Source organism: Lithobates pipiens, unplaced genomic scaffold (assembly GCF_037356315.1).
Source record: "Lithobates pipiens isolate NorthernLeopardFrog02 unplaced genomic scaffold, aLitPip1_a1.2 Scaffold_27, whole genome shotgun sequence".
NCBI lineage: Eukaryota > Metazoa > Chordata > Amphibia > Anura > Ranidae > Lithobates > Lithobates pipiens.
In genome coordinates this window covers 21,293,524-21,437,702 of record NW_027507788.1, presented here as the reverse complement: position 1 = coordinate 21,437,702, position 144,179 = coordinate 21,293,524, and the positions used below count along the sequence as shown (strand labels likewise).

The 144,179-nt window shown below is 43.4% G+C and overlaps 2 protein-coding genes across 2 annotated transcripts in view; one reads left to right on the top strand and one right to left on the bottom strand.

Annotated features, from left to right (window-relative positions):
• LOC143933383 (sialic acid-binding Ig-like lectin 14) overlaps positions 1 to 40,437 on the bottom strand; it is a 41,390-nt gene extending 953 nt beyond the window's left edge. Inside the window, exons 1-5 of the mRNA XM_077456250.1 lie at positions 40,262 to 40,437; positions 31,841 to 31,890; positions 31,327 to 31,426; positions 24,727 to 25,083; positions 10,036 to 10,335 (exon numbers count right to left, since the gene is read on the bottom strand). Coding sequence (XP_077312376.1) covers positions 10,036 to 10,335; positions 24,727 to 25,083; positions 31,327 to 31,399 — 730 coding nt within the window. The 5' untranslated portion in view covers positions 31,400 to 31,426; positions 31,841 to 31,890; positions 40,262 to 40,437. The remainder of the gene's footprint in view (positions 1 to 10,035; positions 10,336 to 24,726; positions 25,084 to 31,326; positions 31,427 to 31,840; positions 31,891 to 40,261) is intronic.
• Positions 40,438 to 67,181: 26,744 nt separating this feature from the next.
• LOC143933640 (sialic acid-binding Ig-like lectin 16) lies at positions 67,182 to 132,491 on the top strand. Its single transcript, XM_077456591.1, has 11 exons — positions 67,182 to 67,310; positions 84,674 to 84,778; positions 87,492 to 87,839; positions 91,473 to 91,775; positions 93,267 to 93,296; positions 99,018 to 99,260; positions 104,799 to 105,104; positions 117,309 to 117,608; positions 121,454 to 121,556; positions 124,811 to 124,901; positions 129,008 to 132,491. Exons 2-11 carry the CDS (start codon positions 84,703 to 84,705, stop codon positions 129,185 to 129,187), a joined length of 1,980 nt encoding a protein of 659 aa, XP_077312717.1. The 5' UTR covers positions 67,182 to 67,310; positions 84,674 to 84,702; the 3' UTR covers positions 129,188 to 132,491.
• Positions 132,492 to 144,179: the final 11,688 nt, after the last annotated feature.

The window sequence follows — 144,179 nt, the reverse complement described above, 5'->3', positions numbered from 1 at the left end:
ATATGCGGCTCCCAGGACACCTAATCACTCTCTATCATTGCCTGGAGCAGGCAGATAAGCTCCCTTCCTGGCCAGCGGTGGGTACAAGACTTCATTCCCATTCATTCAGTGCGGCTCACACACATATCCTTAATTTGCAGTGAATATATTAATTGAAAACACTATTTATGTATATTCTTTAATTAATTACTTTATGTTTAATTGGGTTTAGCACTATTTACTTATCACAGATTTGTACATAATTTGTACAGAATAACTTTATGATAGCTCACAATTATTGGTGGATCTAGCACCACACTTTATATTAGTTATTAATTCATTGATTTATATGTGGGGACACATCTAGTGTTGGCAGCTTTATCTTTAATTATCAGTTAGCATCGGGTAGCACATAAGTGGCTCCTATCTTTTTTCAGGCATTTTAGTGTGTTTTTATGAGCAGTGTGGAGGGTCAGAAAAACATGGCTCAGTCACACATCTCCAGAGAAGCATTTTTGTGGTTTTTATGCTCAAAAATGCACATATGCATGCAGGTAATTTACTCTAATGGCTAGAATACATGAATATTCTAGTAAATAGAATGAGGTTTTGCTCAAACGCTTCTACATGCCAACATGCATAAACATGCCTAAAGGAAAGTAACCCCCCCAGAATTAGAGGCATTTAAAGGTATTTTTCCTGCCAACTTCTGGAAGCAACTCCGCCTCTAAACTTTATACACCTGTGTGCATCTTAGGTCTTAGTGGTCTAGTGATTTAGAAAATAATTGTAGGCTTTTATTTTAGTATAACACTAAATACAGTAAGATAGAAAACCTTTGGGATGAATTAGAGCAAAGACTTTAAGCCAGACCTTCTCATCCACATCAGTGCCTGACCTCACAAATGCGCTTCTGGAAGATTGATCAAACATACCTATAGACATACTCCTAAACCTTGTGGACGGCCTTCCCAGAAGAGTTAAAGCTGTTATAGCTGCAAAGGTTGGGCCAACTCAATATTGAACCCTACGGACTAAGACTGGGATGCCTTTAATGTTCATGTCTCTGTAAAGGTAGGCGACAGTGATGTGACTGGTTGTTAAGGACACAGTGGTGCCTGCCCCTGACAGCATTCTTAGCAACTAGGGATGAGTTTGGTGCTCGAGTCGAACGCATGTTCGCCCCTCCGGCGAAGCTAGAAATCTGTGGGCCGTCCGCGCCAAATTTGTGTGCCGCTCACGGCCCACAATGCACTGCGCCATTACAGTGCATTGCTGGCTCATGATTGGCCAAGCATGCACCGTGGATCCGCATGCTTGGCCAATCACAGCGCCGACATCGATGAGAGTCATAATTGGCCACAGGCAGCCTGCCTGTGGGCAATTATAGCTCAGGGGGTTTAGTACACGCCCCACACTATATAAGCCTTGAGTAGTGTTCCGGCGTCTGCAGGAGTTAGTGGGTGTTGTGTGCCTCCAGCGCAGTATACACCTGTATCTACCCTTTATTGCTGTTCTCTAATAGAGCCATGTGCAGGAGTTAGTGGGTGTTGTGTGCCTCCAGCGCAGTATACACCTGTATCTACCCTTTATTGCTGTTCTCTGATAGAGCCATCTGCAGGAGTTAGTAGGTGTTGTGTGCCTCCAGTGCAGTATACACCTGTATCTACCCTTTATTGCTGGTGTTCTCTAATACAGCCATCTGCAGGAGTTAGTGGGTGTTGTGTGCCTCCAGCACAACACACTATACACCCGTATCTACCCTTTATTGCTGGAGTTCTCTAATAAAGCCATCTGCAGGAGTTAGTGGGTGTTGTGTGCCTCCAGCACAGCACAATATACACCTGTATCTACCCTTTATTGCTGTTCTCTAATAGAGCCATCTGCAGGAGTTAGTGGGTGTTCTGTGCCTCCAGCACAGCACAATATACACCTGTAGCTACCCTTTATTGCTGGAGTTCTCTAATACAGCCATCTGCAGGAGTTAGTGTGTGTTGTGTGCCTCCAGCGCAGTATACACCTGTATCTACCCTTTATTGCTGTTGTTCTCTAATACAGCTATCTGCAGGAGTTAGTGGGTGTTGTGTGCCTCCAGCACAGCACAATATACACCTGTATCTACCCTTTATTGCTGGTGTTCTATAATAAAGACATCTGCAGGAGTTAGTGGGTGTTGTGTGCCTCCAGCACAGCACAGTATACACCTGTATCTACCCTTTATTGCAGGTGTTCTCTAATACAGCCACCTGCAGGAGTTAGTGGGTGTTGTGTGCCTCCAGCACAATATACACTACCCAACTGCTAGTTTTCTCATCTCCCTGCAGGCCATTACTATGTCTGGAAGGCCAACAAGGAGAGGCACACAGTCACGAGCCAATAAAAAAGGGCAAAGCAGGCTCTGTGTCTAGAGACAACAGTGTGTGGTCATGGACGCTGTGCATCATCATCAGCACGTGGCCATGGGACATGCTTGTCCTTATTTTCGACAGCTGGACGTGTTGAGCCGCATCATGCCGAAGACTTGGTAGAGTGGATGACCAAGCCCTCTTCATCCTCCTCATCCTCTCTCATGCAGGCTCAGGGTACTAGCAAAGCAGCTGCCAAGCATCCTCTTCCCTCGTCTCAATGTCATCATCAGTCACTCCTTCCCTAGACCCACCATGTCCTCCTGAGGAGTCCCCCAAACTGTTTGAGCACAGTGTTGGGTACATGCTCCAGGAGGATGCCCAGCGTTTTGAAGGATCTAATGATGATACCCAGCTAGAGGAAGGCAGTAATATGAGCCCAGAGAGAGGGAATGCCCAAGAAGGACAGCAATCTGGCAGTCATGTTCCCCCAGCTGCAGCATACTGCTAGGTTTGCTCCAGTGATGAGGAGGGAGGGGATGACAAGGTCACTGACTCCACTTGGGTGCCTGATAGGAGAGAGGAGGAGGAAAAGGAGGCACATCTCCAATGTGGCAGGATGCCCTCCAGGGACTAACTTAAGGGCAGCACACTGACTGCATCACACCGCAGAGCTCCACCTGTGCAGGGTGCTGCCTCTGCTCGTTAGTCCAAAAGTTCTTTGGTGTGGGCCTTTTTTGAGATAAGTTCATCAGATCGCACCGCTGCTATTTGCAACATATGTCTCAAGCGTATCTCGCGTGGCCAAAACATCAGCTGCTTGGGCACCATATGCTTGACCAGGCATATGTCGACTTGCCATGCAGTTCGTTGGCAAGCGTGCCTAAAAGACCCACACCAAAGAACAAAGCAGACCTCTCCTTGCTCCTCATCAGCTGGGATCTCCAACCCCACTATACCTTCAGTCCTCTCTGAAACCTGCACTGAGAGCAATGAAGTTGTAGAATTAGGTGTGTCACAGCCAAGTACTTGCTGGCAATCTGCTATTGGTACACGATGTACGATTCTAAAATTAGCACTTTTGATTTTGAACATTTGAGTCCCATAGACTTTAAAGGGGTTCTAAAGTTTGCGCAAATTTTCGCAGGTTCTGGTGCGAACCAAACCGGGGGGTATTCAGCTCATTTCTAGCCAGTACCAATCATGTGGTTGACCCGGAGAATGATCAGAATGTGCCAAAACACTTTTCTATGTCTCATCTCCTAAGAATATATATATTTTTTCAATAAAATCCGTACTAAAAGCATAACAATGCGTAGCAACTAATGAGAACATAATTGAATCAGGTTTCTGAACTTAGATAAAACAGCAATTTTTTTTATTTATAGCAGCATTCATTTTTTTATAATGTATAATATATAATAATGTATAATTACCATATTTATCGGTGTATAACACGCACCTTTCTCCCCTGAAAATAGAGGGCAAACAGTGCATGCCCTGATGTTTTATTTACCAACGGGGGGGCGATGTGGAATTGGATGTAAAAGTGGAGTAAACCTGATTAATGAAATTTGGCACTTTTATCTACAATGTTTTCTTATCTCTCTTCAAAGCACTAAGTCACATAGCTGTCTCCTGCTCTGTTCTGTTATCAGCCTGATAACTTCTGACAAGTTTTACTTCAACTGAGATAAAAGCAGCCGGGGTTTTGTGTTGGGGAGGATGCTATAAATAGATTAGCAGAGTGCTGAACTATTCAACAAACAGTTCTGAGAGTCTTTACCTATGAGGAGAAGGGGTGTGTGCCTTTTTCTCCAATCAGCTGTCTTGGCTGTATGCCCAGGCTTCAATGCAGTGCTGACCAGGAAGAGAAAATCTCCTAACACTATCTGAACATTCTAAAGAATATATAAATATGAAGACAGCAGATATACAAGTAAAACTTATGTAGGGAGATTTGTTTCATTCATGTGTATCATCTGAGGCTGTTTATTTCACTGGGTGTATGTGAGGGTTTACATCCACTTTAAGAAAAAAATCACTGCCAGCCCCTTCTCCTACACTGCCAGCCCCTTCTCCTACACTTCAATTTACAATGAGAGTGATACAGGAGGAGCAGTGTATGAGAAGTGGTTGGCAGTGATTTTTTCTAAACTTTAGAGTATGCTGGCAGTGTTGTTCCAGAAGACTGGGAGTCTCCTGGGAATGCCGGGGGGCTGTACAATGTGCAGGGGGAGGGGGCTGCGTAATTTGAAGGGGCTGTGTACTGTGCAGGGGGGGGGGGGGCTGTGTAATGTGAAGGGGGCTGTGTAGTGTGCAGGGAGCTGTGTAAGGTGCAGGGGGTCCATGTAATGTGCAGGAGTCTGTGTAATGTGCAGGGGGATGTGTAATGTGCAAGGGGTCCGTGGTCCGTGTAATGTGCAGGAGTCTGTGTAATGTGCAGGGGGATGTGTAATGTTCAAGGGGGGGGGGGGCTGTGTAATGTGAAGGGGCTGTGAACTGTGCAGGGGGAGGGGCTGTGTAATGTGCAGGGGCTATGTAATGTGCAGGGTAGGGATGAGCCGAACCCCCCCCCCCCCCGGTTCGAGACACATCAGAACTTTCGAACGGACCGAAAATTTGTGAAAACTTTAGAACCCCATTGAAGTCTATGGGGGGTGGAACGTTCGCAATAAAAAGTGCTAATTTTAATGGCTAATATGCAAAATATTGTCCTAAAAAGGGTTTGGGGACCCAGCTCCTGCCCCAGGGGACATGGGTTAATGCCAAAAAATGTTTTAAAAATTTCTGTTTTTTCGGGAGCACTGATTTTAATGACGATTAAAGTGAAAAAAAAAAAAGTGAAATATTCCTTTAAATATCATGCCTGGGGGGTGTCTATAGTGTGCCTGTGAAGTGGCACGTGTTTCCCGTGTTTAGAACAGTCCCTGCACAAAATGACATTTAACGGAAAAAAAGTCATTCAAAACTGCTTGCGGTTTTAATGTAATATCGGGTTCCAACAATACGGATGAAAATCATTGAGAAAAATTGCATGGGTAGCCCTCCTTATCCATTACCAGCCCCTTTGGGTCTTGTACGCATTTATTAAGGGGAACCCCATACCCATATTAAAAAAGGAAATGCGTGTGGCCCCCAGGCCCTATATACTCAGAACAGCAGTATACAGGCGGTGAAGACAGGGACTGTGTAGGTTTGTTGTGTTAAGTTGAATCTGTTTGTAATTTTGAACTGGTACATTTCTAAAGTGTAGCTCCAGTCCAAAAATCTATTTTTAAGCTTTTTGGAAAACATAGGGAAGGGTTATCACCCTGTATAATTTTTTTCATCTCACTTCCTGTTGTCTCCTTCTGTTTCCAAGTAGGAGACGTTTGTAAGTTGGATGTTTGAAAGTAGGGGCCTGCCCTATATGCTCTGCAGAAATGGGGGCCTAAGGTGTTGCCACAACACTGTAAGCCCTCAAAGTGACTCTTGGTGGGCGCTGGAGCACCATGCTGTGAACTATTATATCAAGAATTGTATTTACATGCCATTGTTGAACAGTGGTAGAAAAATTGGGCCTTTGGTGGTTGTGGTGCAGTTGTCATAGCACTGTAAGTCCTCACAGTTACTCTCGGTGGGCGCAGGAACAGGCCCAGCTGTGAAATATTATATCAATAATTGTAATTACTTGCCCCTGTTAAACAGAGGCTGAAAAATTGGGCCTTAGGCACTGCTTGCTGGTGCCACGACACTGCAACCTCTCCCAGATACTCTAGTTGGAGTGCAGGAATGAGCCCTGCTGCAAAGCATTGTATCCAAAATTGTAATTACACAACCCTCTTAAACAGGGGCTGAAAAATTTGGCTGGTGGCGTCACCCAGAACCAAAAATGTTCTTCCAAGCTATCAGCAGGATCATTGAGGAGGAAGAGAATAGTCAGTCAGCATAACAGGACAGTCACTCAGCATCAGCATAGGCAGTCTTGAAGGGATGTGACATTTCAAAAAAAATTATTTGGTTACATCAGCTTTAGGTGCTTGGTAGCTGGTGGTGATCCAAGACTGATTCATCTTTATGAAGGTCAGTCGATCAAGAGAGTCGGTGGACAGGCATACCCTGTGATCGGTTACAAAGCCTCCAGCAGCACTGAAGGTGCGCTCCGAAAGAACGCTGGATGCAGGACAGGCCAGTAGCTCAATTGCATACTGTGCAAGCTCTGGCCAGTGATCCATCCTCAAGTAAGCCAGAGAATTTTCGGTGGGAAAGGTGTCCAAGTCTGACCTTGCCCCTAGGTATTACTGCACCATGTAAATCAGACACTGGTGATGGTTGCTGGAACCGATCATACCTTGGGGCTGCCAGCCAGTAATGGTCCCTCTCCTTGATCCAAAGAATACAAGGATCCTTCCGCAGGCTTTGCAGGATCAGAGAGGCCATGCAGCATAGGTTAGCTGAGGCATTCGGTCCAGAGTCCTCTGGGTCACTAAGGACAACATGATCCACAGCCACCTTCTCCCAGCCATGTACATGTCCATGTGTTTCTTGGGACTGTAAATCAGCACTAAAAGACTGCTGCTGCTGATGCTGAGTGCCAGGCTCCACCTCCATGCTGACACAAGCCTCCTCCTCCTCGTCCTCTTCCTGTGTGATGGGTGGGACAACAGGAACACTGTCTGCATAAAGGTGGCCTTGAGAGACAAGGAAGTTCTCCTCTTCCTGCCTCTGTTCTGCCTCAGGTGCCCTGTCCATTATTCCATGCAGCATATGCTCCAACAGGTGGACAAGAGGTACAGTGTCACTGATGCATGCACTGTCACTGCTCACCATTGTCGTGGCCTCCTCAAATGGTGACAGGACAGTGCATGAATCCCTGATCATGGTGTGGTGAAAAAAACCGAGCTCCCCTGACCCTTTCCTCGTGCCGTAGTCACACATATAAAGCGGTTCTTGGGCAGGTTCAACTCCTTTTGGAGCTCAGCCAGCCGAGCACTGGCATTAAATGATCAGCGGAAATGCACACAGACTTTCTTGGCCTGCCTCAGGACATCCTGTAAGCCTGGGTACCTGCCCAAGAACCGCTGCACCACCAGGTTGAGGACGTGAGCCACACGGGGCACATGGGTCAGTTGTCCCTGTCGGAGGGCGGAGAGGAGGTTGGTGCCATTGTCGCAAACCACCATTCCTGGCTTAAGCTGGCATGGCATCAACCACCTCTCGGCCTGCCCCTGCAGAGCTGACAAAATATCTGCCCCAGCGTGGCTCTTGTCCCCCAAACAAACTAGCGCAAGCATGGCATGGCATATTTTTGCCTGCATACTTGCGTAGCCCATTGAATGCCTATGGAGCACCGCTGGTTCCCGAGGACAGAACACTGGAAGAGGCCATGGAGGAAGAAGAAGAGGGGGGAGAGAGAGGTGTGTCACAACCAGTAGTAGCATTTTTGAGGCGTGGTGGCAGAACAACCTCCAACACTACTGCACCTTGTCCTGCATCCTTCCCAGCTGGCAGAAGAGTGACCCAATGGGCCTTGAAAGATAGGTAACGTCCCTGTCCATGCCTGTGGACCATGAGTCAGCGGTAATATGCACCTTACTGCTGACCTACCCTGTCCAGTAAGGCATGGACATTGCCTTCCACATGCCGGTAGAGATCCGTAATCGCTTTCCGTGAAAAGTGGCATTTGGGGACCTGCCACTGAGGAACTGCACATTGCACAAACTCACGGAAGGGGGCTGAGTCTACCAACTGAAAAGGCAGCAGCTGGAATGCTAGCAATTTAACCAAGCTAGCATTCAACCGCTGGGCATGTGGGTGCTTGGGAATGAACTTCTTTAGAAGTTTGCCTGCTACAATCGGACGTGGGTGTACTGCTAGAAGAGTGCCCGCAAGTACTTGGCTGTGACACACCTAATTCTGCACCTTCATTCCTCTCAGTGCAGGTTTCAGAGAGGACTGAAGGTCTAGTGGGGTTGGAGATCCCAGCTGATGAGCATCCACTCTACCAAGTCTTCGGCATGATGCGGCTCAACACGTCCAGCTGCCCGAAAATAAGGACAAGCATGTCCCATGGCCACGTGCTGATGACGATGCACCAAGTCCACGACCAGCACTGTTGCCTCTAGACACAGAGCCTGCTTGCCCTCTTTTATTGGCTCATAACTGTCTGCCTCTCCTATTTGGCCTTCCAGACATAGTAATGGCCTGCAGGGAGATGGGAAAATTAGATAACACCAGCAATAAAGGGTAGATACGGGTGTATACTGTGCTGGAGGCACGCAACACCCACTTTAACTCCTGCAGATGCCTGTATTAGAGTACACCATAAAAAGGGTAGATACAGGTGTATACTGTGCTGGAGGCACACAGCACCCACTAACTCCTGCAGATGCCTGTATTAGAGAACACCAGCAATAAAGGGTAGATACAGGTGTATACTGTGCTGGAGCCACACAACACACACTATCTCCTGCAGATGTCTGTATTAGAGAACACCAGCAATAAAGGGTAGATACAGGTGTATACTGTGCTGGAGGCACACAACACCCACTTTAACTCCATTCAGATGCCTGAGAAAAGAACACACTGTCCCTGCCTATCTAGCTCTTTCCCTTCATGCCAGAACACACTACACAAGGCCACTGCGCTGGCGGCCTTATGTAGTGTGGGGCTTGTACTAAACCCCTTGAGCTATAATTGGCCACAGGCATCCTGCCTGTCGCCAATTATGGCTCTCCTCGCTGCCGGCGCTGTGAGTAGCCAAGCATGCGGGGTCACAATGCATGCTTGGCCAATCATGAGCCAGCAATGCACTACGATGGCGCAGTGCATAGTGGGTCGTGAGCACCACATGAATTTGGCGCGAACGGCCCATAACATTCGGGAAATCGCTGAACGCGCGAACACCTGGTGTTCGAGCCGAACGCACCAAGCTCATCCCTAGTGCAGAGGTATGTGTACTGTGCAGGGGCTGTGTAATGTGCAGGGGTCTGTGTAATGGTCAGGGGGGCTGTGTAATGTGAAGGGGGCTGTGTAGTGTGAAGGGGGCTGTGTAATGTGCAGGGGGATGTGTAATGTGCAAGGGAATGTGTAATGTGAAGGGGTGGGGCTGGGTAATAAGAAGGGGCAGTGTTCTGTGCAGGGGGAGGGGGCTGTGTAATGTGCAGGGGGATGTGTAATGTGCAGGGGGATGTGTACTATGCAGGGGCTGTGTACTGTGCAGGAGTATGTGTACTGTGCAGGGGTATGTGTACTGTGCAGGGGCTGTGTAAGGTGCAGGGAGTCTGTCTAATGTGCAGGGGGCTGTGTAATGTGCAGGAGTCTGTGTAATGTGCAGGGGGGGGGGCTGTGTGATGTGCAGGGGGGGCTGTGTAATGTGCAGGGGCTGTGCAAAGTTATTTTCCTGAAACTACCCTGTTAAAATCAGGTTGCGTGTTATTTGCCGATAAATATGGTATTAAAAGAACTATTTTTTGCAAGACAATATCATGAAAAAGGCTTTGTTATCCTACTGTAGGTATTTTCAAAGTTATTGCCAAATAAACCTATAGTAGAAATGTAAAAAAAAGGTGACTCCTTCTGCTGCAGCAAATACGATACTCCATGGATTTGATGGAGGAAATTGGTGAAGATTTTAAATAGAGAGGTCTCACTACTAGAGAGTCCTAAAGACTAATACCTTTCTATAACGAAAACTTTCAGGTAGTTTCAGGATGAGAAGAAGACTTACATTCAACTTTCATAGTAATTTGTTGTGCAGTGGTCAATCTCCCTTTCAGCTGTACTATGCATGACAATGGAGAATTGTTCTGTTCCTTCCTCGCGGTGAAGGTGATGGTAGAGAAGTGGGTCTTTGTACCATTTTCATGATTTATAATCCTATTTTCCACTTTTGCGTTCTTGATATTTCCTCCCCAAGTGATTTGGGGGTTAATCTGCACACATGTTCCTGGAGATGTGCAGCTCAGTGTTACCTCCTCTCCATCAATCCAGCTCTTTATGGGTGAGATCTCAGGTTTAGAGTTTAGTTCTGTAATAATAACACACAGAAAACTCCTTGTATGCTAAAAATTATAAACCTTTAATACAGAATGTAATAAAAGACAAAATAAGCCGTAAATATAGTAATACATATCCTGCTCTTTTATGTTTTTTTTTAGATGTTTGGTGCTGCAGCAAAGCTTAAAATGCACCACGGTCCGCTCCAAAAAATGTTCTGGAGCTTTTTTGGGGAGTTTGTAACGCCTAGGGCAGCCCATTCAAGTGACAAGCAAAAATGCTCCAAAACACCCCCCCCCCCCACACACACACACACAAAAATGCATTTTCCGCCCTACTTCCGTTGAATGCCTTCGGGAGGAAGAGGAGGAGAAGCGAGCATTCGGGGGCTGCATGGAGGAAAATGCAGAGCATCGGTTGTTCTATATGGCGCCCCGCTGCCCCTCTCATCCAGCCTGGTGCTCTGTTTCCATCAGCTACTGTACTAGAACTGCTGGCTCCACCTTCCAGCTCCCCCTGACTCCTTAGTGCTAAGTAATTGCTGCAGGACCACCCACCCAGCTACTCCGCGGCTCCACCCATTGAATTTACAGCAGCAGGGCAGATGGGGGCATGGCGCCCGGGAGACTGCAATAGCCAGCTGATCCAGTAGGAAGAGCGGAGGAGGTCTTCACTGTGTTAGGAGACACGTGAAGCCTGGAATGAGCCAGAGGCACAGCAAGCATGGAGTCCACACTGAGAGCAAATGAGTGCCACGATCCCATCCATCCCCCCCATCCGGCACTGCCACGATCCCATCCATCCCCCCACCCAGCACTGCCACTGATCCCATCCATCCCCCCACTCAGCACTGCCACCAATCCCATCCACCCCCCACCCAGCACTGCCACCGATCCAATCCCCCCACCACACTGCTGCCATGCCCCCCATCACTGCCACTCACCCTATCTCCAACACTCAGCACTGCCACTAATCCCATCCCCCACCACTGCTTCCACTGATTCCATGCCCCACAGCACTGCCACTCCTCCTATCTCCCCCACCAAGCATTGTCACTGATCCCACCCCTCCACCACTGCTGCCACTGATCTCATATCCCTCAACACTGCAATAGAGCTCAACAATTTGTGGATCCTTGGGTGTAAGCCACTTGATCCAGATGCTTTATTCACCTTTATTTTATTTTTCTGGATTTTATCAATTTTGAGCCTTTGTGGGTCATTTGGGGATAAGCTAATACTATTCCCACTGTGGACATGAGCTTCCCCATTTTTCTTTGTATACACAGAACTGAAGAAGATCTATAATACTGTATATTTGCCTTCTCTTTATCCCCAGGCACGCACTCTAGATTATTTTGTAAAGGGCCTACATGCTCAGACCTGACCTTTTTACTGTTAATATATTTGAAGAATGTTTTTCTTGATCATACATCACGGGACACAGAGCCTTCATTACATAGTGGGTTAGATAGGTACCTTCGGTGATTGGACACTGGCTAATCCCAATTTAAGGAGAATTCCTCCCCTATATAACCCCTCCCATATGGGAGGTACCTCCGATTTTTCGCCAGTGTCTAAGGAGGCTGGTCACGTAAAACATGTGGTATGAAGAAAGCTCTATGCAGGTCCCTGCATGGGGGTCTAAGGGCTATACTAACCGGATCCATATCTCGGGCCAATATTTTGACTCCCTAGATGATATGGTACCCAAGCCTCATCATGCGAAGGAACAAGGTTTTGCCTGTAAGTCCTCTCCTTTGGAAGACTGGACTTCCTGTCCAGGCCAATTTTCAGCTTTCAGCACTGTCACACTTTGAATGGCAATTGCGCAGTCATGCAACACTGTACCCATATGACATTTTTAGAATTTGCTTGGGAAAGTTCAGCTTCTGGGAAGTCTGTCCAGGGTCCCAGGCACCTTCATTCCGGGACAACAGTGTCCTGGAATTGCCCCCTGGGCCGATCTGATGCCCCCTAAAAATTCTGCTGCATCACCACTGTCACTCACTGCCCTGTACTCATGGCCAAGACCTGCTGCCTGGCTCCCTGCCTAAACTGGATGCTAGCCACAGCCCACCTGGCATCTAGCAGGCAGTGACATCATGATGAGGAGGAGAGTGAGGCCCCAGCATTCAGAGCGGCACCAGAGGAGGATTTAACTTCCTCCTCCTTGCGTCTAGTAGTTAGCTCCACCCATCTCCTCCATGTATGTTCTCCAGCAGCATGGATGCAGATCATGAAAAATCCTGACTGCTGAGAGATCAGTCAGGAATCTGCAAATATGCTGGCAGAAGAGAGGACACTGACAGAGGACATGACATGACATCCTTGGAGGGTTGGGAGGAGGACACATCCTTGGATATCAGGGCAGGGTTCATGCTGGATGTGACCCCCAAAAATGAAGGACTACAGGTCCCAGAATGAACCCCTGATATCTGTAGCACTTACCCCAGAAGGAGCATCTGAATTTTTCTGAGCTTACCAATTGCCTCCACCAGCTTGTAACTCGTTGTCCTTGTCTAGGGGTTCCCAGGGTTGATGACCCACTAACTGTAGAGACCGACACTTGGATTCCTTTTTAGATTTTTTATTTTGCATAAAACAGTTGAACAAACTCAGTCTTTAATTTGGGAATAGAGGGTATCAGGATAAAGTTTAGCTCAGGTGCTTGGAACTGCTGACTTCAATAAAAGTCTCTCTCTGTACATAATCCAGGGAATAGCCATTCGCAACTGGATTCTTTAAATGTTGGATAAATCCTTGACCTTGGATCTAGCAGCAACAAATAATTCTAGCCTTGCAAAGTCTCTCAAACAGACTTGGTTGAAAACTTAGTTGTCACCGGAAGGATAGAGGTAGGAAATTTTCTTACTGTACCAGAATCTTGCAGCCAGTCCGGCGATACCGTAAGAAATGTGGATTCAAGCAATGTCCATGGCAGCTCAGCTTCCAGGCTCTTACCGAGCAGCCAGCTTCGTGCGTGGTCCTCTTACTGAAGAGTCCTCCCCTGGTTGCATGTAGAGTCGCTGGGCCTCTCCAAACCCGAGAACACCTTAGAATCCTCCTTCCGGTTACTGCGCCTCGAACTAGCCAGTTCCGAGGCTCGGAAACGGATGGATCCGCACCCCTGGCCATGAGGGCCTCTAGGGGCTGGTCAGGACGACCAGAACCACGGAGTTAGCAACAACTTCTAGACCGGAACCCAGAACCACGTGACTTCAGAACCTTAAGTACCCTCTGCCGGAATACACAGCGGAACAAACGCACCCACTGATTGGCTCAGAGAAAGAGATTGGTACCCAATGCGTCCAACCAGACTGTGTTCTAATGCCTCTCACAGGTGCAAACCGCACCTATGACCAGACAGAAACTTAATACAGCCCAGCCAAACTGATGCCAACGCATAATTTAGAACAATTAACCCCAAAACTCAACTACAGTTTAGGGAAAAACTAAATTTACAGACATAGCGCCTACTCATCAGGAGTACCGGTGCTACATATCTAAGCATGTGACACCCCCAATTAGTGAAGAACTACAGGGGTAACTAAAATCTATGGGGTCACACCCTTAATTCTCAGGGATTAATGCTGGAACTTGTAGTCCTTACAGTTTTTGGGGGGTCACATCCTTAGATATCAGAAGTTCAATCTGGGGCTTGTAGTTCTTCTCTTTTGGGGGATGTAATCTCCCCAAAAATGTGGGAGGGGCGTTCACTTTCCGGTGGTGGCCAGCTACGGATATTAAGTGGCACTCTGCATCTGGTGGCAGGTGATGGTGGCAAGTGGCAGGCTGCATCTGGCGGCAGGCAACGGTGGCATGTGACACACTTCATCTGGCGGCAGGTAACGGTGGCATGTGACACACTGCATCTGGTGGCAGGTGGTGGTGGCAAGTGACATGCTGCATCTGGCGGTAGGCAATGGTGGCAAGTGACACTCTGCATCTGGCAGCAGGCAATGGTGGCAAGTGACACGCTGCATCTGGTGACAGGCAATGGTGGAAAGTGACATGCTGCATCTGGCGGCAGGCAATGGTGGCAAGTGACACACTGCATCTGGCGGCAGGCAACTGTGGCAAGTAACAATCTCAGGGTTCCCACTGATTCTGCATTATGTTGTGTTGAACTATTTCATTATATATTATAATGTAGTACAACAACAGACATTTGCCTGACAAATCACCCCCCCCCCCCGTCACCAAATTCCCCATCAACCCATAGACTACATTCCTCCAAACCCCCCCTTGTTTTGGGAAGGGGGGTGTCCCTGAATGGCAGTTTAGAAATGTGGTTACCCTATGCGGGACATTTTCACGTTTGCTGTACATGGCTCATCCCAGAACCCTGCACCATGTACATAGCTCATCCCAGAACCCTGCACTCTGTACGCAACTCATCCCAGAACCCTGCACTCTGTACGCAGCTCATCCCAGAACCCTGCACTCTGTACGCAGCTCATCCCAGAACCCTGCACCCTGTATATAGCTCATCCCAGAATCCTGCACCCTGTATTTAGCTCATCCCAGAACCCTGCACCCTGTATATAGCTTATCCGAGAACCCTGCAGTCTGTATTCAGCTTATCCCAGAACCCTGCACTCTGTACACATAGCTCCCAACTGTCCCTGATTTCGAGAGACTGTCCCTGATTTGGAGCAATGTCCCTCTGTCCCTCTTTCCTCCTCATATGTCCCTCCCTTTGATCTGATCTATATAGATGTATATAAAATAGGGTGACCAGACATCCCCATTTTCCGGGGACAGTCCCCGGATTCAGGACACGGTTCCATGAGCATGTCTGGCCCGGACTCTGTTCCCGGATTGGAGGGGGTGTGCGCCCGTGGGCCGCGGGATCTCACTGGGGCTAGCCCCTAGTAGTTCTCTTTCCGAATGTATACAGAGGAGAGGGGAGGAGCCTCTGACCCGGGCAGCTATTGGCAACAGTGTACAAGCAGAGCGACTCACTTGTATACTGAAGAGTGATGCCGTTAAATGCCTGGGTCAGAGACCCCTCCCCTCTCTCTGGGAAGAGAATATACCATTTCTGGATCCATGTAGCAGAGCAGTGTCAGTCAGGAGTCAGCAGGGAGGAGGAGGAGGAGGGGTAAGCTGGGCAACCGAGGTAAACAGACTGGGCACAGGGCATATTCTTTAAGCACTTAAGCCCTGGACCAATTTGCAGCCAAAGGACCAAGCCCCTTTTTGCGATTCGGCACTTCATCGCTTTAACTGACAATTGCACGGTCCTGTGACGTGGCTCCCAAACAAAATTGGCGTTTTTTTACCCCACAAATAGAGCTTTCTTTTGGTGGTATTTCATCACCTCTGTGGTTTTTATTTTTTGCACTATAAACAAAAATAGAGCGACAATTTTTAAAAAAATGCAATATTTTTTACTTTTTGCTATAATAAATATCCCCCAAAAAATATATAAAAAAAAATTTTTTTTTCCCTCAGTTTAGGCCGATACGTATTCTTCTACATATTTTTGGTAAATTAAAAATCGCAATTAGCGACTATTGATTGGTTTGCGCAAAAGTTATAGCGTTTACAAAATAGGGGATAGTTTTATAGAATTTTTATTATTATTATTTTTTACTAGTAATGGCGGCGATCAGCGATTTTTATTGTGACTGCGACATTATGGCGGACACATCGGTCATTTTTTACACATTTTTGGGACCATTGTCATTTATACAGCAATCAGTGCTATTTAAAGAGGAAGTAAACCCCACCAAAAAAATGCTATTTTTAAAATATTTCTATGTTTATTAACATATCCAAGCAAAAGATATATTAATAACTCCAAAACGAGCGCTGGAAGTACCTTTTTTTGTAGTTTTATTTTTTGTATCTTCCGGGTATCGTCTGCGCCATTCTTTGTGCTGTTTTCAGAAGCCGATACGGACGTAATTTCCGCCCTTAGTTCGTATCCCTGCCGAAATCTCGCGCATGCGCTGTAGCATCGTAACCAAGCCTCGTTCTCAATTGCCGTTACTACAGCAACAGAGCATTGTTCAGTCACAAGGGGGAATATCAGAAAGACCAGAATAATTACTGCATCGCGAGACTTCTCCTCTGTGCCATTCAGAGGAGAATCTCACGCACAGTAAATTCAAGGCAAGCAGGAAAGAAACAAATGGCATTATATACATGCCGCCTTTGAAAGTGCATACTGCGCAATCGCGCATGACGTCACGAACATTAAAAAGACGATTTATATCATAATTACACAAGTATGTGCACTTTCACAGGCAGCGATCAGCTGCCTGTGTTATGTAGTATCTGATAAGCTTAACTTGTATCTGAGGGTTTACAAACACTTTAAATGCCTGTGTAAATGACACTGGCAGTGAAGGAGTTAACCACTAGGGGACAGTGTAGGTGTTATGTATGACGTTATGTGTTTATTTTTATTGTAGGGGGCGTGGCCTGACATGTGACGTCACTGATTGTCCTTTTCTGACGTCACTGATTGTCCTTATTGTTTATTTACATAGACCTCTCCTCGTTCTTCAGCTCTGTGACCCGATCGCGGCACACCATTGGCGGTCGGGTCCGCTGGTCCCGTGGCCACGGTCACAGAGCTCAGGACTGGGTCGGGAGTGCGCCCAACCGTGCCATTCTGCCGACATATATGTGCAGGAGGTGGTCCTTAGGTGGTTAAAGTGTCCAGGGCATGGCATGGGCAGAAGGGAGTGGGCTTAATCTTTATTGAGAAGGGCGCACTGAGAATTTCAACATTATCCTCCTCACTGAACGGGCAGACTGTCATCCTTCCTCGGTCTCAAGGCACAATATATTCCCCAACTCCTCTGTTCCAGCAGCCCAATCTCTTCCTTATCTCTCCTACTTCTTGCAACTATTAATCACTCCCCTCCTCACTAAGCTCTACTCTGTTGTCAGCTTGCTCTCCTCCCTGTGAGTCACTCTTACTTTGTCCGGTTCATTTCACCTCCACCCTCCCTGTATGTACTCCTCTCTCTGTCTTCCCTGCAAAACCCTAACCATGTAGTTAGCACCAATCCTCCTGTTTTATCTCTTTATTTTCTGTCTTCTCCATAAATCTGCAGTACACACATTCTGCAGCCTCCTGTCTCAGCTCTGGGCATTCCACAACCCATCTGTATGATACCCTTTCCATCCCAGTTTACTTCTATCTCTACTAACTGTCCTGTCACCATCATCTAGCACATTCTCTCTCACATTCTGTCCGTTGCCCCCCTCTTGTAAAACTGCTCCCCTCCTGTCTTGCTGCTCCCCTCCTGTCTCGCTGCCCCCTTCTGTCTTGTTGCCTCCCTCCTGTCTCTCTGCTCCCCATCTGTCCCGCTGCTCCCCTCCTGTCCCGCTGCAACCCTCCCGTCTCGTTGCAACCCTCCCGTCTCACTGCAACCCTCCCGTCTCGCTGCAACCCTCCCGTCCCGCTTCAACCCTCTTGTCCCGCTGCCCCCCTCCTGTCTCGCTGCCCCCCTCCTGTCCCGCTGAAACCCTCCTGTCCAGCTACCCCCCTCCTGTGACACTGCTCCACTTTTGTAATGCTGACAACCTCCAGTTTTACTGCCCCCCTCTTGTAACACTGTCCCCCTTCCTGTCGCTCTTCCCACCACCTGTGATGCACTGTCATCCTGCCCCCCCCCCCAGTTGGTCCAGAGACCAATGAGCCGCAGTTGACTGGCAGGGCAGCCCCACCCCACATTTGTCTTGTGTTTTCACCCTAGCAGTGGATAGTCTGCTCAGGGTGTCAGTGGTGAAGCCTGTATGAGAAGTCCAGAAATGGGGGAGGATCCACCTGCATGAGGAATCCAGGGATCCGGTGAGTCCAATGATGTAGAGGATCTGTCTGTCTGCACACATTACAATCTGCATAGGGTCACATGACTATCACTCGCACTGTGAGGCCGCGTACACACGCGCGGACTGTTCGCCCAACTTTGTCCGTCCAACAGTTTCGGCAAACAGTCCGCTCAAACTTAGCATGGACGGACATGGCCACACACGACGGACGAACAGTTTGCTGAAACCGTGCGCGATGACGTGAACGGCACGTACGACGGGACGAAAAATACGACGTCCTATACACTGCATTATAGCTTTCGGCGTGGAAATCCTTTCTGAGCATGCGCGAGACTTAGTTGGCCGAACAAGCCTACACACGAGCGAACAGTCCGCTGAAACCTTGTTTCAGCGGACAGTTTTTCGGAATTTCCGTAAGACCTTGTTCGTCCAACTGTCCGCTGAAACTGTCCGCTGAAGCCCCACACACGAGCGGACTGTCCGCCCAAACACTGTTCAGCGGACAAGGTTGGGCGAACAGTCCGCCCGTGTGTACGCGGCCTTACACTCACATATACATTCACTCATACACATGCACACATATTCTCACAAACGCGTACACATGCATAAACACACATGCCCATACATGCCCATACATACATACATAGGATGTCCCAATCATGCCTTAGAGCGCCAGGATTGGGACACTCCTCTCCTGCACATACTACCCACTGCCATACATGGCACACTCCTCTCCTGCACATACTACCCAACTCTATGCACTCCTCTCCTGCATATACTACCCACTGTCATACACTCCACACCCCTCTCCTGTACATACTACCCACTGCCATATACTCTACACCCCTCTCCTGTACATACTACTCACTGCCGTACACTCCGCTCTATACAGTCACAATTTAACATTACCAAATTCTGCATTGTTGGGTACAGGTGAGTTTGCATTGCTGGGCACAGATGAGGCTGCATAGATTGGCACTTGCAAGGTTGCATAGATTGGCACAGCTGAGCCCTGCATTCTATTCTCCTGTATATACTACCCACCACCGTACACTCCGCTCTATACAGTCACAATTTAACATTACCAAATTCTGCATTGTTGGGTACAGGTGAGTCTGCATTGCTGGGCACAGATGAGGCTGCATAGATTGGCACTTGCAAGGTTGCATAGATGGGCACAGCTGAGCCCTGCATTCTATTCTCCTGTATATACTACCCACCACCGTACACTCTGCTCTATACAGTCACAATTTAACATTACCACATTCTGCATTGCTGGGCACTGGTGAGGCTGCATTGCTGGGCACTGGCGAGGCTTGCTATGCTATGCACTGGCGAGGCTTTCTATGCTGGGCACTGGTGAGGCTGCATTGCTGGGCACTGGGGAGGCTGCTTTGCTGGGCACTGGCCAGGCTGCATTGCTGGACACTGGTGAGGCTTACTATGCTGCGCACTGGTGAGACTGCATGGCTAAGCACTGGTGAGGCTGCATTGCTGGGCACTGGTGAGGCTGCATTGATTGGCACTGGTGAGGCCGCAGAGATTGGCACTGGTGAGGCTGCATAGATGGGCACAGCTGAGCCCCACATTCTTTATGTAGTGCACTCCTGAACTCTGCACTCTGTTTTTTTCTCTGTCTTATGACTTCCAAATTTTATGAAGATATCTCAAAAAATTCTAAGCAGTATCTTTTTTTAAATCTTTTTTTATGGATGAAATGTGGAAAATAACGTTCATGTCATTTTAGTGGCACTGATGGGCACTGATAGGCAGTACTGATAAGCAGCACTGATGGGCAATAATAGGTGGTATTGATGGGCACTGCTAGGCAGCACTAATGGACACTGATGGGCACTGATAGGCAGCACTGATGTGCACTGATAGGTGGCACTAAGGAGGAGGCACTGATTGGCAGCATTGATGGGCATTGATGGGCAACACTGATGGACACTGATAGGCACTGTTGGGGCTGCACTGATCATCAGGACACTTATGATCAGTGCCCTGATTAGCAGTGTAGATGTCCTTTCACACTATCTGGTTACCAGTGTTCTATCGAATAGTGCGATCCATTGAAAAGTTATAATATATTTATGGCAAGCTTGCAAAACATATTTGGTTTTATGATTAATCATAGTAAATAGTATGTGTGAATGACCTTGATCAAGTGTTCAGTGAAACATATTCTCATCTGAAGCTGAGTTAGTAATACGTTTCTGATGTAACCAGTTTGAGTATGACATATATGGTATCTTGGTACAGAATGTCATGAGAAGACAAAAATAGACATGTGTCTACGTAGCCATAGAAATGATACATTGTGGATTATATCTTGTAAAAATAAGTTTAGAGTAGTCTCAGTCATGTTAATACATATTAGTATATAGTTACTTAATGTAAAGTTGTTAACATGTGTTCATATTATGTAAATGTATGGTTATGACATTATATGAACAGCACATTATGTCACGTATAGAGTGTTACATGTGAGCTTGTCAATCAAGCTCCATATGACTCTCTGAGTATCTACTTACATTGCAGAAGTTAGCAAATATGAATGTGTGCCATACAAGGTACTAAATTTGTGAGGTTATGACGTTCACATGTAGCATAAAAGCTGAGATGTTTCGAGATTGAAGGAGGGCACTCATTGACAGACATTCACACGGGCACTCACACTCAGACACCCACACATGATACTGACATATTCACACAGAGACTGATGACTTGGGACAGCTGAATTCTGCCAGAAGTCTAAGAACGTCATTTCCTGCTTCTTCTTGGAGGACACACACGAGGTCAATATGGACAGAAGGCAGCACCATTGAAACACATGTTTTCATAAGCTTATTTTTCATATATTTTTACCTACACTGAACTGAACTATTATACTTTTTACATTGTATTTATGATGCCAACTGTGTGACAAATAAACGCACACTTTCTTTAAGTCAGTTTGACTATCAATGCTATTGATTTGGAAACGCCTCTGAGATACAGAATATTAGACAATATTATTATTCTTCACATGCCCAGAATGGAAGGGCACTCCAGCTGATTTCCCGATCAGCTGGCATGCCGTCACCATAGCGCATGCACACAGCATAGGAGGGATTTTTTGATGGGAGATAGCATTTGACGGGCACAATTGAAAGCTATGCAAACAGCAGAGGGACACTGTAGTTGTCAGATTGTGCCTCGCCTTGTGCCTGTGTTGCAGGGCGGGTTTGGTGTGTTGAACAGCAGGTTTTGTCTGTGTTTAAGGGTGGGTTGCAACCCAGACAAAACCCACCCTGCAACAGCAAGGCTCGATCTGACAACTACGGTGACCCACTGCTTTTTGCATAGCTTTCAATGGTGGCCATCAAATGGAAGCAAAAATGCCTCCTAAAAATGGAATACGCCATGGTGATGTCACGCCATCTGATCGGGAAATCAGCTGGAGTGCCCTTCCATATTGCGCATGCGTGGGCACTTTTTGACGTAGGGCGTTATTCAATAGAATACCAGTTCTCCTCTCCACACGCTGTGACAGTGTGTGAGGAAAGGACTGCGATTGAACACAGCTAATCACATGGTAAAGGGCCGCTGTAATTGGCCCTTTACTCCAATCTGTGTTCAGCTGTATCCAAAGTAATAATCCATATTCCCATCACCCACATTCCTGGGCAAAGCTTTAGGATACTTGGTCCTGTAGCAACCACCAGCCCGAGACTAGATGAAAGCCACAACAAATATATCTCTATATTTTTAATCAAGTAATTTTTTATTTATTTTTATTTTATTTATGTAGCACTGACCCCCGAAGGAGCTGCTGGTTTTATTGGGCTTACCATTACCTTCTTGACCTCTTCTTCGTCTAGTGGTTCCCGTGGTAGATGTAAAAGTAATTAGTTAAGTTACAAATTACTTCTCCCAAAAGTAATTGTGTTAGTAACTCAGTTACTACATTGGAAATGTAATTAGTTACTCAGCAAAGTAACTGACTTTTTTTATATTCTATAGACGGGAATAGCGAGGGAAGTGAATGTCGCCGCCTCCATCGGCGAGATTGACACCTCGCTAGCCCCGTCAACTGGTATGGATTTAAAGGGGAACCCCTACGCTGAAAAAACAGCATGGGGGTCCCCCCAAAGTCCATACCAAACCCTTATCCAAGCACGCAGCCTGGCCGGTCAGGAAAGGGGGTGGGGACGAGCGAGCACCCCCCCTTATGACATCAGGTCCCGAGGCATGCTGGGACTGTGATGTCACAAGGAGCGGGCCACTGTGTGACATCACCCGGTGACCACGCCCCATTCATATATAAGTGGTCGCGCAGCCCTCTGATGGCATTACAGTGGGAGAGAGGATCGAGTCAACATTGGAAGAACAAAGAAGAGAGAAGAGGGAAGAAGGAAAAAGGACGGAAGAGAGCTCCTCTGCTAGTAAAAGAGCTACAAGAAGATAGCGGAGGAGCCCAGAAGAAGAACCAGAGAGAGTGGGAGAAGATGCTGGAGAGTGGAAGAAGAGGCCGAACAGATAAGCTCATCTCCCTGTTACTCTGATTTCTCCTTCTTTCAGCATTCTCTTTGCACTGCAGCACAAATGATTGGCCCCCTGTGCTGCTTCTTTCTCTTGGATTTCAACTCTGCTGTACAGGGACTGCAAAAGGCTGATAAATCAACTCCAGGTACTTACAGTGGTGTGAAAAAGTGTTTGCCCCCTTCCTCATTTCCTGTTCCTTTGCATGTTTGTCACACTTAAGTGTTTCGGAACATCAAACCAATTTAAACAATAGTCAAGGACAACACAAGTAAACACAAAATGCAATTTGTAAATGAAGGTGTTTATTATTAAAGGTGAAAAAAAATCCAAACCATCATGGCCCTGTGTGAAAAAGTGATTGCCCCCTAAACCTAATAACTGGTTGGGCCACCCTTAGCAGCAACAACTGCAACCAAGCGTTTGCGATAACGTGCAATGAGGCTTTTACAGTGTCCTGGAGGAATTTCGGCCCACTCATCTTTGCAGAATTGTCCTAATTCAGTTACATTAGAGGGTTTTCGAGCATTAACGGCCTTTTTAAGGTCATACCACAACATCTCAATAGGATTCAGGTCAGGACTTTGGCTAGGCCATTCCAAAGTCTTCATTTTGTTTTTCTTCAGCCATTCGGTGGTGGACTTGCTGGTGTGTTTAGGATCATTGTCCTGCTGCAGAACCCAAGTTCGTTTCAGCTTGAGTACACGAACAGATGGTCGGACATTCTCCTTCAGGATCTCTTGGTAGACAGCAGAATTCATAGTTCCTTTTATCACGGCAAGTCTTCCAGGTCCGGAAGCAGCAAAACAGCCCCAGACCATCACACTACCACCACCATATTTTACTGTTGGTATAATGTTCTTTTTATGAAATGCAGTGTTCCTTCTACGCCAGATATACTTGGACACACACCTTCCAATCAGTTCCACTTTTGTCTCATCAGTCCACAGAATGTTGTCCCAAAAGTCTTGGGGATCATCAAGATGTGTTGTGGAGAAATTGAGACGAGCTTTGATGTTCTTTTTGCTCAGCAGTGGTTTTCTCCTTGGAACTCTGCCATGCAGGCCATTTTTGCCCAGTCTTTTCCTGATGGTGGAGGCATGAACGCTGACCTTAACTGAGGCAAGTGAGGCCTGCAGTTCCTTGGACGTTGTTGTGGGGTCTTTTGTGACCTCTTGGATGAGTCGTCGCTGCGCTCTTGGGGTAATTTTGGGCGGCCGGCCACTCCTGGGAAGGTTCATCACTGTTCCATGTTTTCGCCATTTGTGGATAATGGCTCTCACTGTGGTTTGCTGGATTCCCAAAGCTTTGGAAATGGCTTTATAACCCTTTCCAGACTGATAGATCTCAATTACTTTCTTTCTCAATTGTTTCTGAATTTCTTTGGGTCTCGACATGATGTGTAGCTTTTAAGGATCTTCTGGTGGACCTTACTGTGTCAAGCAGCTCCTATTTAAGTGATGCCTTGATTGTGAACAGGTGTGGCAATAATCAGGCCTGGGTGTGGCTAGAGAAATTGAACTCAGGTGTGGACAACCACAGTTATAGTATGTTTTAACAAGGGGGGCAATCACTTTTTCACACATGGCCATGGTGGTTTGGATTTTTTTTCACCTTTAATAATAAACACCTTCATTTACAAATTGCATTTTGTGTTTACTTGTGTTGTCCTTGACTATTGTTTAAATTGGTTTGATGTTCCGAAACACTTAAGTGTGACAAACATGCAAAGGAACAGGAAATGAGGAAGGGGGCAAACACTTTTTCACACCACTGTATACCGCTTGCTTGTATTTAAAAAAATACATTTAATGATACAGAGCTGCATTAATTTATATCCTTTTTTTTTTATCTGCCAAGAGTTCCTGTATTAATTGTTAATGGTGTTTGAATAACTGAACACCCAACGATTTATATGGTAACTCCTCCCATTTACATGATTTAATGTAATTAAACTAAAAGGGAAGGCTTTGCTCCAGGGCTGTGTATATAATATAATATTCCCATGGATATTATTAGAGATCAAGGACTGTTTTTTTTTTTTTTTTGTGTTTGATGGTTGTAGATTGTAAGCTCCTGGGATACATTGTTATTTTCCTTACCTGTTACTTCTACATAAGGCTGCATATCTCGGTAGCCGAATTTTACGTCATCGTCTTCAACTCTGAAACGATAACGACCTTCATCTTCATATAACGGATCTTCTATGAATAGAGAGCAGTCCCCTCTCCATACATCTCCAGCCAGAAAGAATGGCTTATTAGGAGAATGCAAGTCATTCCATTTCGAAGCCACAATTTGGTCATTCGCATTGTACCAAATCCCCTTAGCATTTCTAGTTAATGTTTCTGTCTCAGGCACAGTAAAGCTGCATGGAATGTACACACACAGTCCTCTCTGGACCGTTACACGACGAGGAACATTTACACGATATCCTTGTAACAATTCACTGTCAATACCTGCAGATAAAAAAAAAGTGTAAGTTTTTTCCCCTAGAGAGTTTTCAGGATTTCTTGACATGATAATTTTGCTGCATTTTTCAATTTCCAGCAAGGCCTGTTCCCACCAATACACCGTCAGGAAAAAATTTCAACATTTTATTGATATTTTTTTTCCTTTTGAAAATTGTTCTACATTGGATTTCTATTGCTTGATAGTATGCTGAAATCTAGTAGCAATTTAGAGCCACTATAACCGGGGTGCCCAACCAGTGGCCCACGGAGCCCTCTGATGTGGCCCGCGACCTCCTTCTGTGGGATGGCAGATTGGAAAGCCCAGATCATGGGTTGCAGACCCACCGTCACAGAGCATTTGTGTTGTTAATGAAGCCGGCAAAGCAAGTGGCTGTGGAGCAGAGCTGTATAAGCTGACGCTTCCTGTATAGCGCCATCTCCTGCCACAGGCGGGGTGATACCAAATGCACTCTGCCGGGGACAGCAACAGCAGGCAATACCTGAATGGAAGACTGTTATAATGGTCAGTTTATTGCTAAAATTGCAGTGTATATATGGGCATATCTGCACAGTGGTTACTGGGCTGCTTTCAAACTGATCCGTAGATACAGTGCACCTTCAGGTTACCTGCACTGAGGCATAGACTTCTGTTATTACCTGCAGGTTTGGTGAGCTTTCAGAAAGTGCATCACTCCTGCAGGATATAATAGAAGTCTATGGCAAAGTGTATCTAACCCACAGGAAAGACACAGGTGCACTGTGTCCCCTTTCACACAATCGGTCTGACCCAATCAGACCCTCCATTCACCTCTATGAAATGGCAGATTTAAACAGATTTGTGTCCATTTACACCTGCCTACCTCCAATCTGATTTGCTAAAAAAAAAAACAGACAGGGATCAATAATCCCCTTCCGTCGGGGTTGATCTAATCGGAGGACCCATAGAGTAGAGAGCTGCGTCCATGTCCGCTCTGCATGGACCTGTCATCCGCCTGCTCTGCTCATTGTGGCCCATGACCGGTTACCAAGCCGCTTAAGTGGCCCTCGCTCTTCAAAAGGTTGGACACCCCTGCACTATAACTACTATGTACTATACTACTAGCAAGCTTGACCATCCCTGTTTTTTCTATGCCCCCTCAGTCAGTATTAATACTTTGCAGAGACAGAGCTTAAGAAAAGTTCATTAGATTCAACATTTGTATCTTATTGCAGAATTAAGATACCCCTGGATGGTGCCAAGTCAGCAGGAGACCATACTGTCTAATAAGACTGGGTCTAGGGAGGTACAGTGCCTTGCAAAAGTATTAACCCCACCTTGGCATTTTTCGTGTTTTGTTGCCTCAAAACCTCAAATTAACATCCCATTCCTCCTTGCAAAACGGCTCATTCAAGTTGGATGGATTGCGCTTGTGAACAGCAATCTTTAAGGCAGATTTTCTATTGGATTGTTATCTGGGCTTGGACTAGGTCATTCCAACACATTTACATGATTCCCCTTAAACCACTCAAGTGTGCCTTAAGCAGTGTGTGTTGGGGTCATTGTCCTGCTGGAAGGTGAACCTCCATCCTAACCTCAAATCGCACACCGAGTGGTACAGAAAAAAGAAAAAAACGAGGAGAAACAGGGTTCTCCAAAAGGAGTCACCGCGCTGGTCGGGACCCCCGTGAGTTCGGTCGCCGGACCCACGGACTCGATCGCCGCGGGCATACCCACGATCGTCTCACGGGACGGCTGAATGGAGGAAATGCCGTGTAAACAGCATTTCTCCATTCTACCTAGCAACTAGTGACGCTGATCTCTGCTCCATGTGATTGGAGCAGAGATCAGTGTTCACAAAACGAAAGCCCAACCCCTCCACAGTTAGTAACACACCCCTAGGAACACTTAACCCCTACACTGCCACCCACTGGTTAACCCCTTCACTGCCAGTGTCATTTACACAGGAATGACTGTATTTATATAGCGGTGATTACTGTATAAATGACAATGGTCCCAAAAATGTGTCAAAAATGTCCGATGGGTCCCCCACAATGTCGCAGTCACAATAAAAATCGCTGATCGCCGCCATTACTAGTAAAAAAAAAAAATCATAAAAAATTATTAATAAAAATGCTATAAAACTATCCCTATTTTGTAAACGCTATAACTTTTGCGCAAACCAATCAATAATCGCTTATTGCGATTTTTTTAACAAAAATATGTAGAAGAATACGTATCGGCCTAAACTGAGGGAAAAAAACGTTTTTTTATATATTTTTGGGGGATATTTATTATAACAAAAAGTAAAAAATAATGCGTTTTTTTCAAAATTGTCGCTCCAAGACGTATTTTTGTTTATAGCGCAAAAAATAAAAACCGCAGGGGTGATCAAATACCACCAAAAGAAAGCTCTATTTGTGGGAAAAAAAGGACGTCAATTTTGTTTTAGAACCATGTCGCATGACCGCGCAATTGTCAGTTAAAGCAACGCAGTGCCGAATCGCAAAAAGTGGTCTGGTCTTTGACCAGCAAAATGGTCCGGTCTGTAAGTGGTTAAAAAAATATGACAATGTTGTCACACCTATTGTAGAATGACCTCCATTTGGATATTTTTATATAGTGTCTTGTTATCGTTTTTGTGGCTTATCTCTATGAGAGTAATTCTGTTACTATCCTCTCATGTTGCAGTCGTATATATAGGCTGAATGTCCAGCATGAATGGAGGATAGGGCGACATCTAGTGATCAAAATTAATGATTCCGTTCCGAACGGTCTATTTATACCAGCCTCTAATGACTCCTCCTTGCTCTAAAAACCGACGGCAATTGGTCGGTGAAACGCGGCAGAGGTGACGTCAGTACGCAACGACGGCCCCGCGCGATTTTCGACCCGGTGTGTCTTCACACAGCCTGACCGACGAACGCCATATATTCGTTACAAAGGACGGTAAAAGCGATATGTTAAACGGCAAGAGAATCGACTGTTTTCCATTTAAAGAGATCGTTTCATGGGCTGGAAATACACGAAGGACTGGAGAACATGCAAGGCAGTTATTGCTGTATCGAGGTATTGGGGTAGAGGAATGCACAGGAGGGATGGATGTGTGACCCAGCAATGATAATGAGCTCATTGATCCTGAACAAATAATTGCTCCTCCTAAAAACAATATATTCCTAGTGCTGAGTACTCCCCCACATATGAACTGCATGCTAATGAGTAAAGAAACAAGCAGCCCATATTCACTTTACTGTCATGTATAACTTGATACCTATGGAAAATACCATCAGTAACGAGAAATTCTGAATGATACACACCCGGTCAATTAACCATTCACCCACTCAAAATACGCCAGGAGTACTTTATCAGAACGATTATCTGAACCCAATAGAGTGCTTATATGGATACCATGACTACACGGGGATAATATTAGAAGATAATTTATGGCAAGTGTGGTGTGTATGGGATGGATGTAGTCGCAGCGCCGTTTGTTTGTTTGTTTTTAATAGGTGTGACAACGGTGTCATATTTTTTTTTTAATGAGTCTGTGTTTGAATACTCCCTTTTTGCTTGGAATTTGTACTAATTTGTATAATCGGTGGTTTTGTTACAATTAAAATTAAATTCAATTTTTTTTTGCATTTACGCATGTGTTCTATGGTGACTCCTTATGGAGAACCCTGTTTCTCCTAGTTTTTTCTTTATGCTTTTTTGTGTCACCCGAACTACATTCTTTTCTTTATGATATGAAATTGTAGTATCTGCAACATTTAAATTATATTTATGGTTGATTCAGGCTATTTTCGTTATTTTTTTTCAGAGTGGTACAGGTTTTGCTCAAGAATATCCCTGTAATATCCCTGTATTTAGCACCGTCCATCTTTCCCTCAACTCCGACCAGTTTCCCAGTCCCGACTGCGGAAAAACATCCCCACAGCATGATGCTGCCACCACCATGCTTCACAGTGGGGATGGTGTTCTTTGGGTGATGTGATGTGTTGGGTTTGTGCCAGACATAGCGTTTTCTTTGATGGCCAAAAAGTTCAATTTAGCACCTTCCTCCATACATTTTGGGATTCTCCCACATGCCTTTTCGCAAACTCAAAATGTGCCATTTTGTTTTTTGCTGAAAGTAATGGCTTTCTTCTGGCCACTCTGCCATAAAGCCCAACTTTATGAAGAGTGCGGCTTATTGTCATCCTATGTACAGATACTCCAGTCTCTGGTGTGGATCTCTGCAGCTCCTCCAGGGTTACCTTAGGTCTCTGTGCTGCCTCTCTTATTAATGCTCCCCTTGCTCGGTCCATGAGATTTGGTGTGCAGCCGTCTCTTGGCAGGTTTGCTGTTGTGCCATGTTCTTTCCATTTGGTTATGATAGATTTGATGGAGCTCCTACGGATCATCAAAGATTTGGATAATTTTTTATAACCTAACCCTGACTTGTACTTCTCAACAACATTGTCCCTTACTTGTTTGGAGAGTTCCTTGGTCTTCATGGCAGTGTTTGGTTAGTGGTGCCTCTTTCTTAGGTGTTTCAGCCTCTGGGGCCTTTCAAAAAGGTGTGTATATGTAATGACAGATCATGTGACACTTAGATCACACACAGGTGGACATCATTTCACTAATTATGTGACTTCTGAAGGTAATTGGTTACACCAGAGCTTTTTATGGGCTTCATAACAAAGGGGTTGTGTACATACGCACATGCCAATTATCAGTTTCTGAAAAATAGTTTTATGTATTTATTTTTCTAATTTTACTTCACCAACTTATGCCGCGTACACATGACCGGACTTTCCAGCAGAAAAGGTCAGACGGAATAATTCCGTCAGATATTCCGATCGTGTGTGGGATGATCCGATCGTTTTTCACAAATGAATTCTAACGGACCTATAAATAGAACTTTTAAATCTTAAAAAGATTTAAAGACTTTTAAATCTTTCTGACAGAATCAATTCTTATCGGGAAAACCGTTCGTCTGTATGCTGGTCCGACGGACCAAATACGATACAAGGGCAGCTATTGGCTATTGGCTAATGGCTATTGAACTTCCTTTTCTAGTCCCGTCGTACGCCATCTTTGGTACGTTCATGTTTGGGCAAGTCCGTTCGTTTGGGAACTCTGTCGGAACTCCGTCAGGAAGACCATCGGACCTTTTCTGGTCCGGTTGTGTGTATGCGCCATTAGACTATTGTGTTCTGATCCATCGTATATAATTCAGATTAAAAAAAAAAACATTGAAATAAAGGCTGTAATGTAACAAAATAGGTAATAAGCCAAGGGGGTTGGGGTGAAAACTTTTGCAAGGCACTGTATGTCAATGCATAAAGAGCCATTTTAAGCAAAACTGATTTTTGATGGTCAAGAAAATCTTCCCAGCGGAGAAAGAAATAAAAACCTGACAGAAGTTCTAAGCCTTCCCCATTCAATTCAAATCTAAAAATAAAAGTTTTAGCTGGAAATAAACTTTAATGCCTGACTTCACACTCCCCACTCACTAGTCCCCAGTCCACTAGCTGTATTTAGTGCTTTATTTATTTTATACTTACATTTCCAAATTGTGTTCAGCTTGGACACCTGACTTGTGGGTTCCTCTTCCTGCTCGGATTTTCTACCAGTATAGGGTGGTTCTTAATTATGAAGGGTGATGCTCACATAATGAGGTCAGCGCCACTTTCTCCACCAATACACTGTGGGTGCAAGGTGCAGCGTTGGCATGCCATTGAGAATCCCATCCAAGACGTACTCAATGTGCGTCTTCAGTTTTCTGGGATGAATGACATCCAAACTGAGGACATCTAGTGGACAAAAGGAATTACTGCAGGAGACAGCTCCAGAGAGGAGATGAGTATCACAGTTTTTTATTTTTTTTTACCTCTTGCCGCACCAATCAAAAAGCTCCCTTGCATAGCTCCAGGCACCAATGCTATCCAACATTTGGGGAGTGTTGAATAGTTTTTCCCCTGCTGATCACTGTGGCTTCTTCCTGTTGCTACAACACTACAGAAACAGCAGATGACAGGAGGAACCAAATCAAGCAGTGGAGGTCCAGTTTTTATTCCATTATTTTGTTTTTCTTAATGACAGGGACTCTTAACATTGTCACTTTTTGTAGGTGAATGTATACACAACCATAGGGATACTGCTAACTGGCTGCATAAAAAGTAATAATAATAATAATAATAATTGGACTTGGATCTCATTTCATATTGTACTCTTGAATTATTTTTCAGCAATGCAAAGCCAGACATCAACACACACGTTATACTCACCGCTCCACAGATGGGATATAAAAAGGAGGATGTGGTAATAGCTCAGGTGATAGCTACTTCTTTTTACTTTCATATTAGAAAGTTGTAGACAATCCCGTTCCTAGAATATAATAAAATTGTCACTAACAGGTGATTACTTCAAGATTATATTGTGCAATAGCAGAACCTGACACCCTCATACCTTTTGTGTCTTCTCCTTCCCTACATAATGATAATTAATAGCACATTGTATTTTGGATCAAAGCCCAGGTCAGCCAAGACATTTTCAGGAACAGGTCTTGCCTTGAAAAGTTAGATTAATTGGAAGGCAAAAGGTATGGAGGCATTTAAAGGTATTCTATTCACAAAAAGAATGTTGAGTTGTTGAGATTGTACTGGGGTTGTATAATATTGATAACGTAGAGAAACAGTATAAAAATAAATCTAAAGTTTGATCTTTGAACATACAAGGAACAAAACCAATATATTTGTAAAATGCCAAAAGGTCCAACCCACATTTAGACTATAAGTTTACCTCCAGAGATAAAATAGCCTTCGACCTTCAAGGATTGTGCAATATTGACACTGTAGAAAACAAAAAAAAAGTGTTCTATAGTATAATTTTTAAACATACAAGAAATAAAAACAATATATTTGGCAAATACCAAAAGATACAGTACATAAGTTTCTAGTGGCGCTTGGGGCAAAACCTTTTTTGGCATTTTTTGAATAGATTGCGGAAGGCTCAGAATCCCTGAAAGGTTCTTTCTAGGGAATTTTCCCCTTAATTACTTTCTCAGTAAAAACTGTTTAATGTGAAGACAGATCTCCTCACTAGACAGTAAAAATCTTATCCCTTGTACACACAGTCGGACAGAATGGACGGAAAAAATGTCCGATCGGACCGTGTTGTCGGATAATCCGACTGTGTGTGGGCTCCATCAGACTGTTTCCGTCGGAATATCCGACGGACAAAGTTTTAGAGCTGGGCTATAAAACTTTCCGACAACATGATCCGATCGGACTTTGCCTGATTGTGTGTAAAGAATTCCAATCAGACAAAGTGCCATGCATGCTCAGATCAAATTCCTAGACCAAAGCTATTGGCTACTAGCCTGAACGTAGTCCCGTCGTAACGAAATAACGTCATCACGTTATGTACAATCAGATTTTCCGACAACTTTGTCCGACCGTGTGTATGCAACACAAGTTTCGGCCAAAATCCGTCAGACAAAATCCGACAGATTTTGTTGTCGGAATGTCCGACCGTGTGTACAAGGGCTTACAGAAGTTATCACCTTCCAGACTCTAGATCCATGGAACTCTGTGGTTCCTCCAGAGGTTGCTAGGGGTTCCTTGAGCAATGAGCAATGTCTGCCCCTCAGATAAGTTCCCACTGACACCAGTGATGTTTTCAGCTATTTATAGGGTTATTCTTCCCAATGACCACAAGTGTAAGGAGCATTCTTCCCACTGACCTTCACACTAATGTATCATGAGCTGTAGAGATAGTAATTTTTATCAGGGTTTCCTTGAGACCAAAAAGCTATTCTAAGCCCCTGTACACACGGCCGGACATTCTGCCAACCAAATCCGTCGGATTTTGTCCGTCGGATTGTGTCCGAAACTGTTGCATACACACGGTCGGACAAAGTTGTCGAAAAATCCGGACTTTTCTGAAAGTGATGACGACGGGACTACGTTCAGGCTAGTAGCCAATAGCTTTGATGTAGGAATTTGATCTGAGCATGCGTGGCACTTTGTCCGATCGGAATTCTCTACACATGATCGGAGTATGTCCGATCGGACCAGTTTGTCGGAAAATATTTCCAACAAGTTGGAAAATTTGGTCCGACGGATATTCCGACAGAAACAGTCCGATGCATACCACACACAGTCGGATTATCCGACAACACGGTCCGATAGGACACATTCCGACGGATTCTCCGAACGTGTGTACGGGGGCTAAGGGTTCCTCTATGTTGAAAAGGTTGAGATAGTCTGCTCTAGATAAATGTTCTTTCCTTGTTGAAGTTGTGCTTATTAAGGAGATTTTACTGCCTTTCTATCATGGAAATCATGTAGGAGATGACGGGACATGTCTACAACATGGGTGCATATTGAAATAAGAAGATATATATTGCAGAGGGATACTAGCAAGTGACAAGATGAAAAAGAGAGAAGTGGACTATGATTGTGTGGAGGAATCTGTGATATCAGAAAAAACAAAACAAAATTTAATAAAAATAAGTGCTCAAAAAATGAACTCTGTATAAGATATGTAAGTATGCCTAAATATAATAGGTATCAAAAGGTGGATATAGCACGTACCTGAGTATGGCATCCCTCTGCTATCCTATGTTTTCCACCATCTCCGTGTCCCTACCATCCTTGGCCCAGGCCTTTTATTTATGTATACATATCTTTATGCCAGTACTCATTGACTTTACTTTACTACTTTAGATGCCTGACAAACATACTTATGTTTATAGCCTATACTCTTTATGGACTAATGAGGTCTCTAGGGATACATCAGTACTAGGGATGAGCTTCGTGTTCGAGTCGAACGTACGTTCGACTCGAACATTGGCTGTTCGTGCGTTCGGCGAATTCCGAACGTTTTGGCCGTTCGCGTCAAAATTCGAGTGACGCGCGCGCGGACCACAATGCACTGCGTTGGCGCAGTGCATTGCTGCCCGATGATTGGCCAAGCATGCACTGTGACCCCACATGCTTGGCCAATCGCAGCGCCGGCAGCGAGGAGAGCCATGATTGGCCACAGGCAGGATGCCTGTGGCCAATCATAGCTCAGGCTGTGTAGTGCACGCCCCACACTATATAAGGCCGCCTTTAAGGCGGCCTCCTGTAGTGTGTTACTTTGCATCTGAAGCAGTGGGTGTTCTGTGTACCTTCAACACAGTACACACCAATCATTTTTGGCTGATTTCCTATCTTGCTGCTGTGTAGTGGTTGTTGTCTGTGCCCTGACTGCAGTATACACCACTATATTCACCTCACCTATATAGCTAGTGATCTAGCTTTAACCACTTAACAACTGCCCTTTGCCGATTAACGGCTTCAGGGCGGTTGTTTAACTCAGAGAGGCCGTTAATTAACGGCCTCCCAGAATTCTGCTCTCGCGTGCCCCGAGGTGTGCGCACTCGAGAGCATCCGTGACCGCCGGGTCCACAGGACCCGGCGCATCACGGTAAACGGGCACTCATAGCGGCCGTTTACCACGTGATTGCTCCGTCAAATGACGGAGTGATCACTTGGAAACAAACCGGCGTCATGTTATGACGCCTGTTCCTCCCTCCCCTTTCTGTACCGATCGGTACAGCGGAGGGGAAAGAGATCGGTGTCAGCAGCGATGTGGGCTGCATCTGCAGTGCCCACATCGCTGCTCACCGAATTTAACCCCTCAATTCCCTGCCAATACTCTGCAATACCAGTGCATACTCTGCAGTACCCTGCCATTACTCTGCAGTACCCTGCCATTACTCTGCAGTACCCCGCCATTACTCTGCAGTACCCCCCATTACTCTGCAGTAACCCCCATTACTCTGCAGTACCCCCCAATACTCTGCAGTACCCCCCAATACTCTGCAGTACCCGCCATTACTCTGCAGTACCCGCCATTACTCTGCAGTACCCCCAATACTCTGCAGTACCCTGCTATTACTCTGTAGTACCCCGCCAATACCCCGCCAATACTCTGTAATACCCTGCCATAAATTGCCATACCCAGCCATACTCAGAGATACCCAGCCATACTCGGTGATACCCTGAAATACCCAGCCATAGACGCCCCCCACCCCTCACCGCCCTCCGGTGCTTCTACCAACTCGCCAGTACCATCAAAGCCAGAATCTTTTTTTTATTTTTTATTTCAGGCTTCCCAGCCTAGAGGTGAGATGTGGGGTCATATTGACCCCCCAGATTTCACTGTAAAGAGGACCTGTCATCCCATATTCCTATTACAAGGGATGTTTACATTTCTTGTAATAGGAATAAAAGTGATCAAAAATATATTTTGGGGGAAAAAAATTTCAAACTAAAATAAATAAAGTAAAATGAACAATAAAAAAATAAAATAAAAATTAAAGCGCCCATGTCCCCATGTGCTCGCATGTGCCACACATGTGAGGTATCGCCGAGAATGTTAGAGCGAGAGCAATAATTCTAGTCCTAGACCTCCTCTGCAACTCAAAACATGTAACCAGTAAAAAAATATTTAAAGCGTCGCCTATGGGGATTTTTTAAGTAGCGACGTTTGGCGCCATTCCACGGGCATGTGCAATTTTGAAGAGTGACATGTTTGATATCTATTTACTCAGCATAACTTCATCTTTCACTTTATGCAAACATTGGGCTAACAAGTGGTTAATAATAGAGCTTGCAGTCAGTAGTGTTAGGAGATAGTGCGTGCTGTCTGCGTGCTCTGTACCCAGTACATACCGCTATAATATAGGGCAGGCCCCTACTTTCAAACATCCAACTTATAAACATCTCCTACTTGCAAACGCAAGGAGACAGCAGCAAGTGAGATGAAAAAAGATGGACGACAAAACAAATTATACAGGGGTGATAACCCTTCCCTATGTTTTCCAAAAAGCTTAAAGATAGTTTTTTTGACTGGAGCTACACTTTTTAAAAATGTACCGGTTGAAAATGACAAACAGATTCAACTTAACACAACAAACCCACACAGTCCCTGTCTTGTTTGCACCGCCTGTATACTGCCGTTCTGAGTATATAGGGCCTGGGGGCCACACGCATTTCCTTTTTTTAATATGGGTACGGGGTTCCCCTTAATATGTGTACAAGACCCAAATAGGCTGGTAATGGGCAGGGAGGGCTACCCATGCCATGTTTCTCAAGGATTTTCAACCATATTGCAGGAACCAGATATAACATTAAAACCGCAAGCAGTTTTAAATGGTGTTATTTCCGTTTAATGTCATTTTGTGCAGGGACTGTTCTAAACACGGGAAACACGTGGCACTTCACAGGCATACTACAGACACCCCCCAGGCACCATATTTAAAGGAATATTTCACTTTTTTTTTTTTCACTTTAATCGTCATTAAAATCAGTGCTCCCGCCAAAACGGTAGTTTTTAAAACTTTTTTTTGCATTGACCCATGTCCCCTGAGGCAGGAGGCAGGTCGCCAAACCCTTTTTAGGACACTATCTTGCATATTAGCCGTTAAAATTAGCACTTTCCATTTCGAACGTTCGAGTCCCATAGACTTCAATGGGGTTCTAACGTTCGTACCGAACGCCGGGGTCGTTCGCAAGTTCTGGTGCGAACCGAACCGGGGGGTGTTCGGCTCATCCCTAATCAGTACACTACTATTACACAATCACAGTCCACCTCTCTCTCCTCTCCTAACTTGTCACCTGTTAGTATCCCTGTTAGCTATCCTATGTTTCTAACCATCTCCATGTCCCTACCATCTTTGGCCCAGGCCTTTCATTCATATATACATATCTTTATGCTAATACTTATTGATTCTACTTCGTTACTTTAGATGCCTGACAAACATATTTATGTTCACAGCCTATACTCTTTATGGACTAATGAGGTCTCTAGGGATACATCACTACCCCCATACCATGCCTGCTCTCCGTTTGGCCCTTGGTGGAGTCCCATCTGACTCCGTCCCCTCAGCCCCCTGGTGAGGCACCTGCTGCCGCCATCTTGGAGCTGCACACCTGTAGCCATGGTCAAGCTCAGTGGTGAGTATGGGGACCCACAACCCCTCCTACCCTATGTCTTTATAAGTAATACAGTGCCATATTGCCAAATATATACTTTTTCATCCTAGGCACATTGTTACACACATCCACCCCTGAAGAGAGAGCTGGATCTCATGAAATGCGTCAGGTAGCATGATGCCTGTGTACTATGACTGCGAATACATCTACCGTATCTACTCGAGTATAGGCCGACCCGAATATAAGCCGAGGCCCCCAATTTACCACAAAAAAACTGGGAAACTCATTGACTCGTGTATAAGCCGAGGGTGAGACATGCCTGTCCATCCCTGTGTGTCCGTCCATCCCTGTGTGTGTGCAGCCTTGTGTGTCCGTCCATCCCTGTGTGTTCGTCCATCCCTGTGTGTCCGTCCATCCCTGTGTGTCCGTCCATCCCTGTGTGTGCAGCCTTGTGTGTCCGTCCATCCCTGTGTGTCCGTCCATCCCTGTGTGTCCAGCCTACCTGTGTCCTGAGCCTGCGTCCCGAGCCTGTGTGCTTCTGCCATGCCAGGATCGCCGCTCTTCTCGTCTGACAGACGGCGTCGGCGCCTCGGTGGCCATTCCACTGTTCAAAAGCCGCGCCTCCGTCTGTGATAGGCGGAACACTCAATTTCCCAGCAGTCTGTGTTCCGCCTATCATGGACATCCTCTCATCCTCGTCCGTAGTATGAGGATGAGCGGATGTCCGTGATAGGCGGACCACTGACTGCTGGGAAATTGAGTGTTCCGCCTATCACAGACAGGGAGGCGCGGCTTTTGAATTGTAGAATGGCCGCTGTCTGTCTGCTCGACACGCTGATCGGGCAGGCAGACAGCGATGACTCGAGTATAAGCCGAGGGGGGCACTTTCAGCCTCAAAAAAGAGGCTGAAAATTTTGGCTTATACTCGAGTATATACGGTACCAATATTCCTTGTTTATGTATCTTTTTTTAAATTGGCAACTGTTGGTGATATCTATGCATGTAAACAATTTTACTTGAATAAACCATATACTGTATTTACTACTGTTACTGTTTTGTTTACTGACGGAGACCGTACCCACTTCATTTAAAGTCCTTGTTTTATTATATGTTACAGGGATGGAAGTGGGTTACTGGGGACACTAGACCTTTCCCCTTTTTTCTTCATGCTTAAAAAACAGGGCTTACATAAACCTCCTCCGCTTTACCATCTACTGTTCCTGTGATGCCTGTGATACTGGTATGATGCCAAATAAAGATACAAAGGAGTGCAGCAAATTCTGGAATTTTTTCTTTTTGTGTGCTGTCACAGACAGGCTATGCAGCACCCTGGTGATAGACAAGCAGTGTGGAGTGAGTAATGGTTCACCTGGAGCTGCATTCATTTCTTTCTGCTATCCCGGATCCAGGGCCGCTGTTAGAAATCATGGGGCCCCATACAGCCTACCTGACGGGGCCCCATTGACCCCGCCCACAACCCATCCTGGCTCCGCCCATAACCCCACCCCTGCCTCCACGCTGTCAGGGCAGGAGGCAGGAGCTGGAACATTTAACATTTACAGCGCCCCACCAATCATAACTGCATCTGAATGGGAGAGATGTCAGTGTTTTGACATCTGTGCCCATTCAGTTTGTGTCTTCATACGGAGCTTTCAATCAGGTCTGCATGAAAAAGGACCTAATTGCAAAGCTTGGGTGAAAGGTTATGAAAGGAGAGTGGTTTGGGGGTGGTAAAAATGCAGCTTGGCTATGTATTTTTACTGTCCCTTCCCCCATCACATGTGTAAAAGTAGCATCTCACTATGTGCTCATGGTCATTATCATTATGATGATCAGAGCACAGCAGGTGCTGTGTGGCTCTGTCAGTGTAACATGACTGTGTGATGCTGACTTTGTTATGGCTGTGCTGAGTTATAGTCTGTAACACACAGTACAGTCATATATCAGGAAAGTCAGCACCACACAGTCATGTTACACTGACAGAGCCATACAGCACCTACTGTGCCCTGATCATCATAATGATAATAACCATGAGCACACAGAGTCTAGGGACTGCACATGCTACAATAGTGTGACCTGTCAGTGTGTGTGTGTGTGTGCAGGGGACTGCTTGCCTGTGCACCACTGCCTTTGTCCAGATTACTCCTGCTGCTCTGTCTGTCTCAGCCATCCCAGTGATAAGTCCCTCAAGCTGCAGCACTTACTGGATGAAGGGAGCCGTATAACAGTAATATCCATCCGCCGGAGAGGCATACAGTGAGCAGGAAGAACTTTAGTTTGTGCAGGTATACTGAGAACAGCATGCGGCACAGCATTGTATCCCTGCACCCGAAAATAGAAAAAAAGTCCCTCTTCTGCTTTCACCTCCTGGGCCCCTCTGGTAACCTGATGGGGCCCAGGAAATGAATATATATTCCTTATATATGTTAGTAATCAAGTGGGTGCAGGTTAATATAGTTATTTCGTTTTTTTTTTTTTTTTTTTTTTTTTTTTTTTTAGCTAGAAGTTAAAAGCTGCTCGGGCCCCCCCTGCTGGCCGGGCCCGGTACAACAGGGCTGGTTGTACTGCCCTATCAGCGGCCCTGCCCGGATCTATGGACCATCTCTTTAGGTATCAGGTCTTATAAGCTTTTCTATATAAATTCCTTGGTGATTTTTTTTTTTTTCAGGGTCATTGCTCAACCCTCCCTATTTGCACAGATTCGGGATTGGCACGCAGAATGTGATAGCACAAGTACATAGCTCTAGTTGTCTGTACAAATTGGCTAATTAAGAAAGAAGGTATTTAACCTACCAGCCCGTCATTGGAGTGTGAGAGGAAACCCACACCAACACAGAAAGAACATGCAAACTCCATGCAGATAGTGTACTGGCAAAGATTCAGACTAAGGACCCCATTGCTGAAAGGCATACGTGCTAATTTCACTAAACCATTGTTCTGCCCGAAAGGTTGTAAAAAGAGTGGTGAAAGAAGTGAAATATGATAGGAGGACAAGAAATTATTGAAAAAAATATAATAAAAAACTGGACTGGAGGAAACTTTGCAGGTCAGAGCTTTTAGCAGTTTAATTATGTGGCGGTGAAGGAGCTGATGGTGAGAAGAGTGTTAGAAGAGTAAAAGGAAAGTGGATGAGTTGTGCCTATTTATTGGTAAGAGACAGATAGGAGATACCATAGACAAGATGGTACACTGCTCTTTTATAAAATATAATATTATGTTCTATATGTCTCATTACCTGCTATTGTTCAACGTGGTCTTCTCTTCCACAATTCTTTCCGTGTCGATGTCTTTTTGTTTTGTTTTTTTTTGTTTCGTTTCTTCCTTTATTAATCATTCCATTTCATTTCATTCCTTCATTGAGGTTATTTATACTCTGCTTCTACTTCTTCCGTACATCTGGTATATCTGAATCTTTTTTTGAGATGCTCGGTTCTTTGAGATTAAACAGGAAACTGAAGTCTTTTGACTAATTCCTCATTTCTGATGAACAAGATGTCCTCACTGAGTTATGTCAGTTGTTTATGTATTCTACTTGTAATCCTATTATACTATTAGAATCATTATTTTATATAATTCAAAATTATATATATATATATATATATATATATATATATATATATATTAGGGCTGTGGAAATTAAAGATGAATTCCTCGATTAATCAATAAATTTGAAGCTATGTCACGGATTGTGGAAACTAACTAGTGTCGGTGATTGTATATAGTGTATACCACATTTACTGACTAATGCAGAGTTGCAATGCAAGGAGATCAGCTAAAAGTAGTAAATTATTCCATTAATCGATTTTAAAAAATCGATTAATCGAACACAAAAATTTTAATCAGTAACAGCCCTAATATATATATATATATATATATATATATATATATATATATATATATAGCGCTGGTATTTTTGCCTTCTAATGCTATGTAATGCTAAACTATGGACAATGCTATAAATTGGTATTTGGCTCCCTCTAGTGGTATAAATGTGAAAGAGACTTTGTTTATTTCTCATTTGCAGAGCATAGGGAAAGCCTAACAGGAATTGACTTAATCGTTTTTTCTTGCAAAAGGACTCACCTACCCAGAGTGCTCACTCACTTACCCATGAACACTGAGTGGAAGGACTGCATGCTGGGTAGGTAATAAAAGGCCCAGTGCGGCCATCTTCTTTCTCTTCTTGCTGGGATGCGTGGCTTACCCACAGGGATCTGTGGGTGTGTGTCCGAAGAGCCGCGGCCTGCTCGGTTCGGAGCAACATTTGAAGCCACTGGAGACAGTCTAAATTAAAGCCTGTTGGAGCAGTGGTGTGGTCGGATCGGGGAGGATCCAGAGACATCTCACGGAGCCAGACGGAGGTCCAGTCATTGTGCGGAGCGGTGCAGTGTGACGGAGCTGACTGTGGCAGGACTGGGAACCAAAGGAGCGGAGGCATCCATCTGTCTGGACCTGGTGTGGCGAGAGGGCTGTTGCCCAGAAGTCTAATACTGCACTTAACACAATTAGACTAACTGCACAGCCTTGCTGGGACTGGTAGTACCACGGAACAGTTCAGTTCAATAGAGTTACATGTACATAGGCATCAAGCCTGATTTCATTACCAAGTGACTGCCGCTGGAAGTACATTCCCAGAAAAGGAGTTCACAAATATTTTGCACGATTGAAGTTACTGCTTTATATTATTCTACACTTCTTTACTGGTTGGAAATCCTGTGGATTGTAAATACTGCAGTATAAATGGCTGGCTGAAGAAAAAAAGACAAGAGACTATATTCATTACTGTAAGGCCTTGGGTGGGATGGGATCAGGGACAGAGGGATGGTGGGTGGGATGGGATCAGGGACAGAGGGATGGTGAGTGGGATGGGATCAGGGATAGAGGGATGGGATCAGGGACAGAGGGATGGTGGGTGGGATGGGATCAGGGACAGAGGAATGGTGGGTGGGATGGGATCAGGGACAGAGGGATGGTGGGTGGGATGGGATCAGGGACAGAGGGGTTGTGGTGGGATGGGATCAGTGACAGAGGGATGGGATCAGGGACAGAGGGATTGTGGGTGGGATGGGATCAGGGACAAAGTGATGGTGGTGGATGGGGGGATGGGAGTATTACTCACTTGCTCTTAGTTTCAGTCAATTCCCTCTCCCTGCTCAGTGTCCTCAGTCTGGATTCACAGTGCCTCCAGTAATGGCTCTCCTGACATGGGGACAATACATATCTCACTAAGGGGAACGTTCGCCCCCCTTCACTGGACTGACCTGGCTGCCTTTCTCCTCCACTCCAGTTTCTTCCTCCTGACATGGATCTGCTTGGAGGAATGGGCCACTCAGGCACAGTTTACATGGCCGGTTGTTTCCTTTAGGCTGTAGCTAGAAACGGCCAGCAGCATGCAGAGTGCTGCGACCACCCCCCCTTTCCCAGAGTACTGCTTCCAGCTCCGTTCCATGTAAAGAACGGAGCTGCCGAGTGCCTATATCACTTCCAGTTTTCATCTACTACACAAAACCCGGAAGTAAACTCGTAATTGAAACCACAATGCTCCCGCCCATAGTGATTATACGGGCGGAAGCAAATCAGCGCTTTCAATTGCGCCACAAGGTGGGTTTCAACCCTGCAAATGAAGCGCCATGACTGCAATCTCGTGATTGCATTGACGTGGCGCTTCCCATAGTGCACTGTGTCTGAGCGCACTTAGTTAAAGGACTTTTTTTGGATTTATTTTTTTCTTAAAGGGGCCGTTTTTAAACCCCTATGGATAGGCCGCCACTGATATATATATATATATATATATATATATATATATATGTGTATATATACATAGATAGATAGATAGATAGATAGATAGATAGATAGATAGATAGATAGATAGATAGATAGATAGATAGAGATATATATTAGTTAATAAATTAAATAGTGCTGCGCTAGAATCAATATTCCACCTAAAAGACTAAAAAGTGCTAAGTGCAAGATATAAACTGGGACGAAGGAAAAAAGATTCCCCAAAAACTGCTCTGTCACTCCAAAAATATTTAGAGGTGATTCCAATAAATTAATAAAAATATCAATTGTGATCTTATGAATTTGTGACACTAAAGTGCAATGTGAGAGAATTTTTTTATTTTTATTAACCAACACCCTAATCACTAAAAGTGCATAAATATATTATAGCCTTAAATAAAATATCAACAACTTAGAATCACTATATTAAGTTAATATTCTGTGAAAATAAAATAAATAGCTATGTGGAGAAATAGATATATAAATGAAAAATATATATAAATATAAAAACAATAAGGTGCAAGGGCAGCCACTGGGCTAAATACAATTATGCAAAGAAAGATGAAGAGATTAAACTAAATCACTATATAACCCTTAGTACATATAAACAAATTATCCTTATAAATACTTATAGGGTAGGAGTACTAGTTCAATATAGTCTGCAGTAATATATATGTGCATGGAGAAAAATGCCTCTCCTGAGTGTGTTAAAACTTCCAGCGTAATGAAGATATCCCAAGGTAGGCTTCACATTAATTCTATTGTCCAGATGGAATAGTTAGGTGGGGGGATGATCTTGTAGATCAGCTCAAATATGGATAATAGATTGTAGGAAACAAGGGAATAAAGAATATATCATTGCATGGAAAATTCTAGCGCAACACTATTTAATTTATTAACTAATCATTCGGGTGACTGATCTAGGTTGAGTGGTTTGCAGCTGTTTTCATTTAGGCACATTTCACCTAATATCCATTTTTGCACTTTAGTATTTTTTGTCATATATATATATATATATAAGACATGTGCGCCGTCAATAAATTTGTTTCATTTCGTTCTGTTCCGTTTCGTATTAGAATTAATTCTTATTTCATAATTCGTGTCCAAAATTCAATTTGGATTCGTATGAAATACGAATTTTCGTTAGGTTCGTTAACTTTTGGTAACAATTATGAATGTTCGTTATGATGAATTTATTATGAGGGGCTCCCACCATTAATGTGCTGTGCTGACTTCCTGGGTTTTTAACTTCATCATAACGAATAATTGTAATTAACGAAAATTCTTATTTTGTCTGATTCTGAATCTCCCATCGACTATCAGTACCAGTCTCCCACTCCCATATTAAAAAAGTTCATTTTCCTAACCCTCACTCAGCAGCAGAAGAAAACCTCTGATTGGTTAAAAAAACACCAGTCACGTTTGCATTGTAATGGAATTTGAATTTGAAATTTGTAAACAAAATTTCGTATTTCGTACAAAATTCGGAAGCATAGCAATTTGTTTCTTTCCCGAATGAAAGAATTTACGGAAATTTGTAGGAATGTTCGATTTGTATATATATATATATATATATATATATATATATATATATATATATATATATATGTATATAACAGTATATACTGTATATTTACATTGTAAAGTGCAGTACTTCCACTTTGTAAGCTTATCTCTACATTTCACAATTTAAATACAAGTAAAAAAAACAAGTTAGACTTTCATTGGGTGAGAGGACAACAATGCATAGACAGTTGTTTCATTGGAAATGATGGAAAGCGTTGCAATGCTCAACCCTTCTGGTTCCAGTTGCTTAACCACTTGACTACCGGGCACTTTCACCCCCTTCCTGTCCAGGCCAATTTTCAGCTTTCAGCGCTTTCGCACTTTGAAACACAATTGTGCGGTCATGCTACACTGTACCCATATGACATTTTTTTCAGAAAGAATGAGCTTTCTTTTGGTGGTTTTTAACCCTTTCATGGCTAAGCCTATTTTTGGAACTTGGTGTTTACAAGTTAAAAACCATATTTTTTGCTAGAAAATTACTTGGAACCCCCAAACATTATATATATTTTTTTTATCAGAGACTCTAGAGAATAAAACGGCAATTGTTGCAATATTTTATGTCACACGGTATTCGTGCAGCAGTGTTTTAAACGCAACTTTTTGGGAAAAGGGACACTTTCATGAATTAAAAAAAAATGAAACAGTAAAATTAGCCCAATTTTTTTGCATAATGTGAAAGATAATGTTACGCTGAGTAAATATATACCTAACATGTCACACATAATCGCACGCACTCGTGGAATGATGACAAGGTACGGTACTTAAAAATCTCAATAGGCGTCGCTTTAAAATATTTTTTACGGTTACCAGGTTAGCGTTACAGAGGAGGTCTAGTGCTAGAATTATTGCCCTCGCTCTGACGATCGCTCTGACAATCTACAGGTAAGCCTCCTGTTACACAATCACAGTGTTACCGAATCACAGTGCCGGAGCAGCGAGACCCGGAAGTCACTCCGGGATACATGGCAGCGGCTAAGATGAAGACGGAAGACCGCTTCGGGGGCTTCGTTCTCAGGTAAGTTATAAAATTAGCTAGTATGCTATGCATACTGGTTCATTATGCCTTTGCCTTGCAGGTTGCATTTTTTTTTTATTGCCTTTACTTCTTCTTTAAGCTGTTTATATAAAAAATAAAACAGGCCTCTAGTATGAGGGTCACTTTTTTAAATTCTTTCAAATTGGGATAATTGATTAAGTATTGATCCTGTTTTAATAAGGGGTGTATATTGATTTGTAAATAGCGGAAAAGCTCAGTGTTAGGGAGCTTATAAATCTTACATAGAGTGGGGCAAGTATGAATAGAGTTGGTGGAGACTAAATCATGAAAACAAACCAAATTTTTTGAAGCACGGGCTATAAATGATTTTGGAAATTTCCAGGCAGGATAGAAAGCAGGGTTCTTAATAAAGAAGAGGAGGGGATTATGTGCGGATTGAAGTTTAAGAGAACTTCTGAATTTGTCCCATATAAGAAGGGAATGCTTGGTTATGGGGTTGGAGATATGAGTTCTATCTTTGGGGGCTAACCATAACATGTTAGACACAAAAATGGGGTCAATGTCAATAGATTCAATAGCAACCCATAATGGAGATTCAATGCTCGTATGATATTTAGGAAATTGCGATAGTTGCGCTGCATAATAGTATGAAGAGAAGTTAGGTAATCCTAAACCACCACTAAGTTTATCCAAAAAGAGTGTTGACTTAGGAATACGTGGCTTAGTATCACCCCATATAAAGGACATGACTCTGCGTTGTAAAAGTCTTTGAAAGTAGGAAGGTAATGAAATAGGAAGTACCCTAAATAGGTATAAAAATTTTGGTAAAATATACATTTTTATGGCATTAATCCTCCCTAGCCAAGATAAGGGGAGAGATGACCATTGTTTCATTAAGCCTGTAGTATATTTTAATAATGGTAGATAATTTGTTGTAAACAGATTTGAAAATGAGAATGTGAGTTGTATTCCTAGGTATGGAAAGAATTGTGTTACCCAGTTGAATAGTAGTGAAGTTTGGGCTTGCTGTAGTTCATCTTGTGACAGGGAAACATTAAGTGCATTCGATTTATGAGGGTTAATGTGGAGTCCTGAGATATGGGCAAATTTATCTAAAATGTCTAGAAGATTAGGAGCAGATATATGAGGATGGGTTAAGAAGATAAGTATTTCATCTGCGAAGAGACATATTTTATGCTGATGTCCACCTACTTCCACTCCTTTGATATTGGGATTATTTCTAATTAAATGAGCCAAGGGTTCGATAAGCAGGGCAAAAAGTAAAGGGGATAAGGGACAACCCTGTCTGGTCCTTCTTCTAATTTCTATCATGTTTGATTTGTAACCCATATATTTAATGTATGCCATCGGATTGCTGTATAAGGAAGAGACCCAAGATAAAAAATGATTACCGAAAATCTTTTGAGAATAAACTGCATATATGGCCAGGTTACCAAATCAAATGCTTTCGTTATGTCTAAAGATAAGAGGCAGGTCGGAATATGCCTTGTTTTAGCTGCATGTGTTAATAAAAGCGATCTTCTAATATTGTCTCCCGCTTGACGCATGGGCATGAAGTCTGTTTGGTCACGGTGTATGAGTTTACCAATGATGGAGTTTAGTCTATTTGCTAGAATTTTCACTAATATTTTAATATCTAGATTTAATAGGGATATAGGGCGGTAGTTAGACCAGGAGGTGGTATCCGATAGACGAGTATGGGTGGTGAATTGCCTTTAGGCTACGTGTCATAGGAGTGTCTGGCTTATCAGCTTTAAGATATTGGATATGTTGTCTTTTGCGTAAAAGTTTATCTGCTGAATCGGTCAAAAACAGGTCAAGATCCAATCAAGCTCTCTCTAGTAGTATTGTTGCTGGCATTCAGGGTAGATTGAAAGTCCGCATGGCATTTATTAATATTAGCTTCCAACTTTGCAAACTTAAGTTAACTTTCCCTCTTTTGGGCAGTCGCTTGCTGTATCAACTTACCCCGAACTACAGCCTTATGGGCTTCCCACAATGTAAGGGCAGAAATGTCTTCCATATCATTGAAAGAGAGGTATTCTTTCAGAGCTGTTTCAATTTCTAAGCAATGTGATGGGTGAGATAGCATAGTATCATTAATAAACCAAGTCACATCATGTGACCTGGGGATAGGAGAGGCTAGAGTGGTCATAACTGCACAATGGTCTGTCCATAAATACGTTGCACTTTTTAGCTTTAAACCCCCTCATGCCAATGTAACACAAATATGCGGCCTTTGGCTTGAATGGGTTGTACCTGGATGATGCGTGCAGCTGCAGGCATCACCCCGTACCGTTTTTTAGAGCTGACGGTCGGCTTTCTTGCAATATGGCTAAGCAGTCGCTCAGCTGTTATTATAAGCAGCGGGAGGGGATGTCCTCTCCTGCTGCCGCTCGCCCGGGCTCTCCTGTCCCACCAGAAGGCCCAAGTGACCAGCCGGCACCGGCTGTTCGGAGCCCCCATACAAAGCTGGATTTGGCTTTGATTGCATCTTGGATCTAGTTACCCGGAAGGAATGTCATGACATCACTTCTGGTTTACCGAAGACTTAAAGGCGCCAAATTAAAAAAAATTACAGCATTCAAAACTGCCAAACTTGCCTTTTTGAATGCTTTGAAAGTAAAAAGGAGAGATTTAAGGTTTTATAGACCCCAGATCCCTCCATAAAGAGTACCTGTGACTGTCTATCACTGTCACAAGGGATGTTTACATTTCTTGTGACAGCAATAAAAGTGATCAGGATTTTTTTGTTATGGTCTGGGGCTGCATGAGTGCTGCCAGCACTTGGGTGCTACAGTTCATTGAGGGAACCCTGCATACCAACATGTACTGTGACCTACTGAAGCAGAGAATGTTCCCCTCCCTTTAGAGACTGGGCCACAGGGCAGTATTCCAACATGGTAACAACCCCAAACACACCTCCAAGATAACCAATGTCTTGCTAAAGAAGCTGAGGGTAAAAGTGATTGACTGACCAAGCATGTCTCCAGACCTAAACACTTTTGAGCATCTGTGGGGCATCCTCAAATGGAAGGTTGAGGAGCTCAAGGTCTAAACCATCCATCAGCTCTGTGATGTCATCATAGAGGAGTGGAAGAGGACTCCAGTGGAAACCTGTGAAGCTCTGGTGAACTCCATGCCCAAGAGGGTTAAGGCAGTGCTGGAAAATAATGGTGGCCACACAAAATATTGACACTTTGGGCCCAATTTGGACATTTTCACTTAGGGGTGTACTTATTTTGTTGCCAGCAGTTTAGACATTAATGGCTGTGTGTTGAGTTCTTTTGAGGGAACAGCAAATGTACACTGTTATACAAGCTGTACACTCACTACTTTACATTGTAGCAAAGTGTAATTTCTTCAGTGTTCTCACATGAAAAGATAGAATAAAATATTTACAAAAATGTGAGGGGTGCACTCACTTTTGTGAGATACTGTATATTGTTAGCGATCAGGAACTTTTTTATTTTTGTATTTGATGGTTGTAGATTGTAAGCTCCTAGGAGGAATCATTATTTTCCTTACCTGTTACTTCTACATGAGGCTGGATATCTAGGTACTTGAATTTTAAGGTATCATTGTCAATTCTGAAATTATAATAGCCTGTATCCTCATTTAACGGATCTTCTATGTAGAGAGAACAGTCCCCTCTCCATGCATCTTCAACCAGAAGGAATCGTCCATTCGTCTAAAACTGGGTTTTACTTTTAGAAGCCACAATTGTTCTATTCTTATTGTACCAAATTCCCAAAGCATTTCTACTTAAGGTCTCAGGCACAGTAAAATTGCATGGAATGTACACACACAGTTCTCGTTGGACTGTTAAATGATGAGGAACATTTATACTGTATCCTGGTTGGGACTTGCTGTCAGTAACTGCAGATTAAAAAAAAAAAAATAGTGATTTTTTTTTTCTTACAAGACTTCTTTGCAGAACATTTGCATAGTCATACATTTTGCTGCAATTTTCAAAGTCTGCCCTCACCAATGCAATTTCAGAATACGAAAAAAAAAAAAACTTTATTGCTGTTTATTTTCCCTTTAGAGCTGGGGTATATTTAAGGGTATCTGGTGGGGGGGAATCGGGGGATTAAAGAGAGTATCCTGGCCCCCGAGTGTGTTAGTTATGAGAGTAGCAGCTGATTTCCCTGTGGAAAACATTGTCCAGTGGACAGGTGGAATGATCTGCAGCTTTAATTACTGTGACATATACTTCAAGTAGAACTAAAGGCAAAACTGTTTGAATTTTGGAGAGAGTAAGGTAGAGTTATACCCCTGTTAGTTTTTTTTTACCATCTGTGTCTCATTGGGGAGATTTTCCTTCATTCTCCATTTAGTGCCCAAAGCTGAACCCTTCCCCCACCCCAGCAGATTTTTCAGCACTTACTGTCCTCAGTTTTTACACAGGAAAAGGAGAGGTATAGTAATCAAAACCGTATCATTAGTAACACATGACAGAATGTACCCTTGTGGTTAACAGAAGCCAGTGTCCGAAAAAGACTAGAAAAGCTTATCACAAATAAATCACCGGGACCGGATGGCTTACACTTGAGAGTCCTCAAATAACTCTGTCAGGTTATAGCCAGACTGATATTCCTAATTTTTATGGACAGCATACTGACAGGAATGATACCAGCTGATTGGCAAAAAGCCAACATGGTACCAATATTCAGAAAAGGGCAGGGATATATTCCTGGAAACTACAGGTTAGTCAGTCTAACATCGATAGTATGTAAACTATTGGAGGGGATGATAAGGGACTATATCTAAGAATTTGCTGATGGAGCAGTATCATTAGCAGTAATCATCAGCATAGGTTTATGAAAGGTTGTTCTTGCCAAACCAATCTGTTAACATTCTATGAGGAAGCGAGCTGCCATCTAGATAAAGGTAGGCCTGTGGGACCTGTAGCTAATGCATGTATTTGCAAATGTGTGCAGACTAAACCACTGTTCTTAAAGGGGTTGTAAAGGTTTCGTTTTTTATTTTCTAAATAGGTTCCTATAAGCTAGTGCATTGTTGGTTCACTTACCTTTTCCTTCGATTTCCCTTATAAATGTTTTTTTTCTTTGTTTTCTTTGTCTGAATTTCTCACTTCCTGTTCCTCCTCAGTAAGCTGTTCAGTAAGCTGTTCTGGCTGACTAACCACCGCTCGGATGATGGTGAGAAGTTTACTGAGGAGAAACAGGAAGTGAGATATTCAGACAAAGAAAAAAAACATTTAGAAGGGAAATCGAAGGAAAAGGTAAGTGAACCAACAATGCACTAGCTTAGAGGAACCTATGTAGAAAATAAAAAATGAACCTTTACAACCCCTTTAATGCATATTATTAGACAGGTCAATTTGGTTGGTCGCTGGCTGGTTGGTAAGTTTGAGTTTTCAAATCTTTTTGTATTTGTTTGACATACGTCGCCCTTCCAATGGTCCTTGCTGCAAAGACCAGTTATAGGTGGGGGCAGTGGCCACTTGTTTGTATTTTGATTATATTGGTCAGGCAATGCACTGATATCTTTGCTGCCATAGTGCTATGTGCTTGGTGTTCAATGCGCCCTTGTACCTTTAAGGAGGGGTGGGCTCCTTCCAGGTCCACCTGCCCTCTGCCTATCCATTAAAATGCATGTGCTCTCATTGTAGAGACTCAATGAAGTTAGAGTTAGGGACTACAGGAAACAGGGTGGCTTGACGGGGCCTGTAGCTTATCCATGTATTTGCAAATGTGTGCAGACTAAACCCCTGTTCTTAACGCATATTGTTAGACAGGTTAAAGCGGTTGTATACCCACTAATGTTTTTTTTTTTGCCACCTGCAAAGGAAAAGGCATAATGAGCTAGTATGCACTGCATACTAGCTCATTATGAAATACTTACCTTAGAACGAGGCCCCGACATCCGGCCCGATCCACGCCAAGGGAGCTGACATGCTCCCTCAGCGTTTCTTCCGGGTATCGCGGCTCCGGCGCTGTGAGTGCCCGGAGCCGCGATATCGTCACTTTTAATCGTCAGATTTAATCCCGGCCAGGTCCGACGACTGCCGAGCTTTCAGCCAAGAATCACCTTGTGCGCATGCGCCGCTGCAGTCAGCGGCGCATACCAAGGGGAATATCTCCTAGGCCGCGTACACACGAGAGGATTGTCCGTCCAACTTAGTCCGCTGAAACGTGTTTCAGCGGACAATCCGCTCGTGTGTGGGCTTCAGCGGACTTTTTCAGCGGACAGTCTGGCGGACTAAGTCTTTCGGAATTTCCGTAATACAGTCCGTCCAAACTTGGTTTCAGCGGACAGTCCGCTCGTGAGTAGGCAAGTTGGACGGACTAAGTATGGCGCATGCTCAGAAAGGATTTACACGGCCGAAGGTTTCATTGCAGTGTATTGGACGTCGTATTTCTAGTCCCGTCGTACGTGCCGTACACATCATCGCGCAAGCTTTCAGCGGACTGTCTGTTCATCGTGTGTGGTCAAGTCCGTTCATTCAAAAGTAGGACGGACTGTGTGTCGGATTGTCTGACGAACTTAGTTGGCCAGACAATCCGCCCCGTGTGTACGCGGCCTAAACCGTACAAGTTTAGGAGATATTTTTTTTACCTACAGGTAAGCCTTATTATAGGCTTTCCTGTAGGTAAAAGTAAAAAAAATTGACTATACAACTACTTTAATTTGGTTGGTCACTGGCTGGTTGGTAAGTTTGAGCATGGAAATTTTTACATTTGTGTGAAAACTGTATCATTAGCAGTAATCAGCATGGGTTTACGAAAAGGCCATTCTGTTAACAATCTATGAGGAAGTGAACTGCCATCTAGATAAAGGTAGGCCTGTAAATGTGGTGCATCTGAAATTTGCAAAAGCATTTGATACAGTCCACCATAAATGCTTATGTACAAGTTAAATGAGGTCCGTAGGCATGAACCATAGATTATGTACCTCGATAGAAAACTGGTTAAAGGAACGCCTCCAAAGGGTGGTGATAAATAGCGAGTACTCAGACTTTTCCAGAGCAGTAAGTGGGGTACCCCAAGGCTGTGTCCTGGGACCAATTCTGTTTAATTTATTCATAAATGATATAGAGGCTGGGATAAATAGCTCCAACTCAGTGTTTGCTGATAATACAAAAATATGTGGACAATATCTTCACAGCAGGATATATAAACTTTACAAGAAGACCTCATTAAAATAATGGGGCTGGGCAACTATATGGCAAATGAAGTTTACAGTAATGTTGAAATGCACTTGGGGGCTAAAAATATAAACATACGTATTTGCTAGGGGGAGAACCTCTGGGGGTCTTAGTAGAAGACAGACTGAGCAATAACATGCAATGTCAAGCTGCAGCAAGCAAAGCCAGCAGAATATTAGCACACATTAAAAAGGGAATTTACTTCAGAGATACGACTATAACCCTGGCACTTTATAAAACTCTGGTTCGGCCGCATCTGGAGTACTGGAGTCCAGTTTTGGTCACTGGAAAGATGTGCTGGAGCTGGAGAGAATCCAGAGAAGGGCAACAAAATGAATAAGTGGACTGGAGGACCTCAGTTAAAGAGGGATTCCACCAAAAAAAAAAAAATATTAAAAGCCAGCAGCTATAAATACTACAGCTGCTGACTTTTAATAAAATGGACACTCACCTGTCCCGGGTTCCAGCGATGCCGGCAGCCGAGGCCGATCGATCGCTCAGCCCTCGGCTGCTGTCGTCACCATTCTAGGTGAGGGAATCAGAAAGTGAAGTGAATCGGATTCACTTCCCGGTTCCCTACTGCGCATGCGCGAGCCGCGCCGCGCAATAGGAAATCTCCGCGCTGTCACTGGGACAAGTGTGTGTCCCAGCAGACAGCGCGGCAGGGCAGGAAATGGCGTAGACTCCCACGGGAGTCTATGCCCAGAAGTGGGTGAAAATACCTGTCTTTGACAGGTATCTCCACCCCCCTCCCCCCTGAAAGGTGTCAATTGTGACACCGGAGGGGGGGAGGGATCCGATCAGCAGAGGTTCCACTTTAGGGTGGAATCCCGCTTTAAGAGGAATGAATATTAGACATGTGCATTCGTTTTCGTCCGAATTTCAGCTATTTTCGTTTTCGTTTTGACAAACGATAACGAAAGCACAGAATCCGAAAAACGAAAGATCCGACATAAATAAATGCTTTATTTTTGTTTTCATTGTTACAACAGTTCGATATAGAATAGGAGATTCGACGTGACTCTGACAATAACAATCTGTCTATAGAACCTGTGGTCGAATGCGCCTAACCTTACCTCTATTAGTCCAAGATTATATAGAGAAAATATTCGACAGAGAAAAAAGATTTGACAGAGAGAAAAGATTCTGCAAGTTACTGTCCTAAAAAGTGTTTGGGGACCCGGGTCCTGCCCCAGGGGACATGTATCAATGCTAAAAAACGTTTTAAAAACGGCCGTTTTTTCGGGAGCAGTAATTTAATAATGATTAAAGTGAAACAATAAAAGTGTAATATTCCTTTAAATTTCGTAGGGGGGGGGGGGGGTTGTCTATAGTATGCCTGTGAAGGGGCGCATGTTTCTGGTGCTTAGAACTGTCCCTGCACAAAGTGTCATTTATGCAGGAAAAAAAGTCCTTTAAAATCACTCGCAGCTATTATGAATTGTCGGCTCCGTAATACAGAGAACACTCATTGAAAGTCATTGATAAAAAATAAAAAAAATAAAAAAAAAGCGTGGGGGTCCCCCAAATTTAATTACCAGGCCCTTCAGGTCTGGTATGGATATTAAGGGGAACCCTGCCTCAAATTTAAGAAAAAATCTGACGTGGGGTTCCCCCTAAATATCCATAACCAGACCCTTCAGGTCTGGTATGGATATTAAGGGGAACCCCGCGTCAAATGTAAAAAAAAATTGATGTGGGGGTCCCCCTAAAAATCCATACCAGACCCTTTATCCGAGCACGCAACCTGGCAGGCCGCAGGAAAAGAGGGGGGGGACGAGAGAGCGGCCCCCCTCCCTCCTGAACCGTACCAGGCCACATGCCCTCAACATTGGGAGGATGCTTTGGGGGTCTGTGACCCCTCAAAGCACCTTGTCCTCATGTTGATGAGGACAAGGGCCTCATCCTCACAACCCTGGCCGGTGGTTGTGAGGGTCTGCGGGCGGGGGGCTTATCAGAATCTGGAAGCCCCCTTTAACAAGGGGACCCCCAGATCCTGGCCCCCCCTGTTTGAAATGGTAAGGGGGTACAAAAGTACCCCTACCATTTCACAAAGAAAGTGTAAAAAATAGTTAAATAAGACAAACACACTTTTGAAAAATTCCTTTATTAAAAATAAAAAAAATAAAAAAAAGAATTCCAGTGGTGGTAATCCACTCTTGCTATCCAGCGACGGACGGTCATCTCTCCAGCGATGGCTGATCTGAATCAGCGCAGCGAATCCATCCTTCTTCTGTCTCCGCGGTGGAGACACTGCAAGGATTCCGGCGGCCTGACGTTTCTTATATACGGAGGGCGGGCCACCCGTTACCTGACCCCGCCCCCCTCTGACGCAAGGGGAAACCCGGGGTTCCCTGTGACGTATGAGTGACCCTGCACCCCTCTGATGTAACACAGGCAGGTTTCCGTTTCATCAGAGGGGGCGGGGTCACCCATATGTCATGGGGAACCCCGGGTTTCCCCTTGCATCAGAGGGGGGCGGGGTCAGGTGACGGGTGGCCCCGCCCTCCGTATATAAGAAACGTCAGGCCGCCGGAATCCTTGCAGTGTCTCCTCAGCGGAGACAGAAGAAGGATGGATTCGCTGCGCTGATTCAGATCAGCCATCGCTGGAGAGATGACCGTCCGTCGCTGGATAGCAAGAGTGGATTACCACCGCTGGAATCTTTTTTTTATTTTTTTTTATTTTTAATAAAGGAATTTTTCAAAAGTGTGTTTGTCTTATTTAACAATTTTTTACACTTTCTTTGTGAAATGGTAGGGGTACTTTTGTACCCCCTTACCATTTCAAACAGGGGGGGGCGGGATCTGGGGGTCCCCTTGTTAAAGGGGGCTTCCAGATTCTGATAAGCCCCCCGCCCGCAGACCCTCACAACCACCAGCCAGGGTTGTGAGGATGAGGCCCTTGTCCTCATCAACATGGGGACAAGGTGCTTTGAGGGGTCACAGACCCCCAAAGCATCCTCCCAATGTTGAGGGCATGTGGCCTGGTACGGTTCAGGAGGGAGGGGGGCCGCTCTCTCGTCCCCCCCTCTTTTCCTACGGCCTGCCAGGTTGCGTGCTCGGATAAAGGGTCTGGTATGGATTTTTAGGGGGACCCCCACATCAATTTTTTTTTACATTTGATGCGGGGTTCCCCTTAATATCCATACCAGACCTGAAGGGTCTGGTTATGGATATTTAGGGGGAATCCCACGTCAATTTTTTTCTTAAATTTGAGGCAGGGTTCCCCTTAATATCCATACCAGACCTGAAGGGCCTGGTAATTGAATTTGGGGGACCCCCACGCTTTTTTTTTTTTTTTATCAATGACTTTCAATGAGTGTTCTCTGTATTACGGAGCTGACAATTCATAATAGCTGCGAGTGATTTTAAAGGACTTTTTTTCCTGCATAAATGACACTTTGTGCAGGGACAGTTCTAAGCACGGGAAACATGAGCCCCTTCACAGGCATACTATAGACAACCCCCCCCCCCCCCCCACGAAATTTAAAGGAATATTACACTTTTATTCTTTCACTTTAATCATTATTAAAATCACTGCTCCCGAAAAAACGGCCGTTTTTAAAACTTTTTTTTGCATTGATCCATGTCCCCTGGGGCAGGACCCGGGTCCCCAAACACTTTTTAGGACAGTAACTTGCAAATTAGTCTTTACAATTAGCACTTTAGATTTTGAACGTTGGAGTTCCATAGACTTTAATAGGGTTCTAAAGTATGCTATATACTAGCTCCATCGAATCTTCTTTATACATTCGACAGACACCATAAGCCTTCAAAGACAGATTCTATCGTAATTCATGTGGATTTTCGGACGAATGCAATTTTTGAACGAAAAACGAAATAAATAAAAACGAATTTCGGGAGTAACTAAATAAATTAAGTTTTCGGACGAAAACGAAATTACGAAACAAAATATTTTACTCTGCACATGTCTAATGAATATAGGCACTAAACGTATTCCCTCTGGAGAAGAGACACTTGAGAGGAGATATGATAGCGATTAGGGATGAGCCGAACACCCCCCGGTTCGGTTCGCACCAGAACTTGCGAACGACCCCCGCGTTCGGTACGAACGTTAGAACCCCATTGAAGTCTATGGGACTCGAACGTTCGAATTGGAAAGTGCTCATTTTAACGGCTAATATGCAAGATTGTGTCCTAAAAAGGTTTTGGCGACCTGCCTCCTGCCTCAGGGGACATGGGTCACTGCAAAAAAAAGTTATAAAAACTACCGTTTTGGCGGGAGCACTGATTTTAATGACGATTAAAGTGAAAAAAAAAAAGTGAAATATTCCTTTAAATATGGTGCCTGCGGGGTGTCTGTAGTATGCCTGTGAAGTGCCACGTGTTTCCCGTGTTTAGAACAGTCCCTGCACAAAATGACATTAAACGGAAATAACACCATTTAAAACTGCTTGCGGTTTTAATGTTATATCTGGTTCCTGCAATATGGTTGAAAATCATTGAGAAACATGGCATGGGTAGCCCTCCCTGCCCATTACCAGCCTATTTGGGTCTTGTACGCATATTAAGGGGAACCCCGTACCCATATTAAAAAAAGGAAATGCGTGTGGCCCCCAGGCCCTATATACTCAGAACAGCAGTATACAGGCGGTGCAAACAAGACAGGGGCTGTGTAGGTTTGTTGTGTTAAGTTGAATCTGTTTGTCATTTTCAACCGGTACATTTTTAAAGTGTAGCTCCAGTCAAAAAAACTATCTTTAAGCTTTTTGGAAAACATAGGGAAGGGTTATCACCCCTGTATAATTTGTTTTGTCGTCCATCTTTTTTCATCTCACTTGCTGCTGTCTCCTTGCGTTTGCAAGTAGGAGATGTTTGTAAGTTGGATGTTTGAAAGTAGGGGCCTGCCCTATATTATAGCGGTATGTACTGGGTACAGAGCACGCAGACAGCACGCACTATCTCCTAACACTACTGACTGCAAGCTCTATTATTAACCACTTGTTAGCCCAATGTTTGCATAAAGTGAAAGATGAAGTTATGCTGAGTAAATAGATATCAAACATGTCACTCTTCAAAATTGCACATGCCCGTGGAATGGCGCCAAACGTCGCTACTTAAAAAATCCCCATAGGCGACGCTTTAAATATTTTTTTACTGGTTACATGTTTTGAGTTGCAGAGGAGGTCTAGGACTAGAATTATTGCTCTCGCTCTAACATTCTCGGCGATACCTCACATGTGTGGCACATGCGAGCACATGGGGACATGGGCACTTTAATTTTTATTTTATTTTTTTATTGTTCATTTTACTTTATTTATTTTAGTTTGACATTTTTTTCCCCAAAAATATATTTTTGATCACTTTTATTCCTATTACAAGAAATGTAAACATCCCTTGTAATAGGAATATGGGGTGACAGGTCCTCTTTACAGTGAAATCTGGGGGGTCAATATGACCCCACATCTCACCTCTAGGCTGGGAAGCCTGAAATAAAAAATAAAAAAAAGATTCTGGCTTTGATCGTACTGGCGAGTTGGTAGAAGCACCGGAGGGCGGTGAGGGGTGGGGGGCGTCTATGGCTGGGTATTTCAGGGTATCACCGAGTATGGCTGGGTATCTCTGAGTATGGCTGGGTATGGCAATTTATGGCAGGGTATTACAGAGTATTGGCGGGGTATTGGCGGGGGACTACAGAGTAATAGCAGGGTACTGCACTGCAGAGTAATGGCAGGGTACTGCACTGCAGAGTAATGGCGGGGTACTGCACTGCAGAGTAATGGCGGGGTACTGCACTGCAGAGTAATGGCGGGGTACTGCAGAGTAATGGCGGGGTACTGCACTGCAGAGTAATGGCAGGGTACTGCACTGCAGAGTAATGGCGGGGTACTGCACTGCAGAGTAATGGCGGGGTACTACAGAGTAATGGCAGGGTACTGCACTGCAGAGTAATGGCGGGGTACTGCACTGCAGAGTAATGGCGGGGTACTGCACTGCAGAGTAATGGCGGGGTACTGCAGAGTAATGGCGGGGTACTGCAGAGTAATGGCAGGGTACTGCAGAGTATGCACTGGTATTGCAGAGTATTGGCAGGGAATTGAGGGGTTAAATTCGGTGAGCAGCGATGTGGGCACTGCAGATGCAGCCCACATCGCTGCTGACACCGATCTCTTTCCCCTCCGCTGTACCGATCGGTACAGAAAGGAGAGGGAGGAACAGGCGTCATAACATGACGCCGGTTTGTTTCCAAGTGATCACTCCGTCATTTGACGGAGCAATCACGTGGTAAACGGCCGCTATGAGCGGCCGTTTACCGTGATGCGCCGGGTCCTATGGACCCGGCGGTCACGGATGCTCTCGAGTGCGCACACCTCGGGGCACGCGAGAGCAGAATTCTGGGAGGCCGTTAATTAACGGCCTCTCTGAGTTAAACAACCGCCCTGAAGCCGTTAATCGGCAATGGGCAGTTGTTAAGTGGTTAAAGCTAGATCACTAGCTATATAGGTGAGGTGAATATAGTGGTGTATACTGCAGTCAGGGCACAGACAACAACCACTACACAGCAGCAAGATAGGAAATCAGCCAAAAACGATTGGTGTGTACTGTGTTGAAGGTACACAGAACACCCACTGCTTCAGATGCAAAGTAACACACTACAGGAGGCCGCCTTAAAGGCGGCCTTATATAGTGTGGGGCGTGCACTACACAGCCTGAGCTATGATTGGCCACAGGCAGGATGCCTGTGGCCAATCATGGCTCTCCTCGCTGCCGGCGCTGCGATTGGCCAAGCATGCGGGGTCACAGTGCATGCTTGGCCAATCATCGGGCAGCAATGCACTGCGCCAACGCAGTGCATTGTGGTCTGCGCGCGCGTCACTCGAATTTTGACGCGAACGGCCAAAACGTTCGGAATTCGCCGAACGGCCGAACGGCCAATGTTCGAGTCGAACGTACGTTCGACTCGAACACGAAGCTCATCCCTAATAGCGATATACAAATACTTCAATGGTGGTTCCAGGGTAGGAAGAAAACTTTTCAGTCTCAGGGAGTGTAAAAAGACATGGGGCCATTAAATGAAATTGGAGGCGATGCAGAAAGACAGAAATAAAAACTCAACAGAGATTCTCCACTCTATTCAAAACTAACAATAAAAGTTTTAGCTGTAGTTAAACCTTAATGCATAATTCCAGGTTACCCAGTCACTAGTCCCAGTCTACTACTTGTGTTTAATGCTTTATTTATGTATTTATGTTATACTTACCTTTCCCAGATTATATTCATACTGGGCACTTGAAGGGCGGGGTAACTTCCTTTCCAGATCATCTGCTGAAATTGCGCGGTCTACAATGATACATGTTACCCATGTAATGAGGTCAGCACTGCTCTCTTCTTCATTACACAGTGAGTGCAAGGTGGCACACCCTCAGGACACTGGTCCATGATGCCCTACACTCACTGTATGTCTTTAATCTCCTGGATTGACTGATGTCCAAACTGAGGACATCTAGTGACCAAAAGGAATTACTACAAGAAACAGCACCAGGGAGAAGATGACTATTGCAGCTTTTTTTTCCCTTACTAGTTCCTGCAGCCCCAATAAATGTATGTCTCTAGTCTTATGGGTTTAATGATGTCGAAAATTAAGAACATTTAGTGGCCAAATGGAATTACTACAGGAGAAAATGTAAGAGAGGAGTTGAGTATTGCAGCTTTTTTGGCTTTTCTTATTTCCTGAGGCACCAGTGAAAAAAAAAACTCTTATGCCGCGTACACACGATCGGACTTTTTGACGGACTTGGTCCGGCAGACTATCTGAGGGACTTTGCAGCGGAGGTCCGATGGATTTTCAAACGAACGGACTTTCCCACACGTGATCACTTCAAAAGTCCGACGGATTTGAACGTGATGACGTACAACCAGACTAGAATAAGGAAGTTCATAGCCAGTAGCCAATAGCTGCCCTAGCATTGGTTTAAGTCCATTGGACTAGCACACAGACGACCGGACTCGAGTCCATCGGAAAGATTTGAAACCTGTTTTATTTCTAGGTCGTTCGGACTTTTGGGAAAGAAAAGTCCGCTGGAGCCCACAAACGAAAGAATTGTCTGACGGATTCCGGTCCGCCGGACCTAGTTCATCGAAAAAGCCTGATCGTGTGTAGGTGGCATTATAGTAGAGTTCCAGGCACCACGGCTATATAACACTTCAGGGTGAATATCATGTCTCCTGCTGATCACTGTGTTCCCCCTGCTAGCCGCTACATCACTACAGGACACAGCACAGAGCGAGAGCAAACACGGTGAAGGGTGGGGACTGGCTTTCATTATATTTGTTTTTTACCTAGGAACAGGGTCACTTTAAAGGGGTTGTAAAGCTTCCGTTTTTATTTTCTAAATAGGTTCCTTTAACCTTCTCGCGCCCGCCCTATGGCCGAATGATGGCCGTAGAGCAGGCGCATTCGTCCGGGCGGTCGTCTCTGGACGTCCTGATGTTTACTTCCGCAATGCGCGCCGCCGTGGGCGCGCATCGCGGAAATTCTGTGTTCGCCGTGTCCCCCGGGGACAGGCAAACACATATCGCTGTAAACGGCTAATCACAGTGGCCGTTTACAGCGTGAGCGGCGTGTCCAATGGGAGATGATCTCATATGTAAACATATGAGATCATCTCTCAGCGCCGCTCTCCCTCCTCGCACAGACAGTGTGAGAGGGGAGAGATGAACGGTTGCAGCGGCAGCCGTTCTGCCTGTAGTAAAAAAAATAAAAAAAATAAAGTAAAAAAAATAAATAAAAAGTGCCATCCTCCCCCAGCAGTGCCATCCGCCCCCAGCAGTGCCATCCGCCCCCAGCAGTGCCATCTGCCCCAGTGCCATCCGCCCCAGTGCCATCTGCCCCAGTGCCATCTGCCCCAGTGCCATCCGCCCCAGTGCCATCCACCCCAGTGCTACCTGCCCCCAGTGCCATCCACCCCAGTGCTACCTGCCCCCAGTGCCATCCACCCCAGTGCTACCTGCCCCCAGTGCCATCCACCCCAGTGCTACCTGCCCCCAGTGCTACCTGCCCCCAGTGCCATCCACCCCAGTGCTACCTGCCCCCAGTGCTACCTGCCCCCAGTGCCACCTGTTGTCGGTGCCACCTGTCGTCAGTGCCACGTGTCATCAGTGCCACGTGTCATCAGTGCCACATAGTGCCATCTGTCATCAGTGCCACGTATCAGTGCCATTTGTCATCAGTGCCACCTGTCAGTGTCATGTGCCATCTGTTGTCAGTGTCACGTGTCATCAATGCCACTTATTAGTGCCATCTGTCATCAGTGTCTTGCGTCATCGGTGCCATGTATTAGTGCCATCTGTCATCGGTGGCACGTATTAGTGCCACGTATTAGTGCCATCTGTCATTAGTGCCACGTTTCAGTGCCACGTGTCTTCAGTGCCACGTATTAGTGCCACGCGTCATCAGTGCCACGTATAAGTGCCACGTGTCATCATTGCCACATATTAGTGGCATCTGTCATCAGTGCCACATATTAGTGCCATCTGTCATCAGTGCCACCTGTCATCAGTGCCACGTATAAGTGTCATCATTGCCACGTATCAGTGCCATCTGTCATCAGTGTCACGTGTCATTGTCCTGGTGCTTCAAAAGTGTAATACCGTAAATAGTCAACAAGTTAGATGTGTAGTTTATGTTCCTAGAACACATGATGGCGCTACCTGCATGTTGGGCCTCTCTATGTGGTCAGGCTGTGAAAAAGTCCCACACATGTGGTATTGTAATACTCAGGAGGAGTAGCAGAATTTTTTGGGGGGTGTCATTTGTGGTATACACATGCCACGTGAGAGAAATAACCTATTACAATGGCAATTTTGTGGAGAAAAAAAAAATGAAAAATCTTAATTTTGCAAAGAATTGTGGGAAAAAAATGACAACATAAAAAAGCTCACTATGCCTCTTACTAAATACCGTGGAATGTCTACTTTCCAAAAAGGGGTAATTTGGGGGGTATTTGTACTTTCCTGACTTGTTCGGGTCACAAGAAGCGAGATAGGCCACCAGTACATCAGATGTGATCAATTTTGTGCGATTCGCACCACAGCTTGTAGACTCTCTAACTTTCACAAAGACCAAATAATATCCACTAATTTGGGTTATTTTTACCAAAGATATGTAGCAGTATAAATTGTGGCCAAAATTTATGAAGAAAAATTAATAATTTGCATAATTCTGTCACAGAAACAAAGAAATATGCGTTTTTTTTCAAAATTTTCGGTCTTTTTTCATTTATAGCGCAAAAAATAAAAACCCCAGAGGTGATCAAATACCACCAAAAGAAAGCTCTATTTGTGGGAAAAAAAGGACAAAAAATTCATTTGGGTACAGTGTTGCATGACTGAGTAATTGTCATTCAAATTGTGAGAGCACCGAAAGCTGAAAATTGGTCTGGGCAGGAAGGGTGTTTAAGTGCCCAGTAAGCAAGTGGTTAAGCTAGTGCATTGTTGGTTCACTTACCTTTTCCTTTGATTTCCCTTCTAAATGTTTTTTTTCTTTGTCTGAATTTCTCACTTCCTGTTCCTCCTCAGTAAACTTCACACCATCATCCGAGCGGTGTTTAGTCAGCCAGAACAGCTTACTGAAAAGCTTACTGAGGAGGAACAGGAAGTGAGAAATTCAGACAAAGAAAACAAAGAAAAAAACATTTAGAAGGGAAATCGAAGGAAAAGGTAAGTGAACCAACAATGCACTAGCTTAAAGGAACCTATTTAGAAAATAAAAAACAAACCTTTACAACCCCTTTAAGTTCTCACTTTGTAGTTGAATAAATACAGAACCATAGGGACACTGCTAACTGGCTGCATAAAATAATTGTACAAAGACTCGGATCTTGTGACCTAATGTACAATTCAAATATTTTTTTAGCAATACAAAGCCAGACACTAACACACGTTATACTCACCACTCCACAAATGGGATATGATATGAATGAGGATGTGGAAATAGCTCAGGTGATAACTACTTCTTTTTAATTTCATATTAGAAAGTGTTAGACAGTCCACAGTTCCTAGAACACAATACAATTGTCAATGCCAGGTGATGGTATACTGGTCTTTTGCAAAGCATCATGTTCTAGATGTCGCATTACCTGCTATTGTTCAACGTATCCTTCTCTTTCACAATTCTTTCTAAAGGTTTCCACGTCTTCTGCTTAATTTCTTCTATTGATTATTCCATTTCATTTCACTCCTTGTTGAACTATTTTCTCTGTCTCTACTTCTTCCGTATATGTCTAATATAACAAAATCCTTTTTGGAATGTTAAAATATACCAGATTAAGAAAAAAAGAAAGCAGAAGTTAGAACGGAAGAAAGAGTTTAGTGACTAATTTCTCAATTCATGTGGATAAGATGTCGTAACTTAGTGCTTGTTTACATTAGATACTTTTAGGTTGTTTTTTTGTTTTAAATGAATCTTGAACACATCTAGAGTGAAATCAATGGTCCCCAATCCCCCTAGTTCACATCATTATTGTATTCAGCTTTACACACATAAAAAAGATGTGTGACTGCTCTAGAATGCACATAAACTCAAGTAATATCTAATTTGGTTCCATACTCTCTAGTCCACTTCTAGAGAGCCCGGAGCAAAAGGAAAGAAAATACTAAGCGCAGGGCGGGCATGACAGAGTTAATAGGGGGTTAAGAGACAGGCTTTGGTCACAAGGGGATGGGAGCAGAGTTGAGAGGGCGGTGAATTAGGCAGCTAGAGGGGGGAGTGGCTTCATCCACAAGCTCAGTCTGGTCACGAGGAGCGAGCTTCCCACCCTCCCTCCCTAATCTTTGGTTTTTTTTTGTGTTGTTATTAATGTTTATAATTTGCATTTCAGATAACAGGATGTCGTGGCAGCGGCGTGGTGTTGGTCTTTGCGGGTGGAGGTTAAACCCCAGTTGTGGAAGAGTGCGGGACTCATCGGTGGTATGGGGCCCGTGGGTGGTGGTCCAGCTAACGGTGGTTTAGCTGGAAGGTGGTTACCGGGTGCACTGCGGTCAGTGGTTTGTGTCTCCGAGCCAGCAGGTCAGCTGGAGGCCTATTTTAGTTTTAAGGTACCGCAGTGCCGGATTGGAGATGGTGGTTAGAGTGGTGGGTTTTTTCCTGCAAAGACCAACGGGTGGAGTTAACTGATTTTACAGTTTTATACAGTTATGTTTATTGATGTTAATTTATTCGAATATTTAATAAAAAAGTTAATTGGCTGCTACGGCCAATTATTTACTCCAGATTGGTGTGGTCACATTTTCTGGGGGGTTATGGGGACGTAGCAGTGGTTAAGATATATTGGTTACAATAAGGGGATAGTAGCCCATCTATTATACGAGGGTCATGGATTGATAGAAAAGGTTGCAAGTGGTTTACAGATCTAAGCAGGTTCCTGTGCATATCCGGGGGTGACTGAAATAAAAAATCTAGATAGATGTGAGCAGGGATGAGCTCAGAAGTCAGAAGAAATATTCTTGTATGGTAGCCCGGCACCCATAGAATAATGATCCAGTTACATAGTTACATAGTCAGCTTGAGAAAAGACAAAAGTCCATCTAGTTCAACCAAAAAAAAAAAAAAATACTATCCCATATGCACAATCCTATACTCACAGTTGATCCAGAGGAAGGCAAAAAACCCAGCAGAGCATGATTCAATTTGCTCTAGCAGGGGAAAAAATTCCTCCTTGATCCCCCGAAAGGCAATTGAATTTTCCCTGGATCAACTTTACCTATAAATGTTAGTACCCAGTTATATTATGTACATTTAGGAAAGAATCCAGGCCTTTTTTAAAACAATCTACTGAGCTGGCCAGAACCACCTCTGGAGGAAGTCTATTCCACATTTTCACAGCTGTGAAGAAACCTTTACGTATTTGGAGATGAAATCTTTGACTTCTCAGAGAATAATGCTTTGGGCTTGCAGCCCTCTAGAACTAGGGGTGTCCTCACTGTCACTACCCTGTTTCCCCAAAAATAAAAACCTAGCGTGATTGTCGGGGATGGCTGCAATATAAGCCCTACCCCCAAATAAGCCCTACCCTGTTTCCCCGAAAATAAGCCTTACCCTGAAAATAAGTCCTACAAGGACTTTAACTAGGGCTTATTTGGGGGGGTGGGGGGTTAGGGCTTATATTGCAGCCATCACCAACAATCACGCTAGGTCTTATTTTCGGGGAAACTGGGTAGAAAGAAAAAATATGTGTTTATTGTTTATAAATATAATAAAAATATATAATACTCGCAAGCATGAAGATGGAGATACACTTAAAAAGGCCACTTGGAAGTGGCTACATAGTCCTGGAATCAGCTGTCTCTAGATCACACGGGGGGATCACACAGGAACTCTTACTGCCTAATGTGTTTCAAAGGTATAACCTCTTCTTCAGAGCTTAGCAACAGAAGCTCCTTCAGCCTTCAGCTATATACATGAACAAATGTCATTGAATAAACATTCTGAATACCTCTGGCTCCTCCCCTTAACGGGAGTGGTTAATTAGAATAATGATGAAAACTAGCTGCATAAAGCACATGCATATACTGTATATATGTTTATATATATATATATATATATATATATATATTGTTGTTATTGCTGTTACTGATTACAAATTTCATGTTCGATTAATCAATTTTTAAAAATCGATTAATCGACTAATTTCAATTAATTATAACGCACATACAGATCCAACTACTTGGCAACAGCAGAAGCCGATCCACATGGCAAAAATATCACAGCTTATCAGCCTCTAAGGACAACAATGTTAAAAACGGAGGTTATCAAATTTGCCTACACTTAGCTCACTGAATGATCCCAGTTGATCTCTGCCCATACTCTGCAATAATCTGCAACACTCTTCAATGATCTGCCATACTTTGCAATACTCTGCAATACTCTGCAATAATCTGCCAATACTCTGCAATACTCTGCAATACTCTCCAATAATCTGCCAATACTCTGCAATACTCTCCAATAATCTGCAAATACTCTGCAATACTCTCCAATAATCTGCCAATACTCTGCAATACTTTGCAATACTCTGCCAATGCTCGCCAATACTCTGCCAATACTTGCCATTACTCTGCGAATACTCTGCCAATACTATGCCAATACTCTGCCAATACTCGCCAGTACTCTACCAATACTCGCCAATCTCTGCCAATACTCGCCAATACTCTGCAATAAATTTGAACAGAAACAAAGAATTTTTTTTTTTCATTTTTTTTTTTTACAGAATTTTCAATCTTTTTTTATTTATAGCGCAAAAAATAAAAAACCCAGCTGTGATTAAATATCACCAAAAGAAAGCTCTATTTGTGTAAAAAAAGGCCAAAAATGTCATATGGGTACAGTGTTGCATGACTGAGTAATTGTCATTCAAAGTGTGAGAGCACCGAAAGCTGAAAATTGGTCTGGTTAGGAAGGGGATTTAAGTGCCCGGTGGTCAACTGGTTAAAAGGTGGCAGCTACAGTATTTGTAGCTGCTGACTTTTATTTTTTATTTTTTTATTAAGATTGAAGAACCGCTTAAATTAGTAATCTATAACTTCTGCTTTTTTTTTTTCCCTAATGTCTTAAAACGTAAGTAGTTCCTCAAAATGAATCAGATATAGAAAACATTTGGAGGAAGTAGAGCCAGAGGAAAAAAGCGCAAGAAAGAGTGAAAAGAACTATAGAAGAAGAAAAGAGAAGACAGAGGAGACCTTTTGCAAGAATTGTAAAGGAGGAGGCTACAATAACCATTATCAGGTAATGTTACCAAGAGGATTTGATGCTTTATAAAGGAGCAGTATGGAAACTTTTCTATGGTGTCTTTCCCTCTCCTACCAATAATCCAGTCTTCTCCTATAGTCTTCTAGCACTTCTTCTTATCATAACCTTCTTCATTGGCACATAACGTTTCCTCCAGTTTGCTTCCTTATTATATCTTTTTCACTAATTTCAAGTTACTGTATGCCCTAATTGTTTTTAATTGCTATTTTACCTTATTTATACAACCTTCACATCTTCTGCATTGTAATTTATATATAGGTAATAGTACGGCGCAATACAATTAATAATCTACTATGGTCTGTGCCTTAAGCCCCATACACCCTATCAGATTTTCTGATGATTTTTGTCTTCAGATTTACCAAAACCATGTAGTGCAAGGGCCTGCCTGATTGCATACAAACTGAAACTCCTAAGGTTTGACCTCATATTACATGGTTTTGGTAAATCTGAAGTCAAAAATCAGCAGAAAATCTGATAGGGTGTATGGGGCTTAACTGTATAGACTTAAACAAATAATAGTGCGTTAGTGCATTTATCTACTTTTTAGTGAATACTCAAATAAATACTAAAGGAAAACAATTCATATACTGTATATATACAAACAAGGTACTATTTGTGTGCCATTGAACCATCCAAAAATAAAAATACTTCAATACAATTGCCCACTATTCAATGTGCACTCAGCAGCCACTTTATTAGGTACACCTGTTCATCTGCCTGGTAACTAGAGAGGGCCTTGCGGTTCGCCCGGCGGTCGATTCGTGGCGAATTTTGCTAGTTCGCGATTCGCCAAACCAGCGGACTTCTGGCGCTGTTCGCGCGGCGGCCATATGCGTTTACATTGTGAAGAACTTTGACCCATGATGGCACATCCATCATGGGGTACAGGACAGCCAATTGAGACATTTCAGCACATGGACAATTGGACATACCCCCTACCTTATAAATAGACCTTATCTGGAGGCCATTTTACATTCTGTCTTTTGTCACTGTAGGGAAAGGACGCTGTGTGGAGCAGGGACAGTCAGTTCAATCACTAGCTAGCTAATTAGCTATTACTATTAGGTACACAAAAGTCCTTTTAAGGACTAGTATAGGTGTACAGTATATAGGGTTGTAATACACTTATAATATACTTTCTTTCACATATAGAAAGTATATTATGGTGCACTGCTGACTGCTGTGCTGCTGAGTGCTGACCAATTCTGCAGCTGTCTTTTATCAGTGTAGGGACTGAGGGACAGTTTGGTGTTTGGAGCAGGGACAGTCTGCAAATCACTAGCTACTAGGTCCACAAAGGTCCTTTTAAGGACTAGTATAGGTGTACAGTATATAGGGTTGTGCACGTATAATATACTTTCTTTCAAATATAGAAAACATATTATACTTGACTGCTGAGCTGAATGCTGACCGATTCTGCAGCTGTCGTTTCTCAGTGCAAGGAGGGACAGTTTTGTTTTTGGAGCAGGGACAGTCTGCAATTCACTAGCTTCTAGCTAGCTACTATTAGGTCCACAAAGGTCCTTTTAAGGACTGGTATAGGTGTACTATTTGGGGTGCAGTATATAGGGGTGTAATACACGTATAAAATACTTGCAAATATAGAAAGCATAGTATAGTGCATTTCCACTGTGCAGCATTGTGACTGCTGAGTGGTTCCGCTGAGATACTACAAAAAGTGACAAACACAATTAGAAAACAGTATTATAACGGGTGTGATAGACCAGTGGCCCCCCAAAACGACAGATTGAAGCAGGGTGTTATATACCTTCTTCCACATATATAAAATAAAAATAAATGAGGCATGGATCTCGGAGAAATTCAACACATGTGACCAGTAGACCATGTATATGCATAACTCTATAAACAATTTATTTAATCTAGCACACTGACCTTTTTTCTACCTTTGGCTCACTTCCTTGTACAAAAAAAGCACATCGTACTATATGCCTGTACCCTCCTGTTTGAAGAGGTTGAGCGGTGTCATATTTTTGGGTCCCACAGTGAGTTGCTGGTATCAGTGCTGGTGTCAGTGCTCTCTATCTCGGTGCTGGTGTGGTGTCAGTGCTCTCTATCACGGTGCTGGTGTCAGAGCTCTCTATCATGGTGCTGGTGTCAGTGCTCTCTATCTTGGTGCTGGTGTCAGTGCTCTCTATCTCGGTGCTGGTGTCAGTGCTCTTTATTACGGTGCTGGTGTCAGTGCTCTCTATTATGGTGCTGGTGTCAGTGGTCTCTATCATGGTTCTGGTGTCAGTGCTCTCTATCATGGTGCTGGTGTCAGTGCTCTCTGTCTTGGTGCTGGTGTCAGTGCTCTCTATCTCGGTGCTGGTGTCAGTGCTCTCTATCGCGGGGCTGGTTCAGTGCTCTCTATCACGGTACTGGTGTGGTGCCAGGGGTCTGTATCTCGGTGCTGGTGTCAGTGTTCTCTCTCTATCTCGGTGCTGGTGTCAGTGCTCTCTATCACGGTGCTGGTGTCAGTGCTCTCTATCATAGTGCTGGTGTCAGTGCTCTCTATCTCGGTGCTGGTGTCAGTGCTCTCTATCTCGGTGCTGGTGTCAGTGCTCTTTATTACGGTGCTGGTGTCAGTGCTCTCTATTATGGTGCTGGTGTCAGTGCTCTCTATCACGGTACTGGTGTGGTGTCAGTGGTCTGTATCTCGGCGCTGGTGTCAGTGCTCTCTCTCTTTCTCGGTGCTGGTGTCAGTGCTCTCTATCACGGTGCTGGTGTCAGTGCTCTCTATCTCAGTGCTGGTGTGGTGTCAGTGCTCTCTATCACAGTGCTGGTGTCAGTGCTCTCTATCTCGGTGCTGGTGTCAGTGCTCTCTATCTCGGTGCTGGTGTCAGTGCTCTCTATCATGGTGCTGGTGTCAGTGCTCTCTATCTCGGTGCTGGTGTCAGTGCTCTCTATCATGGTGCTGGTGTCAGTGCTCTCTATCATAGTGCTGGTGTCAGTGCTCTCTATCTCGGTGCTGGTGTCAGTGCTCTCTATCTCGGTGCTGGTGTCAGTGCTCTTTATTACGGTGCTGGTGTCAGTGGTCTCTATCATGGTGCTGGTGACGGTGCTCTCTATCATGGTGCTGGTGTCAGTGCTCTCTATCTTGGTGCTGGTGTCAGTGCTCTCTATCGCGGTGCTGGTTCAGTGCTCTCTATCACGGTACTGGTGTGGTGTCAGTGGTCTGTATCTCGGCGCTGGTGTCAGTGCTCTCTCTCTATCTCGGTGCTGGTGTCAGTGCTCTCTATCACGGTGCTGGTGTCAGTGCTCTCTATCTCAGTGCTGGTGTGGTGTCAGTGCTCTCTATCACAGTGATGGTGTCAGTGCTCTCTATCATGGTGCTGGTGTCAGTGCTCTCTATCTCGGTGCTGGTGTCAGTGCTCTCTATCATGGTGCTGGTGTCAGTGCTCTCTATCATAGTGCTGGTGTCAGTGCTCTCTATCTCGGTGCTGGTGTCAGTGCTCTCTATCTCGGTGCTGGTGTCAGTGCTCTTTATTACGGTGCTGGTGTCAGTGGTCTCTATCATGGTGCTGGTGACGGTGCTCTCTATCATGGTGCTGGTGTCAGTGCTCTCTATCTTGGTGCTGGTGTCAGTGCTCTCTATTGCGGTGCTGGTTCAGTGCTCTCTATCACGGTACTGGTGTGGTGTCAGTGGTCTGTATCTCGGTGCTGGTGTCAGTGCTCTCTCTCTATCTCGGTGCTGGTGTCAGTGCTCTCTATCACGGTGCTGGTGTCAGTGCTCTCTATCTCAGTGCTGGTGTGGTGTCAGTGCTCTCTATCACAGTGCTGGTGTCAGTGCTCTCTATCATGGTGCTGGTGTCAGTGCTCTCTATCTCGGTGCTGGTGTCAGTGCTCTCTATCTTGGTGCTGGTGTCAGTGCTCTCTATTACGGTGCTGGTGTCAGTGCTCTCTCTCTATCTCGTGCTGGCGTCAGTGCTCAGTCTCTATCACGGTGCTGGTGTGAGTGCTCAGTCTCTATCACGGTGCAGGTGTCAGTGCTCAGTCTCTTTCGCTGTGCTGGTTTCAGACAGTGAGGGAGATATCAGCGGAGAAGCCAATCAGCAGGCAGTGCCAGCACCATGGCTGAGGATCAGCACTGATCTGGCACCTCTGGACCACCGCAGTGGAGCCCTGCATAGGTGGGGGTGAGGGCCGGGCAGAGGGAGGGGCCCAAGCACAGGTTGGCACACTGGGACACTGGCACAGGACTGTGCTGCCCTGACTGTGGCACTGATCATCTCCTGCGCCCCCCTTCATAGCCTGCCCTGACCTTGACTCTCCTCCATGGCCTTCATGTGCTCCTGAATTGTCAAAATAACACAGATAAAAAAAGAATGCTTGTTGTTGTCAATCCCAGATTCACTTAATACTTCTGTTACGTCAGTGTCCATGTGGTGGCACTATGTGTGCACAGCTAATAAGTATTTTGTGGCTGAAAACATGACCTGGAGGCTTTTAAAGTTTGCCTGCCATTAAAGTCAATGGGGTCCGCATTCGTGGTTTGCGAAACGTCCCATCGGAAGTTCGTCCATCACTACTGGTAACTAGATGTGGAGAAGACAGCTTGCTGAAGTACAAACCGAGCTTCAGAATGGGGAAGAAAGTGGATTTAAGTGACTCTGAATGTGACATGGTTGCTGGTGCCAGATGGGCTGGTCTGAGTATTTCAAAAACTGCTGATCGACTGGGATTTACATGCACAGCCATTTCTAGGGTTTACAGAGAATGGTCCAAAAAAAAAAGAGAAAATGTCCAGTGAGCCGCAGTTGTGTGGACCAAAATGCCTTCTTGTTGACAGAGGTCAGAGGAGAATGGGCAGACTGGTTCCAGATGATAGAAAGGCAACAGTAACTCAAATAACCACTCGTTACAACCAAGGTATGCAGAATACCATCTCTGAACATACAACACATCCAACCTTGAAGGTACAGCAACAGAAGACCACACCGGGTGTCACTCCTGTCAGCTACCGAGGCTACAATTCACACACCAAAATTGGACAATAGAGGATTGGAAAAATGTTGCCTGGTCTGATGAGTCTCGATTTCAGCTGCGACATTTGGATGGTAGGGTCAGAATTTGGTGTAAACAACATGAAAGCATGGATCCATCCTGCCTTGTATTAATGGTTCAGGCTGGTGGTGGTGTAATGGTGTGGGGGATATTTTCTTGGCACACTTTGGGCCCCTTAGTACTAATGGCCTACCTGAGTATTGTTGCTGGCCATGTGCATCCCTTTATGATTTCAGTGTCCCCATCTTCTGAAGTCACTGTACTCCAATGGCCTTCACAATCACCAGATCTCAATCCAATAGAGCACCTTTGGTATGTGGTAGAATAGGAGATTCACATCATGGATGACAAATCTGCAGCAACTGCTTGATGCTATCATGTCTCTATGGACCAAAATCTCTGAGGAATGTTTCCAACACATTGTTGAATCTATGCCAGGAAGGCAAAAGTTCTGAAGGCAAAAGGAGGCAGTTCTGAAGATAAAAGGGGGTCAAACCCGATCCTCTGTGCTCTTACTACGGACAGGGCCATTTTTAAGGCAGGGCAAAAGGGGCAACTGCCCTGGGCCCTGTCATTGTTGTTGGGCCCAAAGCAGCTGCCTCATATTTGCCAACTATCCTGGTTTAAATTCCCTTTGTGCCTTGAGGTTTTATTCTTGAGCTGTGTCCCAATATCTCAGTGTGAAGTGCTGCTACTAATGCTGCCCAGCTCTGCCCTATTGTTGTGTAAAGATAACTCACAGATCCTGTGTTTACATGCAAATTAACTGGGATTCTTATGTAAATAGCAGCAGCCGGGCGGCATTGATATGTAATTCATGCCCCCCTGAGGTCATATCCACAGTAATCTCTAGCAACCAATCAACAAGCAGAAATCATGTGCTGTAACCTCTAGCAACTAATCAGTGAGCCGTAATGTGTGCTGCAACCTCTATCAACTAGTCAGTGAGCGGTAATGATACACTGTAACCTCTGGTAACCAATCACAATAGCTGCCTGATCTGATTCAGTAAACTGATTTACAGTCTAGCTGCTATCTATTGTTTGTCTCAGAGCAGGTGGGGAGCAAAACTGCATGGGGGGGCCCCAAGAAAAGTTTTGCCCAGGGCCCAATCAATATTAAAGACGGCCCTGACTACGGAGACTCTCAAATTATAGAGTTAGGACTGCAGTACACTCTGGTGCCGTGATATGGCCAGGGGCGGACTGACAACTCATGGGGCCCCCGGGCAATAGGAGATTATGGGGCCCCCAGGCAATCAGAAATTATGGGGCCACACAGTATGCACAAACACGCACACACTGTATACAATCACACAGTATACACAGACATGTTTCTATTGGCTGAGAAGGTACTGGAGAGGTGGGGAAGCTATAATCTCGGGATTCTTAGACCAAAAGGATGTCGGTGAGGGACATTTCAGAGACAGATGTAAAAAAAAAAAAAAAAACACACATTTTTACATACTGTCCCTGCTTTTACTGAGGCTGGCAACCCTGATGGGGCCCCCTAGTGGCATGGGGCCCTCGGGCAGTGTCCGAGTGGCCCAATGGTCAGTCCGCCCCTGGATATGGCCACTGCAGCTTACACGTGTATTTGCAAATGTGTACAAACGAAATTCCTTGGTTTTAAATGTGAACTGTTAGCCCTTGTACACACGGTCGGAGAATCCATCGGAATGTGTCCTTTCGGACCGTGTTGTCGGATAATCCGACTGTGTGTGGTATGCATCGGACTGTTTCCGTCGGACCAAATTTTCCAACTTGCTGGAAATATTTTCTGACAAACTGGTCCGGTAGGACATACTCCGATCATGAGTAGAGAATTTCGATCGGACAAAGTGCCACGCATGCTCAGATCAAATTCCTACATCAAAGCTATTGGCTACTAGCCTGAACGTAGTCCCGTCGTAACGAAATTACATCATCACGTTCTGAAAGATCAGATTTTTCGACAACTTTGTCCGACCGTGTGTATGCAACAGTTTCGGACAAGATTAGACGGACAAAATCCGACGGACAAAATCCAACGGATTTGGTTGTCGGAATCTCCGACCGTGTGTACAAGGGCTTAGACAGAGTCAATTCAGTTTGGTGCAGGCTGGCTGGTAAGTGAGCTAGGAATTTGTAATACTTTCCTCCATTCTGTAAAGGCCAGTTACTATATAGGTTGTGGTGGTTGCTATTTGTTTGCATAGACAGCAAAACACATTTTTGTAGATTTTGGAAGAGTTAGAACTTCTTTAAAGACTTCCTGCTGTTTGAGTCATCACTGGGGAGACTCCTCTTTCTTGTGGTTGCTTAGAAAGGAAATTAAAATAAACATTATCTAGCTGGAACAAGGGCAGCAATAATTCAATAGGAATAGGAATACGATATCCAAAAAAGTGCAAAGAAAATGTTTTGTTGCTTGCTCCACTTCAAGATCACTGTCTTATATTTTTGGGTGAACTACATTTTTAGTTTGGTAGAGAGGTTCAGCTAAATGTAGTTCTTTAGCTCCTCTGTAATCTTTAGAGCGGTGTGTGATTATTTTTGACAGTTCTGTGTTTTACTGGCTTTAAGTGGAAGTCCATGCAAAATCTAAAATCCCTGCATCTATAGCCACCAGGGATCCAACACTAACTTCTCAATCCCTGTAAAGAAAAGATAAGTGTACAATGCCTTGCAAATATATTCACCCCCTTGGCATTTTTTCGTGTTTTTTTTGCCTCACAATCTGGAATTAACATGAATTGTTTGAGGATTTGCATAATTTAATTTACAGAACATGCCCACAATTTTAAAGATTTTTATTTTTTTTATTGTGAAGCAAACAACAAATAGGACAAAATAACAGAAAAAATTAGCATAACTATTCACTACTTTGTAGAGCCACCTTTTGCGGCTCTCACAGCTCCAAGTTGATTTGGATAAGCCTCTATGAACTTGCCACATCTTATCACCAGGATTGTTGCCCATTCCTCCTTTCAAAACTGCTCCAGCTCATTCTAGTTTGATGTTTTGCGCTTGCAATCTTTAAGTCTGACCACAGATTTTCTATTGAATTGAGGTCTGGGCTTTGACTAGGCCATTCCAACACATTTACATGTTTCCTCTTAAATCACTCAAGTGTTGCTTTAGCAGTGTGTTTGGGGTCATTGTCCTGCTGGAACGTGAACCTCAGTCCTAGCCTCAAATCACACACAGAGTTGTACAGGTTTTGCTCAAGAATATTCCTGTATTTAGCAACATCCATTTTTCCTGCAACTCTGACCAGTTTCCCAGTCCCGACTGCTGAAAAACATCCCCACAGCATAATGCTGCCACCACCATGTTTCACAGTGGGGATGGTGTTCTTTGGGTGATGTGATGTGTTGGATTTGCGCCAAACATAGGGTTTTCTTTGATGGGCAGAAAGTTCAATTTTAGACTCATCAGACCAGAGCACTTTCCTCCATACATTTTGGGAGTCTCCCACATGCCTTTTTGCAAACTCAAAACATGCCATTTTGTTTTTTGCTGAAAGTAATGGCTTTCTTCTGGCCACTCCACCATAAAGCCCAAGTCTATGGAGCGTACGGCTTATTGCCCTCCTATGTACAGATACTCCAGTCTCTGCTGTAGAACTCTGCAGCTCCTCCAGGGTTACCTTAGGTCTCTGTGCTGCCTCTCTGATTAATGCCCTCCTTGCCTGGTCCGTGTAGGTCTGCTGTTGTGCCATGTTCTTTCCATTTGGTTATGGTAGATTTTATGGTGCTTCAAGGGATCATGAAAGATTTGGATATTTTTGTATAACCTAACCCTGACTTGTACTTCTCAACAACATTGTTCCTTACTTGTTTGGAGAGTTCCTTGGTCTTCATAGCAGTGTTTGATTAGTGGTGCCGCTTGCTTAGGTGTTGCAGCCTCTGGGACCTTTCAAAAAGGTGTGTATATGTAATGACAGATCATGTGACACTTAGATTGCACACAGGTGGACATCATTTCACTAATTATGTGACGTCTGAAGGTATTTGGTTGCACCAGAGCTTTTTACGGGGCTTCATAACAAAGGGGGGTGAATACATACGCACGTGCCAATTATCAGTTTTTTATTTCTAAAAAATTGTTTTATGTATATATTTTCTAATTTTACTTCACCAACTTAGACTATTGTGTTCTAATCCATCACATATAATTCAGATAAAAAAAAAACATTGAACTAAAGGCTGTAATGTAACAAAATAGGTAAAAAGCCAAGAGGGTGAATACTTTTGCAAGGCACTGTACATACCTTTTTGGAAACCAATCTGACCTGCCCCGATCCGATCTCCAGTGCCGGGAAGCTCTGCAGAAGACATGCAGGACAAAGGCTGTGAAATGACAGGGAAGTAACGTCACCCATAGACTTAATATGACACTTCCGTTGTCCTCCGTCTCCTCTGCACCTACCTACACAGTGATACCACGGCTGATAGCTCAGCGTGGGATAGGGTCGAATCGGGTCAAATCGACTTCCAAAAAGGTATGCATACTCTTTTTTTTTCTATACAGGGAAAGAGAGGTTAGTGTTAGATCCCTGATGGCTATAGATGTAGGGATTTTAGATTTTGCATGGACTTCTACTTTAAAGCTCAACTGCTTCCCCCTGCCTTTTAGTGGATTCTAGAAGGTAGTGGAAGGAGCCACATCTGGCCTGCAGGCCACTGCTAGAGGATGGATTATGCCTGCAAGGAGTAGCACCAGGAAGAAGGTAAGTTGCATTCTTTTCTTCTATGGGTGTAGAAAAATTAGATATATGGAAAAAGCTGGGGTTGGGCTTTAGGCAGTTGTAATTTGCATACTGGGCCAAGTTGCTGGGTCTACACCCAGTTTTCCTGCCATCTGGAAGAGGCAGAAGGATTGGCTCTGAGGAATATGGTCCATCCCTCAAAATGTGTATGTCAGCTTGGACCCCAAGGGTGTCCTGCCTTGTTTTGGATACGCTGGGTGCATTTAGCAGCCTGAAGCACTGAATATAGCACTTTGATATGCTATATTCATCATATGGTTTGTGAGTTTGTTTTATTTGGATTACTAATAAAAGGTACATGGAATAATGCACTGACCCTGGGCTTCAAAATTATTGTGGCTTAAGCCAATCACTTGGGAGGAGATGCCCAGTAGGTGGTTGAGGAATGCATAAATAATCTGGGGCCTGAGTTCTTGTCCAGGAAGATCCCAGCCTGAAGGACTGCTGCCCTTCTGGGCAGAATACCTGAAGCCTGCAGAAGTTCTGTCACGTACCTGGTTGGAGAGCCCAAACGTGCAGGGAGCGGCGCCTCGTAAGCTTCCGGCTCGAGAGCCCCTGGAGGTGGAGACAGGGATTCAGGAGTCCGAAGGACACAAGTGCCAGGCCGGATAGCAGATAGCAGGCACAGCCGGAACAAGTAGCTGACTGGAACGGTAGGTGCAACTAGCGCTGGAAGCCAGACAGGAACTGCAGAAACAGCTGGCACAGGTAGTCAAGCAGGAACCACAGGAGTAGTTGGTGCTGGAATTCAGGAGGACAGGCAGGCGTGGTCAGAGGCGAGCCGGGTCGGCAACTATCGGGCAGCAGAGGTACAGAGCAGAAGGCAGAAGCGTGGTCAATCAGGCAAAGGGTCGGAGGCAGGCGGCAAACAGACAAGGTCGGGTACAGTATCAGGAACACACAGGAACTGGTAGCAGAAGTCACAGGAACGCTGTAGACAGGACAGCACCGTGGAGCAGAAGCTGATCCCTTAAATAGCCTGTTGGGCGCCAGGAACGGTCGCACGGGACGTTTGCGTACCCCCGCGGGTGACCGTGCTCCCGTTCGTGACCCCGCGTACCCGCGTACGCCCGATCGGGTTATCGCGCACCCGCGTGCGCTCGCTCGTATCAACGCGCACCCGCGTGCGCCTGTTAGGGACTACATGCACTCGCGTGCGTTCGTTTGCGCCAACCCGCGTCCGAGGGCACCGACGATCCTCTTGTACAGGAAACCTACGGGTAAGTCTCCTATGTACAATCGGGATGGTGGAACGATCGTGACAAGTTCATCAAGGTCCAATCTCAGGGAGAGCTTGAGGGGAATGGCCTACTTTCTGAAAAGAGCTAGAGCCAATTCAAAGGGGGGTTCAGTGAGGATCTAGTCTGGAGGTTCACAGGAGATGTACCTGGCTGGTATTGAATAGAGGCATTCAAGTACGTGGGGAAATTGTAAGTATGGGCTGGAATGTGAGATCCTAGGGACTGTTGCTGCTTAAACCCTTCGAGCATCTGCTCCAGTGTTGCTGAGTTGGGACCGTGCCCGTGAGTTCCAGGATTGCTCAGAGTCCTCAGCGTTCGTTTGCGCCAACCCGCGTCCGAGGGCACCGACGATCCTCTTGTACAGGAAACCTACGGGTAAGTCTCCTATGTACGATCGGGATGGTGGAACGATCGTGACATTGCCCCCCCCAAGGGGCAACCTCCGGATGCCCAATCGTATCATCTTATCCGGATGGGACCTCTTGAAAGCAAGGATCAGTCTCTTTGCATGCAGGTTGGACTCTGGTTCCCATGAATTCTCCTCAGGGCCATAACCCTTCCACTTAACCAGGAACTGAGTTTGATTCCGTCTTCTCCTGCAGTCCAGGATCGATTCAACCTCATATTCTAATTCCCCATCAATCATCACAGGTTCTGGGGGGTTGGCACTCCGATCGGCAAAGGGATCCGGAACCGCAGGTTTGAGTAACGAGGCGTGAAAGACCGGGTGGATCCGAAACGACTCCGGGAGTTTCAGCTCAAAGGCTACGTCATTTAGCTTCCTTACAATAGGAAATGGACCCACGAACTTCGGGCCCAGTTTCCTGGATGGGCAAGCTAACTTCAGATTCAGTGTAGACAACCAGACCTGGTCCCCGACCTGGAGGTCGAGCTCCCCTCTTCTCTTCCTGTCAAAGACCTCTTTATAGTGTTCCTGAGTCTTGGCCAGAGTTTCTTGAAGGATCTTATTGTTGCTCTTGAAAAAATTAAGGTCTTCCTGTACCGCCGGCACTGAACATTCAGGGAGATTACCGGGTAGAAAAAGCGGATGGAAGCCAAAGTTTGCAAAGAACGGGGACTGTTTGGTAGCCGAATGGATGGAATTGTTGTATGCAAACTCTGCTAATGGCAAGAGCGATGCCCAGTCGTCCTGGGGGAAGGAAGAGAAGCACCGCAGATATTGCTCTAGCGTCTGGTTGGTTCTCTCGGTCTGGCCGTTGGTTTGCGGGTGATAGGCCGAAGAAAAGCGAAGCTCAATTCGCAGGGCCCCACAGAGGGCTTTCCAAAACCTGGACGTAAACTGTACCCCCCTATCAGAGGTGATGTCAGCAGGGATACCGTGGAGCCTTACCACTTCTTTAATAAAGATCCTAGCCATCTCCGTGGCCGACGGGGTCCCCTTCATAGGTAAAAAGTGGGCCATCTTGGTAAACCTATCTACCACCACCAAGATTGTGGAGAAGTCTTCAGAGGGAGGCAGTTCCACGATGAAATCCATGGATATCATCTTCCAAGGTCTATCCGGGATGGGCAACGGTTTCAGCAAGCCCCAAACCTTTGATTTGCTACCCTTATTCCTGATACATGTGGTACATGCCTCCACATATTCCCTGCAGTGCTTCTTCATTTGTGGCCACCAAAACGTGCGTTGGAGCAAGTCCGTGGTTTTGAACACCCCAAAGTGGCCGGCCAGTGGGTGGTCGTGGCAGGAGCTGAGAACTGCGGTACGTATTTCTTGGGGCACGTAGATTCTGTCCTGATGCCAGAGAAGACCATCTCTGGGGGTTAACGAGATGTCAGGTGGGAGAGCCGGATCGCTGGAGGCCTGCTTAATTTGGGAAAGTAGACTCTCCTGAAGCAGAAGAAAGTTTCCTGGGGGAAGAATGGTATCAGGAGTAGGGAGCTCCACTGATTCATTGTACATCCGAGAGAGAGCATCGGGTTTCACATTCTTTGATCCGGGCCTGTACGTGATGTGGAACACAAATCTAGAAAAGAAGAGTGCCCACCGAGCCTGTCTTGGTTTCAGTCGCTTGGCCGATTTAAGATACTCTAAATTTTTGTGATCAGTATAGACCAGGATCGGGTGGGAAGCGCCTTCGAGGAGGTAGCGCCATTCCTCCAACGCTGCCTTGATTGCCAGCAGTTCTCAGTCACCGACGTCATAGTTCCGCTCTGCTTCCGAAAGTTTGCGGGAGAAGAAGGCCACCGGGTGCAAAAGTGACTTAGGTCCCTGTCTCTGGGAGAGCACTGCCCCAACGGCCACTTCCGAAGCATCCACTTCCAGGATATAAGGCAACGCAGCATCGGGGTGTCTTAGGATTGAGGCAGAAACGAACAGGTCTTTTAAGGTTTTGAAGGCTTCTTGTGCCTTAGGAGTCCATTGAAATTTTTGGCCCTGTTTGGTCAGTTCGGTGATGGGGGAAATGATGGAGGAAAATCCTCTGATGAATTTTCTGTAAAAATTAGCGAATCCTACAAACCGTTGGACCCCTTTTCTGTCAGAGGGAGCGGGCCAGTCTAAGATAGCTGAGATCTTCTGGGGATCCATCTCTTCCCTTTACTGAAATGACTAGTCCAAGGAATTGAATACTTAGCTGTTCGAAAACACACTTTTCTGGTTTGGCGTACAGACCATGGAGGCGGAGTCGAGCCAGGACATTCTTCACATGTTCCCGATGTTCGGCTAAAGAGGAAGAAAAGATTAAAATATCATCGAGGTATACAATCACAAACAGGTCTAGGTAATCTCTGAAGACATCATTTACAAAATGTTGGAACGTAGCAGGGGCATTACAGAGTCCAAAGGGCATAACTAGATATTCGTAGTGCCCGAAGCGAGTACGAAAGGCGGTCTTCCATTCATCACCTTCACGAATGCGTACGAGGTTGTAAGCACCCCATAGGTCTAGTTTGGAGAATACCTCGGCCGACCCCAGTCTCTGAAATAGTTCGGGCACTAACGGTAGAGGGTATCGGTTTTTAATTGTGACTTTGTTGAGTGCTCGGTAGTCCACACATGGCCGTAAGGAGTGGTCCTTCTTCTGGACGAAGAAAATCCCCGCACCTGCCGGGGAAGTGGGTGGCCGGATAAAACCCTTCTTTAAGTTATCATCCAGGTAGGTTTTCAGGGTTCCCAGCTCGGTCTCGGATAAGGGGAAGATCCTTCCGAAGGGAATCTCTGCCCCCGGGAGCAATTCGATAGGGCAATCATAAGGTCTGTGGGGAGGTAAAGTCTCAGCGCCCTTTTTACTAAACACATCCACAAATTGGTGATAAGCCTCGGGCACAGCCTGTCGAATTTCGGTGTCTGTTTCCAAGCAGAGCAGTGAAGAAGGGTCCGTATTGACGACTGGGAGGCAGTGCTGACGGCAATAGGCAGACGGAAACTCTACTCCTCCAGTGAACCAATTTATCAAAGGGTTGTGAGCCTTCAACCAGGGCATGCCAAGGATAACGGGAAAAAGTGGAGACTTGATAATGTCCAGACACAGGAGCTCCTGGTGGGCTCCGGCGATAATGGCATGAAGAGGGGATGTCTCCTGGGTCACAGGTCCGGACTTTAGAGTGGAACCATCGGCCAAGTAGATTGAAAGTCCCTTTACCCTAGGCCGAAGGGGAACGTTGTTCTTTAAGGCAAAGGACAAGTCCATAAAGCCGCTGCAGGCCCCAGAATCAATAATCGCGTTGACGCTGATAGTCTTTCCTGAGAACTGTAAAAGAAGAGGCACAGCCAGATGAGAGATGGTACTGGTACTTGGCAGGGTAGAAGGAGAGGCAGGGGGTATAAGAGGGCACTTACGCGACTTGGCAGGGCAAGTGCGAACATAATGTCCCGATTCTCCGCAGTAGAGGCAAAGGTTACCGGCTCTTCGGCGTTGGCGCTCTTCAGGCGTCAGAGATGGGCGAAGTAGACCCAATTGCATAGGTTCTGACGAATCCGGAGAAGATGGGGCAGGAACAGAAGGAACCGGGGGGTTAGGACTAGGAACCCGTGGCAACATCCAGACTGGACGAGAAGTAGAAGAGGAACGCTCTAGACGCCTATCGATTTGGACTGAGAGATCGATGAGCGCTTCAAGGTTTTCAGGGATTCCCACGCGAGCCAGTTCATCTTTTAATGATTCTGAAAGTCCCATGCGGAACTGGTAGCGGAGGGCTGAGTTATTCCACTCCGTGTCGCCACTCCAGCGTCTAAACTCAGACACATAATCCTCCACTGGCCTGCGACCTTGTTGGAGCACGTGCAGGGCTGCTTCTGCGGTGGCGGCAAGCTGGGGGTCCTCATACAGCAGAGACATTGCTTGGAAGAAGGCGTTTAAAGAGTCCAGAGAAGGGTCTTTACGTTCTAGGAGACGGTGTGCCCAGGCTTGAGGCTCGTCGGTTAATAGAGAGATGACGAACCCCACTTTTGTTGCCTCGAGGGAAAAGGTCCGGGGTTGAAGAGCGAAAAAGAGCTCACAGGAGTTCCGAAAGGCCCTGAACTTGTTTCGGTTGCTGGAGAAACGGTCTGGCGTAGGGACCCTTGGTTCGGGCGGCATCATTACCACTGAAGGCGGAACTGAAGGTCCAGGGACAGCTGGGCCTGCGGCAGATAGGGCCTGGACCTGTTCTTCCAGACGGCCGTAGCCTTCTTGCAAGTTCTTCACGGCCTGGGTGAGGCCGGCTAGGTGGCGGCAAAGCTCATCCATTGGAGAGGCTCCCTGCGAGGGCTCGGTCATGGCTGTCCTGTACTGTCACGTACCTGGTTGGAGAGCCCAAACGTGCAGGGAGCGGCGCCTCGTAAGCTTCCGGCTCGAGAGCCCCTGGAGGTGGTAACAGGGATTCAGGAGTCCGGAGGACACAAGTGCCAGGCCGGATAGCAGATAGCAGGCACAGCCGGAACAAGTAGCTGACTGGAACGGTAGGTGCAACTAGCGCTGGAAGCCGGACAGGAACTGCAGAAACAGCTGGCACAGGTAGTCAAGCAGGAACCACAGGAGTAGTTGGTGCTGGAATTCAGGAGGACAGGCAGGCGTGGTCAGAGGCGAGCCGGGTCGGCAACTATCGGGCAGCAGAGGTACAGAGCAGAAGGCAGAAGCGTGGTCAATCAGGCAAAGGGTCGGAGGCAGGCGGCAAACAGACAAGGTCAAGGAACAGGCCGGGTACAGTATCAGGAACACACAGGAACTGGTAGCAGAAGTCACAGGAACGCTGTAGACAGGACAGCACCATGGAGCAGAAGCTGATCCCTTAAATAGCCTGCTGGGCGCCAGGAATGGTCGCACGGGACGTTTGCGTACCCCCGCGGGTGACCGCGCTCCCGTTCGTGACCCCGCGTACCCGCGTACGCCCGACCGGGTTATCGCGCACCCGCGTGCGCTCGCTCGTATCAAAGCGCACCCGCGTGCGCCTGTTAGGGACTACATGCACTCGCGTGCGTTCGTTTGCGCCAACCCGCGTCCGAGGGAACCGACGATCCTCTTGTACAGGAAACCTACGGGTAAGTCTCCTATGTACGATCGGGATGGTGGAACGATCGTGACAAGTTCATCAAGGTCCAATCTCAGGGAGAGCTTGAGGGGAATGGCCTACTTTCTGAAAAGAGCTAGAGCCAATTCAAAGGGGGGTTCAGTGAGGATCTAGTCTGGAGGTTCACAGGAGATGTACCTGGCTGGTATTGAATAGAGGCATTCAAGTACGTGGGGAAATTGTAAGTATGGGCTGGAATGTGAGATCCTAGGGACTGTTGCTGCTTAAACCCTTCGAGCATCTGCTCCAGTGTTGCTGAGTTGGGACCGTGCCCGTGAGTTCCAGGATTGCTCAGAGTCCTCAGTGTTCTCCTATGGTCTGCCAAGAGGATAATTGTTCTGAAGAGTGAAAACAAAGCAAAGAGTGTTCTCTACTACTTAGTGCACTCATTCTGGAGTACCCCATGGCTCACCTTGCACCCTAAGTTTATTGAGCATTACATCTTAAAAAGACATTCCCTGCCTGGTCCTTGAGTTGTGAGACTCTTTGTGCGGCTATGTGCCTGGTTGCCTTTTCACCCACGTGGGAAGAGAACCTGAGACAAGTCTATGGGGCATGTCAGGGGTGTGCACTACATTTAAAATCAAAGTTTAGAGATTTAAAAAAAAAAAATCTCCAGTTTTCATGATATTCACCCCAGTGCAAAGGGAACAAACCAACCTTTTCCCTTTGCCTTTGACTGTGAGGCAATTCCTGCCACTCACATGCAATGGTCTACATGATGTAATGGAAGGGCGAGCACATGACTTGTAATGGTGTTAGGTACTGTGTTTGCACATTAACATCTCTCTGAGCTGATGACTCGACATTGATATGTTTATTGTATTCTAGGGACTGTAGGCTGTTCATCACTTTCTAATATGAAATTAAAAAGAAGAAGTTGTCACCTGAGCTATTACCATATCCTCATTTATATTATATCCCATCTGTGGAGCGGTGAGTATAATGTGTGTTGTTGTCTGGCTTTGTATTGTAAAAAAAATAAATCATTACAGTGGATCATGTAAACCCTTACATATACCCAATGAAGTGACCGGCCTCAGGTGATACACAGAGGTGAAACAAATCCTCCTACATAAGTTGTACCTGTTTATCTGCAGTCCTCTCTTATTTACATCCATTCAAAGTCCAGCATTTATATAGCTTTCAGAAAGCAGGAGTAAGCAGTGGGAGTTACACAATAGAGTGCTCAATAGGGAGAAGTCTGAGAGCTGATTGCAGGGAAGGGACACCCCCCGCCACCCTTCACATAGCACACAGGAACAAAGCTGAGGCTGTCAATGACAGAATGTGTGCTGGAACCAGTGGTGTCGCTAAGGGGTGGCTTTTGGGGCTATAGCCCTGAGTCTCTGCAGGGGTCCCCAAGGGGGGGAGGCTCTCTGGGGACCCTGATGTAAGTGGGGGGCTCTCTGGGGGCCCTGATGCAAGGGGGAGGCTCTCTGGGGACCCCGATTTAAGGGGGAGGCTCTCTGGGGACCCTAATGTAAGTGGTGGGCTTTCTGGTGACCCTGATGCAAGGGAGAGTCTTTCTGGGGACTCTGATGTAAGGAGGGGCTCTCTGGGGACCCTGATTTAAGGGGGAGGCTCTCTGGGAACCCTGATGTAAGTGGGGGCTCTCTGGGGACCCAGATGCAAGGGAGAGGCTCCCTGGGTACCCTGATGCAAGGGAGAGGCTTTCTTGGAGCCCTGATGTAAGTGGGGGGCTCTCTGGGGACCCTGATGCAAAGGGGGGGGGGCTCTCTGGGGACCCTGATGCAAGGGAGAGGCTCTCTGGGGACTCTAATGTAAGGAGGGGCTCTCTGGGGACCCTGATGTAAGGGTGGCTCTCTGGGGACCAATTAAATTCAAATCTTAATTAAAGCAAGGCAGTGATGTATAGCAGAAAATGGCCTGGTCATGAAAGGGGGTAAATCTTCAGGAGGTCAAGTGGCAAAATTTGGTTAGAATTTATCAAGAATGGGAAAATGTTGTCCCATTCATCCAATTATTTATTTATTTTTTTTAGAAAAAGACCTGTTTGTTTTTGTATCTGTACAGGTTTTTATTGTGGTTGAGGCCTTGTTTGGGAGGTTTTCCCTGACCATGTCACCGGGACAGGGAATGATGGAAAATCTCCAATGAGGATTAACTTTTCGGCTTGCCGACCAGCCGGCATCATTTTACTGAAGCAGGTCGTTGCAATCCCGTAAACCATCGTAGCTATACGTCGGCTCGCGGGATCGGGATAGCAGGCAAACACAGCGGGGGTGCTGATGCTCATGGCCGACTGTCGCAATGACCGCCGGCCACGAGCGATCACGAGAACACAGAAGTGTGTGTGTAAACACACAAATCCCTGTTCTGTTCTGAGAGGAGTGACAGATCGTGTGTTCCTACTAGCTAGGAACCACGATCTGTCATTTCCTCTAGTCAGGCCCCCCTTCAGTCAGAATCACCTCCCATGGAACACACTTAACCCCTTGATCGCCCCCTAGTGTTAACCCCTTCCCTGCCAGTGACATTTTTACAGTAATCAGTGCATTTTTATAGCCCTGATCGCTGTTTAAATGCCAATGGTCCCAAAAATGTGTCAAAAGCGTCCGATGTGTCTGCCATAAAGTCGCAGTCACGATAAAAATCGCCGATCGCCGTCATTACTAGCAAAAAACAAAACAAAAACCCAAATATATATATATATATATATATATATATATATATATATATATATATATATATATATATATATAATAAAAATGCTATAAACCTATCCTCTATTTTGTAGACGCTATAACTTTTGTGCAAACCAATCAATAGACGCTTATTGTGATTTTTTTTTTACCAAAAATATGTAGAAGAATACATATCGGCCTAAACTGAGAAAAAATTGTTTTAAAAAAAAAAAATGGGGATATTTATTATAGCAAAAAATATAAAATATTGGGGTGTTATTTACTAAAGACAAATCCACGTTGCACTACATGTGCAAAATTACAAGGGAAAAGTGCACTTGAAATTGCACTGAAAGTGCACTTGGAAGTAAAATCGCTGTAGATCCGAGGAGGACATGCTAGGAAAATATAAAAAAGCATTTTAGCTTGCACATTATTGGATGATAAAATCAGCAGAGCTTCCCCTCATTTCAGATCTTCCCCTCAGATTTACAGCGACTGCACCTCCAATGCACTTTCAGTATAATTTCAAGTGCACTTTGCACTTGTAGTTTGCACTCGTAAATAACCCCCATTGTGTTTTTTTTAGAAACTGTCGCTCTTTTTTTGTTTATAGCGGAAAAAATAAAAACCGCAGAGGTGATCAAATACCACCAAAAGAAAGCTCTATTTGTGGGGAAAAAAATACATCAATTTTGTTTGGGTACAGTGTCGCACGACCGCGCAATTGTCAGTTAAAGCAACGCAGTGCCGTATCACAAAAAATGGCCTGGTCATTCAGCAGACAAATCTTCTGGGGCTGAAGTGGTTAATCAGCAAAAAAAATTAAAAATTGAGGATTTTCTTTCTAACAGGCTGTCAAGCATGGCAATGATAAGAGCGGGTACTGCTGAAAATGGAAGAATGCAGTAAAATCCATGACCATGCAAGTGGTGTGAAGAAAGCCTAAAAATGAAAGAGAATAACGTTACTTATTTTATTTTTATTTTTTTAATCTGCAGGTATTGAAAGTAAATCAGGATACAGTATAACAGTGTCTAAAAATGTAACAGTTCAGCAAGGATTATGTGTGCACATTCCGTGCAGCTTTACTGTGCCTTGGAATTATGCCTTAACTAAAAATGCTAAGGGAATTTGGTACAATAAGTATGAAAAACCTGTGGCTATTAAAAAGAATACTGAGTCTGATAAAAATGACCGATTCCTTCTGACGGGAAGTATACAGAGCGGGGACTGCTCTCTCTACATAGAAGATCCATTACCTGACGATGAAGGTTCTTATTATTTCAGAGTGGAAGATAAAACACAATACAGCTACAAAGATATCCAGCCTTATGTAAAAGTAACAGGTAAGGAAAATAATAATGTATCCCAGGAGCTTACAATCTCCAACCATCAAATACAAAAATAACACAAACCATGGTCTTCGACAATATACATGTGGCTAATATAGTATATACACAGGGCAAAGACTTCCCGCTTGCCGACCGCCTCACTTACTGCAGCAAAGTGTCTCTCCTGTGCTGGATCACATACCTAGTACATGATCCGGAACTTCCAGGTAGGGGTCAAATGTGTGCTGCCGGCGCACCCACTGTGCTGTGATTTGACACAGTGCAAGCCAATCAGCGGGTGTCGTCAACCAACCAGTGGATGACCTCCAGCACCCGCTGATCGGCGAGGAGGAAGTGTAAACAATGCAGAGCTTCATCTTGTCAGGGGGGATGTGCTGGTTTTTGTTTACCTGCAAATCAGGGGGGAAAAAAAGCAAGCACATTCCTTAGTAAAAGCAGCACACACAGTACACTAAGCACTGTAATGACGCGTACACACAGAGTTTTTGAGAGCAAAGGTCCGACGGAACGGGTCCGTCTGACAATTCGATCGTGTGTGGGCTCCATTGGACCTTTGCTTGCCAAAAATCCGGCGGACTTTAGAAATAGAACATGTTTTAAATTTTCCCACCGGAACTCCGCCGGCCCGAGAAATCCATTCGCGTGTATGCTAGTCCGACAGACAAATACCGACGCTAGGGCAGCTATTGGCTACTGGCTATGAACTTCCTTATTCTAGTCCGGTCATACACCATCACGTTCGAATCCGTTGGACAACCTGGGGTTTGCAAAGATGTGTGGCTAATATGAACATTTCCTTCCCTGTACATTGACACCAAGTAACATAAACTTTTTAAGTGACATGCAACAATTTCATTATTCTCCAAAAAATAATCTACACACATCCACTACTTAATGGCCCTATAATCTATTTTTCATGAACTAGTTTCATACTGTGTTTTTATGTCCCCTATTTAAACTGACCACGATAATCATGGCTGCTGAGCCCTTGACATTATGGTCAGTTTATGTACCTCTGTCATCCGCAGCCTGCTCTTCTGTGCCTGTCTCCTCTGTCGTCCCCTCCCCCCCTTCTGCGTGTCACCTAGTGTCAGTGCCGCCCCATCCTACTCCTTCTGCAGGAATATCCAATATATTTTCATACTATCTGTTTTGTCTCCTAATACAGTGACCCCCGTCTCTGTGTTTTATTTTTAAAAAGCCTCCTTTATTGTATCTCACGGAGGCTCCCGGCGGTCACGTGACTGGCCGTGTCTCCTCTCTCCTCTCCTCCTCACGTCCCACCCATATCAGCGAGGAAATCTCGGCCCCCGCCCGCTGCTTTTGTCAGGTGGACAGAGAGGACACACTGCCGGTTAAATGAGTACATGAGATACAGTAAAGGAGGAATTTTTTAAATAAAACAAGTCCAGAGAGATGGGCCAACAAAAATGGTGAAAAGTTTGGATATAACACATATTAAGAAAGACTTCGGGAACTTAATATGTACAGTCTGGAGGTCTGGATAACAGGGATCCCTTAGATGTGCGGTGGCTTCCTTTTTTAAGCACTATGCATTCTTCTAAAATAAAAATGTGCACAAGATGGATTCTGATTGCTTGATATGGGTAATTTTTTATTAGGATAAATCCCCCTCCCCCAGCCATGTCAAAATGTGTGTGTTTATGAATTATGATGTATGATCTTGTTAGTGGGGCAAAAAGGCCTAGGGTAGGAGGAAAGCCACACAAGAAAGTTGGTCTACAGGCAGAATGTATTAATCGGGACAACACTGAGTAAATAAAATCTTGATTTAGCTCAACCACCCTCAGAAAATAAATAATGTATATACTTCAACACAATGGGCTTTATAGAATAATCATTTTATTAGTGTATCAAACATGTAAATACTAAATGTGGTACCATAACACACTTAATACAATCTGTACCCATAATGCATATATATATATATATATATATATATATATATATATATATATATATATATATATATATATATATACACATATATATGTATATATATATATATATATATATATATATATATATATTCACATAACAATATATGTAAAGAGGTGAAAGGTGAGAATGAGGTACTGAAAATGGTGATCCTGTAAAGGGATGAAATTATGTACATGAGCTACCCGAAGCTATGATCCAATGGAAGGTCCACAATGTGTAATGATATTGGGAAGTCCTTGACTGTGATGTACTAGTTCTAGATCCTAGTATAAACTCCAGAGATATTGCAGTCCAGGGGAGGATATTTGTTCAACAGCTATATAAATATCTTGGCTTCATGGGCAAAGTCCCTGCCCATAAGGAATGGCCAGAGTATATGTATGAACACTACTCCGTCACACACCATTAAATTCCAAGTTGCATATGATGACTACATTCAGATCATATCACAGCCTGCCAAAACACACTCCAAGATGACCACTGCCTTGCTAAAGAAGCTGAGGGTAAAGGTGATGGACTGGCCAAGCATGTCTCCAGACCTAAACCCTATTGAGCATCTGTGGGGCATCCTCAAATGGAAGGTGGAGGAGCACAAAGTCTCTAACATCCACCAGCTCTGTGATGTCATCATGGGGAGGGGAAGAGGACTCCAGGGGCAATCTGTGAAGCTCTGGTGACCTCCATGTCCAAGAGGGTTAAGGCAGTGCTGGAAAATAATGGTGGCCACACAAAACATTGACACTTTGGGCCCAATTTAGAAATTTTTCACTTAGGGGTGTGCTCACTTTTGTTGCCAGCGGTTTAGACATTAATGGCTGTGTGTTGAGTTATTTTGAGGGGACAGCAAATTTACACTGTTATACAAGCTGTACACTCACTACTTTACATTGTAGCCAAGTGTAATTTCTTCAATGTTGCCACATGAAAAGAGTATTATCATTATTATTATTATCATTATACAGGATTTATATAGCACCAACAGTTTGTCCAGCGCTTTACAATATGGGCCAAACAGTACAGTTATAATACAATTCAATACAGGAGGGATCAGAGGGCCCTGCTCATTAGAGCTTACAATCTAGAAATAGATATAATAAAATATTTACAAAAACGTGAGAGGTGTACTCACTTTTGTGAGATACTGTATATATATATATATATATATATATATATATATATATATATATATATATGCATTATGGGTACAGATTGTATTAATATTCATGTGAGTGAGGTGGATGAATGGTTTTAGGTATGTGTGAAGTAGTGTGTTATGGTACCACTTTTAGTATTTACATGTTTGATATACTAATAAAATGATGATTCTATAGAGCCCAGTGGGTTGAAGTATAAAAGTTATTTATTTTCTGAGGGTGGTTGAGCTAAATCAGGTTTTTATTTACTCAGGTTTGGCTAATTGCTCTGACTGATGACTCCCACCTCTTTAATTTTCATTATTGTGTTTATGGAGTAGATAATGAGAGGATTGTATTTTGGAGGGTCCATTTTCAGTTATTTAATCAGGACAACACTGGAGCTGTTTGAGTGGCACCATCTACCTCCATTCTATGTCCGTGTTTTTATTTGTCATCATACAGAGTCTTTTACCTCTGGGTTCTAATTTTCAATATATGGAGCCTTTTTTTCTGTTCATTATCTTTGCAGAGCTAACAGATAAGCCCAAGATCTCACCCATAAAGAGCTGGCTTGTTGGGGAGGAGTTGGAAATGGAATGCACATTTACTGATAACTGTAAGAGAACAAGCCCACAGATGAAATGGGAAGGAAATTATCAGAATGCAAAGGTTACTACTACCCATACTACAAGTTATATAAATGGCCTAAACACCCACCGCTCCATTATCATCTTCATTGTGGGCAAGGAACAGAACAAGTCTCCATTGTCATGCATACTACGGCTAACAGAGAGGGTGCCTGCTATAACCCACATTACTTTAAATGTTGAGTGTAAGTGTTCTTGTCATTATGGAATTAAATACAATGTATGTTAGATTATTATTATTATTATTATTATTATTATTATTATTGTACAGGATTTATATAATGCCAACAGTTTACATAGCACTTAACAATATAAAAGGGAGACAATACAGTTATAATACAATAAAATACAAAAGGATTAAGAGGGCCATGCTCAGAAGCTCTTACAATCTAATAGGGTAGGGCAGGTGGTACAAAAGGTTGTAACTGTGGGGAATGAGCTGATGGAAGTGGTAAAAGATTAGTTGGAGATGTGATAGGCTTTCCTGAAGAGATGAGTTTTCAGAGATCGCCTGAAGGTAGCCAGAGTCGGGTATAGCCGGACAGGTGGAGGTAGTGAGTTCCAGAGAAATGGGAGAGGCTCTGGAGAGATCCTGGAGACCAGCAAGGGAGGAGGAGACACGGGGGCTTGAGAGTAGGAGGTCTTGAGAAGAGCGGAGAGGACGATTTGGGTGATATTTGGAGACAAGGTTGGTGATGTAGCTTGGGGCAGAGTTGTGAATGGCTTTGCATGTTGTGGTTAGTATTTATGAATTTAATTCACTGGGTGATTGGGAGCCAGGGTTGGGATTGGAGGAGAGGGTTGGCAGACACCGAGTGGTTGGTAAGGTGTATAAGTGTATAGATGTGTACAATTTAAAGTGTATCTAAAGCCAAAGCTCTTTTTTGATGGAGTAGTTAGAAATTCAGCTAAAAAAGTGTTGTGTAAATATCCAAGCTATCACTATGTTCACATTATGCAAAGAGTCCCAATTCTGGTTCTGTGGCTAAGTGGAGATGACTTCAATCAATGCATTTCGTAATGTATTACTGATTTATCAGGAATATTATTGGAGGTAGGATCACAGTGGTAATGCAATAACAGCAATCAACACCACCAATGCAAATAGATATCCCCCAATAAGCAGGCACAGGATCACTCACAAGGATGGGAGAGGACCCCTACAAAAGCACCAAGGCTAGGGAGCCTCCCTATAGCATCCTGCATTGATTATTTATATGTAAAATAAAAATGTTGTGTAAATAGTTACAACAAGAAATACAATATCAGTTTGAAAAAGTAAATACTTTAAAGCCTTGTGCCAGGCAAAAACTATTTCTTTTTGCCACCCCTCCTCTCACCTTTCTCTAACCCTTGCTACTTGTGAAACCAGATATGCTCGTCCTCTGTCCTGGGTCCCTCGCTGACAGTTCTGGGTGAGGGGACCACTGATCTACTGCTGTGATTCCCCCTGAGATCTCCTGTCCCCTTATGTCCCTGACCCTTCCCAGGATGACACCATCCTCTTCTGGACCCTGAGAGTACCCCACCATGGGATATCCATGAGAAAAAGTCCACGTCATTCAGGGATATTTTTTCAATTTAATAATAATCCAAAAAATGAATAATACATAACTGTATTAATTTGTGTATTTTAAATCAGCCTGAGGGTGAACTTTAACTGTTTTGTTTTGCAGATCCTCCTTCAGTGGATATTACTATAGATGGTACGTTCTCAGTCAACATGTTTTGTTAAATTTATGGCATAAGTATGCATAACCCCATAACCTGATGCACCCGACTTCGGTCATCTGATCCCATTTGACAGTCCTTGCTGACAGATCTCATTGGAAAAAGTAGTGGGCCACAATGGCAAATTTCAGTCAAATGGTATTGTTTTCCTGTGGTGTAAGCTGCCACCAGAGCTGCCTATAACAAAGATAAAAATTGAAGCACAACAACACTGCTAAGAGGTCCAGATACAACTTTATTCCAATAAAAGTCAGGGAGACAATCCAAAAAGTAGCCAACGTGTTTCAGGGGTCCAAGCATGCCCTCTTATTCAAGACTTGATTGAACACATTGTACTTAGACTAGAAGAGAACTGGACCTTGAATGTCATCTCTTCCAGTGTGATTGCAAGCACAGGCCTTGTCAGCAGCTGGTTTGGCAAGGCTTCTCAATTCTGTGGGTTCAAGAGGAAACTGCACAAAAGCCTCTTAGTGGATCGATTGGCAGAGGCGCTCATTGTAATATTGTATGTGTAAGGATATTGGAGTCATATGGTTTAATGGATATTCTATTTCTTTATTTCACAAAAAAGAAAAATGGTTTGTGGTTTTAAATTTCCACTTCCTCAGTTCAGGGTGATAACAATGGTTTCTGTGGATACAAGTTTCGTAGGGTATATAGCATAGCAATGTTATCACCCTGAACTGAGGAAGTGGCAATTGCAAAACAAAATTTTTTCTGATTGCTGAACCACATTTTAACAGATTGTCCTTTTTGAGCCAACTAACTACACTCAGGGCCGTTTTTAAGGCAAGGCAAAAGGGGCAGCTGCCCTGGGCCCTGTCATTGTTCTGGGGCCAAAAGCAGCTGCCTCATGCTTGCCAACTATCCTGGTTTAAATTCCCTCAGCCCTTGAGGTTTTAGTCCTGTGCTGTGTCTGAATATCTCAGTGTAAAGTGCTGCTATTAATGCTGCCCAGCTCTGCCCTATTGTTGTGTACAGATGACTCACCTTCAGACCCTGTGTTTACATGTAAATTGCCAGCATTCATATGTAAATAGCGGCGGTCGGCAGCATTGATATGTATATCATGCCCCCTTGAGGTCACATCCACAGTAATCTCTAGCAACCAATCAACAAGCAGAAATCATGTGCTCTAACCTCTAGCAACTAATCAGTGAGCCGTAATGTGTGCTGTAACCTCTAGCAACCAGTCAGTGAGCGGTAATGATACACTGTACCCTCTGGCAACCAATCGCAATAGCCGCCCGATCTGATTCAGTAAACAAATTTTGAGTCTAGCTGCTATTTATTGTATGTCTCAGAGCAGGTGAAGAGCAAAACCGCATGGGGGTGGGGCCCAAAAAAGTTTTGCCCAGGATCCAATCAATATTAAAGACGGCCCTGACTATTATTATTATTCAGGATTTATATAGCGCCAGCAATTTACGCAGCGCTTTACAATATAAAAGGGAGACAATACAGTTACAATACAATTAAATACAAGAGGATTAAGAGGACCCTGCTCAGAAGAGCTTACAATCTAAAAGGGTGGGGCAGGTGGTACAGAAGGTTATAACTGTTGGGAATGAGTTTATGGAAGTGGTAGGAGATTAGTTTGAGACGTGATAGGCTTCCCTGAATAGATGAGTTTTCAGGGATCGTCTGAAGGTAGCAAGAGTAGGGGATAGCCGGACCGGTGGAGGTAGCGAGTTCCAGAGGATTGGAGAGGCTCTGGAGAAATCCTGGAGACGAGTGTGGGAGGAGGAGACGAGAGAGCTTGAGAGTAGGAGGTCTTGAGAAGAACGGAGGGGACGGTTTGGGTGATATTTGGAGACAAGATTGGTGATGTAGCTCGGGGCAGAGTTGTGAATGGCTTTGTATGTGGTGGTTAGTATTTTCAATTTAATTCGCTGGGTGATTGGGAGCCAGTGTAGGGATTGGAGGAGAGGGTTGGCAGACACTGAGCGGTTGGTAAGGTGGATAAGTCTGGCAGCAGCATTCATGATAGACTGAAGAGTAGATAGCCTATGGAGAGGCAGGCCAATGAGAAGGGAGTTGCAATAGTCAAGGCGAGAGATAACAAGGGAGTGAATGAGGATCTTGGTAGTTTCATTTGTTAAAAAGGGGCGAATTTTAGAGATGTTACGGAGGTGAAATCTACAAACTTTTGACAATGATTGGACTTGGGGCTGAAATGACAAGTCAGAGTCTAGGGTTACACCTAGTACCCTGGTGTGAGGGGAGGGCCTGATGGTTGCATTGTTGATTTTGATGGAAAAGTCATGGACTACACTATACACTATACACTATAAGAGCTCTCAGGCCCCTCTCTTTTCTTTTCCAGTGGACACCCAGGGACCACTGGCCATCCCTTCAGGACTGAACCCCACAGACATAAGTTGACCACCACACACCTGATCAATTCTAGTCTATTAACATTGGTTTTATTCCAATCTTGATGGAGGGGGGTGTGCTTGGACCACCAAGACACATTGGATACTTTTTTGAATTGTTCTCCTGACTAAAGTTGTATCTGGACCTCTTAGCAGTGGTGTGGTGCTACCATTTTTGTTAAATTACACTAGAAGCCAAAGAGACCATGGAAACCGTCTACTTTTCCACTTTCTTCCAACAGATCAGTCAAGCTGGAAATTTACACTGTTGTTAAAGTCCAGCTCTGGGCTTCAGATGTCCTCCATTTGCTGCCCCATTTCCACATTGGAGGAGGTTTTCGTTATAGGCGCACTTTAAAACACTTGATAAGTGTAGAAATCTGCAAAAGTGGGTATATGCAGTGCTGAAAATGTACATTTATAAAAGTCCCCTAATGTTGGTGCAAAAGTTATTTTCTGGAGTCACCCAAAGTGTAAATCAAACGGACTAGAGTGAATAATAAAATCCTCCACCGAACATCAACACACCGGGCCTCTTGCCTCAAATAGTGGACCACTAGATTATAGGCGGTCAAACAGGCATAGTGTATATCCACAGACAGATCACGTCTCCGCTAAGACATCAAGCAACTGGATCTTATGTAGCCCCCACAGATGGTAGATCCACAGGTTCATTTATAGAAATAAGAGAAAACTACTCCTCAGGGTGCAGTATATCAAACCAGTGTATAATTTACTCCAAAAAGAATTCCAGTACTCACATTTAAAATGATAAAAACGAACATTTGATGAGGTATAAAATAAATAAAGATACAAACAAACCCAAGGATAAACCGAGGAAAAAACCAAGCTTTGCTTACCACCAGCCCACAGACAACCAATTAACCTGTCTAACAATATGCGTTAAAAACAGGGGTTTAGTCTGCACACATTTGCAAATGCATGCGTAAGCCACAGAGCCCCGCCAAGGCACCCCGATAGCTGTGGTACCTAACACTGACTTACCGTATATACTCGAGTATAGGCCGACCCGAATATAAGCCGAGGCCCCCAATTTACCCCCAAAAAAACTGGCAAACTTATTGACTCGTGTATAAGCCGAGGGTGAGACATGCCTGTCCATCCCTGTGTGTGTGTCCGTCCATCCCTGTGTGTCCGTCCATCCCTGTGTGTCCGTCCATCCCTGTGTGTCCGTCCATCCCTGTGTGTCCGTCCATCCATCCCTGTGTGTGTGTGTGTCCATCCATCCATCCATCCCTGTGTGTGTGTGTCTCCATCCATCCATCCATCCATCCCTGTGTGTGTGTGTCTCCATCCATCCATCCATCCATCCCTGTGTGTGTGTGTCTCCATCCATCCATCCATCCATCCCTGTGTGTGTCTCCATCCATGTGTGTGTGTGTGTGTGTGTGTGTGTGTGTGTGTGTGTGTGTGTGTGTGTGTGTGTGTGTGTGTGTGTGTCCAGCCTACCTTTGTCCCGAGCCTCCGTCCCGTGCCTTGCCTCCTTGCCTCCGTCCCGTGCCGTGCCTTGCCTCCTTGCATCCGTCCCGTGTCGTGCCTTGCCTTGCCCCCGTCCCGTCCCGTCCCGTGCCGTGCCGTGCCTTGCCTTGCCTCCGTCCCGTGCCCTCTTCGTCGGCGGCCATTGTAAAATTCAAAAGCTGCGCCGCCGCCTTCGCCTGTGATAGGCGGAACACTGAATTTCCCAGCAGCCTGTGTTCCGCCTATCACAGACGTCGTATCATCCTCGTCCGTAGTACGAGGATGATACAATGTCCGTGATAGGCGGAACACAGGCTGCTGGGAAATTCAGTGTTCCGCCTATCACAGGCGAAGGCGGAGCCGGAGGCGCGGCTTTTGAATAGAATGGCCGCTGTCTGTCTGCTCGACACGCTGATCGAGCGGGCAGACAGCGATGACTCGAGTATAAGCCGAGGGGGGCACTTTCAGCCTCAAAAAAGAGGCTGAAAATCTCGGCTTATACTCAAGTATATACGGTATGAGTGTTCCCACAGTGGAGGCACATGCATTTTGATGGATAGGTGAGAGCAGGTGGACTGAATGGGAGCCACCCCTCCTTAAAGGTACAGGAGCCCACTGAACACCCAGCACAATGGCAGCACAGGTGTCAGTGGGATGCCTGACCAAAAACACAACCAGTGACTCAAAAAGATGCCACCCGCTCTCCCCTATTGCTGGCTATCGCAGTAAGAAACTTGGAAGGCTAACAATAGATACAAACAAACCCAAGGATAAACCGAGGAAAAAAAAAAACAAGCTTTGCTTACCACCAGCCCACAGACAACCAATTAACCTGTCTAACAATATGCGTTAAAAACAGGGGTTTAGTCTGCACACATTTGCAAATGCATAAAATAAATAAAGAGATGTTTCCAACCCACCGAACATCAACACACCGGGCCTCTTGCCTCAAATAGTGGACCACTAGATTATAGGTGGTCAAACAGGCATAGTATATATCCACAGACAGGTCACGTCTCCACTAAGACCTCAAGCAACTGGATCTTATGTAGCCCCCACAGATGGTAGATCCACAGGTTCATGTATAGAAATAAGAGAAAACGACTCCTTATGGTACAGTATATCAAATTAGTGTATAATTTACTCCAAAAAGAATTCCAGTACTCACATTTAAAACGATAAAAACGAACATTTGATGAGGTATAAAATAAATAAAGAGATGTTTCCAACCCACAAGGTGGCTGCGGTCAGCGTGTATAGCGTCGTGACATCAGAATCCAGGCTCCACCCAAAGCGTTTTGCCCAATGAGGAATGTCGTCAGGGGCATGACTACTTCAGTCTGAGGAAAAGTAAGTGTAGAAATCTAGCAGCAGAACTGTGGGTGCTGGATATAGGAACCTCTTAGAAGCTTAAAAATATTTAGATTAGGTCAATGTAGCCATTTATTTTTTATTTTTTGTTCCATTGGTGGTAGAATGATATATTCTTTCAGACCTTGGAATATTAAACAAAAAAAACCCTCAAATCCACACTACAAAATCACATAATACACACCACAAACTTCGAATTCATCATATGGCTTATGGCAAAAGGGGGTCTGCATGTAAGGGAGAATCACTTTGATGTGCTTGGTGAAGCATGAATGCAAATTACATTACACCCTTACATGTAAGGGTTTCTACATTGCTACATATAAAACACATCCTACTAAAATAAGAAGGGGGAGAGTACAATGGAAAAATGTATCTCTTGATATTGCATTATCAAATTCATATGTAATACATATGTTAAGGTCAAGTGCAATATTTTTTATACTAATAACTTTTACTTTGGTCTTTAAGGTTCTTCCACAGATAAGAACATTATTGTGATAGAAGGACAAACTAAGAGCTTGGAATGTAATGTGGACAGTAACCCCATGGCTGAAATTACCTGGTTTCATGATGACAGACAGCTACCAGCGATTAACCAATCGGTAACCTACATATTAAAGAATATCAGTCTTAATCATACAGGAAGATACAGTTGCAAAGCACATAATCAATATGGGACGGCAAACAAAACAATTTATATCTCGGTAGACTGTAAGTATATTTATAATATTATTTTTTTACTTCAAAAAAATGTCAGCAATTACTTATATGTTAAGTGTTTACTTTAGGTGTACTAGAATTATGGTAAGCCTGGAACCTTTCCGATACCTTGCATACTGCCCTAAAAACTAGAGGGGTCTGACTGCAGACTGGATCTCAACTCTAGACAGGAAACCTCAACTCCACTCTTTTTTGCTTTTTTTTTTGCACCAACCTTAACCTCCCTGGTGGTAATCCCAAGTCTGGCTCGGGTTGGGAATTCACTAGCAGGAGCGGTAACCCCGAACCAGAGTCGGGATCGCTTCGCTGGATGCAGGAGAGGACACAGGGAGAGTTACTTACCTTGTCCCCTGGATCCAGCAATGTCCTCCGCGCTGTGTGATCGAGCTGTCCTCCGCTCGATTCACAGTGCTGCATGCCGCCAAGCTCCGTTCCCTGCGACGTTACGGCGCACGGGAGCGCAGAACGGCGGCAAATTCAAAAAGACACAAAACACACACAGCATTGTAATCTTACAGATTACAGTGCTGTATTAAAAATTACACACCCCCTTTGTCCCTAGTGGTCTGTGCAGTGCCCTGCATGCACTTTAATATTATAAATACAGTTTTTTCTGCCTGGAATTTGGAGATTGTCCATAGCAACCAAAAAGTGTCCCTTTTTCAGTGTTTTAGGATTTGATTACATTATTGAATATTTTTTATTATTCTTTATTATATTATAAACTTTATCATACCCGGGATGTCTGCTAGACTCTGGTTTGAAGAGATTTAAGAGAGTTATTCCTAAGAATTACAGGACTACAAAAAGAAACGCCAGATTTCCGTGCAAAATAATTGTACCGCTTTCAGCACCTAATTCCAGACTGAATCATACCGCCAGGGAGGTTAATGTAACAAACAACCAATAGACAAAATAATTCAGAAAACTAAACATTTTGCATGCTTTCTTGTTCTTAACCCCTAATGCCCCGTACAAACGGTCGGACATTCCGACCACAAAATCCATCAGGTTTTTTTAGACGGATTTTGGCCAAAGCTTGTCTTGCATACACACAGTCGCACAAAGTTGTTGAAAAATCCAATCGTTCAGAACGAGATGACGTACAAAACGTACAGCGGGACTACGTAGAGGCCCAGTAGCTAATAGCTTTCGTCTCCAATTTTTTTCTGAGCATGCGTGGCACTTTGTGCGTCGGAATTCTCTACACACGATCGGAAAAAGTCAGATCGGCTTTTTATGTCGGAAAATTTTAGATCCAGCTCTCAAACTTTTTCCGTCAGAAATTCCAACAGAAAAAGTCCGATAGAGCCCACACACGATAGGATTTTATGACAACATAATCTGATCTGACTTTTTCCGTCGGAATTTCTGACCATGTATGGGGCATTAGTGATGCAGCTTCAGAAAAAATGTAAGTAGCTTAAGAACAAAAAATGTTTTGACATTTTTGTTATGTCTGTGTTAAACCATATTTTCCATACTGCTTTTGAAATGACAAAAAAGGGCTTTAATTTAATGTGACATATACACATATAACTTCTTATTTATAAAAAAAATAAATATACAAAGTTCCAAAAAAATGAAAAAAAAAAATCCTTATTTTTTCACAGTTCAGGCAGTAATGAAGTGTATATAAATACTGAACGGAAATAAAGGTAATTAAAAAAATAAAGTTCCTTTATTTGTCCTGATTTACAGAGTAGGTCGTATGTCTGGGTCAAGATTACAGTAACAGTAAAAAAAGGAAAATCTCAATAACTACCATGAACCCTGAATGGCAAAAATTACTAAAATAACAGTAACAAAATGTATTTTTAAAAATACCTTGAAAGGGTTAAAAAAAAGACAGGTTAACCTTAAACAAGAAAAAAAAATCAATGTAAACCATTTACACTAAAATTAACTCTTTCCCTGCTCTTTTATCACTGCAATCAGTCATCAGACAGCAGTGAGGGTTCAATTGTGTGAAAAATGTAAGGGGGTGCTAAAAGGGCTTTTTTTTTACAGTGATTCAGTTGCTATTGTAATGAATCATTTTGATTAACCTTACATAATAAAAACAAGCATAAATCACTGTGAATGCATTAAGAACAAGAAAGCATGCAAAATGTTTAGTTTTCAGAATTATTGTGCCTATTGGTTGTTCATTACGTTGTCCAGAGTGAAGCTTGGGTAAGTGGAGGTTACATGTTTCCTGTCACAACTTTTTCAGTCTGTGGGCAAGTGGAGGTCGCATGTTTCCTGTCTATGGATGAGTGGAGGTCGCATGCTTCCTGTCTATGGATGAGTGGAGGTCACATGTTACTTGTCTATGGATGAGTGGAGGTTGCATGTTTCCTGTCTATGGATGAGTGGAGGGTGCATGTTGTCTGTCTATGGATGAGTGGAGGTCGCATGTTTCCTGTCTATGGATGAGTGGAAGTCACATGCTTCCTTTCTATGGATGAGTGGAAGTCACATGTTTCCTATCTATGGACGAGTGGAGGTTGCATGTTTCCTGTCTATGGATGAGTGGAGGTCACATGTTTCCTCTCTATGGATGAGTGGAGGTCACATGTTTCCCGTCTATGGATGAGTGAAGGTTGCATGTTTCCTATCTATGGATGAGTGGAGGTTGCATGTTTCCTGTCTATGGATGAGTGGAGGTCCCATGTTTCCTCTCTGTGGATAAGTGGAGATCACATGTTTCCCGTCTATGGATGAGTGGAGGTCGCATGTTTCCTGTCTATGGATTAGTGGAGGCCACATGTTTCCTCTCTATGGATGAGTGGAAGTCCCATGTTTTCTGTCTATGGATGAGTGGAGGTCGCAAGTTCCCTATCTATGGATGAGTGGAGGTCACATGTTTTCTGTCTATGGATGAGTGGAGGTTGCATGTTTTCTGTCTATGGATGAGTGGAGGTCACATGTTTCCTGTCTATGGATGAGTGGAGGTCACATGTTTCCTGTCTATGGATGAGTGGAGGTCGCATGTTTTCTGTCCATGGATGACTGGAGGTTGCATGTTTCCTGTCTATGGATGAGTGGAGGTCACATGTTTCCTGTCTATGAATGAGTGGAGGTCGCATGTTTCCCGTCTATGGATGAGTGGAGGTCACATGTTTCCTGTCTATAGATGAGTGGAGGTCACATGTTTCCTGTCTATGGATAAGTGGAGGTCACATGTTTCCTGTCTATGGATGAGTGGAGGTCACATGTTTCCTGTGCAACCCAAAACCAAAGACATTCCAAGCTCAACTTACCGACCAGCCTGCAACCAACTAAATTATCCTGTCTAACATTATGCATTAAATATGGGTTTAGTTTGCACAAATCTTGTGTAAGCTGCAGAGCCCCGTCAAGGGACTCCGGTATCTTTAGTCCTAACTCAAAATTTTGAGAGCCTCCACAGTGGAAGAACATGCACTGTAATGGATATGCAGAGGGCAGGTGAGCCTGCTGAGAACATAGCTCAACAATTTTTTCACATTTCCTGTCTATAGACAAATGGAGGTCACATGTTTCCTGTATAGAGTGGAGCTCTAATCTGCAGTGAGATACCCTTGCTGTAAATGGGACACTGCATTACAAAAGAATGGATATTTTGTATAAATAAATATTTTATACATAGTTATTACGATGTATACAGTTTACCATATTTGTGGGATACCTTTAGAAGTTGGAAATCACTGCTTTAGACACAGTTACTCTAGTGACCTCCATTAGCTTCCAAGTCTCATGCAGTAGGGCAGCCTCTTGGTACACAACCCAAAAACTAGAGGAGATCACCGGAGAAGCAGTGTATAAATAATGATCTTCACATACTTACATTGGTTCAAACAATGTAAAAAAATGGCACTCCTGAAATTTCTTTTTCAAGTACAGTAACCCACATGAAACAACCACAATGAATTAGATATAAAGATTCTCCTCCTCACACCCACTTCAGACCTGGTGCCCATTATTGTTATATCTGTCTCTGCTCGCAAACCGGGCATAAAAAAGGAAGCCACTGCAGGCTAGAGGGATCACTGGGGTCTAGAACTGCCCCTCTAATGCGTTTCACCCATAGGACAAAAGCTGAATGGAGCTTCCATTTAGAGATGCATACACAGCAGCGGCCCTTGCCGGTAGCTTTACCTCAATGTGTGTGAAGATTTAGTGGATTTGTTATGACATTTCAATGCTCTCTTGGCTGAAGGCTTTCTGAGTAGATAAGTTGGTTGAATAAAACCCACCTTTTGGAGCGAAATCATACTATCATAGTGTTCATTTTTCTTTCAAACAAAATATCTTGTGAAGAGAAGAAATTTAGGCTCTACCCTTGAGAACCTTTAAACTTTAAGATCATCCTAGCGAGGAGAGTGTAATGAAGCTGTGTTTGCCGATCTGCTACCAGAGAGGGATATTGCTTTGGTGAGGAGACATGTGCAATGTCGAAAAATTTATTTGTTTGCGTTTCATAGATTTTTTTTTGTTTCCGTTTTTCGGGTCATTCTTTATGATAGAAATTCGTAAATAACTTACTAATAGATTAGTACATTTTTAAATAACTAACTAATACATTTGTAAATAACTAACTAATACATTTGTAAATTCGTAATTTGGTAAATAATTAACTAATAAATTAGTAAATTCAAAAAATTCGTAAATTTGAAAAATCGGAAATAAGAGAGAAAATCAGAAAATTTGAAAGAACGAAAATCCAAAAATTCATACCTTTGGATAAATTCATATTTGTTACATTCACTAATAGCCAAATTTGAAAGGAAATTCCAATACCTATAATTTAATAGTAATAGGTTAGTCAATTTTTGGATTTTCATTCTTATTTTCAGATTTTCGAATTTCCGAATTTCTGAGTTTCGAATATTTAAATTTACAATTTTACAATTATTTGAATTTAAGAATAGTCGGGAAAATTCGATAAACAGGTTTTCGTTAATTTGGATATTTCTGAATTGTCTAAATTAGTTAAAAAACTAATTCGGAAAGAAATGAATTGCACATGTCTATTGGTAAGTGAGTTTCTGTTGGAAGAGGGAACACTGAGCACCATTTGGAGCACCTGTGTTGTGGTTTTCGATGCACTGGTGAATGAACTATATTATATGAACTTTACACAATACACAACGTTTTAATATATTTATTTATATGTCATATTTCAGCACTTTATTGTAGAAAATTTACACCATTGTTGAACATTTGTTATATTATTTGATTGACAACTGATATATTTTTACATACTATACATAGTGCTGACTCCTGCAGTCGATACACTATGTGGTACTTTACATTATACTGACCCTTGAACTGTAAATGCTATGATATGGTACATTACTTAGTCCTAACCCATACGTTCCTTATTCTGTGTTCATAGTCCTGAGCCTTGCACGCTATCCATTATGTTTTATATTACATAGTCCTAACTCCTGCGCTGTATACGCTATGCTGCCATAGTGATGATTATATGACTTTTTTTGTTCTTGAGTTGAGAATATTTTCAGAGAAGACTTTGGCACATGCTCTTTCAAAATATTGTTGTAGATCCCCCAAGAACACCAGAGATCACCTGTTTCATGCCCAGCAAAGACCTAAATGACAGTGATTGCACCATGAATGATAACAACACCATATATATTTCCGAGGGGTCACTGCTCTCCCTGACCTGCTCTACTAATAGTGAACCAGTATCTGACTTAAAATGGACAACCTCCAATGAATTAGAGAAGGCATTCCCTACGGATACACTCAATCTCACCAATTTCTCACTCACTGATGAAGGACCATATACGTGCCAAGCCACAAATCCTCATGGAACGTCAAGAACTTTAGTAAATGTCAAGATCATGTGTAAGTAAATTTCCATATTTAAATCTATAAGAAGGTGGAAAGAAAGCAAATCTGTCACTTGAAATGCAAACAAAGACACCTAGTGGCGCTAAACAAAATCCACACTGTTAAATAACAGTGTGCTATACTACCCGACGTGAAACAAATATGCATAAAAAATGGTCAATAATACAATCAATATTGATGAAATAACAGTAAAAATCAAACAAAAAAAAAGAAATATGCAGTCAAAAAAATATTATATAAATCAAACAAATGATAATGCTGTGAGTAAGTGACAAAGTGAAAAAATAAATGAAAAATGAACACAAGAACAAATAGTGCTCTAATAGAAATGTGTGATTCCAAAGTGAATTCAATAAATCTTCAATCAAGGAAAATTGATGGAAAGCAGTAATCCTAATGGTGGCAATAGTTCAAAAAATTGGTGCATTCAACATAAATATTCTGTAGCCAAGTGTCCATCAAGTGAAACGCCTCCACCGCACCCTTGGTGCTCGTGCCCCCCTTGTATAAAAAACTCACCAGAGGTATTGCCCAGCACTCTCGTGTCAGGCAAAAGCGCTTATAGTGTATACAAATGATGATATTTTTCTCCAAGCCACTTCTTATGAGAACTTCACAGGCAAAGGATAGTCACTTATTATCTCAGAAATACCTCAAGGAGACAAAAGAAACTTCCCATAGTGCAATGATGTAAAGCTAGTTTAATAAACGTCAAAGTATTAAAATCACACTCACATGGGTTCAATTAAAAGCAGGCACTTCAAATAGACAATCACTGGTCAATTCAAAGGTTCTCCCCTCATAAGCATTGGTGAGTATACTGGATGCAGGTTAGGTAGTGTCACATAGCACCGTCTCTATACAAGGTATCTGTGTGGTACCTGACAGCAGATATCTTAAACTGAAAGCAGCGCCAAATGGTGATGTTCCGTCCTTCAATCTGTATATGCTCCTCCCTCCGCCTTCTAACAACTTGATTACTGTGTGTGCTGGTCGCCGTATAGCCACGCCCCCGACATGTTTCGTCCAATGGACTTCCTCATGGGTTTGGCTATCCAGCTGTAACAATCCCCCTTTTATTTGCAGCCACAGGTGACCAAACACTCCCCCTCCAAGTAACCACTCCCCCCCCCAAGTCTTTCAATTGGCCGACAAAATCCCAAAATGGGTGGATCAACATAAATGCCATCACCCACCCCTAACAATCTCTATGTGGGCCAGGATCTCTCAATAGCCCCCCATTGCTCATATCCCGATCAGTTAAACACAGTCATATAACACAAAGAAGGTACATTTAACCTACCCTTCTAACTCATTATCCGGTCATAATATAGCAGTAACTGTTTTTATTCGCTCGGCGCGCATGCGCGGAACATTCAGGGCCGCTCGTGGATTGCGTGTGCTGATTGGCCAGGTCTCGGCGACGCTGTCTTCACGCGCAACGCTCAGCGCGCATGCGCGGAACATTCAGGGCCGCTCGTAGATTACGTGTGCTGGTTGGCCAGGTATCGGCGACGCTGTCCTCCCGCGCAACATCGCCCACTTCACAAGACCGCCCACTACACCCGCGCCATTATAGTACACCCCGGTGCCACTAATGAGCTGCGCAAACGCCAATAATTAAACTTCGTTATGGCGAGCGGCTCAAAAGGACTTCCCCCTTCCGCCCACGTCCTCACCATGGCTCTCCCCCTACACCCGCGCCATCTTAATACACCCAAGCAACACAGTGACATGACCTACGCAAACACCACGCACTGAGCGATATCTTGGGCAAAAAAAATATATATATAATGGTGATTTTCAGTAATTAGCACTATACTCCTATCAAGATGTCATCCAAATGCATAAGGGGAACAGGGCCACAAACACTGCCACTTCAAAGCGGAATCCCATCATAGGTGCCACAAATGTGCACACAACTATATCAAACATGACACACCAGCGACCCCCCCACTTCCAACAAGCGAGCTCTAAAGCAGTGTGCAAATGCAATGAAAAACGCATGTCCACCGACTCATAATGAGCTAAGTAAATCAACCATAACTAAGCCATACAATAAAAAGAAAAATATTAAAAAATTAAAAAATATAATAAATCTCAAAATAAAAATGAAAATAAAAATAAAAATAAAAAAAATAAAAATAAAAATAAAGTAAAATGAAAAGAAAAATAAAAATAAAAAGAAAAGTCAAGACCCAAAATAAAATAAAAAGCAATACAAGTGATCGGTCGGAGGAGAAAAACATACAGAGAATTTGCAACAAAATATATGTAAATTTAACCCCCCACTTAAAGTCAAAATGCTCAATGTCACCCTTATTTTTAAGCATCAAGCTTACATAACCAATGCTCAAGAGTTCACATAATAGTAGGAACAATAAAAAAATATAAAAATATATGTATAATGTATATATAAATTAGTTTCCATCAAATATACACTCTTTACCAAAATGTGCATAAGAAATATACATAAAAAATCAATAAAATTGCTAACTCCCATAAATAAGTTCCATTACCCCCCAATAGGAATCATAACATCCCAATTTAAACATAATCTACAAAACATCTAAAAAACAACAGGATAATGAAGCGGCCAACCCAACACACCAAACAATCTTGTCAGGAGTTATTGATGAAACTATTGACATCCAGCTCGATATTCATACCCGCTGGTGCCAAACTCCTCATCAAAAAAATCCACCTCGTTTCCCTTTGTGACAGATCTCTAATACGGTTTGAACCCCTCCAAGAATGGTGGACATGGTCGATACCGCAAAACTGTAACAGGGATGGATCCTGCTGGTGGTGCTCTTTAAAGTGCATAGACACACTATGGTACTTATACCCCTTTCGTATGTTCGCAAGGTGCTCAGAAATCCGGACCTTCAATTGTCTTTTAGTGCGTCCCACATAATAGAGTTTACATGGGCACCACAATAGATATACTACATAAGTCGTGTTACAGGTCATGAATTCCTCTATCTGGAAGGATTCCCCGGCCCCGTTAGTCACTGTAGCAATGCCCCTATTGATCTCTGAAACCGTCCTGCAGCATATGCACTTCCTGCATGAAAAGAATCCTTTTAGATCCCCAGAGATGGTGATTTTCAATGGTGGATCCAGAACCTTTTTGACAATCCTGTCACCAATGTTTGGAGCTCTTCTATAGATAAATCTGGGAGCAGTTGGTAAAACCACACCCAGATATCTGTCTTTCCTCAAAATATGCCAGTATCTAGCAAAGATAGATTCTATGTCTCTATATTGGTGATGGAAACCCGACAAGAATTTAAATTGGTGTTGCGTTCGATCATCGCTTTTTAACCGGTTTTGCAGACATGTATCCCTAGGTGTATTGCCCACTTCCTCTATCACTTTCTCAAGGTAGTTGTAATCATATCCCTTCTGCAAAAATCTTTCCTTCAATATGTTAGACTGGGACACAAAGTCCGTATCCGTGGTACAATTTCGGCGGACTCGCAGGAACTGGCCTTTCGGTACATTCTTTATCCACGAGGGGTGATGTCCACTCCTCGTTGACAAAAAACTATTTTGGTCCGTAGCCTTAAAATAAACTATCGTATTAAAGTGATCACCATCTCTAGTTATAGTGAGATCCAAAAAATTGACAGAAGTAGGACTAATATTGAAGTCCAATCTAATGTCATTCAGATTGGAGTTCAATTGTTTTGCAAATTCGTGGATCGCGGGCTCAGTACCCAACCAGATGATCAAGATATCATCAATAAACCTCCGGTAAAAGATCAACTGATGTGGTCTATTAGAGAAGACAGCCCTATCTTCCCACTCTGCCATGAAAAGATTGGCCAGGCTTGGGGCATACTTGGCACCCATAGCCACGCCAACCTTCTGTGAGTAGAAACATCCCCCATACCAAAAGTAGTTATGGGACATGCAAAAATCCAAGGCATGTCCCACAAATACCTTCCGAGCATGGGGGATATCATCCCTTCTGCTTAGAGCCCAATTGAGAGCCAGGAGTGCATCCTGATGTTGAATAATAGTGTACAGGCTAGCAACATCCGCTGTTGCCAAAAAAACTTCAGCATCAGGGGGAACTTGTATCTCCTTTAGCATCTTTAAGAGGTCTGTAGTATCCCTCAAGTAAGCCCCAGTGTTTTTAACGCTAGGTTGGAGGACTCTATCAAGATACTCCCCCAGTCTCGCCGTAACTGAACCTATCCCATTGACTATCGGTCGTGGGGGGGGGGGGGGTATTTTGGTCCTTATGTATTTTGGGTAAAGTGTAAATAACTGGTATCCTACACGCACTTGGTACCAAATATTTAGTTTCTTTAACATTTAGAACCCCCTTACCATAGCCCCATTGGATCAAAGCCTCCAGCTGGTTTTTATACTCATCAGTAGGGTCTCCATCCAATTTTCTATAAGTAGTGCTGTCACCTAATAGTGTCTTTAACTGGCTATCGTAAAAGGATTTATCCAAAACAACCACCCCCCCTCCCTTATCCGCCGGGCGTACAATAATATCTTTTCTATCCTCTAAGGACTTAATCCCATCCTTAAAATAGCGAGCATTGACACCTTTCTTAAGAGGTAATGCATCCAAATCGTTGAGTACTAAATTTTTAAAAACTTCGACAAAATGATTACTGGGGATCTGGGGGTTGAACAAAGAGCGATTTTTTAAACCACTATCACTCCTGGTATCAACTGAACTCGTAATAGAACAACCCTTAGAGGGATGCATGAGAAAATGCTTTTTGACATTTAAAGAACGCACATATTTATGAATGTCCATATAAACATCAAATTTATTCATCATTTTTCTCGGTGCACACTTCAGGCCTGTCTTTAGAATATTCAATTCTTTGGTTTCTAATTGTACCTTACTTAAATTGAATATCCCTCCATCTACATGTCCCTCATCCTTTTTCTTGGATTGTCTATATTGCTTTCGTTTTCCCGCACGACATCCTCTCTGTTTCTGCCCGTAGGCTCGCTGTACTGCGGGAGTGTATTTCTCTGTCCCATATGGGTCCCTATACCCCGTCCTCTTGGGGTTCCCCCTCCACGCCCTCCTCTCCCCCTCTGATTTAGAAAAGGTGGAGGAGGGGGATGGTAGGGAGGATACATATTGTCATTGTACCTCCTTTCCGTAACATCCTGTCCTAATGGTGTAAACCTATTATACATAGGTAGCGAGAAACCCCTATTGCTGTCCAGTATATCTTGTGGCCATCTTTGATCTCTAAAATGTGGATAAGGTGTGGAATGTGGATATCCCATCATCTGCGGGTAAGGTTGTTGTGAAACATATTGTACTGGGGGAAAGACTCTTTCCCTTTCGATCTGCGCTCTCCCAGGTGAAGGGTAACCACCCTGAGATATTGGTGCCCTTAAGTGGGTAGCCCCCTCTCTAGGTTTGGCATTCTGAGGTAAAGATGTTTTACTACCGGTTTTAGTACCAGTCTTACCCTTTCCCCCTTTAGTTTTAATGCTCTGTTTAGAGCCCTCATCCACCCTATTTGTAGTCTCAAGATTCGCTTGGTCATTATCATCAGCTGAACCATGGGACTGCCATGCGTATATTTTATTGTTCCTAAAATCCATCAGATCCCTATTATATTTTTTAACCTTTTTCTTTTGTGTGTCCTTATCCCACTTCTCAAGTTTCTTTTTCATCATGACATTAAAATCTTTCACCTGACTATTTTCACTAAGGGGTTCTAATTTTAACCTAATTGATTCAATCTGTTCCTTCAACTTCATTAATTTGATCCCCTTTCTTTTTAATACTAAGGCCTGTAATTCAATTCCCATTTTGTTAAAAAAACACAACCATTCCTCCATAAATGATTGATCATCTAGACCATCCTGTGGAGCAATGTCCCACCTCAAGCTTCTGAAGATCAAACCCTCTTTTAAATAATGCTCAAAGGTGAGCACATCCCACCACGTTTTCACCTGTTTCTCCAACAGGTGATCTAAGTTTTTAAGAAGGCCTGAGATATCTTCCTCCTCCTCCATCATTTCATGATTATTAGAAAAGATGTTGTTAAGGTTGATCTGTCGGGATGCAAGATAATTGATGGCCTCCATTCTGAAGATCTCAATAAATCTCACACACAACACAAAAAAATTTAAAAGTTTTTATAAAAAAGATGAAAAAGAGATAACTAAGAGATAAAACTAATCCCCAGCTGCTAGTGATTAAATGGTAATTATAAACAACTTAAGATACACTCTCAATGACCTACCAATTAGTGTATCATCACAGCGCTCCCACACTCCCTCCCTCCAGCTGCCACTTAAAAAAATTTTAATTAAATCTATAAGAAGGTGGAAAGAAAGCAAATCTGTCACTTGAAATGCAAACAAAGACACCTAGTGGCGCTAAACAAAATCCACACTGTTAAATAACAGTGTGCTATACTACCCGACGTGAAACAAATATGCATAAAAAATGGTCAATAATACAATCAATATTGATGAAATAACAGTAAAAATCAAACAAAAAAAAAGAAATATGCAGTCAAAAAAATATTATATAAATCAAACAAATGATAATGCTGTGAGTAAGTGACAAAGTGAAAAAAAAAATGAAAAATGAACACAAGAACAAATAGTGCTCTAATAGAAATGTGTGATTCCAAAGTGAATTCAATAAATCTTCAATCAAGGAAAATTGATGGAAAGCAGTAATCCTAATGGTGGCAATAGTTCAAAAAATTGGTGCATTCAACATAAATATTCTGTAGCCAAGTGTCCATCAAGTGAAACGCCTCCACCGCACCCTTGGTGCTCGTGCCCCCCTTGTATAAAAAACTCACCAGAGGTATTGCCCAGCACTCTCGTGTCAGGCAAAAGCGCTTATAGTGTATACAAATGATGATATTTTTCTCCAAGCCACTTCTTATGAGAACTTCACAGGCAAAGGATAGTCACTTATTATCTCAGAAATACCTCAAGGAGACAAAAGAAACTTCCCATAGTGCAATGATGTAAAGCTAGTTTAATAAACGTCAAAGTATTAAAATCACACTCACATGGGTTCAATTAAAAGCAGGCACTTCAAATAGACAATCACTGGTCAATTCAAAGGTTCTCCCCTCATAAGCATTGGTGAGTATACTGGATGCAGGTTAGGTAGTGTCACATAGCACCGTCTCTATACAAGGTATCTGTGTGGTACCTGACAGCAGATATCTTAAACTGAAAGCAGCGCCAAATGGTGATGTTCCGTCCTTCAATCTGTATATGCTCCTCCCTCCGCCTTCTAACAACTTGATTACTGTGTTTGCTGGTCGCCGTATAGCCACGCCCCCGACATGTTTCATCCAATGGACTTCCTCATGGGTTTGGCTATCCAGCTGTAACAATCCCCCTTTTATTTGCAGCCACAGGTGACCAAACACTCCCCCTCCAAGTAACCACTCCCCCCCCAAGTCTTTCAATTGGCCTACAAAATCCCAAAATGGGTGGATCAACATAAATGCCATCACCCACCCCTAACAATCTCTATGTGGGCCAGGATCTCTCAATAGCCCCCCATTGCTCATATCCCGATCAGTTAAACACAGTCATATAACACAAAGAAGGTACATTTAACCTACCCTTCTAACTCATTATCCGGTCATAATATAGCAGTAACTGTTTTTATTCGCTCGGCGCGCATGCGCGGAACATTCAGGGCCGCTCGTGGATTGCGTGTGCTGATTGGCCAGGTCTCGGCGACGCTGTCTTCACGCGCAACGCTCAGCGCGCATGCGCGGAACATTCAGGGCCGCTCGTAGATCACGTGTGGTGGTTGGCCAGGTATCGTCGACGCTGTCCTCCCGCGCAACATCGCCCACTTCACAAGACCGCCCACTACACCCGCGCCATTATAGTACACCCCGGTGCCACTAATGAGCTGCGCAAACGCCAATAATTAAACTTCGTTATGGCGAGTGGCTCAAAAGGACTTCCCCCTTCCGCCCACGTCCTCACCATGGCTCTCCCCCTACACCCGCGCCATCTTAATACACCCAAGCAACACAGTGACATGACCTACGCAAACACCACGCACTGAGCGATAACTTGGGCAAAAAAAATATATATATAATGGTGATTTTCAGTAATTAGCACTATACTCCTATCAAGATGTCATCCAAATGCATAAGGGGAACAGGGCCACAAACACTGCCACTTCAAAGCGGAATCCCATCATAGGTGCCACAAATGTGCACACAACTATATCAAACATGACACACCAGCGACCCCCCCACTTCCAACAAGCGAGCTCTAAAGCAGTGTGCAAATGCAATGAAAAACGCATGTCCACCGACTCATAATGAGCTAAGTAAATCAACCATAACTAAGCCATACAATAAAAAGAAAAATATTAAAAAATTCAAAAATATAATAAATCTCAAAATAAAAATGAAAATAAAAATAAAAATAAAAAAAATAAAAATAAAAATAAAGTAAAATGAAAAGAAAAATAAAAAGAAAAAGAAAAGTCAAGACCCAAAATAAAATAAAAAGCAATACAAGTGATCGGTCGGAGGAGAAAAACATACAGAGAATTTGCAACAAAATATATGTAAATTTAACCCCCCACTTAAAGTCAAAATGCTCAATGTCACCCTTATTTTTAAGCATCAAGCTTACATAACCAATGCTCAAGAGTTCACATAATAGTAGGAACAATAAAAAAATATAAAAATATATGTATAATGTATATATAAATTAGTTTCCATCAAATATACACTCTTTACCAAAATGTGCATAAGAAATATACATAAAAAATCAATAAAATTGCTAACTCCCATAAATAAGTTCCATTACCCCCCAATAGGAATCATAACATCCCAATTAAAACATAATCTACAAAACATCTAAAAAACAACAGGATAATGAAGCGGCCAACCCAACACACCAAACAATCTTGTCAGGAGTTATTGATGAAACTATTGACATCCAGCTCGATATTCATACCCGCTGGTGCCAAACTCCTCATCAAAAAAATCCACCTCGTTTCCCTTTGTGACAGATCTCTAATACGGTTTGAACCCCTCCAAGAATGGTGGACATGGTCGATACCGCAAAACTGTAACAGGGATGGATCCTGCTGGTGGTGCTCTTTAAAGTGCATAGACACACTATGGTACTTATACCCCTTTCGTATGTTCGCAAGGTGCTCAGAAATCCGGACCTTCAATTGTCTTTTAGTGCGTCCCACATAATAGAGTTTACATGGGCACCACAATAGATATACTACATAAGTCGTGTTACAGGTCATGAATTCCTCTATCTGGAAGGATTCCCCGGCCCCGTTAGTCACTGTAGCAATGCCCCTATTGATCTCTGAAACCGTCCTGCAGCATATGCACTTCCTGCATGAAAAGAATCCTTTTAGATCCCCAGAGATGGTGATTTTCAATGGTGGATCCAGAACCTTTTTGACAATCCTGTCACCAATGTTTGGAGCTCTTCTATAGATAAATCTGGGAGCAGTTGGTAAAACCACACCCAGATATCTGTCTTTCCTCAAAATATGCCAGTATCTAGCAAAGATAGATTCTATGTCTCTATATTGGTGATGGAAACCCGACAAGAATTTAAATTGGTGTTGCGTTCGATCATCGCTTTTTAACCAGTTTTGCAGACATGTATCCCTAGGTGTATTGCCCACTTCCTCTATCACTTTCTCAAGGTAGTTGTAATCATATCCCTTCTGCAAAAATCTTTCCTTCAATATGTTAGACTGGGACACAAAGTCCGTATCCGTGGTACAATTTCGGCGGACTCGCAGGAACTGGCCTTTCGGTACATTCTTTATCCACGAGGGGTGATGTCCACTCCTCGTTGACAAAAAACTATTTCGGTCCGTAGCCTTAAAATAAACTATCGTATTAAAGTGATCACCATCTCTAGTTATAGTGAGATCCAAAAAATTGACAGAAGTAGGACTAATATTGAAGTCCAATCTAATGTCATTCAGATTGGAGTTCAATTGTTTTGCAAATTCGTGGATCACGGGCTCAGTACCCAACCAGATGATCAAGCGCTTTTGCCTGACACGAGAGTGCTGGGCAATACCTCTGGTGAGTTTTTTATACAAGGGGGGCACGAGCACCAAGGGTGCGGTGGAGGCGTTTCACTTGATGGACACTTGGCTACAGAATATTTATGTTGAATGCACCAATTTTTTGAACTATTGCCACCATTAGGATTACTGCTTTCCATCAATTTTCCTTGATTGAAGATTTATTGAATTCACTTTGGAATCACACATTTCTATTAGAGCACTATTTGTTCTTGTGTTCATTTTTCATTTATTTTTTCACTTTGTCACTTACTCACAGCATTATCATTTGTTTGATTTATATAATATTTTTTTGACTGCATATTTCTTTTTTTTTGTTTGATTTTTACTGTTATTTCATCAATATTGATTGTATTATTGACCATTTTTTATGCATATTTGTTTCACGTCGGGTAGTATAGCACACTGTTATTTAACAGTGTGGATTTTGTTTAGCGCCACTAGGTGTCTTTGTTTGCATTTCAAGTGACAGATTTGCTTTCTTTCCACCTTCTTATAGATTTAATTAAAATTTTTTTAAGTGGCAGCTGGAGGGAGGGAGTGTGGGAGCGCTGTGATGATACACTAATTGGTAGGTCATTGAGAGTGTATCTTAAGTTGTTTTTAAATTTCCATATTTGTTTGCATTCCTAATGTCATGTGATACTATATCATTCTGTAATTTATCTAGAAGAAGTAGTAGTACACAGTTGAGGTTCAACTTTATATAAATGTGAACATCCAGCAGTGTGTTGAGTGTAAAAGGCCAATGTTCTGCATCTGCAAGAAGGCAAATATCAGAAGAATGAATACTGAGCTTTAAGTACCTATAACTTATTCAAATTACCCTCATTTCATTCCCTGAACAGTAACACCCAGGCTGCAAAAAAGTGTCAGAGCTCTGAGCCTATTGAGAGTCCATTGCTTACAGGAAACATGTTTACGGGAGGGCGGAACACATAATTGACCTTATCAGTATGTTTCTGTTCTTTCATTGTCCATATTGTCCTCCTTCATTGGGTAAACCCTGGACTGGGCTGCATTGCTTAAAGAGGAGCTCCAGTCTGTAAAAAACAAAACAAAACCAAAATGTCAGCAGTTCTAAATACTGTAGCTGTTGACTTTTAATATAAGGGCACTTACCTGTCCAGGAATCCCAGGATGTCGCCCCCCCCCCCCCGAGTCGATTTGTCTGTTGGCTTTGGGTGCAGGCGCTGCAATTGTAAGTAGGGCAAACCAGCAGTCAAGCCTTCAGGCTTCACAGCTGGTTTCCTGCTCTGCATGTGTGACTCACGTTGCACATTCTGAATGGTCCCGCTGTCTTCTGGGGCCTGTGTGTGTCCCAGAAGCCAGCGGAGGGAGGAGGGGCTGGAAATGTCGTAGATCACCGATCGGTGATCTGTCAAAACCAGGTACTCGCTCCCCCCCCCCAAAAAGTGCCAAATGGGGCAGTGAAGGGGGGGGGGTGCAAACAAGGTGGATCGCCCCTTTAATCTGGTTGTAAACCCTTTCATATACCCAGTATAGTGACTATCCTCAGCTGATACACAGAGATTAAACAAATCCTCCTACATAAGTTGTATCTGTTTATCTGCGGTCTACTCTTCTCTACAGCTGTTTAAAGTCCATCATTTATACAGCTTGTCTGAGTGTTCAGAAAGCAGAGTGTGGGGAGCTGAATGTTATGCTCTACAGTGCTCTGTGTGGAGAGCTGAGATCTGATTGGAGGGAAGGGACACTCCCCCCCTCACACAGCACAATCAGGCAGTCAATCACAGACTGTGTGCTGGAGCTCCCTCCCCTGCCACCTTTTTGTCTCTTGGTGTCAGGAAAACTTGTCAGAAGTGATTCATGCTGATAGCAGAGAAATTGGGCAGCAGACAGAAATGACAATTAGTGCTCTGGATTAAGACAGTTACACGCTATAGAGGGATATGCTTTGTGCATATTTCATGTTTGAAGTTTACAACCAATTTAATTGCTGTGTTGTCTGCAGGAAGATCTAGGAGCTGGATCTGGCAAATATACCTAGATCACATGTCTGATTAAAAAGACTCATAAACTTTTTGGCACATAACACACTTAACGTATACGCGTTTCAACTGTATATTGATCTTTTTTCAAATTTCACCATTTTGTAGATAGTCCTAAAATTGTCAATGGAAGAAATTCCGGTTGTTGGAAAGTTGGTGGAAATCACCTTGCATGTACGTGTGTAATTGAGTCAGTTCCTGAACCAACTCTGAAGTGGAAACTCAATGGGAGGTCCATTAATGCATCAAACCACATGAATGGCAAAGTTAGTATTTTCACTGAGAGATCTAAATCAGTTACAAACAGCACACTGACCCTTCCAATCAACACAGAGGAGAGTCAGAATATACAGTGTGTGGCTTCCAACATTCATGGAGAGCTTGTTCTGCAGCTATTCAATGAAACAGGTAAGGATCTGACCAATTTACATAAAAGGGTTGTTCAACTAGAAGAATATTGTTCAGTTTGAATACCCAACCACAAGAAAGGGAAATGAAAATGACAAGACAGGACTGTTTGAATAAAACACAACTCACCTTGTAAATTGGACTCAAGAATCATTCTCTTAACCTCCAACACACTGACAAAGGGCTAACAGGAGAGCAACCTTTCATAGTGTGTGGGCTGGGACTTTGGCCAAAAAACACCTCTGGTCAGGTGCAAGACTTGGCCAGTGATGTTCTTATTTAGGGGATGCATCGTTGGGCATTCATTAGGGCCATTGTTGTGGCACATCAAGAAAGTTAAGAAAAAATCTGAACTTCCAAACGGGCAGAATTTGTCTGAACCCAAAGTTCATCCCTAGTAAGCAGGACTATTTCTTCATTTAGTACACAAATACATGGCAGGTTCTCACACAGTTTTTTTCGAACCAATTTCACATTTTCAGAGGAACATTAAAGAGGAAGTAAAGCCTCAGGGAAAAAATAAAATAAAATACACCCTGCAAGGCAAAGGCATAATGAGCTAGTATGCATAGCATACTAGCTTATTATGAATAACTTACCTGAGATCGAAGCCCCCGAAGTGACCCTCGCTCACCTCCTCTGATGCCGCCATCTATCCCGGAGTGACTTCCGGGTATCGCGGCTCCGGCGCTGTGATTGGCCAGAGCCGCAATGACGTCACTCCCGCACATGCACGCTGGTGCTGCCACTAACGGCATGATCGCCGTTAAAAGCGGCATGCTCAGTGCACCTGCGCCCGATGTCAACAGTGCATGCGCCGTAGACATCGCTGCGGCTATTTCTGCAAATATCTCCTAAACATTTTAGGTTTGGGAGATATTTCTTGCACCTACAGGTAAACCTTAATCTAGGCTTATCTGTAGGTTAACCACTTGCTTACTGGGCAATTAAACCCCCCTCAGTCCCAGACCAATTTTCAGCTTTCAGCGCTGATGCACTTTGAATGACAATTGCGCGGGCATACAACACTGTACCCAAATGAAATTTTTATCATTTTTTTCCCACAAATGGAGCTTTCTTTTGGTGGTATTTAGTTACAGCTCGGAGTTTTATTTTTTGCTAAACAAACAAAAAAAGATGCAAAAAAATAAAAAAATAAAATCATGTTTTAATAGTTTGTTATAAAATTTTGCAAACGGGTCATTTTTCTCCTTCATTGAAGTGCGCTGATTAGGCGGCACTGATAGGCTGCATTGGTGGGCACTGATAGGCTGCATTGGTGGGCACTGATAGGCTGGACTGGTGGGCACTGATAGGCATAGTTAAGGCGGCACTAATAGGCACAGATAAGGCGGCACCGATGGGCACAGATAAGGCGGCACTGATGGGCAAAGATGGGCACAGATAAGATGGCACGGATGGGTGGCACGGATAAGTGGCACGGATGGGTGGCACGGATGGGCACTGATAGGTACCACAGATAGATGGGACTGATGGGCACTGATAGGTGGCACTGATAGGTGGCTCTGATAGGTGGCACTGCTGGGCACTGATGGGTGGCACTGCTGGGCACTGATGGGCGGCACTGCTGGGCACTGATGGGCGGCACTGGGGTGCAGCACCTTTGAGGCAGATTGGGTGGCACTGTGGGTGGCACTGTGGGTGGCACTGTGGGGTGGCACTGTGGGTGGCACTGTGGGTGGCACTGTGGGTGGCACTGTGGGCACTATGGGCACTGACGGGGGGCACTTACTTTTGCTTTTTATTTTACTTCAGGGTGGCACTGCGGGAGGCAGGTGGGCACTGGCAGGTGGCAGGTGGTCCCTTGTATTGATGGCCGTGATCGGGACTGATGTCTCATGGACTCGCCTATCACAGAGCGCGCCGCGCGCGCCCCTCAGGGGGCGCGCAGGCCGCTCGTAACCGGGACGACGTCAATAGACGTAGTCCCGGAAATGTAGGTCCGCGCTAATGCCGTCATTTGGCAATAGCGCGGTACCGAAGTGGTTAAAGTGGCTGTAAAGGGTTTACAACCACTTTAACTGTTTTACAAAGATTTACTTTACAGTATGAGCGCCTTATATATCAGCATAGGGTATTTCCACCCAAATTAGAAAAAGCGTAGGGAGGACGGCCGAGTACACCCAGGCTGGCAATCGTAGATCTGGTGTTGCATAGAATATTGATATGATATATGATATTGTTAAGATCTATAAAGTGCCCCCCACTGATTAGTGGACATGTTGCTTGTTGAGCTCTCAGTAGGTCAAATAGATGTAACATTCTAACCCAGTGAAATACTGTACATTGAGTATTTTATCTGCCTGTCTTTGGAAGCATTGAGTATCTGATTACTGACTCTTATGATCGGACTTTCCGACAACAATACCGTGGAATTTTGTTTAAAGGGTATTGGCTCAAACTTATCTTGCATACACACGGTCACACAAATGTTGGCCAACGATTATGAACAAAACAAAAAAGGAAGGCGCACTGACCTAGTGCATTACCATAAAAAGAGCTTTATTAAAAACAGAACAAATAGCAAAATGGCTACTCACAAACGAGTATTGATCAAAGGCAAAATCAATACAATAGGATCCATCACACCGAACATTGACAAATCCAGATCAGATGTCAGATGAATTGGCAAATACCTCAACGAAAACGGCTGACGCGTTTCAGGGGTGACCCCCTTTCTTCAGAGCCAAAAATAAGCTGCTTATAAGCTGGATTTGTCAATGTTCGGTGCAATGGATTCTATTGTATTGATTTTGCCTTTGATCAATACTCGTTTGTGAGTAGCCATTTTGCTATTTGTTCTGTTTTTAATAAAACTCTTTTCATGGTAATGCACTAGGTCAGTGCGCCTTCCTTTTTTGTTTTGTTTTTCTCCAGTATCTGAACACCCAATGTTCTAAAGGAGGGCTGCAAGACCTTTCTACACTACCATCCTAAACTGTCGGTATCACACTTCAAAGACCAAGGCAGCAGAGCGCAGGAGAAGTTGATGTTTTTGGCCAACAATTACGAACATAGTGACGTACTAGACGTACTACATGGTTTTTCAGCTCTTTAGTGCCACACTTTGGGCTTCTGCTAATTTCGTGTTAGTAGAAGTACAACAAGAAGTGGATTCTTTTCAATTTACCACCAATTTGGGGGTCAGTGCTTGTACACTAAAACCTGAGCTGGAGCTTTTATATAGTTACTAAACTATGTAGTGTTTTTTTATTTTATTTTTTTATTAAATAAACAGGTTATGGTGAAAAAGTATGTCAACTAAAAGTCCCATTTCCATTTCTCAAAGTATCTTTGGGCTTAAAGCAGGTCAATACCTAATATAATCAATATTTACTTGACAGCCGGGTTTTACTCTATTTTTTGCCTACTAATATTGACCATTTCAGTGAAAGTGAAACCACAGACAAAATTTTTTTTTTTATTATTTGAATAGAGTAATGGAGGGTCTTGGCATCTGTTTTTTCCCTTCTGTGTCCCATTGGGGGAGATTCCACTTTACTTCCAGTCTCATAGCCAAAACAGGAAGTTAAAGGAAATCCCAAGTCGTCACCAGAACTAGTGTCCTCTTTGGAAGATTTCCCCTTTATCACTGTTCTAGGGACAACCCAAAATGTGGTATTTTTTTTTCACTTTCTAATTGGTGATAATGGTAAACAGGACAAATACAGAGGGTGAATCTCCCCCAACAGGAGGCACAGACAGCAATAAAACCTGACAGGTGTTCTAATCCTTCTCCGCTTTATCCAAAACTAAAAAAAAGTTTTGCCTTTAGTTATACTTTAAATTATTTTATGATTGTAATTACCTTTTTTCTTTCTCAGCTCAGTCAGCATCTAAAGCATTTCCAGCTGCTGCAATATATGGTGGATGTGTGATTGCTGTATTGATAGTGATTGGAATTTTATTAATATTTTTCTACAGAAAGTAAGTCTTTTCTTTCTTTTCTTTTTACATACAAAGATACGAGAAACATATCTCACATTATGACATTAATACAGCATGAATTAACACGTAGTTCATTGAAACACGTGCACTTTAGGAGGTTTATAAATATCCTGTAATAAATAATATTCATTTTTCATACCTAAGTGGGTACTTCATAGTTTCCTAGTTTCATAGTTAGTAAGGTTGAATAAAGACACCAGTCCATCCAGTTCAACCTGAGTGAGTGTCTACCCCTATCCCTGTACATTGCACACTCACATTGGTCTCTACCCTCAAAGAGTCCACAATCTAAGGTCCCCATTCATATACCAGGGCCAATTTTGGACAGCAGCCAATCAACCTACCTGCATGTCTTGAGATGTTTTCAGATCAAAAATAACCATAGAAGAGGTTCAGCTAGTTAACGTCTGTATTTAATTTAGGTCTGTGTCAATTTCTAATGCCGCGTACACACGACTGGACTTTCCGGCAGACTAGGTCTGATGGAATCAGTCCGTCGGACAATCTGATCGTGTGTGGGCTAATCCGATCGTTTTTCATAAAAAAAAAAAATCAGACAGACCTAGAAATAGAACATGTTTCAAATCTGTCCAACTGACTCAATTCCTATCCGGAAAATCGTTCGTCCGTATGCTGGTCCGATGGACCAAATACGAAGCGAAGGGCAGCTATTGGCTACTGGCTATTGAACCTCCTTTTTTAGTCCCATCGTACGTCATCACGTTCAAAACTAAAGGACTTTCGAACAAACTTAGCCCTTGTACACACAGTCGGAGATTCCGACAACCAAATCCGTTGGATTTTGTCCTTCGGATTTTGTCCGACGGATCTTGTCCAAAACTGTTGCATACACACGGTCGGACAAAGTTGTTGGAAAATCCGATCTTTCAGAACGTGATGACGTAATTTCGTTACGATGGGACTACGTTCAGGCTAGTAGCCAATAGCTTTGATGTAGGAATTTGATCTGAGCATGCGTGGCACTTTGTCCGATCAAAATTCTCTACACATGATCGGAGTATGTCCTATCGGAGCATTTTGTCGGAAAATATTTCCGGCAAGTTGGAAAATTTGGTCCGACGGAAACAGTCCGATGCAGACCACACACAGTCGGAATATCCAACAAAACGCTCCGATCAGACACATTCCGACGGAATCTCCGACCGTGTGTACAAGGGCTAAGTCCGCTCATGTGTGGGTAAGTCCGTTCATTAGGAAGGCCCATCGAACTCCGTCGAAAGTCCAATGGGAAGACCGTCGGACCTAGTCTGTCGGAAAGTCCGGTCGTGTGTGCGCGGCATTAGAGATATTGTTGACTGCGTAAAATAATGTGGTAAGTCTTTTCTTAAAGAGGAAGTAAACCCTGATGAGTTTACTTCCTCTTTCATTCCCTGCAAAGGCAAAGCATAATGGACTACTATGCATTGCATAGTAGCCCATTATGTGTCACTTACCTGACACAGGAGCCAGCGAAGTCGCCGCTGTCCCCTGTAGTCCGCCGCATCCATCTTCTTGGTGGGGTCTCGCAGCTCCGCCGCTGTCATTCGGCGAAGCCGCGATTACGTCACTCCCACGCATGCGCGCAGGAACCGACACGCGCGGCAGCTCCGTAGACAGCGGTGCCCCTTTTCAGTCAAATATCTCCTAAACCATATAGGTTTAGGAGATATTTCTTGAACCTACAGGTAAGCCTTAATCTAGGCTTACCTGTAGGTCAAAGTGGTTTGTAAGGGTTTACAACCACTTTAAGTGCACATGTATGCTAACACAATTAAATATCTTCCCGCAATGTTCACCATTTTTTGTCTATTTAATACCCCACTCGAGTCTAAATAAAAACAATGTCATTTCCTGCAGGAGTTAAAGAAGAAAAAAAAACAGCTCAGTACTCACCATATCTTCAGTGCTGCTCCCTGCAGACCCACTGTGCTTCCACCTAGAGTCAAGCTCCACATGTGAGCCTAGAGTACTATGGAGGTGCCCCTTAGGAGTGCATAATCATGTCTTCCCAGTCTTACTGGAGATTAAACGAGAGAACAGCACTTATATGTCACTACATGGGGCCATTCTCTGCAGCATTCAGAACCTCCCAATGCTGGGATAAGAGGGTTCATAACTTTTTGTGCCCAACCCAAAGACTGCAGGAATATACACTATATTACCAAAAGTATTGGGATGCCTGCCTTTACATGCACATGAACTATGGCATCCCAGTCTTCGTTTGTAGAACACCTTTGGGATGAATTAGAGCGGAGACTACCAGCCATTACTTCTCGTCCAACCTCAGTGCCTGACCTCACAAATGCGCTTCTGGAAGAATGGTCAAACATTCCCATAGACACACTCCTAAACCTTGTGGACAGCCTTCCCAGAAGAGTTGAAGCTGTTATAACTGCAAAGGGTGGGCCAACTCAATATTGAACCCTAAGGACTAAGACTGGGATGCTACACTGGACATCCTTTTAGCCTAGGCCAGTGATGGGGAACCTTGGAATCCCAGATGTTTTGGAACTGCATTTCCCATGATGCTCAACTACTCTGCAGAGTGCATGAGCATCATGGGAAAAGTAGTTCCAAAACATCTGGGGTGCCAAGGTTCGCCATCACTGTCCTAGGCCATAAATCCAGGAAGCAACTGAAGAAATGTAAAAATAAATAAATAAATGAATAAAAACAAGTAAATGTAACATATCTTCCTATCTATTTACTAATGCTAGCATAATGGGCAATATACACGGTCTGATTTTCCGACGCAAAATGTGCGATCGGATCATGTTGTCGGAAAATCCGACAACTTTGTGTGACCGTGTGTATGCAAGACAGGTTTCAGCCAACTTCTGTCGGAAAAAAAACGAGGAATTTTGTTGTCGGAATGTCCGACCATCTGTATGGGGCATAAAGATTAAAATTAATAATGATTGAGAGAGTTTAGTTCTAAACAATGCAAGGTAAATTCCTATTGGCTGCTATGGGTTCAGTGTTGCAGACCTACTACTTTTTTCGCTTCATTATTTTTTTTTAATACGCACATTTTCTGGACTTATTCAGTATGCACATTGAAAAATGATAATGCGTGGAACAATATCCAAGGTATTCAGAAAATGAAAAGGTTATGTGTTATTGGGGCCCTTGGGGTAGTGAACTTTGAAAATTTGACTTCCACCTGTTGTCTTTGTATATTAATCAGCCAATGTTGATCCTTTTTTTTTTTTTTTTTTTTTTTACATTTTAAGAAGGAAGATGACAAAGTATAAGGAGAATTCAAGGCAGCCCCATGTCAGTATTGCTGATCCTATCTATGGCAATTCAGAAATGTTTTCTAATGTAAGTTATCCATGCAAATGTTTTCCGTTATATTTCTGGGTGCTGTTTTACTTTTACAAACTCTAGGAAATAAAATGTGAAATGCAGGTAATTAATGAAATATATTAATGAAGTAATATCGTAGTTAGTTCCTTGAATAAGTACATTGTTCTTGGATAAATTATTGGCAAAATATATAAAAGTTTTTAGCATATTCCCAAAAATGCATATCCAAAATGCATGATACACACTTTTATATGCCATTGCTAGACATGTGCAATATGTTTCATGCAATATGAATTCATTTTTTAACAAATTTTTGAAAATTCGTTAATCATCTCAATACCGGGCACTTTCACCTCCATCCTGCCCAGGCCAATTTTCAGCTTTCAGCGCTGTCACACTTTGAATGACAATTGTGCAGTTGTGTTACATTGTAACCATGTGAATTTTTTTTTTATCATTTTCTTCACACAAATAGAGCTTTCTTTTGGTGGTATTTAATCCCTGCTGTTTTTTTTTTTTTTTTTTTAAATAAATAAACAAATAAAAAAGACTGAAAATTTTGAAAAAAAAAAACGTTTTCTTTGTTTCTGTCAGTAAATTTTGTAAATAAGTAATTTTTCTCCTTCACTGATGTGTGCTGAGGAGGCGTCACTGATGGGCACTGATTAGTTGCACTGATGGGCACTGATGAGGTGGCACATATGGGCACTGATGAGGAGGCACTAATATGCTGCACTTATGGGCACTGATGAGCACTAATAGGCAGCACTGAAAGGTGGCACCGGTGGACACTGATAGGTTGCACTGATGGGAACTTATTGATGGCACTGGTGGGCACTGATAGGCAGCACAGATAGGCGGCACTGATGGGCATTGATGGGCATCAGTGATGGGCAACACTGATAGGCGGCACTGATAGCCAGCACTGACTGACATCACTAATCGGCACTGATTGCTGGCACTTGTGGGCACTGATTGTTGCCACTTGTGGGCACTGATTGCTGGTACTGGTGGGCACTGATTGCTGGCACTGGTGGGCACTGGACATTGATTATCAGTGCCCTGATTACATGTGTAGATGTCCCCTGCGAGGAGATGCGGCTGATCGGTTCTCCTCGCCACACCCTCTGTCAGTGTGAGGCAAGGGGTGTCGATTACCGGCATCTTTGTGTTTACATTGTGACCGGCTGTGATTGGACACAGCCGATCAAGTTTAAAGAGCCACAGCCTTTACAGAGATTGGGGTTGCACTGTGTCCTAGCAACAGTGTGCGAGAGCAGCCGTTATGGGATGACATCATATGACGTCATCCCAGAGCGAGAGCCACACCGCCCTGTGCGGCAAGTGGTTCATTCGGAAATATCTCAACAATATATATCCGATTTAACGAAAACACGTAACAATTTTTTCAGAATATTCATAAATTTGAATATTCGAAAATTAGTAAATTCAGAAATTCGAAAATTCGGAAATTTGGAATTCGAGAATCTGAAAATCCGAGAATCTGAAATAATAACTAATAATAACTTAAATATTAGTAACTATTAACAGATTCCCAACCATGTAACACAGATATACTGGGGCACAATGGCTCTCCTGGGCGATATCCCATACGGGTACGTCCTACCCTTTTCTGTCCACCAATGGTCGCACACTGCATGGTGGGGGACCCAATGCTCATGGCCGGCAGGCATGATCGCTGCCGGCCATACGCAATCGTATTCACGAGCGCTGCCGGCCACACGCAATCGCATTCACGAGTGCCAGCATGGGGATTTGTGTGTGTAGACACACAAATCCCTGTGCTGTCAGAGGAGAGGAGCCATATCGTTTGTTCCTACTAAGTAGGAAAAACGATATGTCTCCTCTCCTAGTCAATCCTATCCCCATACAATTAGAACACACCGAGGGAACACACAATTAACCCCTTGATCACCCCCTAGTGTTAACCCCTTCCCCGCCAGTGACATTTACACAGTAATGCATTTTTATAGCACTGATTGCTGTATGAATGCCAATGGTCCCAAAAAAGGGTCAAAAGTCTCCAATCTGTCCGTTGCAATGTTGCAGTACCACTTAAAATCTCAAATCACCACCATTACTAGTAAAAAAAATAATAATAAAATGCCATAAATCTTTCCCATAGTTTGCAGACACTATAACTTTTGCACAAACCAATCAATTTACGCATTTTTTTTTACCAAAAATATGTAGACGAATATATTGGCCTAAACTGATGAAGAAATTTGTTTTGTTTTTGTCAATTTGGGGGATAGTTATTATAGCAAAACATAAACGTAAAAAATATTGTTTTTTTTTTCAAAATTGTCGCTTTTTTTTGCTTATAACGTAAAAAATAAAAGGCACAGAGGTGATCAAATACCACCAAAAGAAATCTCTATTTGTGGGGAAAAAAAGGGCACAGATATGTTTAGGTACAGCGTCAAACGACCACGCAATTGTCAGTTAAAGTAATGCAGTGCCAAATTGTAAAAAGTGCTCTGGTCAGGAAGGGGGTAAAATCTTCCGGGGCTGAAGTGGTTAAATTATAGGTATTGGAATTTCCTTTCAAATTTGGCTGTTGGTAAATGTAAAGAATAATTTATCCAAAGTTATGAAATATTGGAAATAATGAATGCTGTATCTAAATGAATGGAACGTTACAAATTAATAATAATAAATAACAATAATAATAATAATAAAAACTTTTTATTATTATTATTTATTATTAATTAGTTCCATTCCATTTGTTTAGATGTGTTCGTTATTTGGATAATTTGTAACTTTGGATAAATTCGTATTGGTTACATTTGCTAACAGCCAAATTTGAAAGGAAATTCCAATACCTATAATTTAATAGTTAACGTATTAGTTTGTTGGTCAGTTATTATTTTCGAATTTTCAGATTTTCGTTTTTTATTTTGGGATTTTCAAATTTTAACATTTTCGGATTTTCTAATTTTAACATTTTCAAATTGCGATCATAAAGAATGACCCAAAAAAATGAAAAAAAAAAAAAAATGAATGAATGAATGAATGAAAACAAACACATTTTTCAGCAGTGCACAAGGTACACGTGTATGTAAAAGACAAGGAAAGAAAAACATTGCCACCTACTAAGTGTAGTAGTTTATTAGCTCTCATAAAAATAAAAATAATATGCACTCAGACTTAGTGATCCAAAAAGCATCAGGTAATGCAGTTCCACTAGATAACGGCCTTTCCGCAGCCCCCTTCTGCTGCTCTGCCTCAATCCCGCCCCCCCCCAACCCCCACAGACTACTGAACTCCTTCTATGCCCTCCTTTATGTCTCTATCCATGGGCCTACATTGATTTCTTTCCAAGTAAATCAGTGCTGTTGCCATTCCTCCCAAGAGCCTGGCCACATACATATGTAGGAAAAATGGCTTGTGGGAGATGTAGTTCTGGAGGTGTTCCTATGTCGCTGAGTTTCCTGTAGCCACTACTACAAGACTTTTGCTAACCAGGTAATAATCCACAGGTAATAAAAGCTGTTACTGCTTCAGAAACAATGTGGAATATAATCTACAGGGGAGAGGAAGGAATTTGGGTTATGCCCAAATGGGTATAATGCTGCATACACACAACCATTTTTTCAGTCAGAATAAACTCTGACGGTCTTTCCGACAGAATTCCGACAGAGTTCCGCTGAAACAGACTTGCCTACACACGATCACACCAAAGCCCAATCGTTTAGAAAGCAATGACATGCGACGGGACTAGAAAAAGGAAGTTCAATAGCCAGTAGCCAATAGCTGCCCTTGCGTCGTTTTTGGTCCATCGGAATAGCATACAGATGAACGGTTTTCCCAATAAGAATTGATTCCGTCAGAAAGATTTAAAACATGTTCTATTTCTAAGTCCGTCAGAATTTTTGAAAGAAAAAGTCAGAATGATTCTGTGGGACCTTTTCTGCCGCAAAGTCTGACCGTGTGTACACAGCATGATACTTTTCAATAAAATTTAGTGCATTGACTTCCAATGCTCACATTTTTTAGAAAAAGTATATATTTTCTTTTAAACCTTTACTTTGAGAAAAGTTCTTGCATATTGAAGTCCATGATCTATACGATATGACATATAAACAATTTTCTTCAAGGGGTACCATGAATCAGAGCAAAGTCCTCAAAAAGATCATCAACCACTTCCAGAAACTGGATCAGTAAATCTGAATTACCAAGATTTGCAGTACATGAGTGTTGACTTTTCGAAGCTGAACCCAAAAGTTGCCATAGAAGAAGAGGAAGTAGAATATTCTGTGGTTAAACATACAAACTGAGAATTCATTTTTGTAATCATGAAAACCAAAAAAGAACGTTTACAGTAACCGCGTGGTGGACTACAAAAATATGACATTTCCCCTTTTATAACCAGCTTACTTTCACTCTACAAAGAAACTGATGTTATGCTACACCCTTCTCCTCTGGCCAGCAGTGGTAGAGCTATACCAAGCTAATAGAGTTCTATGCATAATGCTGAGGATCATGGGGAGTATAGTCTGAAATATCAATCACAGAATGAGATTCATGGACCTTTACAATACAGCTCCCATAGGACATTGCAGAGGAAGGGGGGTGGTGGAATACCTTTTAACAGACTGCTCTAAAAACTTCTTTCTCTTGGAGCCAAAAGAACAGATGACAGCACATCTGCTGCATACTGAGCCAGACTGCTGAGAGGACAGACCAGCGGAGACACCTGAGGAAGATCAGCACAGACAGCAGTGACCGCATCAGCACCACTGCTGCCGGGAGACCAAAGTATCCTCTCACCCTCTACTTCCCACTGCTGAATCTCTGGAGACATTCTGTGGAGAGACTGAGGGCACCTTTCTACAGCAAGAGTTCACAGCTGCCCCACAGGGACTAGTATGAGGGCACTTCCCATTGTTCGCACTGCTAGCAGGGAGTGAGATACTGGAGACAGGACATTAAGTATACTGCACTGATATTGGACCTGTACGGTACCTTTACTGCATCTTTACCGCACCTTTATTGCGTTCTGGTTTTCTAAAACTGTCATTAAGTGCACCAATGCTTCTTAAAGGGCCCCAACGATAGCCGGGAGAAGAACAACATAAAGGACTGCCTCCCCATTCTTCAAGTCCCCTTTGTTTGCTTCTCCCCTTTTAATTTCTTTCTATGGACAGTGCATATCCAGTCAGTCTAGGCCTAAGCATAGTCGCCATCAATGCATTTTGTCAGTATAGCGCCTGTGTTTGGTAAATCAAGCTTTATTACTGTTCACTCATGCAAATTAGGTGACATTACTGTTTACTGTTTATGCTTATATGGACACAGGGGGGTTATTTACTAAAGGCAAATCCAATGTGCACTTGGAAGTGCAGTCGCTGTAGATCCGAGGGGGACATGCAAGAAAAAAAAAAAACAGCATTTCAGCTTGCACATGATTGAATGATAAAATCAGCAGAGATTCCCCTAATTTCAGATCTTCCCCTCAGATCTACAGTGACTACACTTCCGAGTGCACTTGTAGTGCAGAGTTGATTTGCCTTTAGTAAATCAACCCCATAGTGTCATCTTAGTACCTCTTAGTATTTATTACTAATCAACCTGTATGCTGAATTGTGTTATTATCATTGTTAATATATTTCTATGCTTACTTTGTTACCAATAATATCAGGGGACAAAATATTAAGTTAGCCTTAAATGCCTCAGTGCCTGCTTTCTTATAAATGGACTACTATTGGGTACTAAGTATTCATTTCAGTGATTTTCTGTGATATTGCATGCTTTGGACACTCAACCCAGTGTGTGAGAGGGGTGGAAGTTCTTAAAGACGTTAAGGCAAAGAACAGAAGATCCATCCTAACCAACGGCTACTATGGGGGTAGTGCTACAGTACAAATTGCCTAAGGACAGTGTTAATTTTGGCAGAAAATTTCGATTTAGTTTTAGTCTTAGCCCTTGTACACATGGTCGGACATTCCGATGGAAAATGTCCGACCGGATCGTGTTGTTGGATGATCCGACCATGTGTGGGCTCCATCGGACTTTTTTCGTCAGAATGTCTGACCAACAAAGTTTGAGAGCTGGATATAAAATTTTCCGACACCATGATCCAATCGGACTTTGTCCGATCGTTTGTAGAGAATTCCAATCGGACAAAATGCCACGCATACTCAGATCAAATTACGAGACCAAAGCTATTGGCTACTAGCCTGAACGTAGTCCCGTTGTAACGAACGAACATCGTCACGTTCCGAACTATCGGATTTTCCAACTACTTTGACCATGTGTATGCAACACCAGTTTCGGACAAAATCCGTCTGAAAAAATCAGACGGATTTTGTGGTTGGAATGTCCGACCGTGTGTACAAGGGCTTAGTCTTAGGACTAAAATGGCATTTTAGTTTTAGTCCCATTTTAGTCTTCTACAATTGTTTTAGTTTTAGTCATATTTGGTCGACTAGATCTCCAGTACATTTTAGTCATCTAAAATCTAATAGGTGTAATTAAATTGTACTGTATTAGTTAACATTTCTCTACAATTTCCAAACTCATTATATACTGCTGGAGTGAAAAAATCGAATATGTTATTTATTATGGCATTGAGGTATGAACATGCACTACAGACCAATGTTAATTTTGAAGTCGAATTTCAATTTAGTTTTAGTCTTAGTCTTTTAACTAAAATGGCATTTTAGTTTTAGTCCCATTTTAGTTTTTTTGACTGAAATGCCATTTTAGTTTTAGTCATATTTTAGTCATCTCAGTTGTTTTAGTTTTAGTCGTTTTTTAGTCAACTAAAATAATGTTCATTTAGTCGACTAAAATGTTTTAGTTGTTTTAGTCGATGAAATTAACACTGCCTAAGGATACAGAACACTGGGCAGCCTTGTCTGAAAATACATATGGAAAGGTACACTGTATGGAAAATATGACTGTAATTGCATCCAAGCTCAAAACCAAAAAATGTATTATATTGTAACTTACTAGTGATGGATTTGTTTTTTCACCAAGTATCTTTCGCTTTATTTTTAGCTGGTAATCCTGCAAATACAATACTTCCTGCCCCTGGATGGCTACATCATGCCTCCGCTGTATGTATGGAGGAAGCTATAGTTTTCACCCTAGGCCAGTGATGGAGAACCTTGGCACCCCAGATGTTTTGGAACTGAAATTTCTCATGATGCCCAACTACACTTCAGAGGGCATGAGCATCATGCGGGAATGTAGTTCCAAAACATCTGGGGTGCCAAGGTTCGTCATCACTGCCCTAGGCTTTCCTGATCTGACCTATTATAAAGGGTGCAGCACTCCTTTAAGTGCCTATACAAATCAAATTACTATATTTTACTTTACCAATCCTTAAATGTAGTGGTTGCATTTGTTTTTTTTTGTTTTTTTTTTGTTGATTTTCAGCTTCAAATGTGTCTATTGTCCAATGACATTGACCAAATACGGGCATGTGTCCATATAAAAGCACTGATGTCAATAGCATTGCACCCTTTTGTTTATTTGTGCTGCGGGGCAGGGAATAATAGTTTAATGCTTATTACAGGTAAGACAAAATGTTTAAAAATTATATTTATTAAAAATATTGTTTTCTGCAGATCACAATTAATTTTTTTTTTATATAGACGAATACAGAGACATAATGCAACATTCATAAAATTACAAAAAAATACCTAAAAAACAAACAAACTTGATGTTCAACCCCAAAAATCTAAAAAATAAGTTTAGACTCAAGAATAACATTTTTTAAAGCCAGTTTTAAAGCCATGGTCATATAATGCAACATTCATAAAAATTAGAACAGATAAGGTTGCATATTAAATTTAATCATCAACCCCCCCACCCCCCCCCCCAAAAAAAAATGTACAGCAGGTACTTCAAAATGAAATAACAATACTTCAAAGCCAATTTGTCATAGATATGGTTACATGTAAAAAAATATGTATGTATATATATATATATATACATATATATATATATATATATATATATATATATATATATATATATATATATATACATATATATATATACATATATATATATATATATATATATATATATATATATATATATATATATATATATATATATATATATATATATATATATATATATATATATATATATATATAGAGAGAGAGAGAGAGAGAGAGAGAGAGAGAGAGAATTTATTTTAACTTAAATTTTATTGAATTAAAGAGAAAAATTGGTTTTACAAAACAGCACCATTTGGCATAGCCTGGCACAAAGTGGATAACAAGTAAAGAATAAAAGAAATATTTTTGCATATCATAGTCTTCTTACTAAAGATGAAAAGTCAAACAGTTTAAATCAAGTATATCTATGTAGCGGAGATAGTACTCTGGGGAGAGTGTTGTTCAGAAGGGGGCAACTAAACTAATGATAAGTCAAGGTAAAGGTGTTGTGGATATGAAAGGGTTAGCCCTTGTACACACGGTGGGACATTCTGGCAACCAAATCCGTTGGATTTTGTCCAACGGATTTTGTCCGAAACTGTTGCATACACACGGTCAGACAAAGTTGTCGGAAAATCCGATTGTACATAACGTGATGACGTTATTTCGTTATGACAGGACTACGTTCAGGCTAGTAGCCAATAGCTTTGGTCTTGGAATTTGATCTGAGCATGTGTGGCACTTTGTCCGTTGGAGTAGGCTACACATGATCGGAGTATGTCCGATCGGAGCATTTTGTTGGAAAATTTTACGGACAAGTTGGAAAACTTGGTCCGTCGGATACTCAGACGGAAACAGTCCAATGGAGACCACACACAGTCGGATTATCTGACAAAACGGTCCGATAGGACACATGCCGTCCGAATCTCCGACCGTGTGTACAAGGGCTTAGGGATTGTTTTTGCCACCTGAAGAAGAGAGGACCTTCTGGATTCGTATTTAGGGATTGGGGAGGTGAAAGAGCTGCCTACCCCAGGGGTGTGCTTCTGGTGTCGGCAATCCATTTCTCCCATAGCACGGTGAAACCGGTTGTGGAGTGATTGGCTTTCGAAAACGAATACTCCATCTGGAAGTGTTGGTTAAGTATCTGGGTTGCGTCCTTTAGAAGAGGAGGATGAATTGATTTCCATCTTCTTGCAATTACCAGGCGGGCTGCAATTAAGATGTGTGTCACCAACGTTTGCAAGTGTCTGGGCCAGGTGGAGATGGAAAAACCTAGAAGTAGGTCTAGTGGGGACATCAAGAAGGTCGTGTCGCATAGAGAGTGGATTCGTTTCTTTATTTTCCCCCAGAACTTGTTGATAGGCGGGCAATCCCACCAGATGGGAGCTAGGGGTCCAATTTTGTCGCATCCTCTCCAACATTTGGGGGAAGATGAAGGGTAAATCCTTGCGAGAGGATTTAAATTTTTTTTTAATGGTTGTTGGCTTCATGGAATAGTTTGTGTGTGTGTATATATATATATATATATATATATATATATATATATATATATATATGGTTCATGGATTATATGTAAATAAGTACATAAGGGTTTTTTTTTTTTTATTGTTGTTGCACTTTACAGAGTATTCAAGGCCATTTAGAGCCACCCTAAGTAAGTCTTGTTAGGGGAATAGTTTGTTGGTCAATGGTACAACCTGTACTAGGTCCCTCTGCTTGTAATCAACATTATAAAGCAAAAAAAAAAAAAAAAGAGTACACATTTAAAGATAAAAAAAGGAAACGGGAGGGTTGTGGACAATTTCTTATCTTAAAGAGGAAATGCAGTCTTCTCACATAATTTGTAATAAAAACATCTTTGCCATTCTGAAGCTTCCTTCCAACCACTTTGCATATTATTTTATATATACTGTAATTCTGAACTTGCCAAATATCCTGCAGAAATCTCCCTCCACTGAGTCTGGCTGCAGCCATTTTAACTGTGGGCAACTGAAGCTGCTGCCTGTTCACTTCCGGGATTTAAACAGACACACAGAGGCACACCTCCAGCTCTACAGCTCTCATTGGCCCTCTTATGAATCCTCCCCCCTCCTTTCCTGGCAAACTTTCACAAGAGTGAGTGAGAGAGCTGTGCATGATGTCATAAGCCTAGGCTTTTTACAGACAAGAAACAGGAAGTGGGCTGTATAAGGTATTTACTGGCAGAAAAAAATGTTTTACTATCCAAAGTTAAAACAACAAGGGCAGAAGATTTAATAGATGGAAAGATGAAAAAAAAATGACTGAAGTTCCACTTTAAGGAGAAAATAATAGTGATGGGCTTAAAAATATTCAATCCAGCCAATCAATTCATCACCATGACAGGCTTGGTAATGAGTTATATGGAACTCCACACAGACAGGCAAATGTTCCTGGCGGTTACAAATATTCTCTAATGGTGACAGATACCTCTAATCTTCAATTCATCTCCTGGTTCCCATGAAGCCCATTGGATCTTAGGCCCAGCTTGTACATTGAGTCTCAGCTTCTGCCATAGATAGCATTAAAGTGTATGCCTAGGCACTACTCAGATTTATCCCCTCAAACTTCCCTCTCCCTGTCTAGATCATGTCCCAGCATTCATTTTTTTATTACCTTATAGTGAGAGATATCTTTTATACCTCCTTGTGACATCATCATAAGTCATGCAAGAGTCTTTCAGGGATAATTTCTGGGAGGTCAGGTCCTACTGACATAGGCATATCCCCAGAACTACATTTCCCATTCTCCTACATGGCAGCAAAAGGTGGGTTGGGGGCACCTACCGTAGCTTGCAAGGCCACTTTTTCACAGGACGGGCTTCTTGTAGACCAGCAGGGGATCTGTCTTCTGATTCCATGCTGTTCAAAGCAGAGTGGCTGGATTACAGAGCCATGTCGGCTCAGTTTCTACAGAGCAGACACGGACAGAGCCTGCTCTGCTCCATGGGTGGATGGGTGTAAAGGGACTCCGCTGTCCAGTTACACCTTACTTCTGATCCACTTAGCCGAAAGATGGCAGATCCCCACCTTTTTTTTTAGGCGAGAATGGAAGCTTCAATCAAGTCTGCATGAAAGACTAACAGGCGGACCTTATCGGACCCTTCATGTGAAAGGGACCTAAAAGTTATAGGATGATTAAAGCTACCCAGATCACTTCTGTAAGAAAGTCAACAGTTGGCTGAAGAAATGCAAATAAACTTGCATCAACCATAGCCGCTGGGAGTCTGTTTACAGGGCTCTACTGCCAGTGAAGGGGTTAAATGTATATATAAGTCAACTTTTTTTTTTAGCTTTGGTTAGAGTAGGTGAGGACTAAACCCCTATCAGTTTATGTTTTTTTTGCTGTAGAGATTTCACTTCCCTTTCTGACTTGGAGATGCAACCAAAAGTGAGAAGAAATCTCCCTAAAGTGGGGGGACTTCCCATCGCAGATATCTGTCCAGGGCCGTTTTTAAGGCAGGGCAAAAGGGGCAGCTGCCCTGGGCCCTGTCATTGTTGTGGGGACCAAAGCAGCTGCCTCATACTTGCCAACTATCCCAGTTTAAATTCCCTCGTCCCTTGAGGTTTTAGTCCTGTGTTATGATATCTCATTGTGAAGTGCTGCTACTAATGCTGCCCAGCTCTGCCCTATTGTTTAGTAAAGATGACTCACCTGCAGACCCAGTGTTTACCTGTAAAATACTGGCATTCATATGTAAATAGCAACAGCATTCATATGTAAATAGGAGAGATCGTGCCCCCCCCCCCCCTCAGGGGGGCATGATATGTATATCATGCCCCCCTGAGGTCATATCCACAGTAATCTCTAGCAACCAATCAACAAGCAGAAATCATGTGCTGTAACCTCTAGCAACTAATCAGTGAGCTGTAATGTGTGCTGTAGCCTCTAGCAACCAGCCAGTGAGCAGTAATGATACACTGTAACCTCTGGCAACCAATCGCAATAGCTGCCTGATCTGATTCTGTAAACAGATTTTGAGTTTAGCTGCTATCTTTTGTATGGAGGGGGGGGGGGGGGGGGGGGCCCAAGAAAAGTTTTGCCCAGGGTCCAATCAATATTAAAGAAGGCCCTGTATCTGTCGCCACAACATTTGTTCCCCTTAACCTCATGATGACTCTAAAGTATAGGATTTCCCCTTACTTTCTGTCTTGATGACAGTGGTCATCAAGACAAAGAGATGGTAAATTTCACCGGGAGAGACATAGACTCTATCCAAAACTTAAAAGATTTGTCTTTGCATACATTTTGGACATTTGGCAACCCGATAACCTCTGAGGGTTTGCAAGAAAAATCTTTGCACGTTACACAAAAAATGAGCCATAACTCTATTTTGCAATCACACATCACAGTGGACAACTTCTTCTTTCTCCGAAGTGTGAATAGACACCACATATTAAAACCATTTGCATATATAGTACTGGGAAAACATTTATCTCAGGGACAGATAGAGGAACACAGCTGGTGAAAACATACTTCAGCTTTGAAATAAAACCTTATATACTGCTGAAGAATCAACAATAGGGACAACAATAGGGACAAATACAGAGATTGGGCGCTAGAGGACACGAAAAAACTCAGGTAAGAAAAATATATTTTTATACGCTTTTGCCTTTTACAGTTTTTATATACAATTCATAGAGGTAGAAAAAAAGACATTTATCAAGTACCAATAGAATATGAAACCAAAACGTACTTTACACGATTGAGGAGATTCCCACCTTACTTCTTGTTCTGGAGTCATTGGAACAGTTCTTCCGGTTGGGAGATTTTCTGATAAAGAAGTATTTAATCAGGGCCAGCTTTAACCACTTTCAGACCGGACCATTTTGCTGGTTTAAGACCAGACCACTTTTTGCGATTCGGCACAGTGTCACTTTAACGGACGTGGCTCCCAAACAAAATTGACTTCCTATTTTTCCCACAAATAGAGCTTTCTTTTGGTGGTATTTGATCACCTCTGCGGGTTTTTATTTTTTGTGCTATAAACAAAAATAGAGCGACAATTTTGAAAAAAACGCATTATTTTTTACTTTTTGCTATAATAAATATCCCCCAAAGATATCTAAAAAACATTTTTTCCTCAATTTAGGCCGATACGTATTCTTCTACATATTTTTGGTAAAAAAAATCGCAAAAAAGCGATTATTGATTGGTTTGCGCAAAATTTATAGCGTTTACAAAATAGGTAGTTTTATGGCATTTTTATTAATATTTTTTTTTACTAGTAATGGCGGCGATCAGCGATTTTTATTGTGACCGCAAAATTATGGCGGACACATCGGACATTTTTGACACATTTTTGGGACCATTGTCATTTATACAGCAATCAGTGCTATACAAATGCAGTGATTCCTGTGTAAATGACACTGGCAGTGAAGGGGTTAACCAGGGGGTGGCAATGTAGGAGTTAAGTGCTCCTAGGGGCGTGTTACTAACTGTGGGGGGCTGGGCTGTGTGTTAGTGAACACTGATCTCTGCTCCAATCACATGGAGCAGAGATCAGTGTCACTTGTTGCTAGGTAGAATGGGAGATGCTGTTTACAACGGCATCTCCCCATTCAGCCTCCCCGTGAGACGATCACGGGTATCCCAACGGTGACCGAGTCCACGGGACCCACGACCAGACTCACAGGGGTCCCGACCTGTGTGCACGTGCGCCGCTGGCGGCGTGCACGCGATGGCAGGGCGGCAAATACAAATGGATGTACCTGCATGCCAATTTGCCTGCCCATGCCATTCTGCCGACGTACATCGCCGTGCGCCGGTCGGGAAGTGGTTAATATTGATTGGACCCTGGACAAACAACATTTTCTTACCTCCCCCCTCCATGCAATCTCACTCTACACCTGCTCTGAAACATACAATAAATAACAGCTAGACTCAAAATCAGTTTCCTGAATCAGATCAGGCATCGATTGCGATTGGTTGCCAGAGGTTAAAGTGTATCATTATCGCTCACTGACTGGCTGCTAGAGGTTACAGCAAACATTATGGCTGGAATTTTACTATAAACAGCCTGCTTGGATCATGTTACTTTTGTTGTGAACTAGCAAACTATCGCTTGTGAAACATGTTAAATGCTTGTCCTGTGTTTGTCTGATACATGTGTGACAATAAAGATACATCAAGCAATTATTTGGGAAATTCAGAGTGCGACCATTTCTTCATTTTATACACATTATGGCTCACTGATTATTTGCTAGAGGTTACAGCACATGAATTCTGCGCGTTGATTGGTTGCTAGAGATTATTGTACATCAATACTGCTCACTGATTGGTTTCTTGAGGTTACTGCATATCCTTACTGCTTAATGGTTGCAAGAGGTTAATGCACATCATTACTGCTCACTGATTGGTTGCTAAAGGTTACAGCACATCATCTCCTGACTGCCTGCACACCATGGACTAGGGAGGTGAGGGGAGCCATCAATAGACAGAAAACTTCTAGGGATCCTAGGACTCCTGGTGGGGGGAGGGGATTAGTTAGGAGGCAGTACACCGTGGCAAATTCTGAATCATGAATCAAAGCTGCAAATCTTTGGCAAGTATATAGTGCGGGATTCTACACTGACCACCAATGTATTGGGGAATTTACAGTGACCACCAATGGGAGGGGGGGATTTACACTGACCACTAATGTGAGAGGGAATTTGCACTGACCACCATGTAACAGGAAATTTTACGTCACCCACCAAAATAAAGAAGGATTTCTACACTGATACCAATGTAATAGAAGCATTTATACCAACCACCAGTGTAAGAGGAAATATACAATGACCTCCATGTAAGGGGTAATTTTGTACTGACCACCAATGTAAGGTGACACTTTTACACTGACCACCAATGTTAGGGGGGATTTACACTGACCACCAATTTAAAGGGGGTTTACATTGCCCATCAGTGTAATGGCAATTCTACACTTACCAACAATGTAAAGGGTAATGTACACTGATCACCAATGTAATGAAGAATTTACAATGACAACCAATGTAATGGGGAATTTTACATCAGCAACCAATAAAGTGGGAATTTCTACACTGGCCACCAATGTAAGGGGAGATTTACACTCACCACCAATTCAAATGGGGCTTCTACATGTACCACCAATGTAAGGGATGATTTGAAACTGACCACAAATGCAAGTTTGGATTTTTTTACCGATTTCCAATATAAAGAAGATTTTCTACACTGGTCACCCATGTAATGGGGATTTACACTGACCACTAATGTAATATGAACATTCACAGTAACCCCTGATGTAAAGAGGGATTTACACTGACCACCAATGTAAGGGGGAGCTTCACACTGGCCACTAGTGTAAATGAAAGGATTGTTCACCAAGCCCCTATGTAGTGAGACAATTTACATGGACCACCAATGTAACTGAGATATTTAGCCTGCGTTCACATTTGAGTGTGTCAGAAATGCATGCAAAATCACTTTCTTGACACCACAGAAACATGCTGCCCTTTAGCAGATACACAGCAGTGCCATTAATTGTTAATGACACCCTCATGCATCTGCTGAGACGTGGGTATTTACATGCACCAAAATTTAGGGTGCTGTCGCACCATGGTATTTTGAAAAAGGGTTCCACCTCCAATTTGCTTACCTTTGCAGAACAGGCTGATGTTAGGCTTAATGACTATAGTTGTAGGCAACATTTTCCAGTATGCCCCTTTACCTCCCCAGTGGGCAGCATTCAGCAGCATGATAATGCCACTGCTCCGTGGTTATTTACATATTAATGCTGCCACTATTTACATATCAATGCAGGTTATTTACATGTAAACACAGAGTCTGCAGGTGATTCAACTGTACATGGCAATAGGGCAGAGCTGGGCAACATTAGTAACAGAACTTCACACTGAGATATCCGGACACAGCACAAGACTAAAACTTCAAGGGACAAGAGAATTTAAACTGGGATCATTCGCAAGTATGAGGCTTTGGGCCCCACAGCAATGATGGGGCCCTGGGCAGCTGGCACTTTTGCCCTGCCTTAAAGACAGCTCTGCATTTAATTCCACTGCCGGTCTCCAGGCCTTTTTGCTATAACATGAAAGTATGCACAACATATTTGTACATTAAGGACTTACCCACCTGTGTACCCCACTAAAACTGGTGGCTGTGATCCCCTAGTCATGCTTTTGCATTTTTGCTTGCACTTTTTTCAGATTTTGACATCTTCGGCCATCTTCACTGGTGTCCAGGCCTAGGTAATGTAACTCCCACACATGTTGATAGGAGTTAAATAATCCCCACACCCAGCAGATGTTAGTATTGTAAACTGAGCTGCACATCTGTGTAGGCGGGGCCAGTTGATTAGTACCTGAGATGAAGTAAGTGTACACAGAGACCAAGGTAGGTGGCACAATTATTTGGTAAAACAGAAGTTACAATTAAGATGTGGAAGGCAGTGGGAAGGAGCTCACTTACAGTCCCAAACACTGTGGAAATGGAGCCTCGATATTATAGTCAACCCAGGTATAACAGCTATTACCATGCTGAAGGTACATTGACACAGTCTTTGTTCTTGAGAGGGCACTTGGTAGGCTACGTTACCGGAACAGCATCTGATGAAGGGGGTGGCTGACAGGCAGTACGGTGGTGCAGGTACCTTTTTGTAACCAGGTAGGCAGGTTCTTGTCCCAACTCTCTAGGGATCGCAGATAGCGGAGCCAGACCTAGTTTCCCTGCACTGTCCTTCCTTGACTGGAACTTCTCCCTAGTGCCAAGTGCACTGTCCTTAACTAGCGGGGGTTCTGTCCCAACACTTTCTACTCCGCAAATGCGCACCAAGCACAGTTGGACAGTACTATTTATTAGCATTATTTATTAGTATTGTCCTCACTAAAGATGAACGCAAAGGTAATCCAGGACATGCAATTGGACCACTGCTCCTCTGCTGACACCTACAGAGGCTTCAAAGGAACAAAGCTCCTCTCACGCTCTATTTGCCTCTGCAGAGTGACAAGTGGAACAACGCCACCTATAGCAGGGAAGATTAATTGCACCTGCCTACATGTGGGTCTCAGTGTGAATTCACAAGAAACATAGTTGACAGGCAAAGACTTTTTTTTTGCACTTTTTTTTATAAAGGAAACACATTGGGGTTTAGTATAGACCGTTTGCAAGAAAATTTGTCCAAGAGTTTAGGGAATGTGTTGAACATTACATTTGGAAAGAATACCCAATCACATGCAAGAGAAATATACTATACTATACTATAAATTCAGTAAATTATATACAGTTTTTATGAATATGTCAACCTGCCTTTTGTTACCTTGTAATATTCTGCACAATCCAGGGCTGCCTACAAGGCTTTAGTGCATTCTGTACAAAAGCATACAGAAATTTCATAACTGTGTTGGTGTTTTTTCACTGATGGAAGTTGGGGTGACGTCATTGTAAAATAAATATATTATAAATAACTAAAAGCAAAACTTTTTTTTACCACTTTGGATAATGAAAGGGAGATTTATATTCCCTATTGGGTTTTATTGGCCATCTGTGTCCCATTTGGAGAGATTTCCCTTCACTTCCTGTCCCATAACCAAAAGCAGGTATCTATGGTTCTCACCAGACCTAGTGTCCCCATTGGAGGATTTCTCCTCTATTCCTGTTCTGGTGGCAACCCAAAATTTGGGATTTGCTTTCACTTTTAGTGATAACAGTCACCAAAACTAATATAGAGGGTGATTCTCCCTAACAGGGGTACATACAGCAATACAAACCTGACAGTGATTCTAATTCCTCTCCACTCTATCCAAAACGACAAAAAAAGGTTTTGCCTCCTGGTCAACCTCCCAACTATGCAAAGTGACAGCGCTGTGTAAATTGCAAAAAATGGGTGCATGGAGTCCCAAATATTTTAGAAGGTAGAACAGTTCACATGCTTTTTTCTTTTCTTTTTAAACTGTTTGGTGAAAAAGTATATTAGGGTTTTGTTTTTAGCACTGGAGAGAACCTGGAGATGTGCTTTCTCCAGATGTATAGTAAGGCAGACTGATCGGGTCCACCTATCAGGTTTATAGGTGGACCAGATTGGACCATCCATTGCCCTCCAAGGAGTGCCGGATATCAATAAATATGTGTCTGTTGACACCCACAGACAGCTAAAAACAGGTGGATGGGGATCCATTCCCCATCCATCTAGCGCAGCCTTTCTCAACCTTTTCAACCCAGAGGAATCCTTGAAATACCTCTCCAGTTGCTGGGAGCCCCTGCTAAAAATACTGTATGTACAACTCATGATACTGTACATTAGTGTGATGGTGAGTAGAAAGGATGCTCCTTACATGTGTGGTCATTGGGAAGAATTCCCACCTTACAGAAAGCTAAAAGGAGCAATGGTGCCGGTGGGAACTTATCTGAGAGGGAGACTTTTCTCATTGCTCAAGGTACACCTAACAAACTCTGAAGGAACTCTAGGGTTCCACGGAAACCTGGTTGATAAACCCTTGATCTAGCAGATTGGATGGTCACCAGGTGTAAATGGATAGGAGGTTAATTTACATCTGATGCCCATAGAGGACAGTGGGCTGTGTCTGTTTGCGCTCCGCATAAGCAGAGTGGACACAGACAAGCAATCCACCTGATCCGCGGGGATCAACGGACAGATCTCCCATTGAGCATGCGGACTAATGTCAGTGTCTTCCCCATGGGAAGTGGGCCTAACAGGCCAAGTTATTGTCTGCTGGAGAGTGGAAGTAATGACTGAATAATCAGGATTGAGGAATATAAGAGAACCTTGCAGAACTGAAATAAAGGAAATACGGATGGCCTTGTCTTGCAGTAACTACTGACGTATAATTATTTCTAGGATTTTTATTTTATTTTTTTAGAAAAGGACAAACAAAAGATGTTTTTTAGTATCATAGAAAAATATGAGGAAGTTATGAAAGTTGGAAAACTCCTAGAAGTCATTGTCGGAAGGTTTACTCATTGCTGTGCCGCATTGCTAGACAACCGACGGTTATACAGATATGATGAAATATTGCTAAAAATCAAAACACAAGAACAAAAACAGAAGTTTAATGTGTTAGCAAATCCCAACAATAAATTTCACATTTTTTTGATTTTGTCCTGTTAAAGAGGAAGTAAAGTCTTCCTTTTTAAAAAGGCTTACCTGTAGGTACTGTAAATATCTCCTAAACTTGCACCATTTAGGAGATATTTACTAGACATGTGCACTACCGAAAAAATTTGTTCGTTTTTTATTTCATTCATTCTTAAAAATTTTTTTTTCCATTTTTAAGCTCATTCGTATGATTGCAATTTGTTAATTCGTAGATAGGAAAATTCATAAATTCCAAAATTCATAAATTCGTTGATATGAAAATTCATA

Excerpts from the sequence above, each read along its gene's own strand:
- LOC143933640 (XM_077456591.1), top strand. The coding sequence starts at position 84,703 with ATGAAATTAAAAAGAAGAAGTTGTCACCTGAGCTATTACCATATCCTC. Across the intron at positions 84,779-87,491 it reads TATATCCCATCTGTGGAGCG|GTATTGAAAGTAAATCAGGA; the intron begins GTGAGTATAATG and ends TTTAATCTGCAG. Across the intron at positions 105,105-117,308 it reads AGTAAATGTCAAGATCATGT|ATAGTCCTAAAATTGTCAAT; the intron begins GTAAGTAAATTT and ends ACCATTTTGTAG.